Source organism: Drosophila willistoni (genome assembly GCF_018902025.1).
Source record: "Drosophila willistoni isolate 14030-0811.24 chromosome 2L unlocalized genomic scaffold, UCI_dwil_1.1 Seg168, whole genome shotgun sequence".
Classification (NCBI taxonomy): Eukaryota; Metazoa; Arthropoda; class Insecta; order Diptera; family Drosophilidae; genus Drosophila; species Drosophila willistoni.
The window spans coordinates 4,593,633-4,736,392 of record NW_025814047.1 but is presented as its reverse complement, the minus strand read 5'-3'; the positions used below and the strand labels follow the sequence as shown (position 1 = coordinate 4,736,392).

Here is a 142,760-nt window from a genome sequence, read left to right as displayed (position 1 = left end):
GCTGTGAATAAATCTGCGTGGCCAATGCAACTTAATTAAATTTCTAAATACTTTCGCTCAAGAATTATGATGCGAAATGTTTTGTTATTTTTTTCCGTTCTGTTAATTACAAAATTGTAAAATTGTAAAACTGAAAAGTTCAAATTGCAATTTGTATTCATTTGTAAGCCGCCATTGCCATTAAATTTGTAAAACCGCCGCCGCCGACGTATGCCGCTGGCAAAATTATAAATTAATGCGGGCAGGCGGGTGGCCGGTGCCAGTTTGAGGAGGGGCTGGTGGGGTGGGATTGGGTTGGGTTTGTCCTGTGCTGTCTGTCACGGCGGACACCTTCAACCTCAGCACTCAGTCACCCACATAATTTAAATGCAATTCCTTCTGCGCATTAATTTCCTAAGCTTTACTCTTCTCTTCACTCGTATTTTTTGCATACGAAAATCCCGCACAAAACTGCGTTGAATGTAATCCCATGAGCTTTAAAGTCACGTGTGTGCGTTGCCGGAGGCGTGTTTCCTTTTTTTTTTTTTTTTGGTTTTGGTTTTGGTTTTTGTATTGTATGTGAGGATATGTGGGGAAAGGCCAAAGGTAGAGAGCTAAAGAGAGAGAAGGAAGTTGGGTTGGAAAGAGACCGAACAAAAGCGACACTGACGTAGCTCTTGGTTTTTGTATTTGTTGTATTTGCATGTAATAAATGTATTTGTTTATCCCTTTCTAATTTTCACTGCATGTTGAAAATGTTTCACAAACAGCAGCAGCATTCGGATGGGGGGAAAAGTTGGCGGCAGTGTGCGGTTTGGGGAGGGCTTTAGGAGGCCAATGCTCTTGGTTTCTCTATTTATTGTTCTAAATACTCTATAATCAAAAGATAAACTGGGCTATTGAGCCTTTCTTATCAAGATATTTTATGACTGGATTTTGCTAAATTGTACTATATATAAAACTTTGCCCCGATTGCCCAATAAAATATTCAATATTCAAAATTTTATGTCATCCAACTAATACTTTTGTCGTAGTTTTTTCTTGTAGGGACACTTGAAAACTATTTCATCTATATGTCGAGGTATTAGAATGAACCAACAAACAAAAAACCTTAGAAAAAACTAAAACAAAATTTTAAGCGAATTCGTTTAAACAGAATATTAGAATAACATAATATAATCAAATAGCAAATAAAATACAATTATGACATCGAAAAATATATAACATTTTTTCAACCCAAACTAAAGTTAAATAAAAGATATGTACATATGTTAAAAAAATATATTAATTAGAATATTTAATTTTGACAGCATTTTGTTTATTAAATTTAAAACTAACTTAACAATATTGAACCGTTTTTAGATTTGTTTATTACCTTGAAGTTCTAAAATTTCAAAAATTTTAATTGTATTTTTGGATTTAATTATAGATTAGGATTGGTAAAGGGAATTGAAAAGTCGCTACTTTACCTTAACTTTGGGTAATATTTTTATTTTTTCATGTTCGACCGCTTTGTGTGAAGTTTTTGTAATATAAATTGTCCTGCGGCTGGTTAAAGCAACCAACAGGGATGGTCTTCTATTTTTAGTGGGCTATGTGAAATGTATCATAAATTCACACACATATTTACCTAAATACATGCATTTATACTTATCTCTATATAAACATACACAAAAACCCCTAAATATAAATATTACAGTATGAAAAACGTTTCAAACAAATGACTTTTATTTGGGATATGAAATGAATCTATTGGGTTTTTTTAGTCGCCTTGCTTTTAAATACAAGTTTTAAGAATTTGGCATTTAGATTCGCTAACCATTTAGTAAAAGTTTGAATGGCGAGGCAAATTAGTCATATCATAAGAACTAGTTAATCATGGTAATTTTTAAGAAATCATTCGCTAATGTGATTGATTTTTGACATTCGATTAAAAAAGGAACTGCAAGAATGTTAAGAAACTTGCAAACCTCAAATTGAGTACCATTTCCGAAAATGAGACGTTAAAATTGAATGCTTTAATTATGTATTTAGAAAGAACGCAGAACGACTTAATGGAGTATTGAAGACCTAGGGAGATGAAATGTTTAAGGAATCAAACTATGTAATTATGCCTAACTAAAAATAAAAATCTGCATTATAATCGTTGAAGATATTTGGTTTAAGATTTTTTATGTTTAACTCAATTACTATAACTTTAATAATCTAACAAGTCTGTTTCGACACTTTTCGAAAGAATGAATAAGCTTTAATTCAAAGTGCTTATGAGTGAAACTCATGCTGAGACAAATTATTAAATTCATTAGAATAGAAATAGATAAACACGAGAATTCCAATTATATTTTCTAAGTATATTCACACATTAAAGTACTTAGAATATATTAATGCAGACATTAACCTTGAATCATGTATAATAAATATTTCAACATATCTATGACATCATTAAAATTACGACGGGGTCAAAGTAACCAACAGATATCTAATGCGTGAAAGATCACACGGTCCTGTGGCGCAATGGATAACGCGTCTGACTACGGATCAGAAGATTCCAGGTTCGACTCCTGGCAGGATCGGAGTAAACAATTTTTTTTGTTTTTTATTGATATAAATAAATATTATATAAATATGAAACATCTTAAAATTTACAAATTAATTACAAATTTATTTTAGTCGGCACATTTGAAAATTGAAATTACAAAAAAAAAAATAGTAAAATTAAGAAAAAAATTTTCCTCGCCCAACGTGGGGCTCGAACCCACGACCCTGAGATTAAGAGTCTCATGCTCTACCGACTGAGCTAGCCGGGCATGTGAAGCGCCGTTGTCAAAGCGCAACAAATGCTTCCAATGGGCAAGCAGGCGAACTATATAAACAAAATTTATGCTATGAATAGATAAATCTATGTAAAGGCAAATTTAGTGAATGGTTTTATTCTTGTTCTATCAATCAACTGTTATTATGAAATACATGAAATACCGGAAATATTTCTATGCTTCGCTTGATAACAAATGCTTTTGTGTGGGGCATTGTGATTGTCACTTCTATTTTGGTTACATAAATATTTGTTACACATATGAAATGAGCCAACTTTAACTGGGCATAAACAAATTTAATTCAACTTCCAATGCTTTTGTATAATGAGCCTTTAGGAAATACAAATCTTGAGACTTAAAAAATAAAGTCGAAATTACCAATATAAAATAAGAAATTCTGGAGAAATTTAATGAAATTTGCTTAAACAATATTAATTTATTATTTCTCAATTAAGTTGTTAACATTTAAGATATGGATCTGCGACCCATTTCTGAAACAAATCTCACCTAGATTCATTATTGAACAAGATACTAAAGACATATATGTATATGTAAATCAAGGTCCACCATGTGGCATTAAGAATTGTTAAAACAATTGATCAAGAGAGTCAATCTAATAAAAGATTACGCCATAACAACTGTGAATTGATATACCAACTTTTTTCTTGAAGTTAAAGGATACAATTTTTACAATATTCAGGAGGTTTTATAATTTTAGTTTGTGTTTAAAATGTTACGTTTTATATACAAATTTATATGTATATTTCTAACACACAACGGATAATAAACAATGTGAGGCGGTGGTCAGAAACTCGAAAATTTTCATTATAATTTAATATAATTGTTTTGTTTGCATTTGAAACTGAAAATAAAAATTTTTTTTAAATATTCATAACTTTAAAAATGCCACTAAGTAGACCTTTCTTAAAAATTGGACCTACATATGTATATGTAAAAGGTATTTGAGTTTAAAGTCGTCATTCTGTTTCGTGACGCATCTTAAAAATTCTGTAAAATCATAAAGACTGAGGATATTTTTGCTCAAATTTGAATATATTCTCAAATACTTTCGTTTCTTGAACATTCACGATCACGTTCTCCTCTTTATCAAAAAACCTTGTGATAGTACAATGAAGTTCATCTTTCGAAAAATGTGTAAACAAAAATTTAGATTACCTACTCCAAAAATGTTCTTTTATAGGTAAAAATCCTTATTTGCTAAGGTTTATGTAAGCAATTACTTATAAAATAAGCAATTTTAAAGAAACTTTACAAAACGTAATAATTTGTTTGTCAATGAAAATCAAGTTACTCAAACGTTGGCAGCTACTTTGCTCATATGTTAACTGGTCTTAACATTTAGTTAACAGATAACATAACTACTTAACTACTTAAAACCTATTACTAATGGCAAATCTTAGAACTAGGCAACCAAAAAGAAAAATTGAATTCATTCACAAAATGAGAAAAATAGTATAAATAGTAGGTAAATGTTTGGAGAGATCAAGGTCCAATGGAAAGGGCGATGATGCCCATGTTAAAAATTTTATTACATTCATTTTTGTGTTTTTGTGTGTTCTCATGCTCTAAAAGAATACATTTCCCAAATATGTATCTGTATCTGTATTTGTATACATCATCCAAGCATAGAAAAATGGTTATTCATAATCATTTGTTACGCTTAATTGTTGTCTTTGCGGTTTACCTCATGGCTGCTTTTGTGAGTTGACCGCAAATTGTTTTTAAATTCATTTCTCAGTTGTCTCAGTTGAGCCCGGTGGTTTGCCTCCCATTCCATCTCTCTCTCTCTCTCTCTCTCTCTTTTTACATGTGTCCATTGGTTTTGCTCCCCATCTCTTTCACTCTGGCGGCAAATTACAAAAGCCAAATGGGTAGTCTGAGAATTTTTGATTATTGTCATTATCGAACCAAGAAGTTGAAGTTGAGTTCAGTTGAGAAATCATTTAGAAAGATATTTTGTGTGTCGAAATAGATTTCCCACCATCATCATCCTCATCATCATCATGAACAACAAGAGCAACATCATCGTCAATGCCGTGAAATATGTGAGCCCGACCATTTGGTTGTTTATTTTTGTTGAAATTTAAATCCGCACGCGTTTGCCTTTTGCTTTTGCCACTTTTATTATCCTTTGCTGCCACTTTTTTATGAGTTAAGCCAGACGCGGCTTATCTATGTGACAATGCGGCTGGTAGGCGCACCAGAAACCAGCAACCAGGCACCAGGATTGCCAAACGCAAATCTGAAGAGAACAGGAGGACGATGAAGAGGGGAGTGTGAGTAGCAAAAAAAAGGAAGGCGACACGACGAATGTGTGTTTGGCTGGCTGGCTGGGTGCCTTTATTGTCAAGCCTACAACCCAAACTCAATTCCAACCCAACGCAGGGTAGCGCACAATCGACAACCCAACACAGTCTGCCGCTTCATTCATAAATAAATTAAATAAAAATATTTTTTCAAGCCTCAAGCCATGCAACAATAACAAATAAAGCGAGTGGTTGGGAGTTGAGAATGAAAACAAGAAAGAAATATAGGGAACAAATTAAATCAGGAGGCCACCGACCTATTCTACACACTCTATTCAACATTTTCCAGTTCAATTTAGTTGCTTTCCGTGAAAAAGTTTCTACAGGATATGACTTATTATCTCGAAACCTTGTTAAGAATTTGTGTTAACAGATCCTAACATGTGAAAGTAATCAATGCTTAACATGGTTAAGTGATTAATTCTTTAACTTTAGCTGAAGGTCAATAGATCAAGGACTCTCAGGTACAAGTTACTATATATAGATCCAGCCAAAAATCCCTAGAACAATGTTCGAATGTTCGGTAAAATTTATATTGATTTTTAGATAGTTTTCATTTCTAACATTTAATTTAAAAAATTTGATTTCAAATACTTTGAGAAAGTGTTAAAAACCTAAAGCAAATCATTTTTGTGAAATGGACAAATTAATGTTTTAAACTTCATAATCTTAATATGTAATGTGTTTATTTCTTTTACAATACTTACAAATAAGTACATTACATTTATATTTATGTCGAATTTACTAGGAATATATACAAGAAAATAAATATAATCAAATGAAGTATTTTGGTTATTGCAATATAATTTTAACTTAATTTTATGACAAGCACTCAAAAACTTGGTATTAATATTAAATGGCTTCATTTTTTTGAAAAGGATATAAATAAGCATTTTGTCATTTAACTAGTGTGGAAATTGTGTTCTTATTTACATATGGAGTATAAGTCTTTAAATATTCCACATTATATACATATATATAATTGAAAAAGAATCAGATGGGATCAGAATCAGATGGGAGCGAATCACTACGAAGAAGTCAATCAACTTTAATTTTTAAAAGACATACATATAAAGAAATCAAATATAAAATGCAATTCTAAACGAAGTGAAGATCGTAACGAGAAAGTAATGAATTTATTTAGCAGTTTGATTTGACTGGGAAAATTTTGAAGGAGTACCTTCAACTATACCGTTATAAAAGTTAGACTGGGCGACCAATAAAGTTAGCTCGCCTGCAGGTTGTCTGCGAAAGTTAACCCTCTACTTTCACAGACAACGCCGATAACTTAAAATCTGTTCAAAATATTTACTCTTTACTTGAATCATGAATCAAACTTAAGTGAAAAATAAAACCCAACGAGTGCGATATATCTAGATACCAAAACTTAAGAAACTCATATGGTAGATACACCCTCAATGTTAATACTATTCTTCGAAAGGCATTGCAAAAGTCTTTGTAAAACCAATATACACTATATACACTTGAAAGTGTATACAAAAAAAAATGTAACCAACGGCAAGAAATCTGCATAATGAAGCGTAATACGCAAATGGTGTGGAGTTGTGATTGGACTCGCAGAGAAAAAGGGGCACAAAGATGAGGAGAGGAAGTTGGCATACATATGTATATGTATATGTATGGTATATGGGATATGAGTGCAGGGTTTAATAGCGTTGAAGTGCGGTTTACGCTTGACAGGTTCACAAGCAAATGATTTAAGGTAAACAGCTTAATTATGCAAGCTAAATTAGAATTTACTAAAGGAATTAGTGCAAGTGTTTGGAGATCAACAAATTAGTGCCTGGAATTCCCTCTCAACTTTAGGCTAAAATAAACTTCAAGTTATCCAACTGCACTTCATTTGGCATCGATATTCCTAGACCCTCGCACCAGATGGACTTTCAGCATCGTACTCCTCCATAAAGTTATTGAACGATTTGTGGCATTCAGTTCAAAGCTCAAAAGTAACAACCCTAAATATCCAATATATATATATATAAATTCTCAATTTCTTTGCTAGTCTCGCCTGGCCATTTGGCACGCCTCTTTGGCAACACATTTGCTTGGTTTAGGGGGATTGGTGGTTGGGGGTTTGGCATCGGTGTTAAAAGTTAAAATAAATCAAACAGCCATAAATTTGGTTGCTTTTTGGCAATATGGGAAATTCGATACGTTCATCAAATGTAAAAGGGTTCAAGCGATGCGTTTGCTATCTATCAATAAATGTCTCTATATATTTCTATATACGCACACACAGACAGACAGAGAGAAAGAGAACGAGAGATTCCGCCTTCCCCTCTTTCATATATTTTATCAAGAGCAGACGATGAGGCACATCATCCGTCGGTCTGGTTTCCTCTTTTCCTGCCTCTGTACAAATTTAGCACACTTGTCAAGCCCAGCACATGAAAAAAAAACAAAGAAGGAAAAACAAAATCCACAAAAAAAGGAGTAAGCTTCGGCTATTTATGCCGACATTCGTATACTCTTTGGCCTTCAAATTGAATATAAAGTTTCGCCTTAAAAAATCTGAAACAATATTTACTCGATTACCTAATCGATAAGCAGATTTTATCTGTTGACTCCACTCTTTCAAAAATACAAATTATACCAAATAAACAACTAGGAAATAATTCTTTTACATAAGAATATAAGAAACAAATATGTACTTTTGTAAACTAATACAACAGTAATTTATAAACTATTGTTTTCAATAATAAGTCATAATCTTAAAAAAAAAAACAAACTAAGATTTAAACACTTACCAAGACTCACTTAAATAAATATGGTATTCGTCTGCGAAGCTGTAAGAGCGAATAAAAGTAAATGATTAGTAAGATTGAACAAGGATTTTGATAGTAAAAATTCTTGTTAGTTTAATATAAAAATAAAAAAAATAAATTGAGTTTTGTAAAATAAACGCATAGAGGTAATCGGTCGGTTATATTATTTCTTCAAACTTTTTAAAAAATTGTATTTTTTTAACAAACTTCTTTACATAGTTTAACCTCTATGCCTTTGGCACCTATTGTTCATATATTTGAATAGATTATTTCATAAAGTGTAATAATCACAGCAAAAATACTTTTGTTTTCTTTGTTTGCGTTCGCCAAATCGATGTATCCTTTTTTTTTTAAAGAGTATGCATAAAGCCAAACCCAAAATCGAAATCATCCAAAGTGGAGCAAGTTTATGAAAAATATGGCGCAAAGGGGTTAAATGACGTATGCATTGCAGCTATTTCTCTTATTTTGCGGACTTGACTCTTCATTTGCCTGCCGATGTCTTAGTTACCGAAAACCGGAAGCTTCGAATTTATCATAGCCAGTTGTCCTCCAGACAGACATTCAACTCTGTCGGTATTTTATGAGTGGCCAAAAATGTTGGCAAAAAATGTGATCAATAACGCTTAAGTGGACAGAGTACAGGCCTGGGGCACCTTTGGGGCTTAATAAATGTTTAGTCATTTTCAGTTTCCAGTCTGTGGAAAATTGTTTCACAGAAAATTACAAAAAATAAATAAAAAGGCAACAGTTAGGCTTTTTAAAGGGAAAAGGACATAGGCAAATAAGTGTTGACTTTTGACTATGATCTATTCAAACATTGGAAAGCTTCTCCAGACAGGTGTGCATTATAATAATAATATAAATAAAACTTTGCTCTTATCTGTTTAATGAGTTTATAAGACTATCACTGATGGCATGTCAATAAGTCAACAATAGTCAATAAGAAAATTAGTGAAAAAGTGAGAGATGGACTCAAACCAAAAGAACTTAACATTTTTAATCAAAGTATTATGAAATGTTCCGTATAAATATAGCAAAGGAAAACAAAACTTGTTTAATATAATAGACCGTTTTCTTCTTCTTTAATATTTAATTTATTATATCGGAGAATAAAAATTTATAGAAAATACTTTCTAATTCGGCTTTAAGCAAGTCAAGTTTATTGTTAATGATTCTTTTCCAGCGGCAAAGATATTCTATATCCTGTTTTAGATTATTTTTATACATATACATATATAGTTTAAGTTCATTCTATCCAACAAGTTCTCTTTTGAGAACTAAAAAATAGATAAATCTCAAATTAAGGGCTTTTATTTCAAAATATTGGCAAGCTTGCGTTTAATCGATATGTGCTTCAATCGATTAATCATAAAGTATCGATTTGTGATGAGCAACCATGACAGACACATGCATATATATTGGACATATGTATGTACATACATATGTATGTTGTGAATCGTGACTAGTAAAAAAATGTTCATAAAGTAATTGTGATCAATTAAAGTTTTCGCCTTGCTGTTTATTAGTTTTTCAATCATTTTTGGACTTCTTAACAACCTGTGTCTTGTCAACAGATTGGCAAAGTAACTATACATATGTATATTTAATCCGGAGAAACTGTGCACATTTTGAGACATAATATTTCCATTTCAGCAGAATGGCAAAAAGGTGCCACGAAGCCGTCATTGAAATTTCCAGTGAGGAATCGGAACTAGACTCGGTCACTTCAACAGTTATTATACGCAGTAGACGTACTACACGTACAAGGCCAAAGAGGTTCAGTGATTATGACTTGGAAACTTCTGGAGTTGACCTACAGTTGTACAAGAGAAGAGAGGATCCCGATTATACTTCTAGTATTAATCAGAGCAACGAATCTGATGTTGTTTACAGGACAGAACATGTCCTTGTATATTTGGATCTAAGTCAACCCATAGCCAAAGTAACAAAGGAGCCCCTAATGGACCCATTGATGAACGCGAACCAGCAATTGAAAACGAAACTAAAGAAACTCTTGGGTCTCATAGCCCCACGACGCCGACTGTATAATCCAAGAGATGAAGATGAGTTGATAATTCCTGCTCCGAAAATGTTTAACATTCCTATTGCCTCATCAGTGACAGTAAAAACATGGTCAAGGCTTAATCTTCACAATGCTGATCCCGTTTCGCCTGCCAAAATGAAATGGAAACTTTTAGATGACTACATTCAGCGAATTAATGCCTCCAGTTTTGTAAAGTCGCAAATGCCTTCGCATATTTGGCAAGAGTCGAATAATCTAAGCGAGTTGCCACCTCTAAGGAAACGGGATCAGGAATGCCGGCAACACAAAAGATGTTTGCCCTTACTGGAGCAACATCCTTTATTCTACAGCTTCATTGAATCCCTTAGTACAAAAATCTCTGTGAATATGTGTCATCCGTTGGCCATAAACTACCGCATTATGGATTTCAAGCAATCTAAAGGTGATTTGGCTAAAAAACTCTTTAATATGTTCAATCATCAAATCTTTCTATGCGGTCTTCAGCCACAATTAATTTGGCATGGTTCTCAAAATAGCAAAAGTTACCTTATAATTTCAGGTAAAAAACTTGATCGTTCTTATAAGATTATTCTTAGTGAGACTATCGAGGAGCCAGCAGTTCTAGTTAAAATTCTTTTGCATGAAATGTGCCATGTTGCGGCATTTGTTTATAATACAGAAATTGGACATGGAGACCAATGTCACAAGTGGGCATGTGTGGCTAAATATCGGATGCCGGAATTGCCTTTTGTGGCCGAATGTGAAGGCTCAACCTGTAAATATATCTGCTATCTATGTGGTGCCTCTTCTTTGGGTCATCTCATGCAATTCCAAGATATTACAGCGCATTTGCATTGTGCCTATTGTCAATTTGAATTGCTAGTAGAACCCTGGCAGGCCAATAATCCTTGTTTTTTGTCGCATCAAGAAACAGTGATGACTCCATATAAAGAGTTTATTAAAAATAATTACTTAGAGTTTTTAGTTTTGGAGTCTGATTTGGATCTTCAATATCATAATGATAAAATGTTACAATTAAATTTAAAATATATAAAACAAATAGCAAATAATATATTCTAGATTTTTGAACATTTATAAAAAAAAATATGAAAAACTAATCATAATAAAAAAAATAATCAATTTTTTATTTAACAGGTTTTTTAACAAATAGTACTAGTCGCCATTTAAATGTCGTTTCGCAACATTAATGAACTTTTAATCTACTTAACAAAACTACATTTTCAGTTGCCCCTTAACAACACTACATTTCTTTATTATATGTACTTGCTAATGTTTCCCAGGTATAAAACCATAAGACTCATCAATATGGCTTCTAAAAAATTAACTGCAGGAGAAAATTTAACTTTACTTATAGGAAAAGGTTAACAAAATGATGAAGATTTATTTAACTATGGCAAATGAAACTTCGTTATATTTTGGCCAAAGTCAATGACAGCTGATATACTTTATATATATTTCACCATTAGGCCTAAACCCATTGTTAGCCGATTACCTTGGGGTACTTAACAAACACAACGATACACCGAAACCGAGCGATAGAGTAGTGAATAATTTCTGCATTTTCAACATTAGATAGATTACAAGAAACCTTTATAGCATGAACATCAGCTCCACCTCACCTATGAATGGTCTATGTAATTTGTCTGATTAATGCCCATAATTAAATATTTCATTAACTTTGATGGAAGTATAAACTCTAAGTAAATAGGAAATAGTAAGTATGTACACGTACGTTCGGAATTGCCCTTTTGAGGGACAACCACCCCAAAAACTGAGAAAAAAGAAAACAAAAAAACGAATGGGAAGAAAACCACTCCAGTCCAATGAAATATATTGTACGATTGTCTGATTATCAGGGCAACCGCAAAACAATTTAATACTAAAACCCAAACCACATGCTCTGGCACGCGTCCCAGAGTTAACCATCTCATCTCATCCCAAGTCAAATCCCAAAGAGAGAGAGAGAGAAATGGAGAACAACCCACCCAAGCCAAGCACATGCATGATAAATGCACAAAATCTGCAACAAACTGTTGGAAACACGCGCTAACCCAACAAAAGTCATAAAAGAAGACGGGGTAGGGATTCCATTTCAGGGGTATAGAGTTACCATCTGAATCAAAATCCAAAGCCGAGGCCTTCTGACAAATCGCCTATCGAGTTACCTGAATGAAAGATTCACAGATTGCCCTCTTTTGATTGTATGCGAGTTTGAGTTTGGCCCTACAAATTTCTGTGACTTTTCCTGCCAGGTGAAAGTGAGCGCAACATTTTCCCAACCAGAGACAGACACAAACCACAATTACAATAATGAATAATATAATATATGAATATAAATTTCCATCGACAATAACAATGTGTGGAGACAGAGAAAAAAAAAAGGATAATTTCGAAAAACCATTAATGTGGGCCCAATGCACATTAACATTTTGTTGTGACAGGCAGTCAAATGAGTGCCGGACACACATGGTTCTATATGGTTCTGACGGCTGTGGGTATTGGGTACAGGAAGTGCAGGCTGCATTGAAAGGTCCTGCCGAGTCCTGTCAATGGCACTTTGACGTCTGTCGTTGGCCCGTCATTTACATGGAATGCCACAGATCGATGTTTTCCTAGAAACGCTATGACATTTTAGCTATCTATATGAATACAGGGTGAGTTTGGAGCTATGAGAGGTCTGGGAGGTTTCGTTTCATTGAGGTCAACTAAAGAGTTTTTTGATTGTGCTTTAAAAAAAATGAATGCATTTTTCCTAGAAATTGTGTTCTATATATGAAAAATGTTCATTTTATTCAAATTTTTATTTTATTCCAAACTCATATTGCTTATGCTATTCACTTTTGTTTCAAAACGCCCACAAACTTAGGGTTAAAATGGATTTCAATCAATTTTAAAGTATACAACCCTTAATACTATTGATTTGAAACTTAAATATGTAATCCTTCCTGTAATTCTTGTCCTAATATTGAGCAAACAATCCGTTTTTTTTCACCCTTAAAGACCCAGCTTAGTTTTAAATTACTTTAAATTTATAGTTCTCTGTTAATTTCTCAATGAAAACTTTATTACCGAAAGGGTCCCTATTCAAAAAGTATATAATATATTTTATTTAAACTTTTACCAGAGAGGAGAGGGGTTTTGCTATTAATCCTTAAAAAGTTTCTTGATTTTCTATATGACTTTCTTTATTTGTGTCTGGATTTGCGGCATAATTTTATTATATATTGTCCAAATTGGAATTAAGGGTAAGGATATAATACATACATATTTGAGCTAGTCTTACAATTAGATCTCTTACCACTTAAATCCTACCTAATAAGGTGGAAGAAAAGGAATAACTGATACCCATGTAATGAAAAATTGTATTCGATAGACTATTAATAAAAAAATATATAAAAAAATCTATATAAATTGAAATATAGATAACGCAAACTTAAGGTAGAGTAGGTATTTTAATCTGTGTAAAAATATTTATCGAATTTCACAATTAGCATGATAAAAAATTTCTACAAATATCTTGTTCAAAAATTAGCAATTCTCGAATTACGGAAATGAAAAACCTAACTAAGACGTAACCCTAGGCATTTTGCCTACGTATATTGAAATAATTGCATGACAAGAGCTTAGCAACCAAAAAACAATGAGTTTCGAGTCTAATCAAATCAAAGCTGAAGACCACCAGCATTCTGAAACACAACGAATGAACAAAAAAAAAAACGAATTTAATCGTTTGATAGGCTTATGGATTGCCCTAAAGGGCCCAAGCTGAATAGGAGAGAAATACTCCCGAAGTGCGCAATGTGAAATGAGAATTGTTGACATCAAAGCCATTTGCCAGTTAATAAGGCACAATGAGAGCAATCGGAATTGTTATTTATGATGGCATTTGCGGCCCAATAAGACCTAGGTTAATTTAGTAGACGCGTGCCCATCTCTCCCAAAAACATAGATAGATTTACTTTACAAGGAAATATGGATTGGGTTTTGTAAAATGCGTTGCGTTGTGTTCTGTTTCACTTCTTTTTTTTTTAATCCAATTTGCATAAAAAATGACACAAAGCCCACTAAATGCAACCCTTAATAGGTCGCCAAGGGACCTATGATGGGGCGGTTGAGACGAGGATAGCGGCGGTGGCGGTGGCGGGCACTTGAAAATATTGTGTAAATCCCATCGCAACGGAACAGTGTAACCACCACCACCACCACCACCAACATCATCAAGGCACCGCACTACACCACCATTTATGTAAGTAAAGGAAAGTAAAGGCTGCTGCTGCTCTTCCACCACTTGCAATTGTCAAGGTTTTTTCTTTTTTCAACTATAAATATGTCAAAGTTTCTGGTTACCATGGGCCATTGGTTCAACTTTCCAAAAAAAAAACCCTCCCAAACGCAGTGCTTTACGAAATTTTTTAAGTATTGTCAATATTAGTAAATATTAAAACTCCGTGTGTTTGTGCGTATGTGTGAGGAGGGTGAAACAGGAAATTGCTGGGGGTTGTTCATCATCATCCTTTTTCTTCTTCTGTGTTCCTGCCTAATGAAATGCTAAATTCTTTTTTGTCGTTGCTGTAAGCCGCAAATATTACAGGGTATCCGAGACAGCATGACACTAACAATATTACCCTTCTCTCAATCTGCCTGCCAATTTTTCACTTTGCTATCCAATGGGTGTAATTTTTTATTAAAGACATTAGTCAAATAAGTGCATGTATATATATACATATATATGTACGGATCTGGTTCTCATATGACGATGCTGCCGTCGGCCATTAATCTAAAATGGCAAACGCCCTTCGACCGACCAACCACCCACCCAACTCTACCCAGCCAGGACTCTTTCCCATTCTAGTCCTGCCAATGCCATTCCATTCACCGTGTGTGCGTCATTTGTTACATTTATTATTACACATTTTCTTCTTTATACCTCACTCATTCAACTTAACTTTTTTTTCTTTTTGGCAACAATGTTATTTTTTTGTCGATCTGAACGGATTTGGTTACCCAGGCCACTTTGAGCGCAATAGCTGGAGAGAAAATTAAACTTTTCGTTTCGCTTTTGTCCAAAACACAAAAATACATTTTATGCACTTATGACACTCGACCAACGCCCATCCACACCCACATTCGATTCCCCTTCTATGCAAGTTAGCCACCCTTCAAGTCCTTTTTCCCCTTTTTATCATTTTGTGACTTTTTCGGACTGAGCCCAGTTTTTATCGGCTGCTGCTCTATATTGGCTTCATTTTTAGTTACTCAGCTGTTTCATTTTGGGGGAGGTTGTTGCAACAGGAGTTAGGGTTCGGGGTTCGTTATTATTGTCACGATTTTCATATATTTCATAAATTCGGGCAGATTGCTAATTTGTGCTCTAAATTTGTGCGAATGCGGAAATATTTGGTTAGGGTTTTTTGGTTTTTATTTCCTTTAACTCGTTTTTTGTTTTGTTGCTTTCATTATTAAATTTATTGGTTTCTATTTATCAAATTGGATTTCACCAAATGGGATTTTGGCAAGGATTGCATTGCATATTGTCCGTATGCGGTTTATGTTTGTTTTCAACAAAGGATTTTCTATGAGATTGAAAGTTGTATAAATAAAAATAAAAAAAAATAACAACACACATTGAATATCATTAGGCCAGATGGTTTGATAATTTTACCCCCAATACAATTTATGCATATTAGCAGATTGATTTGCCAACTAATTTGTGCGTGACATTTTGTGGAAAAGGCGTTAATGATGTTAGAAAAGAAAGTGTCCTTATTATTCTTATTATGACAACAAGAGGAAGTACATTAACTGAACGTTTTTTCTTAGTTAAAATTTCGCAACCACAAAACACAAATCTAATTAGTGTTGAAATGTGAAATAAGTTTCTATATAAAACAAATATTTACTAATAAATAAATATATTTTCAACATCATCATTGTTGTCTATTTCAAAAAAAAAGGAGCCTTTCAGAAAGGATACGAAAAGTCGATGTAAAATAAAAGCTTATTTAAACATAAAAATATCTAAATTTAAAGAAATAAATGATAACCTAAATAATTTTGATTTTCAATCTTCTATTACGTATTTTACTAAACCATTTTGGCCGGGCCCCAAAAATGTTTAATTTTAAGATGCAAAGTGACTTTTTTTATGGTTTGTACTATAAACTTTCTAGCATACTAGGAATCCAAATCTATAGTACCTATAGATCGACTCATTTTTCTGGGGCAGAATTGACTGTTCTGTTCTGACTGAACAAATAAGCATATTTTATTGTAAAAGTCGAAATATCAAACTAATAAATATAACTATACTTTTCTTTTATTTAAATATATTAAACAAAAAATACAGAACTTAAAAAACAAAACTTACTGTTTGATAGTTCAGTAAACGCTAATTTGAACCATTTTTTTAATCAATTTTAATAAATTCATTCATTAATTTTGTTTAAGTTTATTTAATTTACTAAAAGATGTGATAATATTATTTTTATCATTAGAGATTCGTTATTTATTATATCTTTTTACCTATAAAGCTAGCATAAAAGATCTCATAGCACTAATGGTAAGATCTTTAGTTATTTGTCGTCCAAAATTGCTCACTCAATTTCTTTGGGCACTTTACTGAAGCGCACATTTTTTGTTTTCTATGTTTCTATAATTCTGATAAAGAATTTATAGATTTATGATGACCTCCGAAATTCGCGACAATGAATGAAAGTACTTAAACAAAATAGTGGTCTACATATTTATTACATGATTTAAATAACTTATCCAATTAGTTTTAAGGGTCATCGTAGAGATTTCATAGGACATCAAAGGAAAACCGCTTACAAGGTCTTTATAATAAACTAATTAAATATATTTATATGTTTGCATAAATCTTTAACGAAATCAATTAAATTGACGGCCAATGATATTTGTTTGACAATGGGCCTTCAAGTCATTAAGTTGATTTCTTGGGCAAGGACTAAATGAGGCAGAGCAGAGGAAAGGCGTTTACATTTCCCAATGGCCTACAAATATCTATGACTTTCTTATTATTTTCAGTATACACTATGTGATTATTGTAGACAGTGAGAAGAGTGTGTGTGTGTGTCTTTGTGTGATTAACTTAATTTAACAGTTGCACGTATCACATTTATTGGTTTTACACGCACTCCGGAGGCCGCATAATGAAAGCAATTTGTGTTTGTATGCCGATACCTAAAAAATAATGCCATAACTATATCAACAAATGTGCCTTACCCCCTCCCACTGCCTCCTCATGTGCACCCTGGCTCTCTTTTTGACTGTCTTTATGTATATAAATATATATATATATATATATATATATATGTATATTCATTGTAGTATGTGTTTACCTATAGTTGACGCTGCTTCACGTTGGACTATTAAACTAATTTCCAGTTGTCATAGACAAGCACGCACAGGACAATTTCAACATCGCCTTTGGGTGGAGTAAGAGTAAAAGTTTCATGACGCACAGTGGTTCAACTCAAACAATTATCGAACCCACATTTTTGCGATGTATTGATTTTAACAGATACAGCCAATTTAAGTTTAATAAAAAGTCCTGAAATACAACTTAAATTAGGCGATTTTAAAAATAATATCCCACCTTACCCAACGTCACAATTTAACTATATCGAAAATTTCTCATCACTGGAATATAAAATAAAAATCGATAAGTGATAAAATTTTATTTTTTGTATCGATTGTTATTACTTATCGACAAACGAAAAATACCAAATCTATTTACCTCTGCAATTTAACTATCAGAAACGGTACAAATAGAGGCTCATAGAGAACCAGAGCTCATTCTATTTCTTAAAATCAATGGGATAGGATCAATTATTTTTCCCTTTTTTTAAAAATTACAATTTTACAATTTTAAATCTAGTTGTAAAGTCGCATTAAAAACAAAGATCGACCTAAGTATATTCTTTATTTATTATATTTTGACACTTTAAATAAAATAAAAAAAAATCCATCAAATCCACAATGACCAATTATATTGAAAACTCAACTGGTTTTGCAACTTTTTGGAGTATTTCTGCATAAATGGTTAATTCCTTATTTTTTCCTTCTTTAATTTACCTTTATGGAAAACAAACTCGAAAACGGATATCGCATTTCCGATTTTTGAATTCAATTATTTTGAATTACAATTTTAAATCAAGTTCTAAAGTCTTATTTGAATTGCTGATCGATTTAGGTATTTTCCCTATGCATTATATTTCCATACTTACAAAAAAAAAACAACTCAAAAATCCATTAATTGCACCTATTATATTGAAAATCCTTTCGGATTACAGAAAGTTCTTCCAATTTTTATCACAATATAATCTTGAAAGTCCAATTGGTTTAACGACTTCTTTTACTATTGATTTATTTTTTTATAGATAAGTTTTATAATTACTTTGCATATCAATATCGCTTTTCTTTTAATGTCTCAAAACCAATTCAGAGTTACTATTTAAATAAAGGTTATCCATAATAACTTAGACTCGTCTTCTTGACTCTTGCAGCAGCCAACTTTAGTTTACAACTATTTTAAGTAGAAGATCTTAGTCTATATACATACCACAAGATTTTTAAGCCTTTTGAGCTACTGTGCATAGTCAAACCTGGCACGCACATCAACCACTCGCATTGCAAATGGCCTACAAAACAGATAGTATAGAGCAGAGTGTAGATATTTCAACTATGGGGATACAACTTCAATTTACCCCACAGCCTCAACTAGGCATAGTATGTAGTTTTGTCCCAGTAACTGTAACATCCGGTTACAATTCCCATCTCTCTGGCTGCCTTCTCATGCAAATGGAGTAGTTGACTTTAGAGTTGCCAGGATGCCCAGTATACCAGCTAGTAGTCGACTGTCAGATACGTTGTCTTTACCTGTTCCTGCCACTTGCCTCGTGGGCATTTTCTGCATAAATTCCATATTTACTGCCAATGTTAATTGCTACGAATTGCACTAAAGTGTTGACTTTTCTGACGCACAGGAAATATGCAGATGCATTGCATGCCAAAAGTCAAAAGAAGGCAAACAAATTAATGACAAGAGAAACCCTTTTTGACTTTAACCTAACATATGTTTCTCTTACCAGGCGGTAAGGCATTGTTTGTTCTGATCATTTGACATAATTAGAAACAACATCTCAGAAAGAAATCTCACGCTGTGTAAAAAGTACCAATACTCACTTTTTAGTAGGTGCACTCTACACTTTTCAGGGAATCATCATTTGCGCTACTTAAGACAACGAAACACATGTCGGCTCAGGAACATCCTTAGCCTGATTTAAGGACATGTGGCGCACATTTCATTTTCATTGTCATACGGTGTCGCCCTAGTCTCATCTTACGCACTGTGTTAATTATACTAATTGCACTAAATCACTTGAAAAATTCTCAAAAAAGGCTCAGCTCAGTCCGTAAAAGTGAATCAAAAAATACAAGAACAGACAAAAAAAAAATGACTGGAATTAGGGAGTATAACATTTCACAGAAAGAAAAATCCCTTATGTCAACGCAATCTGTGAGAAAGTTCAGTAAAGAAACTCCTCTTAATCCTGTCAATGGAAAGGGAGTTTTCCATATATATTTATGTAGTTACATTTATTTTTAAAGGGCTTTGCATGTGGCACATTAAAATAAATTATCGAAACTCTACATATGTATGTCTAGGATGATGATGATAAAAAAATTAAGACAAAAGTCATTTTTTTAAGTCAATATTATGCATTTTTCATGGTTTAAGTCTCCCACACATAAAACGCCCCCCAGATTAGAAAGAAAAAAGAGTACAGAAAAAATTTGAAAGAAGGCGTCTTCCTTGAAATGGTTAATTATTTATGGCACAATATTATTACCGACAGTTGCCGGTGTAAAAGAATTTTAGTTAGAGTTTTAGGAAACAATGTGAAAGGGTTTGTTTTTAAAAAGAAAGGGCTAATTTTGTCATAAGTCTAATTATACATTAGGTCAGATGTAGAGCATGAAACTGGCCTAGATATAAAGTCCTAATTTGTTTGTCATAAAAAAGAGAAATTAAAAACATTTTCAATAATTAAAACGCTTTTGGTTCTTCGATTTTGTGCTAGGCACTTTAGGTCTTTCAGGTCTTCTTCGAAAAGTCATTTTTTTTATTTGATTTATTCAATATTAAAAACTCAAAAACCAAAAGATAGTAAAAATAACCGAATGACATGAATTGCGTTAATTGAAAACAAATATATTAAAGATTATAATAAAAACAATATTTTTTTGAAGAAAAATGTTAAAGATTTTCCTTCCGAAACTGATGCCTCATTTGACTGATTTTGAATTAAATTTCAAATTGAAATGTAGTTTTAATAATCAAGTTATCTTTTCGAGCGAGACAAAAAATGACAATGAACAGCACAATATTCCAATTAACACAGATTTCGATATTCTATTTTAAAGTTAGAATAATGTCTTTCAATCTGCATTAAAATCTCGGAATTAATACATATGTATGTTGATGTCTATGACATCATTCTTTCAAAAATTGGATCAAAATTATTATTTAAATATCCAAGGCGACTTGTAGCCTATTCATCAGATTAAAAGAAATCTTCCTGACTCTACACAACAAAAAAATAAGAGATAAACCGAGTAAAATTGAATATCGCCATTTAAAACTTGACTTTTTCAGTCATTAGGAATCCAGATATGGGAATCTTATTCTAACCTTTTAGATCTGCATCTTTATATTTCGATTCGCCAAGAGAAAACCACTTCAGGTTTTTAGAGTCAAGTTCATGGCGTCCTGTCAAATATCTAATCTGTTCTTATTAAAGACTTGTAACGAAGTAAAGATAAATACAATCATTATATAAATTATTGTTATTTACTTTCTTCTTAATCCTCACTTGGCAATGATTTGTAAGACTTCAGAGAAGATTATGTAGAGAGTAAAACAAATGATTCTAATACAATTGATGAAGTCTGCATTATTTTTATTACAACTGAAAGAGCCCTGCCATGTGTTCGAAAGTCATCCATCCCCATGGTGACTACTTGGCACACCTTTGTGCGTAGGATTGGGCTTGGGTCTTCCCATTTGTGCATAACTCAGGGTATAGCTTTGGCATACCATTGGCATATTAATCAACCCCAATGGGCACAGCAGGACGAACCATTACCCATATATGCACATGTATGGGTCGACTATGCAACCTGTTTTCCCCCTTTTGGTCGTCGGTGGTTCTGCATTGCATTTTCGCAGAATTTATACCAATTTGTGCGCAACGTTAATAACAGTAAAAGGCCTATAACAATAACCCACATCAATACGATGGCACGTAGATGCCACAGCACGTGGTAAAGGACATGGACAGCAGCAGTCAGCAGTCTATAGCCTGCTGTGCAACAAACAAGGTGAGTAGGTAAGCTCTACAACCAGAAGACATAAGAGTTGGAGAAGGAGTTAAGAGCAGGAGAAGTAGAAGTAGAGAATGCAATCAACAAAGATGTGCAAGCCTCCGCCCACACATGGCACTAGCACGCATCCCTTATGTTGGATGGACGCGTGTCCAAAACACACGCGCCACGGCATCTTTGAGAGTTTTGGGCGAAAACTGGGCCGGAGTGGCATACCCCATTCCCCGCTCTCATTATATTTGTGCATTGACTTTGCTCACAGGCTAAAAACTGACGTCGTCGTCGTTGTTGTCGTCTTTGCCTGCTATTTGCACAAGTGTTCCCTTCCGCTGAATCCGTTGTTCCGTGCGCTTTGAACAACAATAAAAGAGATTAATAGATGTGGCATGTGAGAAGAGGAAAAAGGGGTACACGGCCAAGCCACATACAATAATTGGTGCCTAAAAGGCTTGCATATTTGTCTGCTCGTCGTCGTGGTATTGGCCGTGGTGGTGTGGCAGTGGTGATGATAGGAATGAGGGGGCGGCTCACAAAGACCTCGACTTTGGCCCGAGCACAATGATCGATCTGCAAAATATTTCAATTTAATGAATTGCGTGCAGGCAGAGAGAGAAAAAAGGGTTCAGAGGAGACTCTAGGGGTGCTGCACATTGGCATGAAAGTGAAATGAAAATTGACGATAAACATCAAAACAGAACATCCACATATTGATAAAAAATCAGACATACTCTCCCTTATATTTTAGGTTATTTAGGTCCCCTGCATGTCCTTTGCAAAGAAACGCAAACTGAAATATATTTTATGAAACTACCCCTAGATGAAGGTGGGAACAAGTTATTTTATAAGAGCACTTTTATAATCACTCCAGAATTGTAAAGCTGCAACTTAAATAGTATTTAATAAGTACCAAAACAAGTTGCGAATTCAAAGTAAATGAAACCAAAACATTTTATCTTTTCCAAGTACTCTTTATGTTTTCCTACTCGAAGCACGCCAATGAGGGGCCAAAAACTTTCGAACTTAGTACAATTTTTAAAATTTTTCAGTAATTTTTAAACAAAACATATGTGGGGAACTTTTGCACCACTGTAACTTGTAATGAGATACTTACACCCGTTGATTTTCAGAAAACGAGAGTATATTACGTTGATTAAAGTGTGACACAGCTTCAAAAGTTTTTGATTTAGAATAAATAAAATTGTGTTTTGTTGAGTGACCTTGTAAAAATTTGTGAAATAAATTGAAAACATGTTCGAGGTCAATTTTAAAATTCAACCCATTAGATGGCTTTTATGAAAAATTTTCAATATGTTTAGTTTTTTTCCGATATACTTCAGTTGCACTCCGACAACCGTCTTCAGGGCAACTATATTACGAAAAATTAGTTATAATAAAATTCATCCTATAAGAAATGAAACAAATAAAACTAAAATTAAGATGCTAATTAAATCAATCGTTGTATATAAGTACATCGATATGACCTACTTATAATTAAAATATAAGGGTAAGAAATATATTGGTTGAATTTTTGAAAAAATTTTATAAATATTGTGAGCTATCACTATACTTTCTTATTAGAGCTAATTTAAAAAAAAAATTGTTATCGATAGAAATTGTGAAATGTTTGAGGAATCGAAAAACAGAATATTACCTCATTTCTTCTAAAAATGAATACATAGGTAAACAATACCGATTACCAAACAAAAAAAAACTACGATCTTTGATTGAATATCGCAAATAATTCAAAATTTCTTTAGAAAACTCATTACTAGTTGTCTTTTAGCGGTTTTTTTCAGAATTTGAAATTTAAACGTAAACAATTGTCGAAACTAAAAATGTCGATTGAACATCGCACTCAATCAAACATATCTATCGGAATAGGATAGGTCTAATAACGAGTATAACGTAGTCGTTTGACTTTCAGTTTGATTTTGCTTTTGTTTCCTTGGGGATGTAAAAAGGTAGCATATCTTTGTTTTACGCATTAACTGTAACTTTAACGCGCTTATCGCTATTAATGAGTAAATATGCAACACAAATACAGCCGCTTATAAGGATGATGGGATGATGATGATGATGATGAGATGTGGATGATGGTGGTTGCGGTCCTGTCAATCAGAATGCTTCAAAAAAAGGGTTGCCGAACAGAAACCGCCTCAAGTGCCACTCGACGCTTAGCTGATAAGAAGACGCACCAGACACTCATACGTTCAATCTTAAGTCGCCAATCTTCTGCCCCAAAAGTCTTTACAAAGCCAGAAAACTTCCTTGGCATATCCAACCACCACCACCCCATTCGTCTCCCTCTAACCCCATCCCTTTTTTCAATTGTCAGATATGACAGTTAAATGTTGACGCTCGAATGATTGCACACAAATTTTTCTACCTGGCCACTTTGCACATAATTTAGTCATTTCATTTGAAACGCCGCGCTAACCTCACTCCTCTCTGTCTCTCTCTCGATATCTTTTGGAAGGTCCCTGGTCCACACTATGCGCGATCTGTCAAATGTCAAATGCATGTCAAAGGCAACATGTCAGAGCCATTTCCAACGCTTCTCATCTCTCTACTCTTCTTTCTTTCCATCTCTCGCTCTCCTCTTTTATTTTTTGGGTTTTTTTTGTATTTGTATTTTTTTTGTATAGTTGAGTCAGGCGTTAAATGTATTGGACAGCGTCTGACTGGCACCCAAAGTCTGAACTGGCTCTGGATAGAAACGAATACCACCAGGGTGGTTAGGTGGTTGGGTGGTTTTTTCGCTGTTGCTTGATTGTCATTTTTGCGTTGCGGCAATTTGCGGCTTTTGATTAAAAAATATACACACACCAACCAACACACACACACACCGAGAAATTCTAGTAGCGCGTCGAGGGAATAATGCGACTGTTGTTCTCGCAAATGGTTTTTGCATTTCTTTCTTTTTGGGTTTCAAATGTTTTTGTATTTTTTCTTTGTTGCTCTATTCAGCATGGACCCACTATGGTTAGTTTAATTTGCAAAACAACTGGATCTAGAAACAGCAAAAGGGGCAGGGATGTCTGTCTCGGGTAAACCATGTGAAGCTTTTGGATTAAAAGTGCATTCATACATATGCAAATGTTGAGAATGAAAATGTTATTAAGTCAGTCTTAGCTGGCTTATAAACGTTCCATATTCTACCAAATTTTTACTTCACATGGATTTTCTAATATGCAGATAAGTAGTATTTTTACATTCCTTGTACATTAGTTTTCAAAACAGCTTCGAAAACGATTGAGTACGTTTGCAACTGAGAAACTAGAAGTTTGCAATATACTTAGAAGTTTTTAAGGTTATAATTCTAAATGTATGTATATTTAGTTATCGTAATTATCTATTATATGGGACATTATTTTCATAAATAGATTGGACGTATTCGTTTGTTAATATCCAAACTATCACGGCTTGCATTTGTGCTCCGTTTTTGAATATTCATTTTGTGTTTTTATAAATTTTGTATTTTTACCAGTATTTGTATTTTTTTTTTTTTGTTGAAGTTTTTATAATCAAAGTTTACAGTTTTGAGCGAAATCCTATATATAATGCAACATGTCATGTAAATATGATTTAGGATTTTGAAGGTACAAATGTCGAACTAGTTTTGTGATTCGTTAAAAAAAAGGATATCGCAAATATATCTAGATACTTTACTGTTAAATGGCCTTGAACCAATCTTAAATAATTTGGAATATTATGACCGACAGTTTTATTTCACTAATACATTACTTACATAATGACTGTATAATAAGACACAATACTAATTTTAATACAATTCAGATTGGAGATATGTTTAAGTGAGATGCAAATACATATTTACCTAAATCTAGTTCTTATTTTAACTGAATTTTGTGAATTATTTTAAACTATTAAGAATTACGTATATAATTGATTTTCTTAGTAATATTCTTTCGATTTTTGATTGATGTTTAATGACTGATGGTGATTCTTAGAGATAAGTAACTACTAGAGATAGAAATGACAAGTAAAATGGATTTTCGATTTCGCTAATTCGATGCACTCTCTCCTTGTCTTGTCTCATTTTATGGTTACCCCTCAAAAAAAAAAAAAAACAAAGTTTATGTTTGAAATCATATGATCATATTTTACATACCCTTCATTTGGTTGTCGGCCCATCTGTTACAATTTGAAGAAATATTTTTAAGGCTTGTCAATAATATAATTGTTCCTACCACAAGCCATACGAAACATTAATCAGAAGAACTCAAATCAACTCAAATGTGGCAGAAATAAATTGGAAATCACAGTAATTTTTGCTAAGCGATTGCAAAGTCTATGACCAGATGGATATGGGCCTCAGGTCCTGCCGCAATCGAACCCCTCTGCCCTCTTATTCGATTGGCTAGTATTTGAATTATTGCCGAGATGCATTCGAGTGTGACGCGAAAACTTTTTTTTTTTGCGTCCCTGCCTTTTAGTGACGGCTTTGGTGGAGAAGCGACCAAAGAAGTCGATATAGTCGCGTGCACGGCCGGAACTGACACAGGAAGCGCCGTACATCAGGCGAACGCGTTGACAATGCAGGCGTGGGCAGAAAAAAACCCATTCCGCTTCCCCTTTTCAGGATACACGCAGTACAATATGTAAGTACATGTCGTTGTCGTCGTTGTAGTTGTAGTCGTTGTCAGAGTTGGCTAGAGACTCTTCTTTTAGGCATTATTAGCTGTCAGTAAACGGAATTGTCGCGACGCGACATGATGCGATGCGGCTCTTCTTTTTTTGGTCTTTCTTTCTGCAACATTTTAACATAATTGGCCTTTATGACATCAACGAAGGACCTCCGGGTCTGGGGGTCCAATGGCAATCACTTTTTACTACCCGCTAACCAATTTGGTATCTGCAACTTTTCGCTTGAATGCATGCAACAACTTTACTTTTTCTAGACCCTCAAACTGTAGTAACCTTCTCTCCCATACTTATGTCAATCCCATTTCAGTGTCAGGCTACTTTGCGTGGCTGCAATTTACCCAAAGCTTCATTAAACAGAATACATAAAGAAGAGGGAGCTTACAATTAAAATATGTGGTAGACCAATAAATTACCCTGCAGTGCATGGGGGAAAAAATTATTTAAAACTCATGTTCTATTTTTGTGCAAACAAATTTAAATGGAACCCTAAAGAAATTTCAGCTATTTCATAATATTTTAGAAAATCAAGGACTTTCAACAATCAGAGGAATTGAATGTTTAATTTTAATAAAAAGGTATCTGGGTCTGCTTTCTAACAAATTAATCACAAAGTTTTTCAGTTTTTTTAATTTTCACTAAAAAGGCTTTTATGACGATCTAATGGAAATTCTCTCCTCTCTTTCTCTCTATCTCTCTCTCTCTACGTCCCTCTCCATAATTTTTCCATCTTCTTCACATTTTGATGAAGATTTCTACAGAATTCTTGCTGACAGCTCAAAGACTTTGAAAAAAAATTACTATTGAGTAATGAGAATTAAGAAAATTGTAATTTATCCCTCATATTTCATGCCAAATTTTCTAACAAATCATTAATAATTTTATTACAATTCATGCTAACTACAAGAAGATACCTCACTATTTTTATTAATTTTGTCGAAAAATCGTAAAGTAATTGGCTAAAACCAAATTTACGTAGAGAATTAACATTCATATATCAACTAAAGACACCAAAAATCATGTCGACCTTGTCTTATTAAAAGATAAAAAAAGAAACCTTTTACGATCCTGATCCTTAGTTGCTTTCAATGTAAATGGGCCTTAAGGTAAGCTTCATGAGTCACCACAATTTAAATAATTGTGAAAAATTTCCAGGCTTCAGACTCTATGTTATGAAGGCAAAATGAATATTGGAATTCTTAAGTTCAATATGACATAGAAATCACAATATTAAAATGTGCCGTTAAACCCTGGAAATATAATTCATATCCTGTTGACATTATTTGATATTTATTTAGCAATGTTAGGTCTTTGAATTTTCCATCAGCTTTATAGGGTATACTTATGCTAACTATGATGGAATTACATACATACGTATGAACATATGTATATGAAAAATGAAAAACGAAGTTATATTTATTTTAGTCCCTCACCATTTGCTTTGGCGCACAAAATGGCTTGGAAAATATTTTTCAATCACTTTAATTGTAGTCAAACCAGCCGAGGGGTTTCACTTAGTGGAATGGGTGAGTGGGTAAGAAAAAGGCGGTGGGGGGAGTGAGATTTTGGGGAGGCCTAGACGTCAGATTGCAGTTGGAGTTGGAGTATTGAAGGAATTGCGCATATGTTGCGACTCCCTTCGTCTTTGGTTGCCTCCCGCCTCTCTCATGGCTTCTGGCTTGTACTCTTCTCTTTTTCCATAAACAAACTCTGGCAAGAGCAATGCAAATTTAATGTTGTCAAGCTGTCGTATCATGCTGAAATATGCGCACGGTCGCCTTTCCCCCTCATCCCCATCTATACGCGCACACACACACACACACTTGCTGGGGCGAAGGAGCAGACGGCCCCCTCGAGGCAAAACATGTAGTCATATGTCCACCCAGGCCAAGAAGTAATATGAAACGCTTCTCGTCCCCTTTTTTTGGGTTCCGCCCCGATATACTTCTATAGCTTACTTATATTAAGATAATGCCGGCAAGTAACAAAGAAAAAGGGTACAAATTTCCTGTGCTTCCGTTTTGCCTGTCACGTGAAGAGTGTCACTAGGGGGAGTGGCGGAGTTCGATGGCGTGAGGTGGCAATGGTTGCTGGAATGGGGCTAAAGTTAGGACCAGGTCTGTCCCGTGGATGCATGTTGGAAACGTGGTTATTATCGCCTGCAATGCCGCCCTCTCTTTCGCAAGCTTATATAACTGCCGGGCATTTGTAATAAAACTCAAGCGCATAATTGTTTGCCATATTTCTGAAACGCCAAAATGGCAAGAGGAAGCTTCCATCGCTTTCTATAGCCCCCCATTCCTCCAATCCCCCCCTCCATTCACTTTTAACATTACTCCGTCACTTGTGCAGGTATCAGAAAAATAAAACCTACTGCATACTTTTGGGGTGTGGCCACGCCAATTTATGAGCAAGTGGAATGTCAGAGTACCTATATACAGTGTTTGTGTTTATGTGTATGTGTGTGTCTGGGTGTGTGTGTTATTGCCCCACTGTGCTGTGTTGAGGTTATTTTTGAGTTGATTGCTTTCGAATTTTTGATGATGCTGCGTTTAAGCACCAAAAAACAAACAAATTGCAAGAACTATGCAAAATGGTAGCTCCATTTTACTCTATTATCCTGCCAACAAGGAAATTTTCAACATATGAAGAGCTGGCAAAAACTGCAAGAGTATTCCCCATAATAATAGCAACGACTTGTCCTTGATTAACTTTACTCATTTTCTTGCGGCTCTTTTATTAGTGATTAGTGATCAGTAAATAAGGAAATGCTTGAGATCATTCTGAATTGCACTCCATAGACTTTCTTTTTGCCAATTTCGTATAAATTATGATCAGATTTTATGGCTATTTTAATAACAAAGAGAATTTCAAAAAATATTTATATATGTTAAGAAATGTTATGAAATCCTGAGTGACAGCTTAGTATGATTTTCATACTTTCAGTTTTTTTCCAATTCTGCTGGGTAATTTGGAAAAGACAAGTGCAAATTTCATATAAATCTTGTTAGCTTACCTAGTAATTACTATCTTAATTTTTTAAAAGTTTGTGAGAACAGGAAAATTGTTAAGGTATTTAGTTCAAAATTCCGTGCCAGTACTGTTGTCCTTCATGCATAAGACAACTTAACTGAGCTGCATATTAAATGCCACCTATATCTAGCTCACCTTATTTTAACCTGGCTCAAATCTTTTAACTAGTACTTGAAGCAGATGTATGGATAATCAACTTAAAGCCAAACTTTGGTGTCCTCTCTGAATGCTTTTTCCCTTTAAACTGTGGATTTTCTCGAAATATTTGTGGGCTAGGTTAGCGATGCTTTGAAAACAGTGTCTAAAACTGAATTGCTTATAGATTACTATCACAATTTTTTATTTTAAATATGAAATCCACTTTAAGTGACAATGGCGATGGAAAAGCTACGACAGATTATAAGGATCCATTGTCTGGAGGCGATAGAATTGGAATGCCAAAGAAAAGTTCTCATCACAGTAGTACGTCATCATTGCCATCGATGAGCTTTCACAATATGGATCCCAAGGAAAGATCCTGGATATTTGAGAGTGTCGGCGGCTATTTTGCACCCGCCGAGGATCTCAGTAAACTTTCACCAACGCGGCAAGAGAAATTGCTAATGCGGGATTTAATTTACGCTTTCTCTGGTGTTCCTTCAACTCACATTAGCGCCGACATTAAGGTCGAAGAGATTGCCGACCTATCGCCCGAAGAGATGACCAAGATACGCTTCAAAATTGACGATGGTTTCACTAGTGTGTTTCGCACTCTTGCCAATGAATTACTACCCATGATCGGTCACTATATCAGTGTGCAGGGTTTCATTGACTTGAGTAAGATGACTCCGCGTTATGAACGAACTTGTTTGGCCTTGGCCAATTCAATGGATAATATCATGCAACAGTATCATGATTTGCAATCAAATTTGGAGACGGAATTAAGTGAGAACAAGCTCGATTTGCAGAAATTAGTTCAGCAAATTCGTCCCTGGTTGCCTACTATGGAGATTTTTGCGACTATTGCTGTCGATGTGCGTCACCTGAAACTGAGTAGCTCCCAATTGCTATCCATGCTAGAAGATCGCTATCAAGAACAGAAATCTAAATCAAAATCGGATGTAAAAGAGCGTTTAGGTCAAATGCTGGAATACACTTCGCGTAACTATATGAAAATGGTTCAACAGTGGACACAAAAAGGCATGGTAAATGATGCGACACAAGAGTTCTTCATTGAGGATTTGAATCCGGCAACGGGCAGTTGTTGGTATTCATATTGGAAAACACGTTATTGTCTACACACGAATCGTTTGCCCAATTTCCTGTTACAACAGGCTGAAATTATTTTATTGGCTGGCAAATATTTCAATATACTTCGCCAATGCAATGTGACTATAACACCAATGAATACTTTACTCACCTATTCACCCAAGGATATGACTCATCTTGAAATAATACGCAACAGCTATGAACTGCCGGCCAAAAAGTTAAAGGATTATCTCTTCAAGGATCACCAATTGGTAATGCATTTGCGTAACCTTCGTGACTTTTGTCTATTGCAAGAAAATAAATTTGCCAACGATTTATTGGAAAGCAGTCGGCAGTATATGAAGAATAAAGTCTATCAATTGAAATCAGATAAAATGGATGGATTTTTGGAAAAAATTCTTGAATTTTTAGACGACGATTTCGGCGTATTTTTGGAAATGCAGCTAAAGAATATCGATGTAATGACACAGTTAAACGGAATGGAGCCCTCAAACGGTGGCAATGAAAATTTCGCCATTGATCCTTTAGATTTTCACAATTCAAATGGCTATGAAGCATTGGCTTTGCACTATGAAGTCAATTGGCCAGTTAGCCTGGTCATAAATTCACAGCGTTTGGAGCAGGTACAATTGTTGCATAGAGTAATATTCTTTTTGCTTTATGTAAAAGGCGAATTGGAAGCGATGAAGCCAATTGCAAATAGTCGCTCATATCGTTTGCGTGAACGTATGCTGAAGAGCATTCTCAGTGTGGAACAATACATGACCATGGATATTATTCAGCCTCAATGGGTGGAACTTATTGCGACTGTGAATCGAGCATCAAATATTGACGAAGTGCTCTCAGCATTTAAGCGTACCTTGGATCAGTGTGTGCAATTGTGTCTGTTTGCCGGAGTCGTCTATGTGCGTTCCATTTTCACTTTAGGTACCATTTGTCTCAACTACTGTGACTCGTTGTCAAGTGAGCCGGGCTGCCATGAGTTCAATCGCTGTGTGGCCGAGTACGATGAGAATTTTGAAAGTATGTTGGTTGGAATTTTGGATTTAGTACGTGAATTTGCCAAGACGGTCGTCAAGTGTGGTAAAGATAATGATAGAGTTTCAGAGTCTAGCAGACAGCTGTTGCTTCGCCTTGAGAGCATTGACAAGGATTTGGAAGCAAAGAGTTTTTGTTGACTTGTTATGTAATGTATTCCCTTAAATCTTGAGTTGAGCTAAATAAAATTATTTTAAATGATTCTGGGAAACTTTTTGCTCATAGGTTTATTTAGCTAATTATTATCTTTCAATAGAAAAGTGTTAAATATTCTAAATATGTATAAGGAGAAAAATATTTCTATGGGCCAAGTGTTGGTCAACAAAGAGAAAAATTATTAGTTTGGTGTCAAACGAAAGAGAACTCTCAAATTTCAACATAGTGCTGGACATGACGTAAATATGCGTTGCCAGATGCTGGTAATAAAAAAGCACGCGGATTTTTGAAATACTATACTATACTACACTCGACCTAAGCAAATACAGTTAGTTTTTTAATATTTGGATACGGAAAACGACTGTTTAAAAAAGCACGCGTCTGGCAATGCTTTCTTTGCGCGAACAAAAGCGGAAATATAGCTAAAAGCAGCTGTTTTTGGGCTTAGAAAATAAAAGAGAGATTTGGGTACAAAGGATTAAAGATATATGTAGTCTACAGTTTGTTTATATATAATTTACAATATTTCTAGGTTTCGTATGCAATGCTAGAGCAGCCGAAAATTTTCTCGATTTCATATAACAAAGTTTTGCAAAACCTTAAACTGGCTTACATATGTCCATCCAGACTTAAGTTAACGGGATTCCACCTTACCAGCAAAAGAAAAAAAATCCAGTTTGGCAACGCCGTAAACCATTAAGAAAAATGCGTTTACCAACACTAAGCCCCACTCTAGCTGAGTTTCCGACCTAAGTAAACATTTACTTGACATGTCATCAATTTCTTTCAAAAACCCTATAAATAGGAACACACGAAAGTCTAGAGCTCATTCTATTTTGAACACTCGTTTCGATAGGATCAACGTTTTATATTTCTTCCTTATTTCTTAAATTGTTCTTGCTTTATTATTGATGCAAATAAGATTGCAATTGTCTCTCTTAAAAATTAATAAGCTTGCCTCTAATAATGCCCAATTCCCATTTTGAGCTCAATCACCATAGAGTTCAATTTATTGCCTGGAATAAATTTTTCTTAGCATTCTTCAGCATGGTAAATATGTCAAATTTTCCTTAGTTAATCCTAAAAAGCTTTATACATATTTACTTTTATCTTTTATTCGATCATTGGTTTACATAACGTAAAGGTAGACATTTTTTGCTCTGTTACATCAATGTCCATTTGCTTTCTGTTAACCTATGGAGCCATTTTAAAATTTGGTACTCTATCCCGAAGTTTTGTAGATTTTTGCAATTTATATAAATTAAACACATTTGTCATCGAATTTTTTTATTTAGGGCGCGTCTTTTCCTTCCACAATCTATTCTTACCGGGATATGTCATATGCTGTCAATTTCGATTGATCATACAAAGATATACTCGGTGTTAATTAATGAAATAATGAAAAAGTTCCTTGCAAGATCTCAATCTATTTTGCAAAGAAATCAACCTTTTTTTTTCATTTTCTTAACTGTCCAGTTGTATTTCCTAAAAAGCATTGTAATTGTCTGTCTGTTTATTTTCCGATATATGTATGGTCGTATGTAGCTATCATAAAATGGAGTTTATTACCTGAAAATGTTCCTTTTGGCTTGGTTTCAGTAATTTTTTTTAAATGATACTCTATTTTAAAAATAAAATAAAATTTCATTTATTTCCCCACAATATTCACCCAATTTCTTATGGCATGGTGAGTGAATCTTCCCGAGTCGGGTGCATCTTCGAAATTCCATATTTTCAGTTTTTATGGTATATGGATTTTTATATTGATATATTGTGAATTTTTCACTCATTCTTTGAAAAAACTTTGCCTAAAGTTAATTCCCTCTTCATCATCTTAACAATTATAGCCATATTTGATGCATGCCCACCATTGCATATTGTTGTTTCGTCTACTTCGTCTACTCGGTGTGTTCCTTTAGCACTTTGCCTGTCAATCTCCCGATTTGGTACCATCAATGGCGTTACGCATTCATCGCATAAGTCGCAAAATCGACAACGTTACGCCGTAACAGCAACAAGTATAAAAATATTCCACCTCGCTATTCATTACATCTCCTCCATCTCAAACCATACGATTTTTATTTCAAAATTGCCGCCATATCGTCTCGGCGCGTCGCGTCACATCATCTGGGGGAACATCTGCAGAAAAAGACGCCGTTGTGTCTCGCCACCTGATCTACCCCAAAGGAAAAAAAAAACACCACCCACCAGCCTTTTTGACTCTCTCTTTTTACGGAGCTGATGCCACGCCTCGCCTTTATCAAGAGTTTAACAGGCATCCACAAGCTTCGCTCCTTTTTGGCTGAAAGCTGCTTTATATGCACACGGCGTATTCATCAAAGTGGTTTTTATATTACGTGATATTTTTTTGGTGCCTTCTTGCTTCACTTTTCCGTTCGTTTCGGTTTTTTTTTTGTTGTTTTTTGTGCCAAACAACAAAATTTTGTTGACAATATTTTTACAAACTTTCTTTTGAGTGGGTGTGGCTGAGAAATGTGTTTTTGCCTTTTTTGTCCTTCTTGTGTACTCCTTAACAAATTCATAAATATTCAAAACACATTTAAAATTTTCTTTCTTTTTTTTGCTGCATAATTAGGTTTTAATCATTAAAAAACAAGCAAGAAATGAGATGGGAAAAAGGTTTTCGAACATTTTTCACAAGTCTGTCAATCAGGAAAATCAAGTTAAGAAATACATTGAGACTTGGGTGATCAATTTTGACAAATGAGAGGCTAAATTAATGAATCCATATGCCAGGCAAAAAAATTTACTTGATCTAGCTTTAGTTCAGAATTTTTCATTCTTTATTTTCCTTTGTGTTGTCTCAGCTTTAATTAGCTGTCGCTTTGTTCTTCCACAAAATCAGGATATATATATGTTCCCTCCGTGAATCGATCAAAATTTCCACTGGATTGTACCAAAAATTTGTATACGTGTTGATTCTTATATACTAGACATCTGCATGAATGTCAAAAAAGTGACATTCGGATATACTACTCTCAAATTGAGTTGAGTGAATATGAGTGCGAAACGGAATAAGTATGAGTGAGTGGATAGGCTTGCTTTATACTCGGCCGCACAATGTTAAAACAGAGAGTATAAGTAAGTATAAGTGAGTATGTTTCGAATGTATCCGAATGACAGGTGCCGACACAGCATTATATGCAATATTTGACTACAGCAATAACAAAACAAACGAAAACAAAAACAACAAAATACGCTTTAAATTACATACTTTCTCACTTTGGATAGTTTTTCCTCCTTCCATTTTTGCGACTGCTGTGTTTCAACGATGCAAAGAAAATAAATACACAAAATATGTACCCTGATACTTGAATAACTCAAATGTTTTTAGATGTGTCAAATTTGTCACTCCGTTTTACTGAGTACTCAGTCAGTACTCAGTGTCATTCAATTTGCTTTGTATGAGTACCAAAATATACTAATACTCATAAACACTCACTCATTGTGCGTCTGGCACTCACTCTATTCAATTCTATCCGAGTATACTATATTTTAATTATTAAGTGAATGAAGTCATGCAGCTGTCTATTATATACTAATGAGCTACATGATTGACAGAAATATCAAATTGAATGAACCATGTTAAAAATGAATTCATTTTTTGTTTCCCTTTAAACATTTATTTACAATCTGTTTAAAAAAAACAATAAGTTAAAGGAAGTTTTTTTTTTTTTGGTTATTAGAAATTACAAAAATTAGAAAGCTTATTTATGCCGAATCGTCTTCAGGGCGTTGTAATGAATAAACTGACCCAAGACCCACCACACTTGCATAGTCCATATAATTAAAATGTAACTCAAGCGAGATTTCTAGATTGTGTTTGTTTTCTGTAGCTTAACGAGCTACATTTTACGGAAATACAATATATATATGTACATTAGGTACTACACAATATTATTGTATGTAGCCCTTTCTTCCTTCATAGGATTATATGTAGGATCTAACGATTGCATACGCCTCTTTTCCTCTATTAATTTCTGATGAATTTAGACGTTTTTTAAGACGACTCAAATAATGCTTTTAAACACTAAACGAATATCATTTTGTTCCACAAAAGTATTTTCATTCCTTCTTGGGTGTTTTCCTTTAAGTATAACATTTCCGTTCTTTCAAATATAAAGATTAGGCTTGATTGGGCATTGTTTTTTTTTTTTTCATTGCGGGAAAGACCTTCCTTCCACAATCTGTTCCTAAGAGATTCAAATATATATAATGTAAAGAGGAAAGGGTGGCAACAAGTCAAATCAGATCGTTGTCAAGTAGGGCTAGAGCTTATTGCGTTTCTGCCTCTGCCTCTGCAGGCATTCGAGAGGTCTTACTTATGTTAGAAGATCTCACTGGCCTAGGGAACTCCAAGTGATTCGTGGCACTCAGCATCGATTCATTAAACTTCTTTGCCATCTCGTTTAGAATAAATAAAATAATATTTTTCGACCATACCAATAAAAAGTTCTGCGTGAAATTCATATCTCAATTTTCCTTTGCTAAAAAAAAATATAGAAATCTGGAAAGCACAACCAAATAAGCAAATTCACCGACGCATCCCGACCGACCCGTCAAACGCAAGGGCTGGCAGGTTGGCTTATCACCTGCTCCACGTGTCAGCAGACATGGCCAAAAGGTTTTGCTATGTATCAACCTTTAAATTGACTTTCATTTCAACTGCAGCTTTGAGGTCGTAGTCGTCGACGTCGTTGCAACACAGAGCCAACAAACTGAGGTGCAGACGCGACATGCCATTCGCTTCCCGGCGTTTGTTTTTTTTTTTTTTTTGTCTTCCTGGATTGAAATTGGAGATTGCGATTGCTATTGCACTAGAGCTTGTCGGCTTGGCGGAAATTTGACTACGCCACGATATGCGACCAGACAATTTAATACCCCCAAAAAATGCCCCCCAACCTGCCGCCCAAATGTGGTTGACAGCCTGCGTTGCGAAGGCAAAGGAAGCGACATCATCATCGTCATCCTCATGTGTAAAGCGATTAAAGAAAAATAAGAAAAAAATGTTATCCCGATGATTTTCGGTGAGTAAAGTAACCTGGATATTTGAAACTTGTAGGTTTTAAAAACTGGTTTGAAAATAAAACTTGATCTATGAAATTCATAGATAAATCAACATTTTCCTATTGGACAGTTTTATTCTCATTTTGTAAATACTTATAATTAAATATTTGCTTAAATCTTTTATCCAAAATTAAAATTCATTTTGTCTATGAATAAAATGAACTTTAAGTTTTTTTGTGTAAATGGTCACACTATTGGCAAGTGGGCACGATCATCGTGTGTCTTTTTCATTGGTGGTTATTTCGAGCTTAACTTAATACGGGCACATTAAAATTAATTTAAATTAAAACCGCAATAAAACAATCTCAATCATTCTACATTGTGACAATTTAAATTTAAATTATTATTTTGTATTAAAAACTACAAAATAAATAATATTAATATATAATAATATTATAAATATTTATAATACTTAATTAAATAATTATGAGCTGCTCCTATGTTGAATGTTTCCCAACGCAAAAAGAATCTCTTCAAATTTCAAAACAATTTTAAATCGTTAAATTTAAATATACCGTACTAATTATTTTGAGATATTTTTATATGACGTTAGAATTGATTTATAGTTTATCCATTATGAATAAGTAAAAACATACATAATAATGTTTCTAATTATTATTTAGTTTTCTAATGAATTATTTTGTGTAAGTTTATTTGATATTATTCTCAGGTTTATGTTCCCTTTGATTTAAGGAAAACAACATTAACATACATTTATACATACATACATACATCGTCTAAATTGGGAAAGTGATTTCTCTATGAGAAGATTCATATTAATTCATCTATGACAGAGGCCACACATTCTCGTATGCATATTCTTCTTCTTCTTTTTCTGCTTCATTCAGTCATTCATCCATTCATATTTCATAGTGAAACAAACCGTGCATTTTGTAAATTAATAACGCACGCAACTAAATTAATTTAAAATCATATTTATAGCATTTTAGTTAATTAAATGCGCAAAAATGTGCGAGTTGTCTTCATCCCCCATCCCCATGAGTTTGTCTCGCGACTCATGAGGAGAGCCTCCTAGGTGAAAGTGTCAACTGCATGAGTGTTGTTGCTTTTCCTCTTTGCTGTGTGTTGTTTGGTGTTGTTGTTGCTGTGTGTCTGTCGCACACCTCTTTTTGCCATTCGCCTGCTTGCCGCGACATTTATGAACTTTATGAAGTCTGCTCCATAAATCATCTCACACACTCGCACATTATTTGGGCAGGGATAACGTTCTGCTTAGGCGAATTTAATGAAAAAAGGAAAATAGAAACTAAACAAAAATGCAAAAACCACGATATGGGGACACTCTTTTTTCATAATTCGACATGAAGAGGAAGAAATAATATAGAAAAAGAGATTAGATTGTTAGACAAATTCTTGGCCGTTCATAATTTTGCATACTAAAATTTTTTGGAGCCTTGAAAACTCTGAGGAGAAACGATTATGGTTTGAAATGAGCTGAAATTAGTATGAACGCTTCACCTTTTACTGGGAAAAGAGAACCACACGTTTAAAAATCTACAATGCTGGAAGAAATAATAGAAACGGCATGCAATTATTCTTTCTTTTTGAATCTTATTTCTCCCGAAAACTGCAAAAGTGAAATTTTTTTGCCATTTTATAGGAGTCTTTTTGGGTTCTTATTCTATTCATGTAGTCGATGGTGCACATTTTCCCTTTAATCCAAAGAAACGAACGCACTTTAAGATTGGATTTGGGACCAAAGACCTTGTCATCAGTTCCAATAAAAGCGAATGTCAGTAGCGTTATCTCTCATAGTTAAACACTAAAAACTGATTACCTTTTTTATTAATTTTTCCAACACTGGAATATGAAATTGCAATCGATAGCCTCAAATAGCATTATTTTGTATTATTCTTCACTTCACACGAATAACCTTACTACAGTTTCGACCATGAGGTTTTGAAAACAGTTATTGAACAGTTCTTTTGTGAAATTTTGAATGGATTTTATTATCATTTTATCCTCTATTATTTCTTGTGTTCAAATTATAAGGTCAATCTATAGGTTTTCAATTACTTTTAATTAAAACGCAACAATTAATATTATACAAAGATTTTAAATGGTTTTTCCTTTGATTTTAACTTACAATTAGATTTAAAACTTAAGTGGGATGTAAAATTTACTTGTCCAGTGTTGATAGGTACGGAAATTAAAGTGCTGTGAAATATCTATGACCCACCCGAATTTTAGTGATTAAACGAGTCTACCAAGAAACAAATATTTTCCCCTATTTAGATAAACTATGCCAGTTTCGTGCAATGACTAAATCATCATAAACGAACTGAGCCAAATCATGTAAACTCCTACAAATTTTAGTAATAACATTTAGTTATTGGATTAATCAATACAAAGATCTCTCTGCAGCGCTGTTACCCTTTATGGGATTAGAGTATACATACAATGTATTCCACCTTGCCCAAGATCTCGTGAATTTTTGGCATAAGTTGTCTGCACGAAAGCGAAAGATGAAATCATGTGGTCTACAGAGGGACGAAAAGTCGAAGGAGTAAAGGTGGCATCATACATACATATATAGTACTAAGGTGAATGAATGTGAGTGAGTGGTTGGTTGCAACATGTGTGCCACTTCTGCCACATGGCGCATTGCTACACAACCAACGACTGTTCTTTGTTTGTTTAAATATTTTCTTCTCTGCCATATTTCGTTTTTATATTATTTGTTTTATTTTTTATCCAAGAATAAGACAGAGAGAGCGAGAGAGTGAGAGAAAGTTTTGTTTATTATTTTGCGCTTATTTCTAATTTTTTGCGCATTAACTTTGCTTTTCGGTTGTTTTTTATATTTATTTATTTATTTATTTTTTTTTTGTGTGTTTTCCGAGATTTATACAATAATATTTTCAGAGGCAGCAAGTTAATGTGGCGCATTATAGAGTTTCGCATGGATTATGCAAAGTTATGCGGACCTACGTTCCCTGTTTTGGCCCTCTGGCACGGCCAGGACGAAGGGAAGCCAATAAAGTGCAGAGCCAAGCAACAGTAGCAAAAGCAGCACATATAAAACAATTTGCCTACAAAGGGCCGCAATTTAAAATTGTTTATAAAACACATGAGCATAAAACTTGCATGATGGCCAAAGATGTGGATGTGGATGTGGATGAGTATGCGGATGAGAATGCGGATGCGGATGCCAATGAGGTTGTGAGGATGCTAAAAACAGTGGCCAGGCCACAATAGCTCCCAAAGGTCGGCATTAAATTCTGTTGCTGCTGCTGCTGCTACTATTCGGGTGGCCTACATAAGCTAGCAGGCTCAGAGAGATGGCGATGGGGCGAGTCAATGTGGGGGATGGGTGTGGGGGTCGGTGGGATTGTCCTAACTACACCATGGGGACAGCAATTGATGATAGTCTAAGGCTAAAGCCAAAGCGAATGGCTTCAGGATATAAAAGGACTTAGTCGCATGTTAACGCAACGCCTACGCAGATCCATAACAACCTAACAGAAGATGAAGCTGGAGCAACTACCCTCAAATGCAATGCAGCCCGAAGGGGGGAGGGCGATGCGACTTATGCCTCCCCAAAGTCATCCCGTCCTGTTCTCCCGGCTTTCATTATGAAGTCATAAACGCACATGCAGCAGCAGCAGCAGCAGCAGGACCAAAAAATTGGGTAGACCTCCCCAGTCCCCCTCAATTCCAGTTTTACTCCCTGCCCATCCCCACCCCTAAGGCTCGATTTTTGTTGTTTTTTTAGCACATGTAAAAATGCTTGGGAGCTGAAAGAAAAATTAAACAACGAGATGTGGACAATTTTCGGGCATAGCCTCGAGCTTAAATTGTTATTACCAAAAGCGAGGCGGGGTTGGCTTCTTCTTCCCCCCATTCCTTGCTCTGTCTGCTCTGTTTATGAGTTGTAAAGCCGTAGTCAGACAATAGCCTAGTCCTGCAGCAACAACACATGAGAATGCTAAGCCCGAGGACATATCACCAGAAAGAGAGTCTGGTCTAGTTTGCCATTTTAAACAGCAAACTCCAGCCTAGGAAAGCCAAACCGTCAATGGTCTGTGGGTAGCTTCTTATGCCTGGCTGCATTTCGTATTTATGTTCGCTTTTTTTCCTTATACTTTTTTTTTGCTGCTCCTCCTAATATGTGCGAGGATTTTCTATAGACCTGAGAGGGGAAAAAGAAAAATATAGCATGGGGAGGTCCTAGCCGGCATTTGCCTAGGTGAATTGTAAATTGTAAATTGTGCAAATTTGTTTAGCTTAACAACACAATGGTTAAGTTTTGGGGCGGTCCGAGAAGCGGACAAAGGTAGCAATATTCAATTCTATGCCTAAAGACTTAGCTTTAAAGTGAAATTTGTTCGACTTTGTTAAGCAGAATTTTGGTTAATAACAAAATCAGAATAAATCATTAAAAATCTAAAACTAACTAGGGCGAGGATTAAGCCAAAGTTTCGCTGATTTCAGGCAAGACCACTTCTAACTAATCGAAGGTAAAATTTCTGAACGACTCATGTACATACATACATAAAACTTTAACCCTTTTCTAATTTTACGTAATTGATCACAATATAGACAGGAAGTAGCCAAGTACTAGATTTTATTACGATTATTTAGGTTAAGGAACTCTTAGTTTTGGTCCATCTTCTACTTTGAAAATTTATTTAGAATACATAATTAGTGATTGATTCCGCTGATCCATACGTTAGTTAGAGAAGATTGTCAGACAACGATCACTATAAACCCAATCCAATAGCGCATTCGCAGGCGTCCTTGACTATTATATTTTATATTCCTTTTCTAGTTCCCATTATTAAATAACTTCGGGGTAAATAAAGCTTTCAGTCTCAATTGTTTTTTAAGAGGATCTTTATATTAAATTTATTCTTTTCCCAGACACTATTGTATTAAAATATATTAAAAATATTAATTGCAGTCGTTAATCCATTCATCCACTCTTTAGTCATTTTTCTGAACAGATCAAGAAAAAGTATTAAACTGAACAGATTTCCTTTCGCCACTGTGGCATATTTTCAATGGTGACAGTTTTGAGAGCCTTCGAATTTCGAATTTTAAAACAAAATTTTGAAAATTGAAAATAAAAATTCCACACTGTTCTGTTGTTCCTTCACTGAAACATTTATAACTGCACTTTTTTCCCCAACACTTTTAAATATAAATTCAATTTGATTTAGTATTTTATTTTGTAGCCATAAAAATTGACTAAATTGAGACACAAGCTAAAGATATCTGCAACAAAGCATTGAACGATCGAATTGCTTTAAAATTTATTTTATTTAACTCCTCAATTAAATATTTATTAACCAAATCGATCACACATAATAGTTATTTGCACAGATTTTTACAAAGCGGACAAACAAACCTTTGATTAACGATTGGTTAAAATGTTGGTTACTATTTTATTACTTATTTGGAAAAATAATTAATTAATCATGTCAAAGTAAAAATATTTAATATCTATAATTTATTTAATTTTTACCTTTCTCAATCGCTCAGGTTTCCTTTGCCAGCATAATTAAAAGTCCCGTTTGAAAATCACTTCACTCAGGAGTCACGATATTCTTTGAAATCAATTCACATACGCAAAAAAACACTTTTCAACATTCATTGCAATTACAGCTGCGATCTGCCCAGTTTGTCACACACACACACATACACTAACGTTGTTGTACTCTCTGCTTGCGCGCTCTTTCGTTCTCTCTCTATTCCTCTCGCAACGACCGCGGCCAAACCCGACTGCGGAGTCTCATCCATTTGTCTGCTTTGCAAGAAATATAAAACAACATACATACATGTATGTATGTATGTATACGTAAATTCTGTTTCAATTCTAATTATTGTGCATTGAAGAAAATTCAAATCTAGATATTACACATTAAAACACAAAAGTATGTATGCGAACTTAATCAATTATCAACGCCACAATAAAAGCTGAGAAAACTATCGAATATGTTATCGATATGTCGCCTTGCTCCTTAATGAGCTGCGATCGATAGTTTTAAGTTTAAACTGCTATTTTTTTTTAAATGACGGTTAGAGATTTAAACTTGAAAGTATTGGTGAATTAGGAAATTTGAAAATCTGGCAAACATGAAACATAATAAAAACAAAAGATTTTTGATTTTTTTTCTCGAAGAATATATAAGATGTTTGTTCACATTATTTTAAACATACAATAACCAACGGTATATACAAAAATAATCATAATTTGTAATCCCTGATTTTAATTGGCAATCAGTGTATACCCAAACTGCTCCTTAACTGTATTTAACTACATTTTCTCAACTTTCTAAAGGGGAACAACTGAAGAATAAAAAGTTATTATAAGAGTTCAAAAAAGACATTATTTTAATTACAACTATCATATGCCATATCAAATTTTGCCCATTATAGCATAGTATTATGACTGGCAATCTAAGCTCAAATGACTGCTACTGTATACAATAAATATCTTTATATTTTCAAGTGCGTCCTCGACCATTTTTGAAATACGATGAAACGCAATAGCTGTAGCCTCTCCTTTTACCATCTTTTTTTGTTTTTTTTTTTGATGTTGTTGTTTAATGTCTTGGGGGTATTAAACTAATTGAATGGCTTGTTCATTGTACACATCTCCATGTCCATGTCCATGTCTATGGGGGCAAAAGCTAGAGCCACTCACAGTGGATGGTTGCCCACCCCCATGATGGGTGAATTTACCATCATTCGATCTCAAATTTCACTTGCCTTCCAATATTACAAAAAACAGAAAAAAGGCCACGCGTCAATTAAATTGAAGTGCATGTAAAATGTATTTTAAAAGCTTGGCCAATATTGTATTACTGTGAGCACATCAGAGAAAGAAAGCGAAAAAGAGACAGTAAATGAAAGTGGAAGAGTGGTAAAAATCGCGCTAACGATAAGACTAAAGCTCGTTTAGTGAACTCGTGCGCTTACCTCAGCACGTGCCTGTTAAATTTCTAGCAAAACTTTAAGTTTCAAATATTCCTTTGCCCTCATTTTCGTCCAACAGAGTCCAGCATCACATTAGAAAAATAAGTAAGATACCAAAGAATTAAACTAAATACAATCATGTCGACAACTTTGTACCCTTTCCTTTTTCAATAAACTAGTTAAATTAATTATTAAATTAAAAGTTAATTTTGACTTTATTTACCACAATTTTGAATTGGGTGTATTTAAATTTGATTATAAAATCGTCTTGCAATAGGAATAAAAATATTTCAATTAAAAATCGAAAATAAAACCTTTTTATAATTTTATAAGAATTGATTTTAATCTGTTCTGAAATAAAACGTCTTTGATTTCTGCTTTATTTTACAAATTTTTTCTTTAATATGTGAATAACAAATTAAATTAATTATTTCAAAATGTAAAGAAATTTAGTTTCCTTTTCGTACGTTAAAACTTTAAAACTCTGCGGTTTTCTTTTATGAAAGGCCATTGTAATTTCCAAAATTAATGTACTCTTTTGTGTGAAAGAGTATAAAAAGAAAAATGTTCGACAGTTTACAACACATTTTTGGCATACTTCACACAATCTACTGATGAAGTCAACTGGAAAACTCGCATTGCCTTTGATGTTACGTTAGCAATTGCAATACACACATACACACACGCACACACTATGGCACAAAGGATGCCATTTGTTAAATGTCCTTTGGCGCATTTCAAAGCCCACAAAACTTCAAAGCCGGAAAATGACCTTTGTGTGTGGCTGCGGCTGGAAATAGAGAACAGAGACGAACAGAGAAAAGCAGAAGCGGCTGCTCCATACAGAAAGAGGCCACTAAATAGTAATTTACTAAATTAGTTTGTTTTTCTAATTACACCACACCATCAACAGAAACTCAACCACTAACACATCATCATCATCATTGGCTGGGTGGTCAGGAAAGTGGGTTTTTGTTTTTTTTTTTTTGAAGGTTTTTTGCCACTTGCGGCCGACCATTAAAATTTTCGTAATTACTCTAAAAGGATTTCAATTAGCGTTTGGAAACGCGTTAAGCTAAATGAAAATGTCCGCACGCAGCACACATAATAATACATAATAATAATAATAATAATAATCAAAGTCATAAAAAATATTAGCTTAACTAACTAAATGCGATATGGAAAACGAAAAGAAAAAAAAAACGAAGCCAATTAACATAATGCCATAAAAATGCAATTAAAAATTATAGAAAAAAAGAGAGAGAGAAAAAAAACTGAAAGGTAAAAGAAATGTATGAAAATTATGTAATAATGCAAAAATAATAGAGCAAAAACGTGCGGCGACAAACAACATGCAGAATAAATAATTGCCCCATATAAACAATTTCAATAAAACGTTTTTTAATTAAAATGTATATATATGTAGTTAATGTGTGTGTGACATTGCCTTAGGTCGACCAATTTAAAGATACCCTGTAATCAGGTATCGATATGAAAATGTTGTAAAATTTAAGAAATTCAAAAAATAATATGAATTTTACAGAATTTAAAATTGACTCATTTTGATTCATTTACTCTGAGAGAAGGCAATATATTAGTCTTTATTACTTAGGTAAATTTTTTAATAAATTAACATATTTACAAACAAATACCTTAAATGATAAAGCGATAAAGAAAATAACTCAGGAATTAAATCCAATAATAATAATAATATATTGCTTAAAGTAAGTAAGTTCTATTGATAGTTGCTAAGAAAACTTGGGGCAAATGTCCTGACAGCTAGTAATTTATTAAGTTTCAAATTTAGTTTCGTAGTACACTTTTTAAAAATTATAAGAATAAGACAAAATTTTTCGCACAAGAATACTATAAAATTCATACTAGAAATATATTAATAGAAATTTAGTTTTTGTTTTTTAGTTTTTAGAATATTTTGGAAATTTTTGATATATTTATATATATTTCCAATCTTATATACATATAAGGGAAATTTTCTCCTCTTAAGCAATGTTTTGAATTGTTCAAATTTCGATATTTGCAGCCGACTACTACGCCCCTAAAATGGGTATTTTCAACCCTTTTTGAATAGAAATTAAAGGTTATTAGATAGTAAACTATTTAAGCAAATTCTTGTTTAAATTATTTAGAGTTCTTTAAACTCGATCTTTATAGAGGTTATATTTATACGTTTTCGTTTGAGTAACAAATACCAGGAACTCGTTTTATTCGTTGAAAACATGCTACATAGAGTTCATAGTGTTATTTGCCTATGAATATATTCATTCAATCCTCTTGTAGCTTCTATGTAAAACAGAGTTCCTGACACATCAAGTAGTCTGAATGAATCTAAGTAATATTTTGTTGTGAAACATATTGCATTTTAATAAAGAATATTGGGCAAATCAATCTATATGATGGAAATTTTTATTAATTAGGTATATTTGATATATTGGGAAAGTAGTTAAACTCGTATACGCAGTTCTAAATTTACAAGATTTGTCGATTAAAACTATTTGACAGGCGATATAAGTATACTCGAAAAGCCATTTCCATAGGTATATCAAGTTTAGTACTTAGAAAAATTTCAAATAAACGATGACTTTATATTTTTTTGTAATATTTTTGCAATATTTTATATTAAATGAAAACTAAAACAGCTTCTTTCAACTATTTTAAAAACTACTGAGTCTAATATTAACCAACTAAAGGTAGTTAATAAATGCTTATTTTATATCGAATGAAAGATAATTGCTCTATATAAACAATATCCAGTATACAACAGACCTCATCTACCCATTATTCCCATTTACTCTATTAGAGGGTATGAAAAATATTTAGATATTTTTATAACTCACTGCAGCAAAAAGCAAACTAAGCTGAAAAATATTTTGTTGCATTGCTGTTGACAGCCTCCGGCATATTCAAATACATACATAAATAAATAAATAAACTTTGATAATATTTACCTGAAAATGAACTAAATATTATGCATTATTAGACAGATAACTCAATAATTAATTATTATGTAACCAAATTGCAAATTGGATAAAACTGGAATGGAAAGAAATGTGTAGACACTTCGAATACAAATGAAAACCTAAAACAAACCGTTTAAACTGATAGATGATGGGGGCAACAATTTTGCTATTTTTTAGTTGGTGTTTAGGATATTTGCTTAACCTTATCACCGTAACTTTCCAATGGAGGCATGACTCTATGAAAGTGTGTCCCAGTTGATTATTTAACTCTAACTAAAGAGAACTTTGAACTCATTTGATGCCTCGTGTTAGATTATTATTATTGTTAATGCAACAAATAAATAAAATTAATTAATTGAAAACCTTGCCAATGAAATTAGCCCCCTCATTAAGCGCAATCAGCGTGACAAATGCATTTTCTAATCAAGATGCAAAAAACAAAATACTTTGCCCATGGAAGCATATAAAACCCGCGGCTGAGTGCAGTAAAGCATCAGAACTAAAGCAAAATGAAAGCTACTTTGGCATTAACATTGCTCCTGAGTTACTTGACAGCATTTCTAGTGGTAAGTATGGAAGTAGCACTAGTCATACAATCCATTCAAAATGTCTACTTTTATCCCTTTTAAGACTGGCGATGCACCTGATATCGGCAAGGTAACAACTGCCTGCTTGAACGAGAATGGAGTGTCGGCTCAAGATTTTGCCGATTTGAAGTCTGGGGCAACCAAGCCGGAGGATGTCAAGGACAATGTTAAATGTGCCACACAGTGCATGCTTGTGAAACTCGGATTTATGGATGCGCAGGGTAATGTTTTGACTGACAGCATTAAATCGAAATTCGCAAGTTCTCCAATGGCAAGCGCTGTTAATACGGCTTTGGCTACATGTGGCGGTGTCAAAGGCGCCAATCCCTGTGACACGGCCTTTCAGATCATGGCCTGCCTTCAAAAGAATTCCCAGGCAATAGCCAGCATGATGCACTCCTAAAAATGGCCACCAGAATGACTTGACTATCATCACAAATGTAGAAATAGAAAATATATCCTTAGATGTTTAAAAGCAGAGCTAAGATTGGTTTTACTGATAGTTTGGTTTTATTTCTAGTTCGAGAAGTTGAAAATTTTTCTAGGCCAGGATACTGTCCCTTCCAAGCATTTCATCTCGAAATCTCATCCTAATACGTTTTCTATGTAGCCAACTCCACATTTTATTATCCTGCAACATTTTCGTAATTGTTACCTGAATGTAAGGTAAAATTTCTTATTAATTTGGCCATTAAATAAAAGGTAAAGTTAAATAAATAAAAAAAAAATAGAAACAAAGCTTTAAAAAAGAGTTAGATGATTAGTTTTAAGCAGTCCAAAGGCAACTAAAAAACAAGGATCCGGGTTCGAATCTTGAACTAGTGTTTGAATATATTTATCGTCTAGTTATATTTTATAGGTTTATATCTTATACTAAATTAAAAACCTAAAGGCAAATATAAATAAATGATTAGTTTTTAGATGAAAACTATGATTGCTTTGCCCACTATTGAAACAAAACATTAAAAATCCATCATTCTTAATTTACATTTTGTAAAAACAGCTCCAATTTTAGTTATTTCTTTCTCTATTTTGTTTTCAATAAATATATAAAGGAATGAAAATGCAAGAAAATAAATTGAAAACTTAATTATGTTGTGATTATGTGATTTTAGCTAAGTATCTAAATTTAACATTAAGGCCATTTGACATATATCGAAATTAAATTATACTAAAAATTATGGTTAATTATCATTTTATGCTTATTTGCAGTCTAACTAATAAATGTAACTTATTTTCACAAAATAAGCATTCAATCCGATAGATTAAACCAATGAATTAAGTTATTTTAACATTCATTCATCTTATGACTCACATTTGAATATTAATTTGAACAAATGACAATAGAACTCTATAATAACTATAGTTAATTATTGCCTTGGCTGTGATGGCAATTGGTCTATTGTATTAAACCAGTCAGCGTGACAAAAATAAAGTATCAAGATGTGAATAACAAAATGCGCTTTGTCAATGAAACCATATAAAAACCCCTATTTATCAGAACTAATCCCGGAACACTACGAAATGAGAGCCATTTTAGCATTGACATTGCTCCTGAGCTACCTGACAAATGTGCTAGTGGTAAGTTTCAAAGCAACAACAATTGTGAAAACATCTAAAAATGCTTCTTCTAAAGGCCAGCGAAACACCAGATATTGGCAAGCTAACAAATACTTGTATGACCGAGCATGGTGTGACTATTAAAGATTTTGCTGATCTAAAGTCTGGGGCCACCAAGCCAGAGGATGCAAGTGACAATATTAAGTGTGCCACACAGTGCTTGGTAGTGAAACTTGGTTTCATGGATGAGGAAAGCAATATATTAACAGAGAATGTTAAGGCGAAATTCGACAGTACTCCCATGGAAAACACTGTTATGGAGGCTTTAAGTAAATGTGGCGGAATCAAAGGTGTCAATCCTTGTGACACGGCCTTCCAGATCATGAACTGCCTTCAACCAATCGCTAGTTAAGTGTGAATAATGTAGACAGCAAGTATTGAAAATATATTATCTAGATGTTTAATAGCAGAAATATGCAAAAATGTTCAGCTTTTCACTTTCAAATCTGTGTGTGTCTAAGTTTAACTAATGAATGTTAGAGGGACTCAGAAACAACAACTGACATATAAAAAAAAACAACACTTTGCCTCGTCATTGTGTTATAGGATCTGCGAAAAGTGCTCTTAACTTCATCTCATTTTAGATGTCTACAAGACACCTTTAAGTAAGTTCAATTGGTTCAGCCTTAAAAGCGGATTCTACAAAAAATTCTATAAATCATTTAACAAGGTGTCTTAAATGAATACCTTTTGAGGATTCAGGATATTGTTTCGTCTATTTTTCCAACATATTTCATTAGAATTTGTATCTTTGTAAAGAAGGCACCAAAAAAAGCGATCAAAACCGATTTTCACAGAAACCATTTATACAAGATAAAGCTACAAAATTGTATGTGATTGGATTTCCGTAAAGTATATACAACCTTAATCGTTCAAGTAAGAACTTTGAATGAACAATAAACTTAAATGGAGCTCAAATACTTTAATGCATCCAGAGAAAATAAATGAGAAAACATTTTGCAATATTATAAAACACTTTTAACCGTGCTAGTTCATAAACTCTGAAAAATTTCGTGTGCCCGCATAAACCTTCAAAACGCTAAAATCATTAGCTAAGCAAAAAAGCAGCATCAATGGAATCATATAAAAAACGCAAAACCACCTCAAGGGTGTGTTCAGTGCAGTGGAGACCAGAGCCAGAGTAAAATGAGATCTGAATTGGCATTGGTAATGCTTTTCAGTTGCCTGATACAGCTTCTAGTGGTAAGTCTGAGTGGACCAACTGTAAAAGTTACTTGGAACAAATCGTCCTTTTTTTTTTTTAATAGGCCCAAGATGCTTTGGAAAATGAACAGACACCGATTCCATGCCTATCTGATAGCGAAGAAGAAATTGCCTATGTGGAGCCAGGACAGTCAGCAAAATTAAGGGACATAAATGATGCCATGAAGTGTGGCATTCATATGATCCTTCAAATAAAGAAAATTATAGATGAGGATGGTAATCTCTTGGTCGAGAATATCAAAGATAAATTCATTGGTTCTGGCAAAGAAGAGAGTATTCAGAAGGGTTTGTCAGCATGTGTGGGAATCGAAGGTGCCAATCCCTGTGACAAGGCCTTCAATATCATACATTGCCTTGCATCCTATTCCAAAGCATTTGTACCACTGACAACACCATTCTTTCGTTAAGATTCTGAAACCAAATTACAATAAATAAAAAAAAAACTTTATAATGCTGTAGCAAAATTTCATTTTCATACATCTGCATTTGAATAGAATTTGCCCTTTTCCAATAGCAATACGTCCACCGTTAAGTACAGTGGGTAAATAATGTTGTCTTTACTGGTAACTGCTAATTTGAGCAATATTTTTCAGAAACATTTGTGAAATGTGAACAATTTAATTATGTTGAACCGCTTTGGCAAAAGGCAAACAGAGAAACTCTCATAATATTATAGCCGCGGGCAACAATTTCAATCGAATAGGCCAGGGTTCGGGACACATTTTACTGCTCAATTGTTGTTCTTATCGAAAGGCAGAACTAAGTTTACATATAAATAGACGACGACGTCGACGACGAGAAAGTCGAGGCTTGTGGCCTGGTCCTTGGTTCTACGCAATGTTATATTATTATTTCCAGGAATTTTTAATTTCTTTATTGTAAAAATATTTATTGAAACCCGAAAAACGCCAAAGGCGAATGGCAACAGTCGGAAAAGTTGACGTCAAGTTCTTTAGCAGCCAATAGAAGGCAGCAAGCGAAAAAAAAAAAAACAAAATGGCCAAAAAGAAAATAAAAAACAACATTTTCTGATAACCCAAAAGCGAGTCATAGAGACAGACGTCGATATTATATTGAATACCGAAAAAAAAGGATGAGGATTTCGACTTTAAGACAAGATGCAACTTACAGAAGGCCAAGTCGTTGCCAATGCAACAGCAGCCAGTGTCAGGACTGTGAACTCCCATTGAATCCTTTAGCCTGGTAGCCGGTAATAGCCACTGAAACCTGGGCAAACAAATTGAATGAAATCAACTCGTTAAAAAGTAAATAACTCTGATGAATGGCTGAAGTACACACAAAAAGCAAACTCAACTTACAGGTGGGCAGGTATGTATGTATGTATGTATGTGGATGGGGTATCTACCTATCTAGGTAGATGGGTAGGTTCTGCGTCCTGCAATCTCAATTGAAAATGAAATACAAATAAAAATGCAAACAACGGTATGCCCAACCCACCAAACGCATTTGGCCACATACAAATGTTGGCTAAGCAGCAGACAGGCAGCAGTTTTTAAAGTAGGGATGGCAGGTGAAACGGAAGGCAGGATATGACGCTGACGGCGTCTGGACTTTTGCAGGCCTCAGAGAAGGAAATTAGTAGAGAAGGAGAACGACCAAGCAGCCATTCGAGTTCGGTGTTTTTTTTTTTTTTTTTTTTATCCCTGCATTGCTCTCGGTACAAAAGAAAACTGAAATGTTGAAATGGCAAAAAGGAAATGGCCTGTAAGCAGCCGCAAGCCAGGACACGCTCCGAACTCGAATATAACCAGCAGAAAGTCCTGCGAATCTCCTTTTTTGCCTTTCGCATTCATCGATGAACTTTCAATAACAGAATCAAACAACAACAACAACAAAATTACAAAAAATGTAAAAGAAAAACTTTAGCTTGTCGATTCTGTTTTCTTTCAATGGCCAAGAGGCTCGTTTTTTGCTGTAGTGTGTGTGTGTTTTTTTTTTTTTACTCTTTTTCAAGGATATGACATTGGATTGCATTGGTTACTAGCTGAAGTGCAGTGAAGTGGGTGCAAAAAAGTTTGCCAAATGGGACTGAGTTGTTATTGCAAAAGTTGCATTTTTTGTTATAAGAACTTAAAAGCCCTTGAAGATCATTTTGTGTCGTAGGTTTAAGATTTTACCAAACTACCTGCACAAAGCCCATACGAATAACCCTTAAAGCGATTAACCATTACAACTTGAGAGCACTAAAGCATTCAGTGGTCTAACTTTTCATACACTAAATTCATTTAATTTTAATCTAAGATCCTACACTTTACTAAGAACCTAAAAATTTTAAACATATTTAATACAATTAACCGTAACAATTTGTTTTACTAGTGTCTTTACAATAGCCAATAGACAAACATTATTTCAACCGATGACTGATAAACGAAAACAACTTGAAAATTTTAAAACTTCCTGATCTAAGCCCCTTAAATTGCGATATTATTGCATATTTTTAGGCTATTTTGAAAATGCTGGTAATTCATCATTAACACCCATGCACACCGGTCCAAATGTTAAAAACTTTGACAGAAACTACTTTTTTTTAAATTGTTCGAAATATTAATATGGTATTCAGTAATCATAGCGGTATAATTTGCTTTGAACACCTGAAAATTACTAGGCTGATTTTTTCAACTTTGACCTTTTACCCTTTTTTCTGCGCAGGTTTTGAATTGTTATTTCTTAAGACTTTCTTCAAATAATCCTAAAGGGTATCTAGTATTAATTGTTGAAACGCAATTATTGTTTTATGTGGTAGCAATAGTGATCTCAATGATGTTTCGATGATTTCGTGGAGAAAATGTATGGTGGATTGTTGTGGATCGTTGCGCAATGTTATTTGTCAATGAATGTATGTATATATTATGCGATTGGTATTCATATTTTTTGCACAATTTCGCACCATTTTGTAAAAAATTCACTTCATTCGGAGAACATAGATTTGAGTCATGCTAAAATAAAAGAGTTTTCGCTTGTATTTTTTTAATTTCCAGAATAATTTTTTACCTTCAGACTATACTATAGAGATCAATTCGAAGTTATCGATAAAATAATGAAAAAATAAAAGTTCTAATCGAACAATTAAAAAAAAATCCTAAAAGTATTCAATCGGATCAAATTTTACACTTCTCTTGGAAAAGTTTTCTACGAATTGGGGAAAATAATTGTTCCAATCGCAAAAAGAAAGAAATCAAAATTGCCTTTTAGTCTTATCAACCTGCCAACAAAATTTTAATAATCTAGCAATCAAGTTATAGGTTATGCGAAAATTTTTAATATATGGACCACTGTGCAATGGTAACCGAAATCCGAAAACCATAATTGTGTCAAACAGAATGCAAATTCTACACATTTATTTCCATTCCCAAATTCCAAATCGTAATCGTCATAGCCTTTCAATATCTCTAATTCAAGATATTGAGCTTCATTCGTGTTAGGTGCACGCAAATTCTCGAGAGAGTGGCATCATTAGTTTTTTGTCATTCCAATTGAAAGAAAACAAGTTTTAGTTTTGTTCTTACTTTTAGTTTACAATATTTGTTTCGGATTTTGTTAAAGATTATTAAAATATACCCTGTCAATAATAATTTTTATCATAGTTTCCTTCATTTTTTAGATTTTTCGATGAAACTGTGTCTAGGTTATAACTTTGGTGATGGAAATCGGTCATGGGTGGAGCTAAACCATTTTATATTTAAAGAAAGTCGTTCTTGGATATCAAAATTCGACCAATTTAATTGGGAAAATTTCAGTTTTGATTGAATATTCATTTCCGTAGTTTTTTTTTAGCAATTTTAAGTGAAGATTTAAGATTTGTACAAAGAATTTTAGAAGGTTTTTTTAATTTCTTTTTAAATCAATAACTTCTACAACGATTTCTGGGCGATATAGTGACCGAAACATATTGCCTTTAGGTTTTTTGATAAGTGATCATGTTGTCAATTGTTTGATCTCGTTTTGCTCAATTGGATAATTGTTCGATCATTCACTTTCTCATTCGATTTCATCAATTGCCCATTGTTTCATTCTCATTAATAAGTAGGCAATTGATTATGAGAAGCAAAACCAGTCCAATTTTATCAAAATTAAAAAATTTTAATCATGGCTCTGTTTTAACAAGAACTTTTCATCCCACCCTCTTAGCTGTGAGTTTACATTGTTTGTGCATGCTTGCACAACACTGACATTTGCAAAAGCAGATTCTGATTTAGCTGCAGTTACGAAGAGCCAAAACCACAGTTTATTAAGAGAGAGAGAGAGCTAAACACAGTGAAGTTTTGCTGCTGCCAATGGCAAAAGCAGGAAATATGCATAAAGCAAACCAAAAAAAAAGAAAACAAACCAAACAAATACAAAAAAAAAACCGAACCACATCCCACCCATTGGCAAACTGTACACAACTGTGGCAAAAGAAGTCAAAATCCCAGAGTCTGGGCCAACTGCCACCTCAGCCAAGTCAAAATCCATTCAACAACAGTTTCGCATAATTGTAAATTCAAGTGGAAATGAATGAATTTACGCTGAACTCGACAGAAAATACCAGTAAACGAATACGAATGTAGCTCTTCCTTCTGATGATGTTGCTCCAGCTCCTGCTCCTGCCATTGCTCCCAGAGTACAGGTAACACTAACGGTAACAGACCCACCTGATGGCAAATGGCAATGGCAATGATGATAATGTTGATGCTGCTGTTGCTGCTAACGGTAACGTTTCCCCATGGCGTACAAACAATATGGCGTCAGAACTGTAGAGCTCCATCCAGGAGTCGGAGACGGAATCGAGGTTGGAGTTGGTATTGGTGTTGGAGTCGTATCGCCATGGAATCACGTTGCCTGCATACATATTTCCATTCATTCATTTCAGCGTCAACGTCTGTCGGCGACTGCAAAGTTATGGAATTTATAACGGGTTGTTCCCTTCTAGTGTATATATCCGACATTATTTGAATATACATACATACATACATACATATATACAAGTACATACATATGTGTGCTGTTGTTGTTGCTGTTGCCTTTTGCCCTTCAAGTATTTACGCCTTTATTTATTTAACATTTCAATTGCATATTTTCGCACAAAAGCGCGTGCCAAAGAGCAAGAGAATGCCACGGCAACGTCAATGGCAATGGCAATGGCAATGGCAATGTCAATGGCCAGCAAGTCATCTCAAAAAAGGGTTCTCAGTTAATAGATTGGTGGAAAAATGGTTAGAGACTAGCCTAAGAGCGACTTGACAAACGACAAAAAATTCTTGAAGTTTTTCACGATTTTTATAGTTATGCAAAAAAAAAAAATTATCATACACACGCAATCAGTTCTAAATGCAAAATGCATTCGTAAGGCCATAAAATAGAATTGTTATATAATTTAATTTTAGTGCCCGTTGGTTATGAATATTGAATATATTATTTTTATCTTACTAGGAATATATAATATAACATTCCTAGTCTAAAAGAACAATTATTAAATTTTATTTATAAGATTTGCCGTTGAAATTGTTAAAAGATTTGCTAAGCAAATTTTAACTTTCCTAGGTACATGGTCGTAATACAATATAAGATCAATTGGATCAATCTAACATAATTTCAAAAACTTTCACAAATTAAGCAATATTAAGAGAAACTTTTTAAATTAAATCCATTTATAATGTCCTATTTATTTAAAATATCTTAGGAAGCCTTAGTAACTTGGATAGTATTGAAAATATTATACAGATTTTTTTTTTTTTTTTTAATTTCCTACATAACGTAAATTAATTTTGGCAATATTTTTAAGCAAGTCCAATAGAGCTGAAGAAAATTTATTACAAATATTAGCTGCCCAGACCCAAAGAGCACTTGATGATGAATTCTTAAAATCAGCAAAAACTTTGGCTTAAGTATTTAATAATGTTACACAATATTTTAGTGTGTATTAACAACATCTTTTGTTGATGTTTCGTCAATGTCGATGAATAAAAACACAATGCTTTTCTTTTAGATTACATAGAGTCTTAAAAACTTTAATAGTCGTTCGTTTTGACATTTACAGATTGGCAAAACTAGATGACAATATAAATATAAATAAAATATGTCAAAATAAAAAACTGTTTGAAGTTCATTAAATGGTAAAAATTTGGTTAATATTGATATAAAATATATCGATAATCTAAATTGAAGCTTCATGTCTTTAGCTGACAAGTATTTTCAAAATTGTCGTTAGTTTTACATGCTGATTTTTCCCATTAAGTGATAGATTCTAAAACGAAGAAAAAATTTAAATAAAAAAAACTTTTTCAAGTGCAAGTTAACGGTATATAGACAGTCTAAATGTAATTTCAGTATTTATGCTTATGATTCATTATTATCATCATCATCAGCATCAGCGTCATTGAGTCCGCCCACCCATAAAAAGATATTTTCGTGGCAGTTTCCGCAGGCGCCTGAAAGTATGCTATTGCCATGAAGTTAGATTCTTTTTCATTTTCCTCCCGCTCAGCAGTGTTGTTAGTTGTTTGTTAGTTTCTTTTTGGTGCTGCTTTTACTGCTGCTGCTGCTGGTGACATCAATTGTTATTGTTAGGCAAACATTGGCAAATACATTTGCCTATGCCAAAAGAAAATATCGACAAGTATGTCTGCACGTCATTGAAGATAAAGTCGAATGGGAAGTGGAATGATGTCAGAGCAGGCGGCAAGATTGATGGTTTGCCTCCTAAATGATACCTGATTGAGTGGAGTATGTTTGCAGGAAGCATATTCAATATTGTCAACGAAAAAAAAAAAAAGGAGAAGGAAAAAACTGAAACTCTGAGACCTGGCTTTTAAGTGTCATTTTGTGTTCTCGACACGCATATTATGGCAGGCTTCCAAAAGTTTTTTGATGTCCCAGACACGCACACAAATAAGTATAAGTATCATGTGCCTCACGCTGTCTCTCTCTCTCTCTCTCTCTATCTCTCTTCCCCCCATCGTTTCTCCCGCCATCTTCCATGTGCTGATGCTGTTGACACTGAGTGAGATAAATGGTGACAAGTTTGTAGGCCAATTTGCTAACTGAAGCAAACTAACTAACATGCCCGGACGCCACACGCGCCGTCATCGCCTCTCCTACGTCAGAATCTTCACTGGGATCGGATCGACTCCGCCTACTCACCCACGAGGCTCAATCATCCAATGAGCAACACGATCATCAATTGTGCGCACAATTAGCTCCTTAGGGCACAAAATAAAATGCATTGCATTACACTTTGTGCCCCAACTGCACGATGGGTGAAAACCAAAATTATTGTTGGTAAAAACTTCAAATGGTTTCCAGTTATGAAATTAAAACTTTACTAACACTTAAAAGCATTAAATAAATTTGGAATAAACGAAGAAAGTAAGTCCTTACGCCGACTTCGGTATACCATGCATCACCCATCTGCTTTAAGTAATCAGTATAAATTAGAAGTTGATAGAAACAATGATATTCCCAACTTTATTGTTTTTTTCGTTTGCAACATTTATTGTGTCGCAATCCACACCCGACATTTTCGGGGCTCAACCAATGAAATTCCAGTTTTACAGCTAAATGTATTTGGTTTCTTATATCAAAATAGACTTTTGTAGTGCGGACTTGGAGTGCAAGAGGCACGGCCTTTTACTAGCCACAATTCCAGATCACAAGCATCAAACGCATCTAGCGAAGTTTATAAAAAACCAAATGTTCGTATTATTCATTATCCTTGCTCCAGATCCAACATCACCGGATTTTTGGATATGTGGTTCATGTATGGCCATGAAATCCCATACACCATTTTTCTATTACTAGGTCAACACTGGCGAAAATATAACATATTCGAATTGGCGACCTAACCAACCTCCATCGTGGACGGACAGCGTTCGTTTCGCAAACTATATTGCAGATATTTGTTTTTAAATAGCATCGAGTTGAATCCATTTTGTACACAATTTGATGAAGTTTTGAGTTAATTCATCGTGACAAATTCGCCACAACTTCCTTGTTTGCGTAATACCTAATACACGTCTATAATTGCACTTAAGGGAATCAGTTTCGCTCGCCATTTGTGAAATGCCACGTATTTTGAATCATATTCGTCACGTATCTTTACCCATATAAATAGAAAGCATCAGCTATAATCAATTAAATATGATATTAAGAATATGAATGTCAATTAACCTAGTTAAAAAGATTGTTTTTAAATGTAAAAAATAATAAAGGAATTTTAATTTTACTTGTTCCGGATATATGTATTGTTTTCAAAACGTATCGAATTGAATCGATTTTTAATGAAGGTTCAAGTTAATTCATCGTGACAAATTCGTTGGCACAACTTCCTTGTTTATGTAAAAACAAGCATATGTAATGAAATTTTTACATCATTTTATTACATATTTAAACTTACAAAAAACATTTTTTTAAATTTAAAATATCGAAATACAGCCCACTTTCATCTACTTTTGTGCACCACAGCGCAATTGAAGTGTCCAATTGGCGGGCAAAATGTAGGTCGCAAATTTTGACTGAGACAAAAAAATCAAATGGATAATTAATTTTCATTAGTCCTTCTTCTATGTGAACCTAACTAAACCCGAAAAAAACGCGAAAATCAAAGTTTTTTAGATTTGAAAAAAAAGTTGCATTTTTCACCAAAAAACCTAACTTCAATTTACTAAAAAAATAGTTTAGAATTTTTTTTAAAGGTTAACAGAGGAGGTAATAAGATACTGAATCTAATAAGTTTTGGTTTTTTAAGATTGGTTGAATAATTTTTTTGTAATTTTGCCCGCCAATCCCAAAAATGAAAACTCGAGAGAACGCGCTTTAAAGTTTACGAACGCTCGTATACCTACTCGGCGCCCGACTGCTTTTTGTGCTGTATCTTCGAAAATAATTCGAATTGTCTTTCCAAAATTGAAAGACATTTTCTTAGATATATTAGGAACAGATTTAAGCAATAAAAAAAATTCGATTTTTTGAGCCTCCTAAAGCCTCCCCCTTAAATGAATCATTTATTTAAATCAGTTTCGCTCGCCATTTGTGAATGCGAAATGCCACGTATTTTGAATCATATTCGTCAAATATCCTAGTTTTTTCAAGGTCGAGGTAGTTTTTACAGGTTGCCATTATCTTTTTGAACATTTCGATTTTTATAATGATTAAAAAGCCACATTTCTTTCTTTAAAAAACTTACTAAAATTGTGCTTAAACATTTAAAGTTTACAAATAAAAAACATTCGTCTCTCCATCAAAAAATTATTCACAATTTTATTTAGTCATAAATTAATACCATGCACCCAAAGAGTGAAATAGTATATTAAAGTCGCCAAATGTATGTATGTAATAGGCAAAGGGGTGCTTTTCCTAAAGAATGTAAAGTCTGGATCAGCATCAACAGCCGAGAAAGTAATGGCTGCCCTAGAATGCTCATTTGCTGGCTAAATAGAATATGGTTGTTGCATGGTATTTGAAAGTCGACGATATAATATTTTTGAAAAATAAATTATTTATTTATTTTAATTTAATTAATTGTATGTCAAAATAATAAAACTCATAATATAGACTAAAATCAAGAATTTAAAATTCTAATATTCTTTTAAGTTTTAAGAATTCGTAAAATTAATCTAGAATGTCTCCTGATTGCCCCATAGTGCAGTCTGTTGATGATGCAGCTGATGCAGCTCATTTCACAGTTGAGTTGAGTTTGCGTTTTACTAACGGTTTTTCCTCCCGCTTGGCTTCTTGACTTTGGCTTACAGCGATTGTCGTAATTTTCGCGCCATCAATTTGGAATTACTCGTAGCGCTTACGCTTTGCGAATTATATGCTTCATTTCATCGTTCTCCAATGCTGATGAAGATTGCTTTTCCTTTTGGTGCAAAGAGCCACCACTGCCTAATGCTGAGAGCTGAACATTTTGCTGCAACATTGGAATGCAGATCAGTTGATACCTGTAAACTGCTCTGGCCTAACCATTTTTGCATAAGTAGCGCAAATGTTATGCATTTTAGCTGAAGCACTGCTCTCTCTCAATGACGAGGATGGAAATGGGAATGGGAATGGGGATGATGATGATAATGTGATGTAATTATCGATAAATAGATAGCTATTCGCCATGGGAGTTCAAGTTGCACCAGTGTTTTATATTGGGATTCCAGTAATTGTAGTTGGTTCTGTTATTCGTTTTTAACAATTCTTGTCAAAATTAGTCAAACTGTAAATATTATAATATTTAAAACGAATTGACAGCGATTTTGATATTATTGAAAAGCTATTTTATCTATATAATAAAAAAAACGGCTATTCAATCCAATTGACTGTAAACCTAAGAGAATTGATCCTACCGAACACATCCCATTCTCTCCAAAGAAATACCAATTAGAAGCTGCGCCAGTTGCTGCATCGACATTCTTGCAAATGCTGCATATTCTATTTCAGTTAATTATAGACGTAATTAAATCGAAATACAAAAAATATGGCTTTGTACTTATTTAAAAAACATAGTATTTCTGTGAAAGTATTTCTACAATGATCTCTTCTAGCCAAATCTGTTCACTGTCCCAATTCGTGAATTCATGTGTTCTATTTATTAAAGCCAACCCAGTTGATGACTTGACATTCCGTGAAAGAAATGTCGGACCAGAAGTCAGTATTATTAATGTGGTTAAAGAGAAACGCATAAAGAAAAGCTTTATACTTACCTCCAAACAAAGCTAAGCCAGTTTATTTAGCAACGTTGCAACAAATTGCATATAAATGTTGTGGTTTTTCGCCTAAGATGTCGAAATCTATAGAAAATAGAGATTAGAAACTATACCTATCATTTCTGAATCTGAAGCTCTTTTTTGAAGTGCTAAGTTGTATCAATTTTTGGCTCAAAGAAATGAAAATTTAAATGCAAAAGGTTTTTTTTAGCTTTTCAAATGCATTATCAAAGCTGAGCCAGTTGTTTTATAAATACAAAATATCCTGCACTTGATACATCTATTAGAGCTAAAATAACAATATTATTAAGAGTATTTGATATGAAAATGAATAAAGCGAAAAATCTTCATGCAACTCAGAAGTTTCAACTTACTTTGTTTCTTATCGATCTCTTGTTGTTTTATAAAGATAAATTACCAGTCATCCTGCTTAAGCAAACGTATCCTTAAGTTAAACCAGCCGCCAGGCAATACGCCCTTGTCTAATTCTCAGCTCAAGCCACAATTTATGCTTTAGCATCGCCTAGAAAGGGAGAAGGCCAGCGACCCACGCACGTTAGTCCCATCCTGACCCCTTTTGACGCAGTGAAACATGAAATAAAAAAGTTCCATACACGTTGAATGCACATCTATACGAAGTGGAAGTACCTGTTAACTTTGCGTTTTCCATAATTAGTGACTCGAATTTATTCTTAGTTGATACTTAGTGAATAATGCCCCTGGTGTGGGGCAAACTTGGAATTCGCCAAAGTTTTTCTGAGCGTTTGAAAGTGTTTTTCATGGAACAGCATTATTCTAATTCAGGAATACATATTCTCATTCAAATTTTTATTTTATAATGGGTATAAAAAAGGGGGAAGATAAAGGGAAAAACTGCATTCATCTGCCCACACAGTACACAATACTCGGTACAAACATTGGATGCCTCTCGGGATCGGGATACTTGGCGCATACTTTGTGCTGCGACTACTTTTTACTTTTCTTTAACATTATTTTGCACTTTTCAATTAAAAAAGTGTGCACCCCACACACACAGAGAGAGACTCAGGCAAAGGGCAAAAGTAACCCCAAAAGCGGTTAAAACGGCCCGCAGAAGATGAAGAAGAATAACAACAACTACAACAGAAGCATCCTGACCGTGGATGGGGTTAAAGGGAGAGCAGAGAAAAGCAGAAGAAGAAGAAGAAAAACACCAGCTGCCATAATTATAATTTCTTAATGCAAATAAAAACTCACAGTGCTGATTTTTCGCTTGGCAGAGAACCACAATTTAAACATTATGGCATTTTTCTTGGACTCTTTGGCCGTCCTTTCATTTATGGAAATAAATACACTTAAAAGCGAAAGGTACATCAAAAATTTGAGTTATTATTCTTGTATTTAAGGAGAAATAAAATAGAAATGATTACCTAGTTGAAAGAACATCGATGATTACCTTAGTTCGAAGTGAAGGTGTGCCACGATCCTTCAGAAGGGTCCTTGTTGGGCCAAAACTAAGCTTTTTTTCGGCAATTTTTTTGAGCAAAGTATCAAAGATAAGAGGCTGAAAAAATTGACTGTTGTTTGTCAAAGTTGATTGGTTCTTACACGAAAAGGGGGGAAGGGGGGCGCTGGCAAATGGCGGGTGGTCGGCGGCAACTTGAGACTTTGAGAATTTTTCAGAGAATCGGAAACCAAAAATGAAAATATTTTCTTAATCTAGACACTATAGTGCATAAAGTAGACTAGAATCAAAAAGATTATACTCATTAATTTTTTTAACGAACAATTTTTAACATTTTGATTTAGTTTAGTTTTTCATTTATAATACTTAACTAATATGTATCAACTTAAAAATTATCAAATATTTCAAGACTGAATTGGTTTTATAGACACTGTTAAATGTGTCATAAGTCAAATTAAAAACCACAGTTACTTTCTTTGCTATTATCGATCAGAAATCAATTAAATGATATTTGTTCATTATCGAGCGCCTAATATTCTCTTTGCGTTAGGCTCGGAAATGTTTTACCATTAGAAATAAAGATAGGAGGATGTAAGTTTTATCAAAATTGTAGATATCGGTATAAATATTCGAAATGTAAAGAAACTAAACCTAGTTAAAATTAGAATGGCTTATAAATTGAGCTGTGTAGTGCTTAAAGTGTAAATTAAATTCATTATTTGATATGTGGGGATGGTATGGTAGCGCTGTAAGGCCAGACCTATCCCGAAGCAGCTGTTCGACGAGGTGGCGAGGAAAGCACACAAGACGGTGTGGCAAGGCAGAGCTGAATGCTTATTCCATTTAAATAAATACATACGTTTGTTAAAACCCATTGTGCATATATTTCATTGAAAGTATCACATCGATATAATGCGTTGATCGTGTTTTTTGAAAACTCTATTTTTGATAAAAAGAATTCCTTCTGCAGTTGTAATTTGGATAGTTTAAGTGTGTTTAATATTCGTTTTGTTCGTAACTAAAATGTTTCTTGTTAATTTTCTTTCTCTTGTGCAGTGTAAAATAGTTGAAATAAGAATTTTGCTGCCATTCCTGATGTTGTTGATGGTACTGAAACTCTTCCTTTTCCACCGTCGCAAAAGGACCAGCATTGGCACCAGCTCCTGCACCGTCTGCTGCTGACCATTGTGGCCACTGCAGGGTAAAAAAGTAAAGTTAAAAAACCATGCATAGTTCATGAGTGAAATGAAAAGCGCCCTCTCAAACACAGACATATCCATGTATGTATGTATGTATAAACTCTCACAGATATGAGAGATATGGCATATACATAGTACGGACATATTTAAGCGCTTGTGCCTTGGCTTTTCAGCACTATGCGCATTAAGCTTACATGGCGTATAATTAATATTAAATGCTCTACTTATTGTTAGAAATTATATAAAAATGTGAAGCTAGTTAAACAAACTTTGTTTGGGCATTTCTCTTTCTCTGTCTTTTACTTCTTTTGTGGACGATTGATGACTATGGCCGTCAAGTTTATTGCCAGCGACACACTCTCTGATTCTCCCTTTCTCAGTCTCTCATTTATTCTCTCTCTAAGAACACACATTCACAAATACATGTATGTATGTACGAGTAGTACATATTTGACTGGTCTGGTCGGGAATCATGTATTCCCCTCTTGGCCAAGTAATAAATGTGTGTTTGCCAACTTTGACTTGAGCTGAAGCTAGAACTCAAACTGCTACTTGGGCTCCACTTCCGCTGTGCGGAAAAATGCTTTTGATTTGATTTTCACCAAATGTCAACTTGACGTCACATCGTCGACGAAGTCGTCGTTGCCGTTGTCGTTCTTTAGAAACGGTAGTGCCGTCGGACGTCGACATTGTCGCCGCCTTTGTTGTGCCGTTTCAACTGCATGATTTATTGTTTTGATGAAATTGCGTGTAAACAATTTAGTGGCTGGTTGGCGCCCGTCACCCAATCCACCCCAATCCGAAATCCCAAACCTAACTCCCTTCCGACCGCTACACCCACCGTGCGCTTTAAGTTTATGAACTTTGCAAAAAACACTTGATTTAAGGTTAAATGTAACAATATTTTATTAGACCCAATGATATATGTATAGAGACAAAGTAGACTTTAAACTTGACACTAAGTTAGCGGATGATGGAAGAGTCTTATCCTGAAATATAACTATGAACATAGCCATAGAGTTTACAAACCGATTATTGTTGTTTTTTTTTCGACTCTGCCTGGCGTGCTGACTCTTTGGATAACTTTAGTTATAGAACTCCACGTCGGACAAACCAAACCAAAACAAGAACTCTACTGAGAGAGATTATTTTCTACGACAGCTATCATATACATATGTATGGGTAATGATCAAATTGTTCGGTATCTTTAGCTTTTGTTAATTTAATTGCTGTCTACATTTAAACGACCCCCAAAGTGGGGTTTAAACTTAAAAATCTATAATTGTGAAATAATGTGAAATTCAATTTCAACAATAAAAAATACAAAACTAATGAATGTGCAAATAGTTTGATATTTGTTGAAAGTTATGTGATAGCTTAATCTAAGGATATGGTTATTAGACCACAAAGATATATGCATGCATTGGCTAAATGCAATTGTGATCATAACAATAAGTAAGAGCAACTAATATTGGATTACGATGGCTAAAACCCAAAATGGAAATGTAGCGTGAAAAGCGCCAAGCCAATTCAGACAGACACACTTGAGAGGAACTATCAAGGGATGGATGTTTTGGTGTGTACGTGTGTGTGTGTGTTTGCATGTGCTTGGCATCGTTTTACCAAACATGAAACAAATGCATAAGTAAATACCAGAAACGAGTGACTTTCAATATCCTTACAGGCTTATTGCTTACAGCAAATTTCACGCCAGCAGATAGAGAGAGAAAGCGACTGACTAATAGGAAGTGAATGCTATCAGAGACAGCACAAACTGTGGATAGGGTGAAAGGGGATCCAAGAGGAGCAAGCGAATGCATTTACACATTTGCAAACACAAACATAACAGACAGTTGCAAACATGCAACATACAAATATGCGTACAGCAAAACATACCCCAAAGCAGTTTGAGTTGCACAACTCCAAAGCATTTCAATGCTGTTGCTGCTGCTGCTGCTGCCATCCAGATATCCACTCGAGTATGGATTCACGTTCTTTGGCAAATGGGTATGGGTATCTGGGATATCTTCCTTTGCCATGTCTGAGTGCGTTTCCTCCAACGCATTTACGTTTATTGCATTTGTAAATTATTCACACAAGGATATTAAATGCAAATTGTGAAATAGACGACACACAGACACACAACCAGTACGAGACTTGAGCAACAAGAATCGAGAAAGAATTTCACAGATTTCACAATATCCGTTGAATGCCCCCTTTGGCGAACTACTCAACTCCTCTATATGATTGTCACACATGGCAGAATCGAAAATCCAGTTGCTTTCCCGATATTTGTATCAAGAATTTCATTTCACTGAATGCCATTAACCAAATAACCGACCTTTTGAACCACTGGAAACTTCATTCATCCATTTTAAGACTTTCGTTGTTATCGTTTCTTTTGGTCTTTTGTAATGTTTACTAACAAAGTTCTGGACACTTGCATACATCAATTTTTGTAGCTAATATGTGGATCAAAATACAAAATTAATTATAAGAAAATCTTATATAAAAAATTTACAACTGGTTGCCCATAAGCGATAAATATGGACGAAAATCAATTAATATAACATATCGTATTATTAATAGTTGAGTTATCTTACAGTAGCACTGGTTCATCTAACCTATAATACTTCATATGTAATTTATATTCACCTATCATCGTTCTATAAGGTAATAACCTTATTGAAGTAAACCTGATCCTAAACTAAGGTCAACTGTTTACCAACAAATAAAAGTTTAACTACTCCTATATGCAGCAGAAAGTTACAAAAAAGTTTAATTTTCTAACGAATTTCCACTCACACTCGCACTAAGAAAAAGTCATTTGACATTGCACTTTTGTTTAGATACCAAAACTTTTTTGTGTATGTGACTCTGTATGAGCATAAACTTTGGTCAAAAGGTGCAACAAGCGTAACATGCAAATCTAATTTGAAGTTAAAAAATAACATTTTTCCTTTAGAGGAGAAACTAGACAAATGTGATTTTTTTTTACAGTGACCAAATTAGGACTGTGGTAGGAGATTTTTTACAACGTAAATTTTATAAAATATGCTACGAAAAATACTATTTTTACTTAATTTTATTTTTTCTTTTACTTACGACTTATGAGAGGTTATTTCAAATTACTCTAAGAGACCATTTAGGGCAAGGTAAACAATTCTGCAAAAACATACTGAACAATTTTTTACACATTGGCAGTTTGAGTATTAGGGCAACCTTGAGAAGACCTTAGGGCGACCTTTTTGGATATACAATAGAGCAAAAATAATACTAGAATATGCAAGATCATTCAGAAGACCTGTAGTATGAAAAGAAATTGGTATTTATGGCAACATCAATGAAAAGTGATTTGGTTTCCCAAGATCAATATTTTACTTCTCGACTAGCACAATATTTCCGATTCTTTGTAATAGAATAATTAAGTGAAAAAAATCAGACACATAACTGGGACTAAATGTGTATTTTGCGTACTACAATTATTTACAACATTTGCCTTAATTATATAACAACAAATTCTATGGTTTCAAATTGCATTTCAATAAATTATTTATTAAAATTAGTTTTCATCGTCATTCATATACAATGGATGCATGCACACGAAATAGTGACCAAGGGTGCAAGACAAATCAGCCCATGGAAAAAGTCCATTTTCATTTTGGAATAAACACATATTTCCCTTTAAGCTATAGTTTGGCCTGTGTGGTTTAAAATTGGAGTAATTTAATTTTTCTCCATCGTGAAACCAATAAAACTCTTTTGTTTGATCGACCCGAAACGCATTAAGATATACCGGATGCCCTCCAAGATCTGTAATTTGGAGAAAGTTCCATAAGAGATTATTCAATCTGGCAGTTTTCGGCGTTGCTAGGATTAAGCCATGTTTTTTGCAAATAAAATCCGCGTAGGTAAAATCACCCCAGACTTTGGATAGAATGTAATATCTGCTATAGTGTCTGAAGTATCTAGAATCTGCTCCAAATTCATCCACCCCATGCACGTTGCATGTTATTATTAAGTTGATCCATAATATGTAGCGCATGTAATGCATTGTAAGTAAAGCTTTTAACTAACGTTTCCGTATGAAATATAGAAGAAGGAAAACTTTATGGCATGTAAATCTGATTTTTACGGTTGCAGCTTTAATATAATTTTGGCAAAATTGGACTTGGTATACTCATTATACCAAAATCAGCATTACAAATGCTAACAACCCTAACAGCCTTGACATCTTTGGCAATAATAGTTTTAAGTGCTCCAAACTCATTTTATAATCTTCAAAATATCACTCTGTCCCTTTTTGTTTCGCTATATCGGCAATTTATTCTTATTATTTCTTCTTCGACGCTGCTATTCAAGTTGCAGCGACATTTAACATGCATGTAATAGCTTTCATGACAAGAAAGACAACCTAGTGACGTTGTCCCCCCAATGTCCCTAAGACAAATGTCCAAATGGCTAGCCAACCGGCGCGTTGCGGGACAAACCAGTGTTGTGTCGGCGATACTGTCGCTCTTCTCCCTCTGCCAGATATTTGTATACCCTTGCAGAGGGTAGTATAAAATTGGTCAGATGTTTGTAACGCACAGAAGGAGACGTTTCCGACCCCATAAAGTATATATATTCTTGATCAGCATGAGAAGCTGTGTCGATATAGCCATGTCCGTCTGTCCGTCTGTCCGTCCGTCTGTGCGTATGCACAGAAAAATAAAGTATGAAATTCATAAGGATCGGACCACTATATCATATAGCTCTAGAAGAACTAGAAGAAACATTTTCATAAAAATCGGAGTATGCTATTAAATTTACATATGTGATAATATTGGATATAAAACCCCAGATCCCAAAATTTGAATGTGATCGGATAAATATAACACACACGAGGATCCGGGTTCGAATCCCAGGCTAGTGTATGGATGTAGTTTTCGTCTAAGCCGAAGGCCTTAGTTGCCAGTGCTTGTAAAATATAGTTAGGTTGATAGTTTACAACTATATCCTATACTTTAATACAATACAATACAATAACAATAACTGTATGTGTAAGCGTGCGTTGCTTTGCTTTGGGAATATGGGAAGAAGAAGAACAAATTGTAAAATAGAGAGTAAAATTGTTTTGTTTGTATATTGATGAATTGAGTTGCAGAAAACAAATTTTGAACATGTAAAATTATTATTACCAAGGACTGCAAGGGTATACAAACTTCGGCATAGCCGATGTTAGCTTCTTTGATATTTGGTTTAAAAATTAAAAATTTTTTTTTGTTTTTCATTATACATATTTCTGTATTCTTTTTTTTATTTCAAGTTGATTGATAACTATTTTTTCAATTGTTTAATATTCGTATGCCTTGCTGTATGGTTCGGCGTTTGCTTACCAGAGGGTCGATCTGGTAAGTACCAATCATGGCCAATCGCCACCGCCAGTACTACTGGGTAAACCCCCATTCCTTCCCGGATTTTTCGAATGTTGAGCAAGGATATGGGCCCACTAAACAAAATTGTAAGCGGCTGCATATACTTATAGATATTATATTTACTAATGAAATACATGCCCAATTCGTATAGGTTATTTCTTCGCCAGAGTCAACCCAGTAATAGAAGAATGGGGTATGGAATTGCATGGCCATACTTGAACCACCTATCCAAAGTTGCCAATGTGGTGCATCTGAAACAGCAACATACTTTTAATCACATGAGGCAAAGATAATAAATCATACTTACAAGTGTTTTTTAAAAATTTTGCAAGATACGTTTGATGCTGATTATCTGGAATGGTTGCTAACAAAAGGCCGTGCTTCTTACACTGCCTATCGGCAGCATAGAAGGTCGAGGGAACGACAGAAGATAAATAAATTTTGCTGCAATAGTCAAAAACCCTTGGTTCAGCCCCAAAAGCGTCAGGTGTGGATGGCGACACAATAAGAGTCGCAAACGAAAAAAACAATAAAGTTGCGAATATCGTTGTTTTTATCAACTTCTAATTTATACTGATTACTTAAAGATAATCGGTGCATCTTATATACATTTCTCTAGATACTAGTTTAAGGAACGAATTGTATGAATAATTCGATTTTCTGGTACATGTATTTGTAAATTTTGTCTGTAAATAATTAATTATTGAACCGTTGATAATTTATGGTTGGAAAAATCTTATTGTTAGAAATAATCCTATTTTCTGGTTAAATTTTGTCTGTAAATATATATTGAACCGTTGAAATTTCTATCCTTGGGAACATTAGGCTCGTTTGTAAAGTTTAAACTTGTATTCAGCTTTATGACTTAGAGTAATAGCTTTCTTTTTATACCATGCACCCATGCATGTATGTAACAGGCAGAAGAAAGCTTTTCGACTTCATAGTGTACATAGTATAGTACAGTCTTGATCAGCATTAACATCCAACTTGGATGATCTAGAAATGTCCGTCTGCCCGTACGTCCATATGTCCGTCTGTTCGTCTGTTTTTAAGAGATAGAGCCATCTAATTTGGTATGCAGACTCGTGTATGTACATACATTTAGGAATTTTAGCAAATATTACTATTAAACAATTTGTTAGATGCATAAGGCTCATGACCTCAAAAATGTCGGCCTATGTTATTAAAAGTTTTTGACATTGAATAGTAAAATTAAGTAATGTATAAAAACACATTGATTAAAAGTTGCGATATGATTATGAAATATAAAATTACCGTTATTCCTACGAATCTGATATATCGTATATGTTGTTGTTGTGCCCCAAAAAGAATTTGAGTAGTACATTGTAAAGTTGACTGTATTCATATCAAGCATACAGAACTTTTACACCTGTCCAACATATTAAATAAACAAACGTTTAATGACAATTAAAAGGTCAATTTTAGCAATTTAACTACAGACCATTTAACTGGTCAAGTAATTGGCCAATCCCTGGCATTTGTCACCATATAAAAACCTCCTTAAAAAAGAGCCAAACTACCAGTTGAGATGTATAAAGTCAACGAGTTGTTACTATCCCCGGATACTTTTGATAATCCAATCTTTTGTATACATTTACGTTGTTTTCGCTGGTATGGGTATGTGGCATCAAGAGGGGAAATTAAACCATGGAAATCTCTGGCACGTTGCACCATATTAACAGCTTCTATTTGGTTGAGTTGCATGCTGATGTTGGCTCGAGTATTCCGCGGGTATGAAAAACTGAATGATGGAGCCACAAGTTGTGCCACAGCTGTGCAATATTTCGCCGTTTCGATAGCCACTCTAAATGCTTATTCGCAAAGGGAAAGGGTAGTGACCATGCTGCGATTGGCCCATAAAGATATCCAGAGATTAATGATCGATTGCGATCAAAAGGAATTGCAACTACTGGAGCACACTCGGATATATGTGAGAAGGATTACATTTATATTGTGGGTTCCCTCGGTGGTAGCTGGTTTAATGGCATGGTCCGATTGCCTCTATCGAACTGTTTACATTCCACAAACTGTATTTAATATGCCCGCTGTACGACGCGGAGAGGCTCAGCCTATTTTACTCTTCAAACTGTTTCCATTCGGTGAATTGTGTGATAACTTTGTGATCGGATATCTGGGTCCTTGGTATGCCTTGGGATTGGGCATCACAACCATTCCATTGTGGCACACTTTCATCACTTGCCTAATGAAATATGTACATCTGAAGCTACAGATATTAAATAAACAGGCACAGGAAATGGATGTGAGTAACTATTTAAACTTTGAATTCTTTACTAATAGATAATTCTTCCTTACATGTTAGATCAAGCGCTTAAACCGAAATTTAATAATCGATCGTCTGACAATTTCCGAGCTCGATTATTGGCGTCTGCAGTTATGCAAAAGTTTCATTCAGGAACAATTGAGAATACGTAATTTTGTTGAGCAAATTCAGTATCTCATATGTATTCCAGTTATGGCTGATTTTATCATATTCTCGGTTCTTATGTGTTTCCTTTTCTTTGCCCTTATGGTTGGCGTAAGTTGTTCAAAAAGAATTTGTTCTCTAATGCAGTTAAAATTATAAGCAATCGAATTTAATTTACAGGCCCCCAGCAAAATGGATTACTTTTTCATTTTCATCTATCTATTTGTTATGGCTTCAATATTATGGTTATATCATTGGCATGCCACCTTAATTGTTGAATGTGTAAGTACCTATTTAGTTATTTGATAAATTAAATATTTAATACTTAAAAAAAAAACTTCAAATCGTTTTTTTAAACTATTTTTAACTAAATTTATACATTAACACAAACAATCAGTGTCGAGTTGGACTTAAAAATATAAAAAGCTAAAAACTTTCTTAAATATGTATAAGAATATTTTCAATGAACATATTTGGTGTATCTTTCCCATTTAAAAAACCATTTTCCATTTTTATATGTATGTAGCTCCAAAATTTGTTGTAATTTTAATGAACTGTTAATGATAACTGTTTAAGCTTCTTAATAAATTAAGCTAGAGTAAATATCATTTGCTCTATGGAATTAAAACCATTTACAATGATCTCCACAAAAAAAGCAATATGATTATGTATGAAATTATTAGTGACTTTGTATAGTCATAGGAAATCTTTAATAAATAAGAAGAAATTAGCTTTCTTTCCCAACAGGCGTTAAGGGTAATCTTTGTCCTTTAAGTCCTTTGGAAAAAAACACGCACTTTCATTTCATCTACTTCCATCAATTAACTATCGGTATGCCATTCCTCTTGATAAAATAGAATATACATACATATATACATACATACCTAGCAATTCGTTTAACATTCTGTATTTTTTCTTTCTCCTGTTTCTACAGCACGATGAATTGTCCTTTGGTTTTTATTCATGCGAATGGTTCGATTTCAGTTTGACCGTACAGAGGACGCTGCTCTTTGTAATGATGCATGCCCAGAGGCCACTGAAAATGCGAGCTCTGCTGGTCGATTTGAATCTGAGAACGTTCATTGACGTAAAGAGTCAACCAATTGGCCCATATCTCTCTCTCTCTCTCTCTCTCTCCCTCAAATCGGTTGTTTTCTTCTTTCTTTCAGATTATGCGTGGCGCTTACAGCTATTTCAATCTCTTGCGTAGCTCCCATTTGTATTAGAGATATCCCTGGCATAAAACTTGTAGATGTTAATGATGATGGCAAGCCTTCTTCTCGGGGCTAATCAAATGCGCCGATGCGCTTGTCAACTCGTTCGACTAACATGACAGTAAACATGCCATGCAATTCATTTTCGAGCACACTAAAACAAAAAAAAAAAAAGTGGAAACAATACCAAACAGAAACAGGACAGACAACCGACTGGTATATGGACAAGGACAAGGATGTGAATGAGGATAAGAGGACAAGTCAAGAAAATGCTAAACCATTTTACAGCGCAAATAAACGTGCCTGTGCCGTACTCTTTTTCTGTCTCTCTCTCTCCATTTCCATCTCCGTTTCCGTGGCCGTCTCCGTCTCCGTCTTTCGACGTATTCAAAAAGCCAATGCAAGTAACAAGCAAACATCATTTATCACTTCGCCCTGTCACTGGCAATGCACGAAAACGACAACACCAACCAGGAGAATGAGTGAACGAATGTGTGTGTCCTGTAGTTTCTTTCAATGGATATAAAACGATTTTTGCACTTTTTACCCAAACCCAACACCCTCGTGTCCTTTACTTTTTTATCTAATTGTCTGGCATCAAGACGGGGGGAGTGGAGTGCTTTAAGCAAAGACAACTGAAAAGCCATCATTCGAGATGGGGGTAGAATAGAAATTAATGCGTCTGCCACCACCACAAAGACAAAACTAGCCAAAACAAACCGAATTGTTGTTGTTGTTGTTGTTAGTCTGTATACCCCAGGGTGTATTTTTTTTAATAATATTAAGAGTATAGAGAACCCTAACTCAAGCGCAACTTCTGAAAAAAAAAAAAAAAAAAGGTACAACAATAATAAACACGCATATTGTTGCGGTTCCGTTTTGCGTCCTGGGGATTATACACAAAGTGGCTAAATGGCGGATAAAATGGACAACCGAAATGTCCTTGTAGCCCATGCATGTGTATATCCCACAAAGAGACGACGACAACAGACAAAAAACAAAAAAGACAAAAACCAAATGCGTATACTAATGAGTATTAATGGGTGGGTTAGCATTCGTTCGAATCATCGCGAGATTGAGAGGACATGCCGGTGAGGGGGGAGCAGGGTTCTGAAACAGCGTGAAAAGGGTTGTCCCTCAGCCGATAAGTATCACCCATTCACTTAGCAAGTGAGTTGTTCTTGTTCAGGTACTAAAACATATTATTTAACCCTTTCTGCGATACAGAAAAGAAATGTTTTGACCCTTTTGTCTCGACTTATAACTTATCATACTTTTTTTTCGACCATATGGTTTTATAGCTTTCAGATGAGAGAAGGCACGATATCACCGATTAAAGATCAATGACGAATATAGTTCCTTTAGAAGAAAACTGTACTCGTTTTTCAATTATATAAAAAATTTACATAAAGTACTTATTCAATTTATTTTTTATTTTTGAAATCGAATAATTTAAAAAAAGATAAAGGCCTCAATTTAATTTTCGATAATTTACTCTTGGTGGCTTTAATTTAAGACCTGTCCCTAATTATTCGGGTATGGTAAATCTGAATATGATTTTCGGATTTTTTGTATACATTTTTAACCGATATTTTTAAGATTTTCTTTTCTTGTTTAAGAAAAATAATCGTTGTCTGCAAACATTACAAATAAACCAATTATTATTTCAATAATTCTTTAAGTTTTACAAACAGAAAATTCCTTGATTTCCCAAAGCATACTTTTGGGCTCAACATTTTTCTTAGTTTAGAACCATATTCAAAGTCTAAGATACTTATTATGCATTGTAGCAAACATATTTTGATATTTTGTAAATTGCTTTTAAATTATACCTAATTAATTAAAAGGATAGAATAGAAATGTTTCTGTACGATATTATGTTTAAATTATACAATGAAATATTGCAAATGCAGTCAATTTAAATAGTTAAAAAAATATTTTATTCGTAAACGTGATAGACAAGAACTAAGTACATGTTCGTGATTGTCAATATTTGAATTGTAATATAGAGAATTGTTTTTTTAGTAACATTCCTTTTGATAGTTTCTTTACAAAAATTCCGATTACATTTTTTTTAATAGATGAACTGCTGAAAAAAATATTTTATTATTAAAAGATCCCATTTACTATATGTAAACTGTTAAATATGAGATAGTTTTTCAGAAACTATAATACAAATAACAACAAAAATATAATACAGCAGATATAAGTCCATGAATTAAAAGTTTCTAAGAGTTTCACTTACAATATTAAATTAATTAATTAATTTTTACTAGACACTAAACAACTTTGAAAATTTAAAAATAAAAATTGATTTTTTTTTCACTTTGTTTTACCCCACACGATGAACCCTTCTGCTGCTTTGTTTTTGGATTGTACTTTTGTCAAAGCCATGTATTATATGTATTTAATAATAAATATACTTACCAGCAATAACAACTTGAACTCAATTCGAAAACAAATGAAACAATTGTAGAAATTATACAATTATACAATTATAAAAGAAAGAAAAAATTAATATTCTAAAAAGAATACTAACAAAAATACTTTCGATACTCGATATATACAGCATTTCTAATCAAAAATTTCCATAAGTATAATAAAAAAAAGAGCCACTGTTCTCTCAACAAGTTATATTTAAAAGTGCCATGGTTCATCAGGGTAATACAAAAATAGAAATAGAAATAGAAAAAAAAAATAGAACCGCATGCCGAATTGGTCGACATCTGTTGCCGGTATTTTTAGCAATATTGGCAAATTTTTTATGGTTTTCACTCGGAGCGTGGTTTTTTTTTTTTTTTTTGTGGTTGCTGCTGCGTTTGTGCGATTATTTATGACATTACATAATGCACGAGTAATGGGCTATGATATGTGAGAGTGTTCATTAAACACAATGAATGGTTATGCTCTCGACCTCCCTCCAACACCTCAAACACTCCACTTGGGGGAGGGGTGCGTATTGTGGCCCTTCAGTTGCATGCGTTTCGATCGGGTCGGGTGGATGGTTGGTTGGGGGTTGGGTAGAGTCACCCCTCTTTGTCTTCTGCAGTTTTTTCAAAAATTAAAATTTCCTGCACACATGTAATAAATATTTTACAATACAATTTCGTCACGACAACAATACTTCGCAATATTCCTTTTTTTTTCGCCATCTTGATTACAACAAATGGGAGGCAAAATGAAGTTCAAACGAAAAGAAAATGATTAATAAAAAGCATATCCATATTATTTCGTAGGCAACGAAAGCCATTGAAGCAATTGTTTATCACTTTCATGGCAGGACCTCGGATAAGGAGCTTACTATATATGATATTCGAAGTTTCGAGGATCTTCAGCGGCCACTTTTATTATACATTTCAGTTCATTCTACCATTTTTCGTATATTTGTATTTAGGGATTTCAAACAGCTTACATTTGTCATTGTTAAATATAAAATATAAAGGAATCTTAAGATATATCTATAATATAATAGTTTAGCAAATTTCTTTCTTTGAATTAAATAAAATAGAATTTGAACATTGGGCTTCAACCTGATGATCAAACTATTCTTATGGATATCGAATGTAGAAGAAGCATTTCAAAATACAGAGTTGGACGAAAAATATTATGGTTTAATTTGCTATAAATGCGATAGTTTTCTTCGTTTTCTTTGAAAGATATCAAACAACTTTTTATTCATTCTTAAATATTAAATATTCATTCTAAAATCGGATCGTTAAGCACTAAGTATACCAATTTTAGAAACGATATCTTTATTTATTTTACTAAAAACTTTCTACAAAAGCAACTGACATTGAGTGAACCTTTGAATTGAAGACTTATCTAGGAACTTATCCGTTTCCGTTTTCGAAATGCTAGTTAAATATTCTGCTGATTTAAATATTCCCACACATTAAGTCGAAAAAACATTGTTTGAATTCTAGATTTCTCCCACATTGAGATATTTGCTCTAATTTTATAACTTTCACATTTGTTTAAGAAGACAAATGTTAACTCTTTCATCAGGTAGTCACCTGACCATTGAATACCTTTCGATTCATGTAACATACAGACAGACATTTGGGAATATTTAAAAGATGTGCCTAAAAACTATCTTTTCGAAAATATTTCGAAAACGAAGCTTACGGTCGGTTACTCGACTTCAGATTATTGTAGATACGTCTTCAAAACGAAGGTTCATTAAAGACGGAGACGACATTTAATTATATTTAGTGCTTACTCTTCTTCTTCACTTGGGAGTTGAGTAGACATCTAAAGTGTAATTTAACAAAAAACGATTAGCTTTTCTTTTGCAATATCATAGATATAAAAATAAAAAGTGCTCGTCCTTAACAAGATTTAAATAGATGTCATAAGATATCGCTTGGATTCCAACAATCTTTCTATAGATATTCTATCTCTAATTGTTTCCAGGTCTTTATAAGCAAAACCCACTTAGAAAAAGGCATACATATGTTTTTATAATTAAATATACTATATTATTACAGATTTAGGAGTCTAGGGAATAACGTTCTTTCCAACTTTGCCGATTGTTAGTATTAATAGCAACTGTAACAGCTTGCTAAATGGACATTTAGAAACAATTTAAAATACGTAAATAGTCAATAGCTTGGATTTTGCCTGCAGCTCTAGCTTTTTTTTACACAGTTGGCCAAGTTAAGCGTTTTGGCCATTAAATATTTATGCCCATAGTTAAAACGACAAACGCGTGACTTGGCCCAGCTGTTATGTGGATGGTTATTAAAAATAATTAACGCACGGCGATTTGTTCTTCAGCGCCATAAAGCGTCGCAATATAAAAATGAAGTTGTAGTTAAATTTTGAATACCATATTGTTACAAATTAATCATAAAGCACATGGATATAGGGACGAAGAAGGACATACACACACACACACACATCATATGATGGTCAGAAAAATGCACTCAACCTTAGCCTTAGAGAGTAGCCAACTAGAAACGATAGCCATCTCTCTCTCTCTCTCTATATTTGTCTCTCTGGAGGAGTTGGAGATTCATGTGAGTCGAGTGACTGAGCCCCGCCCAGGCTATAATACATATTTAAATGCAACTGATTAATCATGAATAAAGTTGTTGTGTGTTCACAGTTGGCTACGATGGTAGGTGGTGGTGGTGCCTCCTAGAGCTGCTCGTGGTAGGGTCACGTGACTGGAAACAATTTGACTTCAAACACATTAACAGTTACGGTCGGTCAAAGGGAGTAAAATGAAGTTGAATAGGAGTGGGTCCCGAATGCGGACCATACACGCAGGGCTCTTTCTCTCTCACTCTCTCTCTCTCTCTCTCTCTCTGTAGATGTCAACTTTACCGAGTTGGGTTAGCTTTGAAAAAGTTTTCCATGCATTTGTCGTTGACAGTGCAATAAACATGCCAAAACAAATGCAACAAACAGCAGCAGCAACTTATGAAAACAACAGCGTCAACTGACTGACCCCCTCACTCCCATCCCACCGCACTCCAATGCCACTCCAATCCCATTCCATCCATCTATCCATATCCACGCCCTCGCATGCCATCTTCAGGGATGGTGGCGGTTGTAGAACAAAAACTCTTTGAAAGTAGACACGTAGCCAGTTAAATATTTAGCCGAATGTGGAATGGGAGCAGAAGGGTCTCAATATTAGAGTTCCATTTGGTTTTTTTGCCATCTAAGAATTTATATATATGTACATACAAAAAAAAATAAAGAAAAGAGTTCTATGTTAGGAATTGGAATGCCTGATTTATGCACTTTTCATTGACATTGGTATGTCTAATGCAGAAATAGTTGCATTGCCTTTTCTCTTTAACAATAAATAATCTTGATGCATGTACTTTGAAAATATTTCAATTGTAGGCAAGTATTCGACATTTTACTGAAACTACTTTAACTATGAAAGACTTTTCCATCAATATTCCAAAAATAGTCGACTACATTGAGTTAAACTATAATATATAAACTCTATGTTTTACAGATGAGTAATTAAATCTACTTAAGTGTTTGTATATTTATATTTAATCGTTTTATTTTTCAATTATATGTGTCATTTATGAAACGCTCTACAATTGATACCTATTTACTTCAATTAGAGCTGTAATCATTCTGACTTTTCTTTGATAATAAAGCAAAATATCTGAAAAATTTAAGTAGGCGGAGTTAGGTGCTAAAAAATATATTCTTTTCATGGTGGACTAAAGAATTTAAGAAAGCAAAAAAAAAAAATGCAAATCTCCATTTTCACATTGTTCTTCAGAATGTTGAGCTATACATAAGAATTTGTATAATTTTCTCTATCGCCTTAACAAAGAATATATTTCCCTTAAGGAGAACAAAACTAATTTATCGAATATGTGTATGTATGTACATATGTATGTATATATGAATAAAGGGCTGATTCAAGGTGTAAAGTCAAAGTTTTGAAAAAATAATTGATGGAACTCTTTTTCCAAACTTGAAAAACTGCATGTTGACCTCGGAATACTAATTATAAGGAACTTAACATTGTACTAAATAAACTATATATGCTTCTATAAATATATGCTTAATTTAACTCAAAAGCTGTATACGCATTTCTAGTCACTAGAGCTATGTGATATACATATGTGGGTCCAATTTTACTGAAAAAATATTTCACCATCTAGATGTCAATAGATGACTGAATTTGGTTGAGAGTGGTATCTTTTAACAGAAAATGGACAGAAAAAGAAGAACTAATTGGATTTGTTTGCTCAAAAGCATAGGGTATCTTGAAATGGGAGGCTCGAGTGGGTTAAAGTATCAACATTTTTTTTGTAAAACATTGCATTTTTTGCAATTTTTTGCATTTGGTTCCCCATTTTGTATTTTTTTTTTTTTTTTTTGGCAACAGCGTTTTAATTTAATTTTTTTGGTTTTTTTTCGTAGGCTGCACTTCAAACTGAACGGCTTGCAACGAGGCGGCCCAAAGTTCACAAACACATACAAACACACATCATAACTAAAAGTATACATCATCCAAAAAACCACACAACCAATCCCCCTCCCCCGCCATTGCCATTGCCATTTGCCCATGCCCAACCACTCGATATGCACACACTCACACATGGGAGACCACGGCTTACAAAAGCACAGTCGAAGAGTCGAAAAGGACTCAAACCACGGGGTTGGCGCCCGCTTTCATGCGCTTCGTTTAGCAAAGTGGATGTTAAGTGTAATGCGATTTTTATGTAAATTTTTGCCAAAAAAAAAAAAAAAGAAAAAATAAGAGAGGCAAACGAAAACCGAAACTTTACTCTCAACACAGACAGACAGTTTGATGATTTCGTTGCCACGGTCACGGACAGGACATCCATTCAACCATCCCACCACTCCAAGGGAACAACAACAAAAAAAGCCGCCTGGCACACATCAAGCACTCCTCCACCTTTCTATACAAATGATGACCAAGCCGTGTATTGCATATACAGAGACTGAACAGAGCGCCTCCTTCCTCCTCCTCTTCTTCTTCTGATGCTGCTGCATTCGTTTTTATCAATCAAAAGATAAGATAGATAAGGGGGGAAATTTTTCGCTCAAGTGGCAATATTCATCACATTGTGTGTATGAAGGGCGAAGGCAAAAGTACAAGCTAAAACTCGGAAATCAAAGTTTTTTGTTTTAAGTCTTTTCTTAACATTATTTCACATTGATTAGTTTAAAAAGTTTCCGACATTAGTTGGGAAAGACCATCAGTTAAACCGACAATTCTAGGCAGGAGCAACCCCGTCAGAATCGTGGTAATAAAATTATAATCACACAAGAGTCATAATTTTTTAACATCAATTGGCCTTTTTAGTATTTGGGTAGAACGTCAGTCTACCACTACTAATGACAATCGTTTCAGAGCAAGCGATCCCGTCTACAGCAGCCCGTGGCCAGAACCGTTTGGGAATTACAATGACAAAAATAGTGAAAAAAAACAAATTATATGTGATAATGGCAGTGGGATAAACATACTATATACCTACCACATTCCAAACGCCGCCCACTTTTGTAACAGTTTATATTAAATACATATTTTATTTAAGCGCTTAGGCTAATGATCTTTACGTATTTCCGATTTATGTCTGTAATAGTCAAATATATTTTATATAAGAAAATGAAAAAAAGAAACCAACACAAAGACTTTCCTATTACTTAATAGCAGAGCAAGGTTTCGATCCTCGGACCTCTGGGTTATGGGCCCAGCACGCTTCCACTGCGCCACTCTGCTTGTTGAGTGCACGATGTCAGAAACTCTACATGTCAAAAGCATATCCGAGTGGCGAGTTTTGCGAACGTAAACTTTATTAACAAAATATAATTCACTTTGTATGGAACTTAATCATAATTTTTTTCATCTGTAAAAAAAAAAACATATGATTGCTACAACAACAAAAAACAATAAGCCCTATTCCAGAATATATAATAATAACAAAAAAAATTAATAATAAATAGCAAAAAAGTTACTTCCCATACCGGGAATCGAACCCGGGCCTTCTGGGTGAAAGCCAGATATCCTAGCCACTAGACCATATGGGATATGTTCTTGCCGTTGCCAAAAATTATTTTTGTTATCAGGACACCATATTGAGTCTATTTTAAAAACTTTGTTGAATAAGAAAATGCTAACAATTTTTACTTCATTCACATTTCAAATTATAATTCCATATGGAGTCTCGCACAATTAATCAGTAGTCCAAAGTCGTTTATGACTAAAAACATCACTGTTAATAGAATCGAAATTGTTAACGATTGAGCAACTCATTAGGAGTAGTTGTAGCTCCCGAAAAAGGAGTAATTTATGATTAGTGAGCGGATCTCATTTGTGACCGTTAATCAAAAAGAAGATTCGGAAACGATTCGTATGCGCTCAGAACTGTTTAAATTCTGAATGGAAATACCATAATGTTTAATTTATAATTGAATAAATTAAAATATATTGTAAGATAATGAAATTAATTTAAATCTCCAGGACCCGCTCTATTGCCGCCATATGCTGCTTATAATGCTATGTCAATTTTATTATATTATTTATTTTCTGGAAAATATTTAACGGATTTGTGGAATGAATAAAGAAATGATTGTGATTGTAAGCATTAAGCTTTAAGTTTATTATCAAATGAAATCAACATGAAATAAAATGTGAATTGCAAAAAAAGTTTCCCATACCGGGAATCGAACCCGGGCCTTCCGGGTGAGAGCCGGATATCCTAACCACTAGACAATATGGGACTTGGCTGTTGCGTGGTCAAAATGCGCTTTCGTGATTCAACATTCCAAATTAAGCCAATCATCATTGAAAAGAAGTATAAAGTTATTCTTTTGTATTAAATGTTATAAAAATAGATTTTCAACAATTTAAAATTTAATTTTTGAATCAAGAACGATAATTAGAATTAAAGCGATCTTCGGAATTTAAATTTGGCCACTGTCAAAGCATCTCCCATATTGTCTAGTGGTTAGGATATCCGGCTCTCACCCGGAAGGCCCGGGTTCAATTCCCGGTATGGGAAACATGACAAGTGAATTGCTTTTTTTTTTTTTTTGGATTGAAATTTTTTTTAACCAGTCCACCATTCATTTATATACAACTGAATGTTTTTAATATAGTTTTGAATATACTCAATCAATAATCAAACGTTGTGGTAAAGCAAAAAATTTAGTGTATGACAATCCAATTATTTTCCGCGGTACACATTTCAAAATTTGCATTTGTCTGGCTTCCAAAATCATATAATATAGTAAGACTTTTTCTTTGAATAAAGGAAAGCAGGGAATTAGAAACAATGGTTAATAAGATTTTATTTTTTTAAGACCAATTAAAACATGTGACAAATATGAAAACATTTCCTTAAATTAATAAATATTTATAAAAGAAATCATAAACAAAAAAATTGAGAGATCGCAAAGTTTTTCGTCTATGGAAGTTTTTACTGTACTACGATCAATTTTAATTTCAACCCGCATCTGTCTTGCTATCAAACTGGCAAATTGTGCCCAGAACAAATATATCCCATATGGTCTAGTGGCTAGGATATCTGGCTTTCACCCAGAAGGCCCGGGTTCGATTCCCGGTATGGGAAGTATCTTTTTTTTTAGATTATTTTATATATAAAAATATAATGGATATAGTCATCCACTATTAATGCAAATAATTGTGAATGCGCTTAAACGTTTCAAATAAATAGTAATAGTTTAATAAATTTTATTGAAAATAAACTTTTTCAAAAAAAGAGACAAAAAATGAATTTGTAATGCCGAAACCCGGGATTGAACCGGGGACCTTTAGATCTTCAGTCTAACGCTCTCCCAACTGAGCTATTTCGGCACATGCTTGATTCAAGACAAATAAATGTTTTGTATTTCCGCTTGAATGTACAAGAAAATGTTTGGAACAAATCGATAAAACTGATTTTATTTCAGCTGCCACTTCAATTATCAAATGGAATGTTGCATGAAATAAATAAAAAAATTTTGAACTGTTCTCAATATTAAACTTAACTTTAAACTTTAAAACTTTCCAAATAAATGTACTACTATTCAGAAGCCATAAGTTCTTCATAAATCTGTAGCAAAATAAAAGTCTGAAATGAAATACTTTCAAAATGAATATGTGGCCACAAATAATATAAATTTTCAAAAATATTGCTTCATTTCGAAAGGTACACCATAAGAAAGTACAAATACATATACATAAGTGCATTCAGATGTGAATATATTAAACCATAATATGCCCGCCGATTTGAAATAAAAGGGTTTTCAGAAAAAAGTATATGAAATTCCAATACATACATGCATATGTATGTATACGGACAAAGTCGTCAAGGAATACTTTCAGAAATTTTAAAATATTATTTGTATAACGAATCCTGAAAGGATCAAAGTAAAACTATATCATTTTGCCTCATTTATGTTCGTGTAGATACATATTAATTTGCTTTCAGAATCGGAATTATATATTGTCATTATCTGATAATCTCCCATATTGTCTAGTGGTTAGGATATCCGGCTCTCACCCGGAAGGCCCGGGTTCAATTCCCGGTATGGGAAATTTGAATTTCTCCTAAAGAAATAACTTTTTGCAACAAGTCATTCATTATTCATTATATTCAATAAAAAATCGATTATATTTTAGAAAAAAAATATATGTATTGTGTTCAAATATTTGATGACTAAAAATTGTGAGTTGCAAATGTATTAAATTTTCAAAATAACATATTACAAAAGATGCACTACTAAACTCAATTATATTATTATTGTTATACTTATTTCTATTAAGAAGAAAAAAAGCATTAGCTGCCAGGGACTTTGAGTCGCATATAAATTAATTTTATTACAAAAGTTTTAGTATCAATAATGCATAATTATTATGTGGTTATTGCTTTTAATATACAGTGACCCATTGTACTGTGGGATGTGAAGCTGTGTGAACAAAACTAAAAAAAAATAATAACTAAGGATAAAACCAATATACAACAACCCTAAAATTTTAGGGAAAGGTAAAAATATGAAAATACTTTCAAATTTTATACAGTAAATAATGAGTACACTTAACTACGGTGCAGTACTACGGAGTTCAAATTAAATAAATTCATGCTGTCCAGTAGTAAGCAAACGTTTGGGGACTTATATTTTGACTTATTGTTAATTTTTCTTTGTGATTAATTCACATAAGAAATTAGTTATGAAGAAATAACGAATGACTTGGATTGACTGCACGCAGTCAACTTTTTGGGTGTAGGCAGAGTTATGCGAGCAACTGTAGGTATAGATTCATTCTTATCAGAATATATTGTTGGCAAACGTGTACTTAAGAAAAATATAAATAAGTTATATGACGAGCAAATAGCATGTGCCGAAATAGCTCAGTTGGGAGAGCGTTAGACTGAAGATCTAAAGGTCCCCGGTTCAATCCCGGGTTTCGGCAATGCAATTTCTTTTTTTTATGTAAGTGAAATTTTAAGAAGTAGAATTTTTTTGTCTGGAAACAATGAGAGCTCTGATATTAGTAATGTAAATTTCGATAAAAGCATCGACATCTATGTTTATCGATGGTTTTAATATTAATAATCGATGTTGTGTTGAAGCATATGACTAAAATCTCAAAATTAATATTTAAAATTAAACGAGTAAAGTATTAATATAACATTGAAATACGCTGGTCTCCTTTCTAAATGTTTTGATTTGGGCTTCCTCAATTTATTGTATCTGTTAAAATTATTTTTTTTGTTTTCAATCTAAGAGAAATGCTCTTAAAGTTCCAACTTGAATTAGGTTTAAAGAGCCTTTTTGTAGAAAGCTTTATTTAATTATATTACCAAGCTTACATCGCTAAACATCGACATCAACAAAAACATCGGTAAACATCACCAATAGAACATATTTTTACATCACTATCGGATATCTTACCACTGCTGCAGTTTATTTCCCCTATCAATTATTTTCTGTCAATAAGCCAAATTTTTAATTTAAACTTGTGAAAAACAAGTCTTTCAGCGCAAAGAAAAAATTAACAAAGGCCAACAAGGTAAGCGAAAAAAAGAAAAACACTGCAAAAAAGTTACTTCCCATACCGGGAATCGAACCCGGGCCTTCTGGGTGAAAGCCAGATATCCTAGCCACTAGACCATATGGGATATGTGTGCTGCGGTACACAAAGTATATTTTGATAGCTGCACAAATAACTGAAATGATTAAAATGAATGTATAATTTAGTAATTCATTGTGATTCTTTTAAAAGCAGAAGCATAAAATAAAGACATGTCTTTTTCAAACACTCAAAAAATTTAATGAAATTGAGACTCTTGATTCCAATTTAGAATATTAAATTTTCTCTTCAGAAATATTGAAAACTTTCTTTTAAGTTTCAGCCGCCAACTTCCTTTCTTCTACCATCGCATGATTATGTCAATTGGGTATTTATAGAAAAAGATGAACTGCATAGATCTCTCTGCGTGTGGGAGAGTTGTCAAAGAAATTCGAGATCTCTGGAGTGCGACTCCACAATCCAACAGTGCTTCAAATGGCCATAAACTAACAGTATAAAGGATGAACATTGAGAATAAGCAGTGAGTTCAAATTTGTTATTAGACCCAACGCTCTGCAAGTCCCATATTGTCTAGTGGTTAGGATATCCGGCTCTCACCCGGAAGGCCCGGGTTCGATTCCCGGTATGGGAAACTTTTTTATTGCTTTTTTTATTGTACTTATTAGAAATTATTTTTTTTAAATATATTTAAATATTATCAAAGGTAATCATGAAATGTGTGTGGAATCACCAGTCCATCTCTGGTCAGGTGGTAGGTAAGAATAACTTGTTCGTAGACAAAGAGAAAAAATTAATCAAATTCGAAAACTTCATACCATTTTTTTAAAGTTGTGGAGGAGAAGAGAGCGAATATCTCAAAAATTTTGTTGTCTTAAATTAAATTTTTTTTTTCGGATTTTATAAAATGTTGGGTAAGATTTAATATGTTAATTTATAGCTATGAGTTGGCACTTGTTTGACCAGTGTTTCGACATATGGTTAAAAGAGTTGTTTGATGGTCTAAAAAGTTATAGCGCTAAAAAGATCTGCCCTGGCATCGAATCTTTAAAACTCCTTTTTCTCTAAAATCCTCTTTTTTCAATTGGTCAACATGGTATACCGAAAACAACTTAACCAACAACTTGTATAGACTTAAAACTTTCAGGATATGAATGGCTTTGAGCTAAACTAGGATATTTCAGTAAGGTCGCGATCTAACTTCATCTAACATTTAACATTTTTTTCTACTGTAAAGTATAAGCACTAAATTGATATTGTCAATTTTTTTGCATGCATTTTTTGTTTTAAATTGGAGAAACTTTATTGGCTTGCAAGAACAAGATATTTTTTACCAAGTTAGTTTAAGCTAACTATTTCCTTCATTTTCTTTCGCCTTAAACTTCTTTCTAACATTACAAATTTATGTCTAATATAAATTATATGTTTGCTTCCAGTGTGTTTATTTAACTCAAATAGGTTGGAGGCAGACAGGATGACTATTTGTCGTCAAATAAGCATGTGCCGAAATAGCTCAGTTGGGAGAGCGTTAGACTGAAGATCTAAAGGTCCCCGGTTCAATCCCGGGTTTCGGCATTACAAATTCATTTTTTGTCTCCTTTTTTGAAAAAGTTTATTTTCAATAAAATTGATTAAACTATTACTATTTATTTGAAACGTTTAAGCGCATACAGAATTATTTGCATTAATAGTGGATGACTATATCCATTATATTTTTATAATATAAAATAATCTAAAAAAAAAGATACTTCCCATACCGGGAATCGAACCCGGGCCTTCTGGGTGAAAGCCAGATATCCTAGCCACTAGACCATATGGGATATATTTGTTCTGGGTACAAATTGCCAGTTTGATAGCAACGCAGATGCGGGTTCAAATTAAAATTGATCGTAATACTGTAAAAACTTCCATAGACGAAAAACTTTGCGATCTCTCAATTTTTTTGTTTATGATTTCTTTTATAAATATTTATTAATTTAAGGAAATGTTTTCATATTTGTCACATATTAATTGGTCTTAAAAAAATAAAATCTTATTAACCATTGTTACTAATTCCCTGCTTTCCTTTATTCGAAGAAAAAGTCTTACTATATTAGATGATTTTGGAAGCCAGACAAATGCAAATTTTGAAATGTGTACCGCTGAAAATAATTGGATTGTCATACACTAAATTTTTTGCTTTACCACAACGTTTGATTATTGATTGAGTATATTCAAAACTATATTAAAAACATTCAGTTGTATATAAATGAATGGTGGACTGGTTAAAAAAAATTTCAATCCAAAAAAAAAAAAAAGCAATTCACTTATCATGCTTCCCATACCGGGAATTGAACCCGGGCCTTCCGGGTGAGAGCCGGATATCCTAACCACTAGACAATATGGGAGATGCTTTGACAGTGGCCAAATTTAAATTCCGAAGATCGCTTTAATTCTAATTATCGTTCTTGATTCAAGAATTAAATTTGGAATTGTTGAAAATCTATTTTTATACCATTCAATAAAAAAGAACAACTTTATACTTCTTTTCAATGATGAGTGGCTTAATTTGGAATGTTGAATCACAAAAGCGCATTTTGACCACCCCATCGGCAAGTCCCATATTGTCTAGTGGTTAGGATATCCGGCTCTCACCCGGAAGGCCCGGGTTCGATTCCCGGTATGGGAAACTTTTTTTGCTCATTGTTTTCTATTTCTCTTTCAGCTCACACTGGAAGTTGCTTTTTAAGAACTTTTACCCTAGATGAATCATGACTTTCAACCAAATAATTTATTAGGTAATAAACATATTATAAAACAAATCGCTTAGAAAATGTTTTTTCCAGATAATTTCCATGAGGGAAACTAAATACAAATTATAACCAAATGCGTATAATCTCTCGAGTTCGAACCCCCACGTAGGTGGAGTTTCCCCCTGATGAATAATGGAAACGATTGTGGATAACGAATAATCACAATACGTTTTCAATTAACTCTATTGCTTAACTGTTGAGTATAAATATAAAAATGTTTTGGGAATCATGTTTGTAATGCATATACATATTATATATTTATTTTATTGTTAGTTGCGTTTTATTGTTTGTTGGCATTTGCTGCTATCCTGATAACAAAATTGATTTTTGATAATTGTTCAAACGTATCCCATATGGTCTAGTGGCTAGGATATCTGGCTTTCACCCAGAAGGCCCGGGTTCGATTCCCGGTATGGGAAGTAATTTTTTTTTTCCACTTCTAGAAATAGAATTGCCCTTATTTTTAGATATTTTAAGCATGTTTGTAAATTATTATTTTTATTTTAAAGTTTTAATTTACTGTTTATTTAATTTACGCACTGGGAGAACATTTTGTGTATTGTCAATTCGGCAATAATATTTGCAAAAGGAACTTGAATGGTTAAATAAAAGTGACTGTGAACGGTGCTTTTGACATGGGAAGTTTCTGACACGGTTGACACAACAAGCAGAGTGGCGCAGTGGAAGCGTGCTGGGCCCATAACCCAGAGGTCCGAGGATCGAAACCTTGCTCTGCTATGGAGTATGGAAACTTCTGTGTTTCTTTTTTTTTTTTTCTACGATTCTTTATTTAAGTCAAATTTTTCAGAATTTAAACTAAATATTTCATCAGCATTTGTTTTAGGTAAATAATGATAAAGTATAGGAGCAGGACCAAGTACCTGTGCCATGCCGCAAAAACCCGCTGACCCAGACTGCTCTCCCGCATCACAATCGGAAACTGTGTTGGCCGCACTTTTGGCCAACTCACGTGGATTATGTATTTACTCTTTGCTCTGGCTGCCAACAACTCTTATCGCTGTGTTGCATGCCGCCGCCGACGCCGCCATCGTCGTCGTTGACGCTGTTCACGGACTTTTCAGTTCAGCACTTTCTCGCATATTTCTACGTTTGCTTTCGCGTAGTCCGGACACTGGGGTTTCTTTTTTTTTTGGTTCGCCCATTTGCCCAATGGCACAAATATGGCTTTAATAACCCACGCCAAGTGCTTTTTCATGTTGGTTTCTGGCCGTTCGTTTTTTCTGTTTGCAATGCACCGAATTGCATGCAAGGGGAGCTCTCTGGCCTAGGTCTTAAAGTTGGCCCCACAATTGACTTTAATCCACATTTGAGGGAACTGGGCAAACAAATGCTTTTTACCATAAATTTAATGAAAACATTTATCATCCATATTCTTTTATTTGTTTTGTGTACAGCATTCATAACCGTAATGAAATTATTTCTGTCAATACGTGTAAGCATGAGCGTAGCAATGGGAATAACCGTGTAAAAGTCATCTATAATAACACATTTAAAGGGCGTTTTTTAATTAAAGACAACTGTAAATAAGATCGTTTCAGAATACCCAGAGATCCATCTAATTACACATTGCCATTTAAGCCACTTTCCTCATCACTTTTTGTCGAATTTTGAATCAGACCAATGTGGTTTTTGCCACTTAATTGTAAATTAGGCATAAGAAAAAAAACTTTAAATCATTCATTAAATGATATTAAATGAAAAATAGAGGTTTTGGTGTTTGATTTCGTTTTCACTCACTTTGAAATATATTTTAAATATTGATGAGTACTGAAGAAAGAAATATTTGCCTTTGATTGATCGTGTAAAGGTTGTTTTAAGGGATTAAACTACAAAGGGCGACATTTTTAAGGACATTAACAAGCGTTTTAAATTTGAAATCGTTAAAAATCGAAGAAGTACTTTTTTTTTGTTGATATCATGGCATTAACTATAAGCTGAAAGCTAAATTATCATGACGTATCGGCAAGGCCGAAATCAGGAAGGTCTGGAAACCAACTGAAATATCGCTATTTGTAATAATTTTTTATATTTTCTGCTTGTCCTTACGCCGAACTAATGACTCTTCAAAGTAGTCGGACAATGTTGATAAATTCTTAAAACTTAAAACTAAATCAAGTCCTCAAAAATCACTGAACCGTAGTTTTCTGATTATACAAACTCCTAAAATATTTTATAGATCCGTTCATGATTAGACTAAAATGTAAAAAACTTTAATTTTTGACTCGTTTGCATACTTTTAGGCTGCCTTATCATAATTAAGAAAACAAGTTATCCACAAATTAGTTGAACGAACTGACTCGCAATCAATAAAAAAGTAATATTACTTGTACACAATTATTTTTAAAATATTCTTTAGTTTAATTGTCTTTTATTTCTTTATTCAAATGAATTGAAAGCTCGAAGAGTTATCAAGCTCAATATATGGTGCACTATTAAACCACATCTTGAGCAGAATCTTTTTAAACGTTGCTCAAATTGCGATGGCCTAAAATCACAAAAGTATTTAATACCCTGCTTTATATATTAGCAGAATTATTTAATCGGCCATATTTCCTAGGAGTTTTTTCAATTTTTTCTTCTTAAAAACTGTTTTTTGAATTTCTTTACTTTTCTGGTTAATTTTACATCATGTTTTTTAGTTATATATTTTTATCGCAACTTTCTACTTTTACTTTGTGGGAACTCATTAGATCTCAATAGATATACTGGAGAAAGCACAAGTTTATTAGAAATACAACTCAAAATATTTAACGAGAAAAACTTAATACCAATTTATTTGACACACCGACACGAAATGAACATGTTGTTAAGTGAAATATAATGTTGTGCGTTTTGCAAAGTTGAATAAGCAAAAATTCAAATAACGAAAACAAATTAAGTCCATTTATGCCAGTAAATTTACGTTTTTTTTCCTATAGTCAGGACTTGGTTTGTTATTTCTTGTAACAAGGAACATTTTTTTTAAACAAGATATTTTTCAAACTGTTGAAGTTGTACACATAAAAAATTATTTGACGCTCTATTGTATACTTTTGGGTGCATTTGCTACAATTCCGTATCCAACGAGTTTAAACTCAGAATCAGCATAAGCGAATTAGTTGGGATCATCACTCAATTCATCGAAAATCAATTCAGCCTCTGTTACGTTTGATAAGAATTAAGAATTATGATATTTTAGATATTTTTTTGAATGTTTTACTTTTTATTCACTTTTCTCTCCGTAAGTTTAGTTAAAAGTCCTTAGATAAGTTGACTTTACACAGTACAAAAAGGTGTTAAAAAGATTTAAATTCAACAAATAACAGTTTGGTATTGATCAATTTAGAGTCCAATTATTAATAATATTTTTTAGAACAACGAACTGAAGCGGATTGTTATCATTGTTATTGTTATCAACATACAATAAGTTTATGTAAACATAAATCTTACTGGCACACCGTACGAATACGTTATTTTCCTGTTCAAAAATAGATACTTAAATTAGTTTTCAGTGCCATTTTAAACAATATGAACTTAATGGAAAATTCTATCCATTCTCTATTCATGGAGCAACCTGCAGCGTAGTTGTAAATTTTCAACATTTATTCAGATAGAAATTGTTTCAACTGTAGCGTAAATTTATGTTGCAACAAACCTGAAATAGAAGAGCGAAACCAAAATGAAATGAAATTTGACATATTTGTCAATAAATTTCAAAATTTTAATTAATTTTCGCGCCACTTAAAATTGCACTACAAAATTGGACACAAAAACCAAGAGCCAAACCCCATATAAAAAGGGGGTCGAATCGTGAGGGATGGGTAAGGGCTATCGAGCGGTGTGTGAAGAGTGAGTGAAAACGTGAACAAACCACAAACACTAAATTGCAAATAAATTTGTTTAAATATGCAAAGGCAGAGAGACAGTGAGGAAGAAAGAGCGAGAGAGGGGGAGACACGGAGTGCATCAAGTGTGGAGGCTAGCGATTGAATGACTCGATTCGATGGATATGGATGGAAAACTGCGCCAGGTTGCGGTAAACGAAAAGGGTCAAGAGTGGGGAATGGGATTTCGGGGAGTATTGGTGGGGGGTCACCAGCGACCTGGTGTGCCATGGCAACAACTCTACTCTCTACATGGCATTCGCATCAAATTTTAATGGCAAACCCCAAAAAGAAAAAAAAATAAAAAAAAAAGTTTCAAGCCACAAAGTCCTTTTTCCATGGTGGTTCGTTCTAAAGCAAGGACCAAATTCTTCTCTATGTCCTTCTTGTTGTCCTTGTTGCCGTTGTGACATGCTTGATGTACGCTTTTGGGCTATGCCCCCGAAGATGTTGCAATGACATTGAATATTGATGAAAATAAATCGAATTTCCGTTCAGCCGACATGCCACAGATGAAAAAAAAAGAAAGAAAGAAAAACCGAGGAGACCAACAAAAGCTGGACATATCTCTCTATCTCTCCTATCCAGGAATCTGCCCTTCATATGTGTGTTTCTCTCTCTCTATGTGTGTGTGTGTGTGTTTATATTGATTGCCACATGGTTGAGACACCAAAGGGTTCCGCCTGACTTCAGTTTGACGCAGTCAGCTGGCGAGTGTTAAAATCCCACTGTGTGTCGGTGTTTTCAGGATATTTGCGGCTGAATTTTTTTTATTTTTATTTTGGTCTCCTACAAGCAAAGCAAATCGAATAGAAGACATCACTAAATATTGACTAGGAGTTAGGGAATCATGCCATTAGTTAATAACTTTTTCAAGAGTTTTTCACATATTTTAAGCAAAATTGAAATAAGACGTGCTCTAAGACCTTGAGCACAAATCGAAAATGAAAACATATATAGATGGATCTCTCTCTCTTTCACTGGTGCTACCTGCTTGAGAGGTACTTTTCCATCCTTAACGAGTTTTTAATTTAGTTTCTACTCTATTAGATATAAGCATATGCTTCTAGGCCTTTAGAGTGAGCTAAATGTGTACATAAGTAATTATGAATTTTTACAAAATATATTTTCCATATTTAAGTCAGTGGCGGATCCTGAGGAAAGTTTTTCCTTTAAAATTATCAAACTTCGATCCAGGAATATGCCGTTCATATGTTTCAAAAAATTCTTGATATTTCCCACCAAAATTATGAGCTAGATTTCCCAAGTTCAAGTCACGCTCTGTTTACAAGAGTTTTTACTCTAAACTCTTTCGAAATTGAAGCCTTCAACTGGGATAAAACCTTTAATGACGGTAGGGAGTCTGTGAAAGTCGTAAAGACTGGACAAATGAAAAGAATTCTTGCTCAAAAGTCGTTGTTTGATTGTTGGAACTTTAATAGGGAAGATATGACAAAAATATACTTTGTGAAATGAGTCGAGTGATGTGAAAACTCGGATTTGGAAATTCAATCCAAAAAAGAAAGAAATGAAGATATAACAATAACATTTTTTTTTGGGTTTTGTAATTATAAGTATCCACTGGCTAGGAAAAACTTTACGTAATTCAATTTAGCTAACTTAGATAACAAAATCTGCAGTTAGCTTGATTCATGGGTTTTACCTTTCCGATGCACTTACTAACATAGCTATGGGCTACAAATTTGTTGTGTTTGGTAAGAAACAAATGAATTTGTTATGTTTGTCGAAATGTTTTTTCCCCTTTTCTGCCCTGCAGTTAACACTTGATTTGTATTTAAAAATTATTGACCAATCTCTGGCTACTGATTAAGTTTGTGTTTGTCCTTGTTAAACGATTGCAGTCGCCGGGGAGTGAGGAGGATGGTGTCCACCACCAAAGGATGATTTTTATAGCCACAAGGCATGGCAAAAGGCGGGTGGCAGACGGGTCGTAACGGAAATTGCATAAGCGCCATACCCAACAACACGATGCCTATATGAAAATCCAATTTTCCGGTGATTGATCAGACGCATTGAGAGAACCAAACAAGGATGAGAAGTAAATGGATGGGGAGGGAGGGTGAGGAGTGGCCGGAGTGCTTGCCATACACATCAAGTTTGTTTGTTGGCTGTACGCAAAAATAATGTAATTAAAGCTATGTTTGCATTATAAAAATTAATATTTGTTGCAGTTTTTGTGGCAGCTCTAAAGGTGGATGAGATGGAAATGAAGAGAGTGCGGAAGTGTGGAAGCGCCATGCATTTTAGCCAGCCCTTTCTCTCAGTGTTTACCTAGGCAGCAACATCATACTCTTCATCATCGTTGTCCTTGCCATCCTTTTGGTCGCCGCTTTATGCGGGCTGTCAAAATCAGACAGTTGGCACACACACACACATGGGAGACGGTCCAGAGATTTGGTGTGTGTGTGTGTGGACTCTCAGTGTGATTGCTCAGTACTCCACTATGGACATTGCACTCCTATTCCCATTCTTGGTCCAACTTCAGCTCTACAACTCAGTCTTGTCTGTCCATTTGTTTGTTCAAGTTACGTTTCACCAAATTATGCTCGAACGTATGGAAGGATTTATGTACGATTTGGGTCCAAAAACTGGACTGGACTGGACTGGATTCACTCACTCTCTCAGCTTGCAGTACTACAGTATTTTATGCAAATATTGAAATAAGTCTTAATTGAATACAAATACTCAATTACATTGCGGCAAATCTATTTTGTGGGCCCAGCGCAAATAAACTCTCAGTTTGAAGTTACATACAGTTGCAATTGTTCAAATGGCCATGGTGGACACATTGTCGTCCACACTTTTACTTTATAATTTCAATTTTGTTTATGGCAAGCAATTTCCCATTGGGCGAGAAAGCAAAAGGATTAGTCCCTCATATGCCAAACCGAATAAAATTTAACTATAGTCACAATAGGAAAGGGTTGTAAAGGGGAATTTCCCCTCGAAAAGCTAGATTGGTTTCTTTTTCCTACCAAAAAGGCATAGACTTGATGATTCTGTGTAATTAAATATAACTAAATATGTATATAGAGATATTATCTGATGATTTTGGTAATTTGAATAAAATTGCAGTGAGTTTAATTATTTATTTATGGCATTAAAGTAAAATATTATTGTAGGAAACTGACTTCTGATATGATTATCAGAATGAAAGCGTTTCTTAACAAAAATATGAAAAGTGAAGCTATTGTTCAGGATAAGCCAATTTATAAATATATTTATTCGAAAACCAAAAAAATGTATAATAATTATAAAGCCAAAAAAAAAAAAACAACATAAAAAATATAATTTAATATAAGTATATATGAAATAATTTTGAAGTTACGGCAAGATAAAAAAAGAGACAGAATGAAGACGAATAATTGATTTTTAAAATCATTTGTCGGTGTTTGAAGGCATGACATCTATATAGAGTCATTATATATCATGGACTTAAAATTTGTGGCCCATTCAAATGGTAATCACGGGGCAAAAAGGAAATTTGTGGCCAAGAAGACAAAAGTTATATCCATCTTTGCCTGTTTTGACTTTATTTCACTGCGTTTAAAAAAAAAATGCATAATGAGGACAACAAAAGGCATATCGAATAATATATGTACGTGCTACTAAGAAACTACGAGACTTTCAAATGCATCTTTTTCTGAATGTTATTAGAATTTACAGAATACGGTTAGCTCGTTAGAGGCGACGGAAATGTCATAAATCAGTATCAAAATAAAAGGACTTTCCATAAAACTTGGTGCAACGCATTTTGCATTATATGCTTCCATAACAATTTCAAATTCAAATAATCCCATAGATTAAAATGTTTCTTTGTTTTCTGATATCAAATTTATTAGTTCGCCAGAATCGCGAAAATTCGAAAAAATTTCATTTTTAAAATATTTATTATTTTGATAAAAAATACAAAAAGTTCTAACTTTCAATCGTAAAAAAAAACAGCTTTAAAAGGGGTATTACAGGGGTAAACGTCCTGAAAGATATGTAATTTAACGCAATCAAAAAAAGTTCCATTTAATCGTAGTGAAAAATTAATTTTGTCATAAGTAAAGTAAAAATTATTACAAATAATCTTAAAAATAAAGTGGTAATAGTAGATTTGCGTTAACAAGTAATCCTAATGTGTAAAACAGTGAGTTTTTTATATCTGTCAGTGTTCAGCCAATTGTTACCCTTTCCTTTCGCGAAACATTTGTGGGAAGGGTATGAAAATAGTTATCATTAGGGGTAGTTTTCGTTGACTTATCGTTTGTTTACCTTTTGACAAGGGGTCGACAACAAGCAGAGTGGCGCAGTGGAAGCGTGCTGGGCCCATAACCCAGAGGTCCGAGGATCGAAACCTTGCTCTGCTATGAAGAAATGTGAACACAGAACAACAGAATTGAGTTGTGTGTGTTTTTTTTTTTATTATTTTTGTTTTATTTAATAATTATGTAAAGATGAAATGAGCAAGATAATATTAAACTGCTTATTTATATTTTTAAATGACTAAATTTTGGCAGTGGTATTTGTAAAACATTTGAATGTAAAAAAAATTGTCATTCAATTGTCCAACAAAGAAACTGCAAAGTTATATAATAATTTGGATTAATATCCAAAATAAATAATTTACATTTAAGTGGTAATTTACATTTTTAAAATTTTATTACTCACCTTTGAGTAAGTGAATCTGGCAATAAGTGCAAGAATCCGGCAATCATTTTAAAATAATTTTAGTTTTAATGCTATGCAAATATTGGAACTGCAAAATTCCGTAGTAAAATATATTAATATAATATAAAAATAATAATCTAAAATATAAGAGAGATAAACTCTAATAAAATTTTTTTTCTTTTGTATACAGGATATTTTGAAATGACCTGAAAATTTCTTATAATGTAAAAAGTTCTTCATATTTTCACTTTTGGATCTTACCATTTTGTTCTCACAGTTTAATAAATTATACATTTCTTAACTTTTAGTTATTCTTAGCACTAAGGTTGAGCATTTAATTAACAAACAATTTAAAGTAAATTAAAAATATATGTATATGAGAAACCAATAATCATTCCAAGAGGAGATGCGTAAGAAATCCATTACATATTTAGAGAGCATTTGTACATAAACCTATTGTAGCAATTCCTTTAGCCCTTCTGGGAATGCATTCATATGTTTCATGTCTTCCCCTTTTGCTGTCTTGTGTCTTCTGTCTGCCGTGTCTGTTTTCTGGCTCTGGTACATTAAATCCTTGACTCAATCCCTTAGCCAACCACCAAGTCACACATTTGACACTTCATTAAAAAGCAACATTACCAAAAATCAATTAGAGTTTTCCCCAAACGTTGCTCGAGACTAGACAACACACACACAAAAGTCTCTCGCACAGGGTATATAATCAGAGAAATGAGGGGAGTCAGAGTAGTAGCAGAGAGAGGGTAGTTTGGTAACTTTGTTGTTTTCGGCAAACAAATAAACAAATGCAAACAATTGAGATACATCATATTGTATTTGTTGTTGCTATACTCCACAACGCTGATTCACAAATTGTTTGAGCTCGAGACGAGACTTTGTTTGCATTTTGAATTGCCGCAACTGGGCAGAGAGACAAATGAAGGAGGAGCCAGTGAATCCAGTGATTCAGAGAGTCAGGGAAATCGGGAGGTTGCTGCTACATATTTGCACAAAGGTAATGGCAAACGCACTGCAAATCGCCAGACGACAACTTGTTAAATGGAAAATTAATTAAAAACGTGTTGCCATTTGATGATGGATGAACAAAATGTTTTCTTTTTTTTTAATTTTTAATCAAACTTTAATCCCATGAACCATTTGCACTCCTCTCTCTTTGTCACTACTTTTCTGATGAATCTGAAGCGGATGTCATAACTTTCTTAAGCCAATCCCGTATGTATTCAGTGGTCTGTAGACCAACCATACGATTAATAACCTTTCCATTGTGCATCACCAGAAGAGAGGGCACCGATCCGACATTATAGTTCAATGCCAATTCGCAATGTTCATCCACATCGACGCGTGCCAAACGTACTTGACCTTGCTGCTCGGACACAATGTTCTCCAATCGAGGAGCCAAAGCCTTGCAGGGAGTGCACCAACTGTAAAAAGAGTTTAAAATTTTCTTTTAGAAAAGTCAAAGAGTGCCGGGCTTCAGCCACTATTACCAACCTAGCATGAAAATCAACTACCACTGGCTTATCACTTTGCACGACCTTCTTCTCAAAGTCCTTTGTGGTCTCCACATCGAAAATTGCACGCGATGGACGTAGCGTGGCAAAACTGCGTCTCATCAAAACTTTGGCCAAACATCTTGAGATATTACCAACTTTACCAATAGTTGCCATTTTGTATTTACAGAATAAGGAGAAAAATTAATTTTAAAGTATACCTTGTCCGAAATCTAAAAAGAAACTGAGAATTTGAAATTTTACTGTATTGACATCCCATGTGAAGGCATTTCAGAGGCTTCTATGTTGGCAAATAATTTGTGTGAGTTTGGTTTTATTAATTACTGAAATGGAACTAATCATGAAATAAGTTCATTTACCAGATATGTACAAATCGAGGACATATTTGTTTACATACATACATATGTAATCGACAATGGGTAAATTTATGAAATATATACACGAACCTCGAGCCTGCAAACAAAAGTTCAATCAAAAGATATAAATAATAAATAGGTAAATAGTAAATAAGTACATAAATAAGTAATAAAAAATTTCGAGTAGATGGAAAAAGGAACTAAATGTTTTCCCAAGATTTTTAACCTGTTCAATTGTTAGAAACTATCCGAAAGAAAGTGTATAAAAAAATAAAAGTCTAACTAATGTTTCAGAAAAAAACTTCAACCATTTTGAATAAAATCATCATAATCAGCAAAAAATTCATGTTGCAGTTTAATTTGTAAAACCCGAAATATCAATCATATATGATTTTTGTATAATTAAACATTTATAGAGATTTAAACAGGACTAAACAGACGTCACAGACAGATGTCTAAAAAATTCCACTAAAGACGATCACCAAAGGAGATTTAAATATGTAGGGGAGAGGCCCAGTTGTGACATTCTCAAATTCTGTAAATCATGTTTGTTAGACGTTCTGCAGTTTTTGGACAGACCCCAACGTTAATAATCGTGCGAAAAAGTTTTTTTCCATTTTTTTCAAAGTACCAAAATTTTGTGAAATCAACAGTGAAAAGGTGAGTGCAATGCATCAAAGTATTGTATTTGCCGTATATTTTGTGATTCTATAAAAATTTATGTGATTATGATTATGTCTATAAAAAATATAGATATAAACTTTAAACTATAAGTATACCGGTTATATATCACCCTATAATAAACCGGTTATGACTCAGCTAGGGTGCCCAGTTATGTCCCATTTTTTTTGCACTCGGATTATGTAATATTGTCAAATGCCAACATTTTTGTTGTTGTTTAACAACAAGGAAAGGAAATTTACATATTGAGACCAGTTTGTCCAAGAATATTCTGGAAGATCTCGATCGGGAATGTTCATTCGAAGTGCGCTAATATGCAAGCAAGCTATTTCACTTGCAAAAACTGCGAAAGTCACATGGACGACGAGGAATAAAAATCGTTGTCATTGATGGCCATTGGAAGCCATTTTCTTTTGTTTTTTTTTCATTGTTTTTGCCATTGAAGGCCTGCATAATAAATAAACCATAAAATTACAACAATTGGTGTGACATTCCTTTCATATTTTCTTAATTTCCGTTAATTTCTTAAGGTGAGTCATAACTGGCCTAAAATATAAATAAACATACATTCTTTGGAAAAAAGTTGCGTTTGGTTAATATTTAAATGTTAAACTTCTTAATTTTTAATTTTCCGGAACTGAAGAAAAAATTTCGAGGTTTTTCAAAACCCGGGTCCCCTATTTATTTATAATGAAAAACCGAGAAATTTCCGAAGTTTCATGCTTTCCCAAGCAAAACATTATCTAATTTCTATCTAAAACAACACCTAGAAAACTTAATTGAAATGATTTTTGAGCTAAATGAATCTCAATCCTTAGCCTTAAGCGTTACCAGCTAAGGCTGGACCGGGAAACTAACTAACGTTTCTTTCTTAAACTTAGAACGACCAAATCTATATTATACTTATTTGTGTACGTTATCTTAGGGTAACAATTAAGTGTTGATACTAAAAATACTTAGAGGGTATCAGCATTAATTTCTTTGGGTTAATCAGGGTTCTTACAATTAGTGTTTGGTATTTGTCACCTCTCACTCTGATACTGACTAAAGGCCAGTCTAGAGTCTAGACTCTAGACTAAAAAATTAGGTTTGTTGTTTGGACTTTGGATTGCCAGTCAGTCAAATTTATACAAATTAGATTCATACACATATAATTCTGCAAATTAATTTTGCAAATAAGATAGTGGGTAATAAATTATTTAAGGTAAGCACCAAAATGAACTAGCTTAATAGTCTAAAAACGTGACGTCGAAATTTGTTTGAATTGCTTTGTTTGGCTGAATTGTGAAAACCAGTTTCAATTTTTATTAGATAAATGCTAACACCTTAATATATTTAAATATTCTAATGATAGATGGTAATGATTCCTTTCTAATGATCATAATGACTTTACAAATGTTATTCGATGATTTGCTATAATTTGTTTTTTTGATTAAGCACAATTCCCATTAAATTTCCACTGCGAGTGCTTAGTGGTGAAAATTATTTGCTTAGTTACTTATCAGTTAGTTAATATCAGGCCACAGTTCCTCCGCCCCCTTGTCACTCGCCTGTCAATTCATCCATCATTGAAATGGAGGGCAAACTCTTTGCCTACTATTCTAAAAGAGATGGAGAAACGGAAAAACTAATTGCTAAAATGCTTTGCCTGGCCAGAGCCTTATGTAAGCATGAAAGATTATGTAAAACCAAAAACTGAATCCTATCTGTCTCTCTCAGCCTCTATATAACCCTGACTCGTAAAAATTGTTTAGACAGGCAAAGGAGAAAAAAAAAATAGAAAAGAGAAAAGAGAAAACTAAAACACAAGGCTCATCATTCATCCCAAGTAAACAAACGAGTGAAAGGCAACCAAAATGTTATCACTTATCAAAGATCTAATGTGACCCAAATGTGTTGGGGTAGCCAAAGGGTAGTTGAATGCTAAGATAGTCCTTCAATTTTAAAGCCAAACTGATGCGCCATTAACCAACAGAACTAACTATATAGACTTTATAGTTACACATTAACTACTATCTAGTATAGAAAAGACTTAAAACTTGAGTGAGCAAAGAAACTGACAAGTCATCATTACTCAAGCAGTTTTGTTTTCTACCAATATGTAAAATATCTGTACGAAGTTCAATTTTAGAATTCATATAAAAGTTGACAAGTCATCATTACTCAAGCAGTTTTGTTTTCTACCAATATGTAAAATATCTGTACGAAGTTCAATTTTAGAATTCATATAAAAGTTCAACGCTGGCCAGAAATATCAAGCAGTTTTAGTTCCAAACAAGACTTGACAGCATCTCCAAACTAAAAATGAAGTATCTCATTGTTGTCGTTGCCTTTGTCGCTCTGGCTTCTGCCAATGTAAGTATAACTTGAGATATATAAATGTGAATACCTTATACATATGACATTGATTTAGGTTCTCAAAGTGACCGATGAGCAGAAGCTTGCAGCCATCCAACGGGCCAAGGAGTGTGGCCAACAGGAGGGCATTAGCCGTGAACAGGCTTTGGCTCTGCGTGCTGGTAATTTCGAGGATACCGATCCCAAGGTTAAGTGCTTTGCCAACTGTTTCCTAGAGAAGAGCGGTTTCGTTGTCGATGGCAACATTAAGCCCGATGTGGTATTGGCCAAATTGGGCCCCATTGCTGGCGAGGATAAGATCAAGGAAATTCAAGGCAAATGCGATTCCCTTAAGGGTGCCGACAAATGTGATACTAGCTATCAGCTATACAAGTGCTATTCCAACAATCGTGCACAGATCTAAAAAGGGCAAGGTCTAACAAATTGAAAAAGCTTTTTAATTGTATTGTACATAAAAATCATACACATACATACAGGTGGAAACAGTAAATTTGAAATAAATAAGAGGTTATAACATCAAGAAATATTTTCATATTTACATATATATATTTTTTATCCAATTTTTTTTTAATAATTTCTCATTCGATGGGCCATTTATCCCTTTCATAGTTCAACAAGAAGAACACTTTTGAATAAATTATTACCGCAAAACTCTTACAAGTTAAAAGACCCGTGAAAACCCATTTAAAATTACAATTTTTTTTTTTTTGCCCGCCCTAAAATTGTCCTTTTATCCACGTTGGTGATAGATTTGAGCTAGTTTATATTGGAGATCTGTACAAAATAAATACATGAAAATAATATAAAAAAATTGTTGGGAATGTTATTCCAATTGGTTCGATAGGGTTACGAATGAGATAATAATAGTAATAGGAAGTTTTTTTTACTTATACAAAATATAAAATAGAAAAAAATAATTGCTAGAAAGGGCTGTAATTAAAAGGAAATGAAGTATTTTAAAGTAATTGCGTTAAACCTCTCAAAAAAGTAGTTTGGCTTCTAAAATTATATTTGGGAATCTCCTGAAAGTTTCAAGTCTCCTTCATATATCCCGACTTGGCATTGATTCAGTTTCCCCTGAGCACTCAAATGAAACATTAACTCATTGATCAATATTCAGTGCATTCTAATGTGATTTATCGTTGATATGTTGATATATATATATAGCAGGTTTTTCGAACATACCCCAACTTGGCCGGAATAAACATTTATGTTTTTTTTAAATGCTATATAATTATAATTGTTGATTGTTGTTCAGATTGGTTATGACCTTCATTATGACTGTTAATTTCATCGATTGCATGGTAGGTTTATAATATTACTATATACTTACAGAATACTTCTTCATTCAACTGATTCTGACATATGCTTTTATAAATAAAAAATTTATTTATTTTAAAGTAGTTATTATTTTGATAAACAATATAACCGCATTTTGCCTTAACCAAACTTTCAGCATTTTTAACTAAATATTTATAATAATATGAATTAATTAATCGATCAAAATCAATAATTTGAAAAGTTTTTAAACCTCTTTTTGTGAGGCAAAAATTGATTCTCAAAATAAAAAAATATTTTGAACACTACGAATTGAATACGTATAAGTTTATTGATGAAATATAGCCATCTTAGGACGGATACTTATCTCAACTGCACCTTTCCCTATACAGTTTTATTTTATAGTTTTTTTATCTTGGTTTCAATCCGTAGCAATTATAGACATTTGCCACACTGTGGTATCTATTCCATAAATCTGGTTAAAATTTAAAAATTCATGTAAACTTTACTTTTAGAAAAGCCTAAAAGTATGCATGTGGGTAAACTTTACTAACAAAAAGTCCAAACTTTTCAGTCTAACTGACGTGTTTGCTCAATATTAATATATTAGCTTTTTCATTAAAATTTATGGCAAACATTTTTAACTTTTAAACCACTGTGAATAGCGTTAATTTTTTTTTTTAACGGATGTGTCAAATTTGATTTTATTACATAAATGCTCTAATCTGTGAAGAATAAACACTTCAGAGGACTTAACTACAGATTATATTATATTTTGAAAGGTTTTTGAATGCTAAGAATTGATACGAAAATATACTATTACCAATAATAAGTCAATATTTACAATTCGAAGGAAGGACAAATTAAACATAATTGCAGGAAACTAGAAAGAGACAAATTTTTTTTTTCTTGTTCATTTAAAATTTTCGATAAACACACATAAACGTTTTAAGTCTCCTAACTTGAATAAAATATATCAAAAATTTGTTGTCTGAATCTCATGTAGGGGGAGAGGTGTCAAAAAATATCTCACAATAAGGGTGATAGATTTGTGCTATTTGTTTATTTGAAAATATATAGGGATTTATTAATCCATCCCAACATTTTTGGCAATTTGATGCCAATGTAATTAAGGATAACTTTTAAAAAGAAATTAATGAAAATTTAATTCACAATTTATCAATCTTAAATGTGTTTTACTGTAAAATGTATATATAAACAATTTAATACAATGTGATCACCTGTGAAAATAAAAGGCGTAAGTTTCAATGATAAATGCTTTAATTTAAATTATAAAAAAATAATTTTATTTTGATATTTTTTTATGAAAATGAATGTATTTAGTATTTATTTTATTATTGAAATAATAATGTAACTCCTTGAATTTATAGCATACTAGATATATTTAAAAAATTTCGTTCCATAATTTAATTATAAGCTCCCTTCTCCTTAAATTATAAGCTTCCCTTCTCCTTAAAGATTTGTTTCATTTCTAAATGGAAAAGAAATCATCACAGAAATGGCTTTATTTTTCAATCTTTTCTCATTTTGAATCTTTTGCTGTTGTAGGTAATCTTCTTAGGGGACTCGAGAATTCTATTGTTAATTGCTAATTCAAATTCACTGCAAACTAGACTTGACTCGATGTAAATTTCTCATTACTTTCACCATTTACCATAAATGTTTCTTTCCATTTATTTATTTTAGCGACCATAATATTCTATTTGTCAGTTTCTCTTTGGGTCCATCAAGTTGAAATTCAGTTTTCTCTGTTATTATATCTAATTTGTTTCAAATTAAATGAGTTCTGAAACTGTTCAGTGCCATAGACAATCATAAAGCGTAAAATATTTTGAATATCAGACTCATGTGGGTGAGTCAGTCAGTCAGTCAGTCTGTCTGTTGATGGGATGTGATGTGGTGTGAATGAATGAGGAACCCTGAATCCTGAATCCAAAAGGACGCTGTGTTGAGTCGAGGGGGCCGAGGCGTTGGCCTCCTGCAAATGTAATTAAAAAACTTTTTAAACCACATCAACATACATAAATGTATGGCGCATAAAATTCTGTGCATTTGACAATTTTTGGTTGGCAAAAAGTTGACATTTTGTTTCAGGTTTTTGTTTTTTTTTCTGTTTTGTTGTTGTTTGTGGTGCGGAAAACCGCTAAAATCATGTGGATGGATGTACAATATGGCATTGTGTTTTCTTGTTGGTCCTAAAGTTAAATTATATACACTAAAAACGATTATAGTTGCTAAATAAACCGTCCAGTGTTGGTCATTAATTAATAAAAAAGACTGCAGACGAGAGTTGAAAGAGGTAAACATATTTACGTTAGAGATTTAGTACTCTCTATATGTAAACATATATATTAGAGACCTGCACAAGTATATTCCAAGTGCAAAACGAAGTACAGTGAGCCTAAAATGTATTAGAATTTCAACTTGCATCCAATGCTAGTTTTGTTTTATTTCTCGGCCCACAAAAATAATAGTGCAATTCTGAAGAATATGGTTTAAATTAAGTAATTCACAAAAAAAATTCATATTCATAACATTTTTCCGCGGATATGTTCAAAAAACTAACAAATAGGCACATAGGACTTCCCCTTGTAGCGGTTGCAGGATGACAATTGGAATGTAGCGTTGCCAGAGTTTGCAAAATGATTAGCATTTTTGCCTAAGCAACACGTTTCTAAATAATTTTTTCTAAAGAAAGCAAAGTTTCATCAGGTAAGGTCCTATAAAAGGAGGGGCTTTGATCTCAAGGAGCTCAAAAAATAAATCCAAGTTTAACATGGCACACAGTACCTCGTATATATCGAAATTAAAGTGAAGTAAACTTGAATAAAGTGAAAGGGATGAAGGACCTCAATCTAAACGATATCCCTTAAGGGACATTATAATAAAATACTAAAATCGAAGTTGAGATCCGAATGCATTCAAAACATAGCAACTCTTTGTCTCACATTCAAACTCATTGAATTCATTTTTGTTCCGTTCGAATGTTGAGTGAATAAGTCTTACATTAACTCATTCATTCGCTCGAACTCGATTTTTATTGAATGTATTCATTTCGTTTTGAACAATGTCAACTCAAACTTTTATTTGTGTCTTTATGCAGCTCTTTAAGTTTCCCCTAGGATACATAAAGGGAAACCAGGCCAATTCGAGGAATGACGGCACTACTTTCTTAGAGATCTGGAATTTCTGTAGTTCAAAAAGATTTCCCCAAAACATATGTTGATGTTGGCAGTAGTAGTTAATTATTCCTGTATAAAAGAAGTGATGGCCAAATCAAAACAATTAAAACAATTCATTTGAATTTAAGCGAAAACACCCAAACAAATTCATAACTTAGTCCAATAAACTCAAATAAATGAACTGGATTTATAAAGATCAAATTGTTTAAAATAAACAAAATAAGAAAAATATAAAAAAACAGGAGCAGCAAAGAGAACAGGAACTTTTGCAGTGACTTTATTAAAATTAGAAAGTATGGAAATATAAATAAAAAGGAAACGGAAAAATAAAGACGAAATGATAAGAATCTCTTTGCTCTCATGAAAACCAAGTTGAATAAAGGAGATATAAAATTTAAATGTGAATAAATGAGGAATAAGGAAACATAGACGAGATATCACTGAGAATTGGTCAACCAAAAGTTGCTGATGGCTCAACTAGAAATCCCTACCTAGGAAAATAAGAACAAATTTAAACTTTAATGCGGTTGAATAAGGAAAAAGAAGTAATCAATTGCATAATTAAAAAGCAAAGAAATATTTTGATTCTATCACAACGAATCTTAGCAATAGAATGAGCCTTGGCCCTTAATGGGCCTTTATTTATACCGTTTTTCCATGATATATTTTGACAGTTAGAGGTCAAAGCCAACTAGATGTGTGTAAGTAAATGACATTTAAGTTGTGAGTATTGCAAAGTGAAAATCAAACATGAAAATATGCGTTTTCCCACTCTAAAAAGCGAATTCCACTGAGAACTCCAAAGAAAAAAAAGATATAAGCCATAATTTAAATTTATACATTAAACAGCGATTCTATGCTCAATAATAAGAAAAATAAAAGACTTCATTTTGTTTGATAGTTTTAAAATGAATTGGAATTTTGTAAAAATTTGGGAAAATTAACAAATCCCTTTGTACTTATAAAGCAGTTCATTTCGGGTTTTAGAGTGGGAAAACGCCTTTTTTCATGTTTGATTTTCACTTTCTTTGCAACACTGTCATTTACTCACATCTAGTTGGCTTTGACCTCCAACTGTCAAAATATATCATGGAAAACGGTATAAATAAAGGCTCATTAAGGGCCAAGGCTCATTCTGTTGCTAAGATTCGTTGTGATAGAATCAAAATATTTCTTTGCTTTTTAATTATGCAATTGATTACTTCTTTTTCCTTATTCAACCGCATTAAAGTTTAAATTTGTTCTTATTTTCCTAGGTAGGGATTTCTAGTTGAGCCATCAGCAACTTTTGGTTGACCAATTCTCAGTGATATCTCGTCTATGTTTCCTTATTCCTCATTATTCACATTTAAATTTTATATCTCCTTTATTCAACTTGGTTTTCATGAGAGCAAAGAGATTCTTATCATTTCGTCTTTATTTTTCCGTTTCCTTTTTATTTATATTTCCATACTTTCTAATTTTAATAAAATCACTGCAGTCGTCAAATTTCGTCTCATACTGTATAATTCATGCTGCTGTTCTCTTTGCTGCTCCTGTTTTTTTATATTTTTCTTATTTTGTTTATTTTTAACAATTTGATCTTTATAAATCGAGTTCATTTATTTGAGTTTATTGGACTAAGTTATGAATTTGTTTGGGTGTTTTCGCTTAAATTCAAATGAATTGTTTTAATTGGTTGGATTCCTTGATCACTTCTTTTATACTACTGCCAATAACAATGTTTAATAATTTGTTTATATTATACTATAAAATATTGAAAATGAGATTATTTTGAATAATTGCAACGCATTTTATCGAAATTATGACGTGACGGACAAAAACTAAGAACAAGGACGGCCCCCAAATTACTATAAGAGACCTAATTGAACTTAAAACTTTTTTATCACCAATTAACCATAAAAGATGGTCAACATATATATTTTTCAATGAAAAGTAGAGAGAAATAGGTAAAGTAGTCAAAATGCATTATATTCGATTTGCTTTTATGCATTTTGTGTAAGGGTCTAGCCAAACCAAGGTGGGCATCGGAGGGTTAAACAGAATTTTATATACACATTTAGCCTTACAATTAAATTTATATCATTTTATATTTTAAAATGGGGCATGGTGTACCGATGTCTTACTTACTTTTTTGGTGTTTGTCTTCGGTTCTTTTGTCTAAAAAGTTAAAGGGTAAACTCGATCCGTTTACATTGTATTACAGGGTATTATCAGCTTTACGACTGTGACAATTTCTTTTTTTCTTGTTTTTGGGACGCAATTTCATTTATTTTCATTGACCTTAGGGTCAGCCCTTTGCCCCCTTTTTTGGGGGTGGCCATAAAGCAGGTAGACATTTTAATTGAATTGAATTTAAATCGTAAGTGAAATACGATTTCAGTCACACCTTAATAGCCCATTAAGTTGTTTCGGCCAAACCAAATAAAAAAAAAAAGAAAAGTTTTTTAGTTGCTCAATATCTACAGGTAATAAACATTAAGAATTTCGAAATTCCATTTCAAATGATAACATAAATTGTTGCCTGGCCATTAAAATTTGTTCGCCCACCTTTCGAAATGTATGAAAATGTATTTTACTATCTCTATGTGCAATTTAATCAAATTGTCAATTTGAAATACGACTATTTGCTTGGCCATTAGAAATTCTTTAAATGTCGATAAACAAATTGATGCATTGCTTTCAGCCTATAATAAAGAAATGAATTATATATCTGGTCCGTATCATAGAAAATTTATGTATATATTTCTAGATTACGTCACTTTTGCCTCAATCTCCCAGCAGCTCCCTCCCAAAGACTTTGCTAACGTCCATAATTTTTCATTAGCTTTATTGTATACTCATTTGCGCAAATGTCTTATATCATTGTTATTAGTAAATCTTATGCCTAGGTTTATTGTTTTCCGCCCCAACATACTCATATGTGGCGCCCCATCAGCTACCGTTCGACTATTCCTTTGGGTCTCTTCTGCTCGGCTCATGAGGTTGTTGAACTCAACTGAAGACCTCCCCTCTTGTTTTTGCCATGGCAAGAAAAAACTATTAAAGGTTTAGGGGCTGGTTGGTTTCAATCAGAAAGCTTTTCCCAAGCAGAAGATATTTTCTTACAAAATCTACGCATAATCAGTATGTTTAGATTAACTTTTCCCTACATGAGGGTAAACTTTTGTTTTTCTCATTTTTAGAAAGTTTCTCATTGATATGTATGTAACTTTTGATTTATTTAGATCAAACGATTCTATAATTAACATATAGAAGCAAATAATAAGACATTTATCTTTAAGGAACTAAAAGAAAGCTTAAGGAGTTACAATAAAATACTAAAATATCAAAGGGATAACATCGATTTTTAAACCTCTTCGTTAAACATCCATTAAAAACACACTCTATTCTAGTTTCAATTTGATTTTGAGAAAACTTTAATATTTTTAGTGTTTATTCTAAAAGTTTCTGCAATATATTTATGCCTCCATCGTAGAGAGATTTGGATTTGGACATTTAAAACAAAAGATCTAAATAGTTTACAATGAAATCATAATTTTTATTACTTTAAAATACAAAAGTTGTTAGTGTAAGAACAAGAAAAAAAAAGGGCTTGACTGCCACTGCAAACGGTTAAGTATAAATCTTTTCAAAAAATTCAATTTAAATAGATGGTTCAATTATGCCAAATGGGTTAAGTATCCATTTCGTATTAAACTCCGTGAACACCTTGACGATATCCTTAGCAGTAGCTATTAAGTTACAATATTGGACATTAATATTTGTTTCACGCCCATAAATTTTTATGGGAAACTTGCGCTCCTTGTTTTTAGAGCACTTTCGCATCCTCCTGATAATTTCGTGGACTAATTGTTCTGTTATTATTGGGCAATAGTCAAGACGCAGTTCCCGTAACTTCGGACAGCCAAAGACCAGATTTAGCATTTTATCGTTACTAATTTGCATGCAGTTTTTTAGATTGATGCACTCCAGGTTGCTTAGCTTCGTAAATTCGCGCATGACAACATCATCAATGCTCACTGCGTCAGGTAATGTCAGTTTTTTCAATCCACTCAATTTAGCGATTTTCACAAGCATCTGCTTAGTTAATAGACGGGCAGAAGCAACTTCTATTTCTTCCAATTGTTCCGATTTATAGACGACCAGCTGATCAAACAATTTGTTAAACATATCAATTTTTGCTACGCAACCAATGGAAATACTCTTTAGTTTGGGCAGTTTGGCTATTTCTTCACATTGGGACTCGTTAGAAATGTCCGTACGCAATGTCTCTAGTAAAGGACAGCGGGTTTTTCGTGGAAAATCGGTAGGTATTTTGCAAATGCATAGCTCTTTCAAGTTTGGCAAAGCCTCGCACATTGAAATTAGATTCTCTAATTTGATTTCTTCACAAAAAGCAAGATTCAGCTTTTCAATGGTGTTGGGGAGTCTCATTAAATTGGTCCCGACTATACGATTTTCGGCAAGGCTTAGTTCTTTGAGATACTTTAAATTCTTGAAAGCCAACAGATCTCCATCAGTCAGGTAACACATATCCAATTCTAGAACTTCCAACTTATTGATATTGGAAAATATTTCAAACAGAGTTTTTGTACTTAATAAGACGTCTTTAAGCTTCATTGACTTCAAGTTGATGCAATTCATTCCCAAGTAGCTAAAAATGCGTTCGTTCCGTACTGACATAAATATCTCTTTGGCACAAATACGTTCAACATAATGCCCGGAATAACAAAAAAAGTCACGTATATCCCAAAGGGTTAATTTCTCAAATATTGTAAAATCGATCGACTTGTGCATTGATCGTACACTTAAGTCGTAAACACTTTGAAAGCGTTCGCAAGCTCGTCGAAAATGCATTTGATCGACAAATGGCAGCATTTTTAGAATCATTGATAGGCAATCGTCCGGGATTTTGAAAATGTGTGCCTCCTCCGAACTAACGACGCTAGATTGTGGATCAGGTTGATTCCAACTATCGCTGGCAAGGACTTCGATTTCGTATCCCTGCACTTGATGATGCGACGTGGCCAAGGCTTTGGCTGCATCGATCGAACTTTTAAACAAAACGCAGCCGGTTTTCTGGAATGTTTTGTGCAAAAAGGTTTCTATCGATTCGGCCCGACCTACGACAAAATGATCCATTTCGGGTAACGAAATATTCTCAAATTTCTCAAAAATCTGAACACTTATGACACGTCCAAACAAACTGAAATGTTTATGCAACTCTTCCATCGTTAGATTATCCGGGATGTTGTACAAGAATAACTTATGCACCGCAATATGGTCTTCGGTGAAGCACAAACCATTTTCGACATAGTGGTTTTTGTCTGCAAAAGGATTTCGGTGATTTCTGTTCTAAGTACAATTTCTCTTAATCAACTTACCATAAATGTTCGACATTTTATTATATTTTCTTTGAATTGTTATAAATCCGTGTAATTTTCCCAATCGACAAGCCTCAATGATTCAGCGAAAATGTGACAGCTTTTGATATTTTAGAGATGGGTTGTCTACCGATTAGTATCGATAAAACAGGTAAGGTGCGATAGACAGCTGTAAATTTTCCGATGTCGAAAAAGGGCCCGATTGCCACACGATTGGGAATAACTGTGGCTGTAAAATACCGATTCCCACTGGCTCATCTCTTAACAGACTTTTAAGACTTTTAATATATGTAACCAGATAATGTATGTATTTATATATATTGTATGTATATACAAAATATATTTAAGAACCCTTTTGCAGTATTGTATAAAACAAAAAGTTTAGTAAGAGCAAGGTTAAAGGTTAAAGGTTTTCACCCATTTTTCATTGCCATACGTATTGTCATCCCAGCAAACCATGCACTTGTATATGTATATAAAATGTTCCAGCTGGAAAACAGTTGCTATAACTCTGAAAAATTGTTATTACAAATAGCTTTAAGATATGTAAACAAATAAGATAATTTTTAGTATTCGATTTGTTTCCGTGTTTCATTTGCAGTGTTTCATTCGGAAAATATGTATAACAAGGTCAATCGAACCGGTTGGATTGGAACGTTTGTCTTGAATCGTAAAAATTATAACATTTCGGCACGGCAAAACCTTATGCACCATCCTCCAAAGAAATTATGGATGGTCGCGATTTTTGGTATATTTCTTAGTATTTTTTATCAATACTTTTAATGGCTGAAACAGGTGTATGTACATATGTTATGTTATGTACTGGTCCGATCTGGCAACTTTGTATATTCTAACTCAATTGAACAAAAAAAATAAAGTTTTATTCCAAATGCTTTTGTGAAGTTGATTCACATACCATATCGGCTTTTCGTATTGTTACTTTATGGAAAATATCGGAAAAATATAAACACTATGAACAATTGGAGAAGTTGAAATTATTTTAATATCTTAAAAGCGTAAATGATTTTTCTTTTGTTTAGACTTTAATAAGTTTATGTTCAAAATGTCTGACCATTTAAAATAAAAAAAAATTGAAAACTTAGCTGTTAGTTCAAAAGATATGACAGACCCTTATTCAAAATAATTAAAATACTTTCTGTAATTGTATAAAATAAGTTGCAAATAATTTAAAAGTCTCAGGAATCCGGTTCAATAGTCACACTTTCCTTTTTTTAAGTCCTTGATTGAATGATAAGTATTTTTGTTCCTTTTTTTTTAGATCTAATGCAGATGATTCTAAAATATTGCATTTCTTTCTTTTTTTATTTAAAAAGATGCTCTTAATAGCATAGAAAACAAATGTACATTTAAAGAACGCTTACCAAAGTTTTCGTTCATAATGAATACCAATCTGAATTAAACGTGATATCTTTCACTTCACAAATGCCTTGAGACACTTAACTAAATATTGTGATAATAAATACATGTTAGAAGAGGATCCCCTTTTTGGGTCTCTAACTTTCTTGGCATCTTAAATTGTTATGCCAAATGTTCTAAGAATTGTTTCCCTATCATTTACACGACACGCACGAACGAATCGACATTAGACAAAGGGAATATTTAGGCACTTCGCATTGCGACTTGCAAATTGATGAAAATAAATTGCATAAAATATTCTATTTACGTTCCCACACCGAAAGGAAGTGCCCTGAATTTGCCTTGTTCTTATTCTTGTTGTTGCTGCTGTGAGTAACTAATGCAATCAAAAAAGTGTTGCAATGCCACAGGGTCTGAAATGCCTTCAGATGAACGAAATACTAACACACACACAATGCGCATTTTGGCATTAATTTGCCTTTCTCACTTGTCTAGAGAGGGGCTAGATTGGGAGGGGCGAAAACATTTTTGCTTTTGCGTTATGTCTGGAATTTTTGATAAGCTTTGCCAAATGCTAAGAAAACGCAATAAAATCTGACAGATAGTTGAAGAAAAATATCTTTGAAATTTTTGTAATTTGTATGAATCTTTCTATTTTTGTCTGTTGTGGAAAATAAATAGATTAAATAATGACGCAATTGCAATATTCATTTCAAAATGTTTTTACGTTTTACCAGAAAGTTTTGTTGTGCTCAAAGATTTTAATTTCAATGAAAGCTGCTTCTGCTACTAAAAAAAAAAGCAAACGAAAAATACATATTTGAACATTTGTCATTAAATTAATTAAAATTGTGCTCTACCTACTTGACAAAACGACGTTGCTAAAAATAAAAAAAAATACTTTTATATGCGAGGTGTAAAGGGAAGTAAAAGTACCTTTTATATGTCTACTTTGTATATCTGTGTTTTCTCTCTATATAAGTAGTCTGTAAATACGAACGTACGTGAGATAATAATGCGGTTGCTATAATAAGAGCTTAACAATTAAATTGAAAATTAATTTTGCATCAATTTGTCAGCGAAAAAGGAAGCGAGAGAGATCACCAAGGTAGTTCGACCTTATGTAATATACATACATACATACTATACAATTTAACAATATAATTGTAAATTGTTTTGATAACTACAAAATGATTAATCACTGAAACGAAAAAAAACCTTTAACTTTTGCCCTTTGATATGCATTAACTTAATTTGAGGTACAGTGCATCAAAACAGTTAAATGCACTGTATTACTAAATTAGCTACTAAATTAAATCTATTAGGTGCCTTGGGTAAACCCTATAAAAATTTGTCAATTTATACAAATTTGTGGATCCAGCGTTTCCTTCAATCGTTTTTTCAAAATTTTAACTTAATCGATTTATTTGTTACAAACCAATTGATTCAAGTATTGATACGTTTTTGAATTAATAAGTAAATTGATAAAGTAAATTTAAAACTCATTAGTGAGGGATTAAGAAAAATCTGCTCCCAAAAGTTTTCAAAAGGTTGGAAAAGTATTCATTATTTGCAACATCTTTGTAACTTTTCGTATAACTTGAAACTTAAAAATTGTCTATTTTAACTTCAAAATTATCTAGGTCTGCCTATTGCATACTTTTGGGAGCAAATTTCCCTATCTTCCATATCTTTTTTCTGATATTTTAAAAAGTCACTAAATATTTGTGATTATTCCTTTTTAATTTTCAGTATAATGCGTACGTTTATTTTGATTGACTGATAAAGAGCTTAAGTTTGAATAACAAAATATAATTTGATTTGAAAAAATGTAGCACCTGCAAAATAGTGCCCAAGGGGAAAATATTCAAATGAAATCGAAATACATATGTATATGTATTTGGTTAGAAGTAATAAAAAATGGTTTCAAATGATTATGATTAAAGATATTGGTATTCTTTGAATAAGTCATGCATTTTTAATTGACTGAAAAAAACTAAATAATGGAGAAATAAGAACGTTTTCAAACACTTGCAAAAAGGTTATATAAATTTTGATTACAAATGTGTAACGCATAGAATGATCAACACAAAGAGATGAGTTCATATAGCCATGTTCGACAAACTTCTACTAGACAACTTAATTTAAAGAGCTTCTATATACTATAGATATTGTATTTTTTCGATCTTATTGTTAGCTGAATTGGACATTACATTAAGCTCCCATTTAGTCATTTGCTTAGTTAATCAACTTACGCATATACATTATGAACTCTAATCATGAACAAAATCGGATTTAAAGATATAATAATGTCATGTTATTAGCATCGCACTGCTCCAGATAGAGTTTGTAGACCGTTCTTTCGCGAAAATGGAAAATTTTAAGTCGAGTATATTGAAAAACTGTCAGGGGTATACAAGTTCTACAAAGGTCCACATTTCCTACTGATACGATGTGAACATAAGCTTAAGCTTAAAGAAGCAACTTCATTCTTGTTCACCTGATACTATTTGCTTACTTGTAAAGTAATGAACAGAAATAGCTTTCCATGGCTTTGGAAGAAACTTTATATTTTTATTCACATTAATGCAAAAGAAAAGCGATTATCCCGTGTGGATGTGTTGCTCAACAAGATTGTCCTCTGGCCACAGTTGTTAGTCCTTTGTTGTCTCCTGGCTAGTAAAGGAATATAAAACGCATTTACTGCCCACCTCATTACACACTAAAAAAAGCAATCGAGCATCAAATTACAAAGAAAATAAAATGCAAATAGGTTTGCCTTTTTCACAATTTTACTTTTATATATTTATTTTACTTTTTTTTTTTTTTCGTTCTTTTTGCCCTCTTGTCAGTTCCAATTTCATGCAGTTGACCACGGATGCGGATGTGGATGCGGATGCGGATACGGAGATGCTGTGTGCCTTGTAATTGCTGTGCAGGATTCAGAGTGGATTAAACAATTTCCACATTTAACATGGCGCATCTTTAACCTTTGCTACAATAAATTCTTTGGGGTTTGACTTGGTTCCTTTATTTTTGGTTTTTTTTTTGCGTTTTCTTTTCTGTTTTTGTTTTGTGGAGGGGCTTAATTTTGGTGCCCGAGCGATAAGAATTTTTAGCGACGTTGTCATTTGGGGGCTTTGGCTTTTACGAGCCGGCACAAAGGACGACTCTCACTCTTACTCTCACCCTGTTTGTGTGTGTGTGTGTGTCTAATTAGATGCTTTGCCTAATTAGTTGGTTTTATGTGAGGCTCGGCTCGTCTCGACTTGACTTGACTCGATTCGCCTTGTCCTGGCTTTTCTCTTTATGCCATTGGCTTACCTTTTTACTTACACTTAACTCCTCAATCTGTCTCTCACTCTCTTATCCTCAACATTTGCCATTTAAGATCTTTTGGCCATGTCGATATGTGTTGTTTAAGCCAAGTAAAACTGCACACACTTTCCAAACAGAGATGGATAGATAGAGAGAGAATGTTATAAACTTAAACGTTTATTAAAAAATTCCATGGAATTTCCACACACACACAAAATGTGAGGACAATAATGTGAACTAAAGCAGCGAATTTGCTGCTGATTTTCCCAACCATCTCTTCACACTCTTCCTCTTTAGATTTTCAATTTTCTTACAAAATGTTATGGAGGGCCGGGGGGATGTACTGCATTCCTTCACCTGACTGTCTTTTGATGCGTTGTTATATAAAAGGAAGATGAGAAAAAAAATAAAAACAGAAAGAAAAAACCAGAATGAAATTGAAAGAAACAAAAACAAGGAAGAAACCAAAGAGAGAAAAAAATATATATAAAGAACCTTCCAAGGAAACACATTTCGCAGCACTTCGCAGTAAGTTCATATGGACTCCCTCCAGAGGTTAAAAGGGGGAACGAACCTCAGAAACTGAACTTGTCACAAAAGAATTCATTTTGCCAGTGTTCGGAATTTTTGCCAGCAGTTGGGAAAATATGCGTTGAAAAGCTTTGTGACCTCCTCCATTCGCCTCTGCCCATTTTGGCTCCATTCAGTTGATGGTTTTGCTTCTTCTGTTTGTTAACTGGAATTCAATAAATATTACTAAAACACTCTACGACTTTGAAGCATTTTCACATCATCTTTTGCCCTTTGTCTGCTATTTTTATATGCCTTCATTTCGTTGGTTTTTTTTGAGTGTCCCAATGGCTTTGTGCACACTTTTTGGCCTATTTTATGGCGCATTTTGTTACCAAAGCGAAAATTTTTGGTAATAAGAGTCACATTTAATTGCCTAATTGTTTTGTTTTGTTTTTCGTTTGTTTGTATGTTTCCTTCTTCTTTTTTTGTAACTCATTTTATTGCAGTCCGTACTGGTTTTTATGGGGGCACGCCACTTTTTTTATGACTTAATTACTTAAATGCGTTTTATTTTGCATGCGGTTATAATCATAAACAAATTATTGAAGTGGAAATTATGATATCTAAACGTAGCCAAGTTCGCCCCTTTCCCCTGGGTAGAATTTTTAGCGTTTTTTATGTTTGTCGTCCTGGAAAAAAATTGAAAGATAAGAGTTCAAGGTAAAAATATGAGATCATTTAAAATGAAAATGTATAGTGAATTGTTCGATAAAGAACTATTAGATAACTTTGGGATGGGTTATGTTCCAAAGTAATCGGTGTATAATGTTAGTAAAAAGGATACAAAGTTCTAAGGGCAGAGCTGTTTATATATCCTTTTAGAAGTGAAATTTTAAGCATTTAGTAATATGGCTTCTGATCAAGGATCTAAACTTGTTATAGGTACGCATACATTCTTAGGGACTTATTCTTGGTAAGGCATGAGGATCTTTTACCACTGGTACATTACAAGAAAGGGATCCCGCGAAACCAGAACTATTTCAGGAACCGACCAATCGTTGATAAAAAGCTGCAAAGAAAAAATGTATGAAAAAATGTAGTAAAATGTAATATCAGTAAAATCTAACCTTGTAACAGAAGCCTATGGGGGATTTGTCCATCCTTAGTTGACCGCCTTTTAGCTCTATTTTATATGAAACTTAAGCCAATTAAATCAGAATCCGAAAAATCATATTTTTCAAATTATTTTGTTAAAAATTCGCATCAATTTATGTATATTTGAAAATATTTACGTAACCTGTCACAGAATTCGTCGTAATATAAAATATATACATATATTAAACACTTTATTTTCATTTCACTTTTATCAGCGAACAAAACATTTCAATTGGATGTAAAATCTTTCTTTAAAGTAATATAAGAAGCATTGATTGAATTTGTTGAAAATACCACATGTTTCTGTTTGCAGCCCTGTATTATTTGTTACCCCTGGTTATCTCGATTGTACTAAGCTTGTAAGTTATCGATATAAAATACTCTGTAACTCTGAAGATGCTTCTTCATTTTTCGCCTTTAAAAGTGTATGGACTCTAAATAAAGATAAACTTTTAATTCAACGCAATCCAATCGATCCTTCCAAGAATGCATTTATCGCTATTGGACAAATATTGAGGGTTAATTGTCAATAACGACAATTTTAAAGAATCCTGATCACAATTGGACTGAGTTAAAGTACATATACTTTAACCGAATATTTTCTTTTGACATTATCAAAAAAAATCAGACAAAACTTTTTCCTAATAATTTCTTTGGATAGCATAGCTGGATTCTTTATTAGCTTTTTTTTTAAAGATTAACTCTTCGGATATTAATCATTACAACACGCAAGGGATTCTGTCCATTGTATCCAAATTTATGTAGGTTCTGTTCTGTGTAATGTAACTATTAATAAACTTTTAATTTTCTAGTGTACATATTCCTTAGATGTTCCCTTATTAACTACTACTAGACCTATAAACATGAGAAATGCTGTGATTCGAAGTGAATGAAAACCAACTCATCAATATTTATGTATTTCTCGGCATTCTCAATGGAACTCAGTGTCTATCGTAATGTGAAACTATTAAAAATCAATCATTTTGCACAACTATGTTAAACTAATTTATGCAACTAATTTGAAATTGAGCACTTGATATTAAATTGTAGATAGTATTAAACTTATTTTACATACACACATATATGAATATGTATATTTGTATGTAAAATTTGAGCAGACAGATGCCTAGCAATTGCCTGAATCTGTGGTCCACCCACGCCAAAATCATGGCAAAAAAAAACCTACAGAAATTCAATTAGGCTTATCCCATGCAATAACAACAAAAACAGCAGCCGAAACAGCTGCAACACCTGCGCAATTAATTAGTGTTTGCCGCATTAATTTCACAAAGAACAAAAAATGGGGGGAAAAAAGGAAGTTGCCAGGTATAGGGTAAGGGAAAGGCAAGCCAAAAGCATGAAATGGGACACGATTGTGGGGGTCGGGGCAGGAGGGGCTGAGAGTTAGGGTCAAATGCCTGACTCGGCCCATGGGCTAATAAATTCAAAATGGCCTCGACTTTGTCAGTGGCATCATCTCCATACCAAAGCGAAAGGGCTTATCTCTCTTGTGCCGACCTCCACAATTAGAGCAAATATAGGTAACCAAAAATTCTCGCAATGGGGCAGAAAAACCACTAAAACAACACTAAAGCTGGTAAATAAAATAAAGCAAATTCAGTTAATTTAAATTATAATGAGGCCAGTGGATGATGAAAACGTGTGGATAACTCTTTTTGTTTAAATAAAGAAAAGGTTGCAAAAATAGGATTATCGTTTGCTTTGAAGTAATCCAACTAAGCAATCAAAAACTTTAAGCAAATAGCATTTTTAGAACCAATTTAAAATGTGTATATGCAAAAGTAGTAAATATATACAAAATGAATCACTAAGGAATCATCAATGAATCGTTAATGATTCACTAAGGAATCAGTAAGTCATTAGGGAATCTTAATGAATCAGTATGGAATCATTGTCGAATCCCTAATGATTCCTTAATAAATCTATTAGGAATCGTAAATGATCCCTTAATAAATCAGATAGGAATCATTATGGATTCGTTAAAAAATCATTGATGAATCATAAAGGAATAATTGAGGATTCATTGATGAACCATTGAGAAATTATCAATATGTCGCTAAGGGATCATTAATGATTCATTAGCTTTTTCCTAATGATTTAAAAATCATTCTTTAATGATTCAAATATGATTTTGAATGATTCATTATTTAATTAAGGAAACATTAAGGTATTTTTAAAAAATAATTAATGAATCATTAACGAATCATTAAGGAATAATAAATGAATCTTCAAGTAATCATAAAGGGATCGTTTATGAATATTCATAAATCATTTTAGCATTTATGATTTAATAATGAATTATTCACCAATCATTCCTTACAGTTTAATAAACTGTAAAACCTAGAAAAATATAAAGTGAGGTTTTAAAATAATTAACAATACTTTGAACATTCTAAAAATCTTTTATTATTAGTTCCAAACAAAGCCATTATCAAAAAGTCAAGTGACAGAAGCCAACAGTTCAATTTATTAGTAGGAGTCACAATTCTGCAGGGAAGCTCTTTAAAGGCGTTGAAGACACTTTAAAAAAAATTAAATTTTTAAATACGCCAAAAAAAAAATAGTTTTAAACAATCTTTAACTAATTCATCAGTCTAGGATTCTCTATTCAAAATACACCAATACCTCGCTTTGCGTCGTTTCGTTTTGCGTTTTTTCAAAGTTGCGTCGCTGCTTTATTAGTACTAATTTTCACTGTGCGTCGCTTTGAGTTCGAGTCCTTGACTTTGTTTTCTAAATCAGCCATTGTGGCAACGCCAATATCAACTTTTACCAACATTGGCCTTGAATTCTTGGCATTTTTACGTTTTGCAACATTGACATCTACAGTACCAACTTCTGTTTATAATTGCGTCCTGCTCTCAAATCTCGGGGACGGTTTAGTAGAAATGTTCGAAGAACAGTGTTTAACCTCTAAACAAATTTCAAAAGCGATGGGCTTGATTGACGAATCAATGGAGATTTTTATAAAAAACGATCCTGACAATGACAGAAGTTTTAGGGTATCCCAGGCGGTAGCTGCAAGCATTAACTGCTACCATGAAATTTATTTAAATTTAAAAATTCGGACAAATTTTTGGCGAACGAAGCCACTGAAAACTCATAAAGATAAACTAATTGAATAGGTTATTTTGATTTAATGGAAACAGTTTTTTTTTCAATGAATGAATGTAATGAAATTTTTGTTTTGTTAAATGTTTACTTTGTTCAATTTTCTTTTTAGAAATTAGTATTTTCATAGCCCCGGAACCTATAGTTGATCTGTCCATGACTGGCTATAGAAAATCTTAGTGCACGTAAATGGCGTATCGCGTTTATTCGAAAATCGATATTTCTCTCAAAAATTTCTGATTACACTTACAAAAGTTTATTCTTTCTTAGGTTAATCTGAATATTAGTTTTATTAAAAGCAATTAGTTATCTTTTAATATTAAATAAATGTAAGTAGTTTTACATAAAGTAAAGTACTAAAAAGTTAGTTTTATGTATTTTATTATAGGGAATAAAAAACCATTGACAATTAAGAAATTCACGCTCTATTCTTTATAACAGTCTCTGTGCTTTCCTTTTCAATTTTCTTTTTGGTTAAACTGTGCATTGACTTTTACGACTCGTCATGAAAGAGTCATAAAATTTGCATATGATTGTGAATGTTATTCATAATACTCACACTCACACCCACTTTTGAGCAGTGCTTGGAAGAGCTCTTTGTTTAGTTGTGGAATGTTCCTTTTCTTTTTTTTTTTTGTTGTATTTTTTCTTTTGGCCTTATAATAATGTCAACGTAATGTTTGTCGTCAAATAGTTTTTCGCGTGACATTTGCATTTCACTTTAGTTTAGTGAAAACGGAGCGCTTGCCGCTCTATGTGCCACCCACCTGAATCCCTCCGGTCCAGTTTCATTAGGGGTACCCTAGCCTTCTCTCCCTATTCAGAAACGTGTGCCATTGTTTTTCATTGTCGTTTTATGTGCTGTTTATATTTTTATGTCATGCCATATAGTATTTAATATTGTATACATATATAGTCAAGTTTTTATATAAATATATATTTGAGTTACATGACGCTATTAACGCTCTCGCCTTTGGCTTCGCCTACTTTGAAGGGACCCCGCCCATTTGGTCTATTGTCATGTCTGCCATAAAACTATTTTATTATTTTCTTATATGAAGTTATAGCATTTTGCAGAGGCTTTTGTTTTTTTGTTTTTTTTTCTCCTGTCTTTGTCTCAATTTTTGCCAACAAATCAAACTACTTAACTTCCAGTCCCACAAAAAACATATTTGCAGTTCCAACTCCAACTTTAGGTCTAGTTTCTCTTTCTGTTTCTGTTATGGATTCATTTTAAGTTTCATTATGTCCCTAAATTGGGTATTTTGGTTCTTATTTGCTGTTTGTAATCACCTTAAGCTGGTGATTATATTTTGTCTCAGCATTTTTAGTTTACTCAATCAAAAATACTTAATTTGTCATTTTCTTATATCAAATACAGTTATTGAAATAAAACATTATGAATATTTGTAAAGTTTGGAGAAGGTTTTTTGAAATAAATATTTTTAATAAGTCTTTAAACCTTTAATTTCACACATTTTTCCTTATTTTTATATACAACTTCGAACTTAAGCCCATCTTGAAAAGAGATTCCCGACTTACTGGACTTACCAGCAATATCGAATCCATACAAAGGACGTAGTAATAGATCCTGCACTTGCTAATTATCGATATTAATGGAATTTTTTTTAAAAGAAATGACACCCCAACCGTCTAGATATATCCCCAGGATTTGGATTGAGAACTAGACTAAGAAGTAGGCTATAAACCAAGAGGAGATTTAATAAATGCGTTAAAAAATATTAGCAGACACACAGCCTTATATCCATGTAAATGTTTTTTTTTTGGTCTAACATTAAGTAGCTAGTACTAAAAGTAAAGGTCATGTGTATCCTCCTCAAATATGGATTAGAAGGTTCGTAGTAAACAGGCAACCCGATAATATGACTAATTAACTTGCGAGTGTTCAATAATTTATATTTAAATTTTTAAAAAAATTTTGCAACAAAAATAGTTTTGGCATTAAGGTAATCCTACATGCTGGAAACATTTAGGCAAAACAAATTTCTAAAAGGTTGATGTTAATTAAATATATTAAGCTATACATGATCAAACCCTTTGGAAATTAAATGGCTTTTTTGTTTTTTTTAGTATTCTAGTTCTAAGATGGCAAAAAAAAACTAAGCTAATACAAATAAATAAGAAATTCTTCGTAAGTTATTAAAACAATATGGCTAAAATTTATAAAATTTAAATGGATAGATTTTTATTAGTTATTATCAATTTCTATTTTTAAATTGATATTTAATAATTTTAATGAATGGTATTTGAAATTAAATTTAAAAAATATCTAAAAAAAAAAACAGTGTTAAGTGCACCAAGATGATAGTGAGATTATTATTTATTTAGTTTTGTTTTTATGGAATTGTAAGAGTATTGTTAGTTTCGTTTTGCAAAAGTTTAGTTTGTGTGGTAGATTTTTGTTGCTAAAGTCAGTTCGTGTTTGCTGTTATTATTATTGTCCCTACATACATAAATCTAAGGGAAAGGGCCAGGGAAAGTCTACTACAACAACAACAACAACAAACATGCTGACATTATGAATTTATTACAATTTAAATATTTTATTTTTGTTATGGCCCTGGCAGGCGACGATTGGAGAGCTCTCTGACATTTCATTTTGGTTAGCGTGCGTAACTATTTATGAGTTTGTCTGGATAAGTTTTTGTTTCAAAAACAGTCACCAGAAGCAGGTGAGTTCACGTTGGGGTTTTTGGGTGGGGGTTAAAGGAAACCCTAAAGATACAGGTGGAGGCCAAAAAGGTTGAGGTAGTTAGGAGACAGTAGCATGAGCAGTAGTTTGAGTAGGTCATGAATTATCGATGCTGTCAGCAGTAAATATTTGTAATATATACGATTTAACTTTTAGTTGTTGCACGTAAGTCAACCAACTGATAAATAGATACACAGAGACTGAAACAGAGACAATAAGTGAACGAGAGAGAAACAGAGAAAGGGCAACAAAAACTTTCCACAATTTACCTTTATTTAAATCGTTTAACCGACAAATTATTCATTCTATATATGAACAAGCAAAAGCATTATCAATCAGAAGACTTCCATTTTTATTATATTTCGTGGAACTGCAAACCAGTTTGTTTTTTTTTTCTTTTTTAATATTTTGTGGTGTCTGCTTGAAGCTTGCTTTTTGGACTTTGACATCAAAACGTTGGTCCACATTTAAGTTTAATTTAAAAACAAACTCAAAAAAACGATAAAAAAAAGCGCCAGAGAACAAACCGGTATATTTGATTGCCAGAGGGGGAATCTTCCGCTAGTTATTGTATACTAATTAAATTGTTGAATCACTGTGGCAACGTGCCAAGTGCAAGGGCTGAGAAAACAAATCTCAAAGCAATTTGCAATTTAATTTCAGCAAATTAGTTAGCTAGAGATGCAGTGAGAAGAAACTAAAGAAACAATGGTGATCAATGAACTCAGAATAGTTACACAATTTATCTCTTAGTTTGAACATTTGAAAAAAATGAATATTAATTTGTGTAGATTCATGAGTAGAATTCATTTGAGTAATTGAAACAAAATAATATTTATTTCAATTAGGTATTAACTAATCTTTTTTAGCACTTAAGTTGGCAGACTCTTGTCTATAAATCTTTCAAAGAGTTGTACCTAAAACTGGTATTAGATATCAATCGATAGCCTTCAAATCTATTTAATGTAGGCCAACATAGAAAGCTATTTCGGTATAAAAAGAACAGTTCTAATATAGAAAGCAATTCACTATCTGATTTCTAGAGGGTTGACGATCTTTTATTTCTGACAATTTAACCCTCTAAGTCTTGAGAGTTCTTCATACTACATATAGATTTTTAAATAAATCATTAAAACCAACCATTTTGTGTTCCTAAACGAAAGTTTTTAAAAAATTCTCAACTATTAATTTGCATTGTTTGTTAAATTAAATGATAAATGCTTCAAAACTTACAAGGCTTAGAGGGTTAAGCGGGATAAGAGGGTTAAGACCACAAAATAGAATAAAAAGATGAATAAAATAATAAAAAACAAAAAATGCAGAAATTGAATTTAACTTGGCCAAATTACAAGTACAACAAAACAAAAACAAGAAAAACGTTAATTTCAATGACTTATTTATGTCTTAAATCTATACTCAAAACAATCATTTTTATTATCAATTCCATCTTTGCGTTTCATTAGATGCAAATGTTTTGCCATCGAGACATATTTTGCATAATTGAAAAAAGATAATAATCAAGTGAACTGGTAACCTCATTTGAGCTATTATTTGAAATCAGCTATAATCAATGATTTCGAGTTAATAATGACAATGTGAAATTAGAGGCACGGATTTAGTGGCGGAACTAACAGTTGTAATGTGTTGGAGTTTTGCCGTTTTTCCCCCTATTAAAAAAAAGGTAATATTTTAACTCCTGTTTAACTTTTAGCAAGACCAATTTAGACCAATTTGACGCTCATTTAAAATAGGGTATTTACCCCCAGACACGCCTCTGTCTAAATTGCGGTTTGTTTTTACTTTTAAATTTAACTCCCATAAACTATAGAAATTGGTTTTGTTAGTTGTAGTCTTAGTTGTCTTCTTAGGTATAGACTATCCTCTATTTACATTCGTATGTCAAAAAATGAAAATAAATTACCTTGTATTACCTTAGCCATCTCAATTACCTTAGTCACAAATAATATTTTCAATGTTTGCGCTATATATGAAATTAGTTGTATTTAGTACTTATTTCTTTTGTTTTAAATTTTTTAAAGACTTTTAATTATTTTAGTTTTCTTATGTAGTAAACAAAGCCATTTTCTTTCTGCGAAAAGATTACAAAAAAAAAAAAAAAAATCGGTGCTGGTTCATCAATATTGTTTTGCATTGGATTGAAATTAAACCTTTTGCTTGCCGGATCTTGAAGTAGTTTCAAATAAATATTAATATTAATTAGAAATACTACAAGTTTAACTTATTAAATTTTTGTTAAACAAATTGTACCAAAATTCAGACGTCAAGTTTATATTAAATTTTTATACATAGTATATATAAACAGTGTAATCAGTGATAGCAGCCAATTGCTTTGAGTTCAGATGATATTCCCAGTCCTTACTCTTCCTAAATCTTCCTATTTTAAAGTAGTTCCATACTATGATAAAAATACAAATAAATGAAGATATGAAGAAAGCTTACACGACCTTTTTCGGTCTTTTACCTTCAAAAGAAACCGACCCGTGGTGCTATTAAGGAAGAATAGACTTCACTTTCTCATTCTAATCTTAAGATCTTCTGTGGGTCAGGCTAGTTTAGTATGTTTTTGTTTGACTGTAGTTGTATTTGATTTTAGCTTATTTTATAGATTATAGTTGTGATTGCAATGATTAAATAGTTGTTTCCAATAGTTAACTAAGCAAAGATGATTCGACTTTACTCATTGAAGTTCTTAGATAAACTGAATCTGAATGGATGTTTCAAAGAGTTTTGCGTTCATCTAATAATTAATGTTAAATTTTGTTTAAACAATGATCGTCTTTACTCGAATCTTAAGCTGCAATAAGAAGCTCTTAAATCCCCATCTCTCTCTCTCTCTCTCTCTCTCTCTCTCTCTCTCTATATATATATATATATATATATATATATCTCTGATTTAAACACTTGCCAAATCATGCTTATACTGCACAATGACCCATTGAAAGCAAGATCTCAAGTGTAAAGTTTCTTTCTATTTAAGCAACAAAATGTATAATTACGAGTTTTTTTTTTTTATTTTTAGTTTTTTTTTGTTTAGACAAGTGGGAAACAATCAGAGTGTTATTCTGTGAAAAGACATCAAATCTACTCAAATGAAATTAGTTGGGAAGACAGGGTGTTGGGGTAATGATCATAATAACCAATTAACAACAAATTGTGACTTATTAAAAAAAAAAGTATAAGCAAAAAGCTGGAATAATTTTCTACGACTAATTGTAGTTCAAGTTGCAGCTTGTATATCGAGTGGACTTTAAACCAGACTAAAAACCAAAAAAGTGACTAAGCAATGCTTATCGTCCATGATAAATCTTAATTGAGACAACGTTAAGGAAACAGGGCCAAAAAAAAAAAACATTGCAAACTGGCGAGAATCATTAAAATTGTGATTTAAATAAGCTAAATATATAATATGAACATATATTTATGTAAACAACTGTCTATATATTTTTCTCTATATACTTTTGTATTCATGTTTTATACGAAGTCAGTGAAGTAAAGCGAACAACAAAAACAAAAAATTAAACAAAAACAAGCAAAACCACAAACAAAAACACAAAGCTCAAATCATATAAAAGCTCATCGTATGCCGCATTGAACAAACAGTTTCTATTCGAAAAGGTTCTTGACAACATCTTCTTGTGATATCAAAACAATAAAAATAAAATTAAAAAATAAAATGAAATTCCTAATTGTCTTCTTGGCCCTTGTTGCCTTTGCTGCCGCTGCTGTAAGTGAATCTAAAAAAATTTATATTAATATCAATCTCAATCTGTCTTCTCTATACACATATGTGTCTCTCAGGAACTTCCATTGACAGATGAACAGAAGGCTCAGGCTCATGCCAATGGCGCTTTGTGTGTCCAACAGGAGGGCATAACCAAAGAGCAGGCCATGGCTTTGCGTGCTGGCAATTTTGAAGATAAGGATCCCAAGGTCAAATGCTTTGCCAACTGTTTCCTTGAGAAAACCGGCTTCATTGCCGATGGTCAGGTTAAGCCCGATGTGGTTTTGGCCAAATTGGGTCCCCTTGCCGGTGCTGACAAGGTGAAGGCCGTTCAAGCCAAATGTGATTCTCTCAAGGGTGCCGATAAATGCGATACAGCTTATCAATTGTACGAATGCTACTACAAGAACAGTGCCCACATCTAAATCAACAAGTACCAACTTCAAATTTATTTAAAAGTATTAACTATTATAAATTGTGTGCAACGGTCGTCTGTGAATTGTTAATTAATTGATTACATGAATATTAAAATCTAAAAAGAAATCTACTAGAATGACTGAAGTTACTACTCGAAAAGGAAATAGAAACCCTAACTTGGATTAGCAAGTTAATTTTTCTTCTTTGAAAAAGTCTTGAAAATTAACCAGTTTAGAGGAAAGTTTTCAATTAGTTTTTAATTACCGACAAAATCTGATTTAATATGGGTAGAGCTTTGAAAGAATACTTAAACTTGGATCACATACTTGATTTCGATTAAAACTTTACCTTAGATATAGGTGTGCACGAAAGAGTTGTAAAAGTGGCAAAACGTATGCCTATTTTTAGTTAACATTTTAAAAATCATCAAAATGCTTTTTTTACCTTTTTACGGAACTTCCATTTTGAAGCTTTGAACGAAATATAAATAGGAAAAAGTCTTTGGTGTGGCTGCGGCGTTTTGTTAGGACCCTCTAAAATATAGGTGGCTTTGGCGAAAGATTGATCTGAATATAACGTTCCATAAGTAGTTTCCATCCAACTCGTTTAAAGTATAAGGAAAAAAGTAATCCAATTCCTAGTACAATCTACTATAATAAAAATATTTGGGCGTGACGGTTAGTTGTTTAAGGCGAAGCTCTTTACAATAATTCTGATGGCGTTCTTTTTATACCCTTGCAAAAAGGGTATATTAATTTTGGTCAGAAGTGTGCAACGCATAGAAGGAAGCATCTCCGACCATATAAAGTATATATATTCTTGATCAGCATGACGAGACGAGTTCATATAGCCATGTCCGTCCGTCCGTCTGTCCGTCTGTCCGTCTGTCTGGATCAACGCAAACTCCTCCTAGACCGTAAGAGCTACAGAGTTAAAATTTTGTATGTGTATTGTATATACTGCAGGGGTTGTATATCTCGGATTCAGCCGGATCGGACCACTATATCATATAGCTCCCATACAAATGGAATAGTCACGAACAGTGACTTTTCTCAATAACTTTGTTATTTTCTGAGCTATTATCATGAAATTGAATATTGTTAAGTTAATTACACATATAAACGACTATGCAAAATTTGATCAAGATCGGGTGATTATATCATATAGCTCCCATAGGATCGATCTTTCGAAAACAGTGACTTTTGTCAATAACTTCGTTACTTTTGACGCGATTGCTTTCAAATTAAACATTTGTTAGTTTCATATATCTGTTAATGACTGTGCCAAATTTGATAAGGATCGGGTAGCTATATCATATAGCTCCCATAGGAACGATCGGTGGAAAACAGTGACTTTGATCAATATCTTCGTTATTTCCTATGCTGAGATTGTTGGCCGTTCTTTCGTAAACATTAGCCTTTTTAGATAAAACGTTTTTCCACTTTGAAAAGGAAAGAGTTACCAAAAAAGTTGCAAGGGTGTACAAACTTTGACGCGGTCGAAGTTAGCACCGGCCCTCTGGTTTTGCTTCATGTAGTTTGAATTCCCAACTACTTTTTCTACTGTATTCTTTACCGAAGTCTGCTGATCATAGAACTTGGTGGTTCTTGAAATAGCTATACAAACAAGATCACCTTTTGTGTTGTCTATGAGTAAAATTATATGAATTGGTAAGATCTATTGACCTCAGCTCGGCTAAAACCCAGTTTTCATAGCCAACTACCGTTGAAAATGTTAATGAATGAATTGCGTTTTTGTTTTCTACAATGACATTTCTTACAATGACAATGAATAAATTGTTTTAATTTTCTAGCTTTTTTAAAGTTGAGTTTTCATTGAAGTTTTTAATAGTACCTATTTCTCCGAATATTGTCGACGTTTTGAGACTTACAGTGTACCAAGAAATGAAAGTTTGATTAGAGTTAAAACTAACAAAGCCACTCTGATATTTTCACCTGAAAACTGTCATTCTCAGCTACATTTTTATTTTTTTGTTTTTGTAAGATACATATTCTTATTTTTGAGGTTTCCTAAACTTTATTGTTAGGTACTTTAACTTAAAGCAAAGATCAGGTAGGTTGACTGTATAGTCTTTGCAAAAGAACGGCGTGATTCTCTTTTACAAAATAAAATGGCTATGAAGTTTATTATTATATCTCTTAGAAACTTTAAGAAGACCTGAATGGAAAGTAAGAAGTAAGAATTGGCGAGACTTTACAACAAAGAAGTAAGTGTAAGACTTGAAAAACATGACACCGAGAAGAGAAGTAAAACGTGACCACCCAACAAAAGAAAAATTATGCTGAGGCTTTAATTTCGACATTGTCGAAGAGTATCAAGAATCCGACATGAATATCATTGCCAAGCAGTTCAAAGTTATCTGAAAAGAATATCTATCAAAAAAGCACTTCAGTTAGGAGACGAGGCTTTTATCTTATACCAATAACAGAATATTTGGTGAAAATTGTTCATAAACTTTTTGTGAGCCAAATGGATCCCCTTCAAAAGTCAAACTCATCGATTTTCATTGGTAAAACGCTTTTTCTTAGTACTTTTCAAGTGGTCTTGACAATTTAAACGCATTTAAGGCATATTTTATTTATCATTCAAGTATAACCTTTTCGACTATTATTAAAATTTGCATAACAGTTGGCCATCATTAGACGCCGGCGTTCCCCTTCTCCTGCTCCTTATTGTCGAACCGCTGTCATGGGCTTAAAGTCCTTGGCGCATATCCCCAAAGGTATTTGCACATTTATGTATTGCATAAATATTGATGAGCATCGTTTGACAAAAAACCGAAAGTAAAACCGAATGTTTTTTCATCGAAAAATAAACTTTCACACACAAAAAAAGGATGTGGGATGGGTCGGAACAATGAAATGAATTGGACACACACCCAAAGCGAAGGCGGCTCAAGTTGGGTTGTCTTTCGGTGTGTATTTTTTTTTAAGCTTAACCCCCCCAAATCCAATTAACAAATCATTAAACATTCATTGAGCACGTGTCGCAATTGCAATTGCCAGCGTTCGGGTTTTCCCGCTTGGAGAATAAATAGGTGAAATTTTCGGTTTTCCTTTTTTTTTTTTTTTTGGTTTGGGGGTTGTTTGAAATTTACCTAACAGGGGATACACGTAAGGGACAATTGCTTTGGGGAATTTTGGAGCAGAAGTAAGAACCACCATTAGCTTTAATTCTGTCTATAATTCATTTTGTCACTTTCTGGCTAGCTGGCTGGATGGCTGGTTGGCTGGATGGCTGAGTGACGGACTGACTGGCGGTCTGTCATGTCACTTCCATTTAGCATCCGTTTCAGTTGCAGTTGTCTGCACAAAAGCCTTCACATAATCACTGATGCGTTTACTAATGTCTATTAAAAAGGCATGCCCAACCCCAGTTTAGTTCAGTCCCTCCCCCCCTCACCACACTGCTCAAGCAACCCAATCAACCTTCCATCTAAGCATTCTAACTCCCCCCTAGCTAATGCATTTAAGTAGACATCTCGTGGTTTTCTGCCCTGGCGGCCCTGTCAAAGAAAACCAACACGCGTGATATGGTCGATGTTCTGTGGTCCGTGATCCGTGGACGCTGCCAAAGGGACAAACACATTGATGCTTGACTTGGCCTTTGTCTTGTGTTCGTAGCCTGTTTTTCCTTCCTCTTCTCCTTTATATTCCTTGTCTTGGCTTGTCTCGCTCTTGTTCTTGTTCTGAGTCTTGTTCCTGTTAGTTGGCTTCGAAGGAAATGATTCCCGTTTGCCATGGGTTGGGTGGTTTGGGTTGGCTTATTTCGCCCTGCGGTTCTCACATTAATGTAATTTAATTTTTATAAAAACTACGCGAAGGGTGGAACGGTGGCTGGTATTTTCTCTATTGACATTGTCCGTACCGGGTTTTCGCTTTGATCTTAAAGACATACGTGTACTGCTCTTGATTTCTGATAATCAACGCAACTCTGTCATTGAGTTTATTAATTAAAGATTGTCGCTGACTCTTGTTAGCCTGGGGTGGTACGAAAAATGCTTAAATAGTTGCTGTAATTTGTTGGGAGTTTAAATATTGTGGCAAATATATTTTACAAATCGTCAACTAATGGCCATCAATTATTTTATCTGTTGTGATATAATCATAATTAGCTAATGAGTTTGTTTCTAAGACAGGTAACTAAATGGATAATCGTAGAATAAGAAAAGGCTTATAAATTGTTTAAAAAGAAGTCCTCTAATTGGAATAATTTAGAACTATATTTAAACATTGGAATTTCAAGTTTTTCTTTTTTTTTTTTACATTATTTTATATTTTGGGTTTATGGTTTTTATTTTCATTTATTCATTCAAGGGTTTAAGAAATAGTTATGTACATTTGTTATTATTAATAAAACAGATATAGATAAGGGTTTTGGTCACATAATGTTTATCTAATATATTCATAAATTATCTTATTCTAGGTGTAATTATCTGTACTTTCCTTTATAATTATGGCTTAAAGTCGCAAGATTTTAAAATGTAATTAAAAATGTAGAGTTGTTTTTATAAGGAAAATATATCATAAAAAAAAACAGATTTAAAAGTTGTCAAGTTATATTTGATTATATAATATATAATATAATATATAATATATATAATATATAATTATCAAACTTATTATATCCTTGCTCTGTTCAATTTGAAAATTTACAGTTGTTTTTAAAGGTAAAAAAGGGCTTAAAAGATTTCATCTTAATTGTTCGCTCATAAAAAATAATCCTCAAAATGTTAAGTTTTCATCAGAATTTTCCAACATTTATTTTTTTCTGTCTTTAAAGATATCAACTATATTGTTCGTTTATTGATTTAAAACAATTAAAGTTTACTTTGTGTTTTTTGGCATAAAAGACAAAAACAAATTATAAAATATATGCATGAATTAATATATTGGGGACGAATCATTTCGTCACATCAATAATTTAAAAAACATTTAATTTCCACTTGAGATCATCGGTTAGTTTGGCTTTTGTTTTAGCAACATCATTGCATCAAATTCTTAACTACAAAATGCAAAACAAAGATCAATGTATGTTAAAAATTTTGATATGAAATAATTTTAGATCATAGGATCTACATGTTGTATACGATGTCTTATTTTTGAAAAAAAATCCACCCAATGTGATTGTGAATTGTGGATAAAAGCAGCTTCTGCCAAAAAGTAATTCTAGTGAGTGGATTTAAAAGTTTTTTATTAGCACCTTTCGAAAAATTTCGCCCATTCTCTTTATGTTTGGTAAGCCAAAGTCCGCTCTAATTAATGTTTAGATCAGTAAAATTCAAAATCACATAACAATTTTTGACGGGATTGTTTGAAAATGCTTTGAATTGATATATAAACTGACTTTAAGGCGAAAAGAAAATAAAATATGTTTGTTTTTAAATATTTATGTATATTTTTTCATATTTATGTTATGAGAAATTATAAATATATTTTAAAACAAATAATTAAGAATTTAAGTATGCAAAATGGCAAATTTATAATTTTTAGCAAATCGGGATAAAACCATAATCTGATTACAAAAATATATAAATCAAAATTATATTTTGGTCCTATTATTGTGCCTGCCAAATCAGACCTCTGTGCTTTGAGTTGTAATATATCTACTGAAAAAAACTATTAAACTGCTCCAACTAAGCAAACATTTTAAATGACCATTTAGTTCTTTGGTATAAGTATAAAAAAAAAATAAAAAATTGAGGTGAAAGTTTTTATCAATTAAATTAAAGTGAGTAAGTCGTCCCGCCAAATTTAATATATAAGACCGAATTGATTTTTATATGAAATGTATATAAATCCGATTCTATCTACATATGTATATACAAGAACTTGGATTTTATTTTTATCTTCTCTGATGAACTATAATTAGTTTTTCGTTTCGTGGCCATTTATAAATTAACTACTACTTACAATATTTATGTAATATTTGTTTTGTTGCTAATATTTTGTAAGTCTTTAGGCTATGATTCATTTGTTTTGTTTATTTTCTCCTTTTTAACCATAATTATTCATAATTAATGTGATTCTACAATTAAAGTCAACTACATATATTTAAAATTGTTTGCTCTGAATTTTTATATGTATGTACGTTTGTTATTTAAATTGTTAGCAATATGTAGAGTAAACTGTTTACTCAAACTGCATAAATTATAATTTTGTTTTTTTTTTTTTTGGGGGGGTGTGGGGAGTTCAGAGCATTTAGCGAAATTTTGTTTTTTGGGGTATAATTTTATGGAAGGGTACTTAAATGTTTTTGTTGATTTATCGGGTAAATTGCGCTTGAAATTTTGCTCGCCAACATTTTGGTCTTCCGTCCATTATAGATCGGAACGATTTTGTATACATATATTTAAACGAAATCCTAACTTGAATTGCTAATAATCACATGCAAATGACTTTGTCGATGCAGTGAGGCGTGGCATTTTGCCAAGGGTTGTTGGCATCCACGTAATGGTCGATCGAATCGGGACGATGATAGGGGATGAGGTCAGCATTGGAGTTGTATGATCAATTAGAGATTTTCACTGACTATTCAGGCATTAAAATGGCCAGTTGGCAATTTTTTTTTTCGGCTTCAATTAAATTGCAATTAAAAATGAATGATTATATGGAATACGGCGACTGTATAAAAGAAACCTATGTGTGGGCCAGGCTCTAGTCTATTTTGGTAAAGCAAAGTTCTTTAACTATAAAATATTTGATCGAGCGGTTTAAGTTTAATGTCTAATCAAGTTCTTTTAGTGTCCTTACTGTGCCTGAGTGTCAGTAATTTTTTGCCATTGGCATGGGTAATATAATTATGGAATATTTTCCAAAGGACTAAATCGATGTAGACCTCTATTCGCAGAGTCGTTCGCTATCCGTGTCCCTGAATATGTCCCTGACACGCACGGAGCTCGGAGAGCAGCGGAATGGTACAGCCTCGAAGCTTAGTCAGGAGATATTGCATCAGTGTATGCGAGAGACCGAGATATCCATGTCACAGTTGAAACTTTTCCGCCTGAGTCTACTCTCGAATGATTATACCATTGAGAATGAGGTGGCCACTGGCACCGGTGGCGGTTCCAACGATGGCAATAGCATAAGCGATATTGACTATTCGAGCAATCAGATGCCCTATCTCGATTTGAAGCATAACGAGCCACTGCAGTGCTTTGTCCGCTGTCTCTATGAACGTTTGGGTCTGGTTAAGTACGATGTGCTGCTGGAGGAAGCTTTCAGGAAACAAGTGCAGAGCATTATTCAGCGTGAGAAACCCGAAATCAAAGAGTGCATGGATCTGCAGAGTAAGAATCGCTGTGAAGCGGCCTACAAATTGCATTTGTGTTACAATCATCTGAAAACTCTTGAGGCCGAGCAGCGTATCAGAGAGGTTCTCGAGCGTAGTGAAAATGACAACGATATGGGCAATGATGAGGGTGACAATGACAAGGAGGAGGGCATTATCGATGGCATTCAGCATTCCACTGAGTCCAAACAGTAGGAATGTGCATCAAGTAGGATCTTGAATCTATTTAAGTCCATATATGTAAACAAATATCTGTGTATATAACTATGGTGCATTATAATAATCGGTGTTTTGGTCACATTTAAATAAATATTTTACAGTTCGGGTACAGAAGAGACAAGACCCATGACAACAAAAATTCGATTCTGTTCTGTAAACTTGACTTAATAAGCATGTATTGGTGTATATACTACAGTATGCTTTTAGGCAGCGAATAGTCCCATGGCAATCGAAATATATAAAAGTATAGCACAGTTTTTGGATCAACTAACAATAAGACGGGCTAAGTTATAAAAATATGTCAACATGAAAGGAAAAAGGACCAATCAATTTGGTTTTTACAAAAAAGGCTTTCTGTTTAGTTTTAGTGGAATTTAAATTTTAGTATCAATCTAAAGAGCACTCCCTGATGTCCTTAGTGATTGGTTTAATTTGGTTGTTAATTCTTCACTTCTTGTTGAATTCAAATCAATATGTATAAGGACTTTTATAAAGGAATTAACATTTATTAGTCATATAAAGAAGACATAAATAAGAAAGAATTGTAAATTTGTTAGTTTTATAACTAATATAATTTACGAAGATACAGCTGTCAACTGGATTTTGCCACAATAAAGGTATTTGGTTTGATATTGTTATTTACTTTAACATTTCTTTAAACTTTATCAATATAATAATAACTTTCTTGGCTTTTATCAAAATCGGTGACTCGTATACCTCAACTTCCCCTTGTATGATAAACTGAATGTGGTAATTTTATTTATTCATTCAATTATTTATTCACTTTAGTTATTATATACATTTAATTTGTAAGAGTAATATTCCAGTGGTTAAGCATTATGCTATTTCTAAATATATACTTAAATATATATTAATTTGCTTATTGATGCTTAACGATAATATATTACAAAATTGGTTGTGGTGAAAATTTTATTAAAAAACCCCTTGAATATAAATTTAGATAAAATATTTATATTTATATTTATGAGCATTTCTAAATGAATGAAGGTACATATATTATTTTGTCGATAGAACTACCTTACAAAATTATTCTAAATAAGCTATAGAAACAGTTTATCAGCATTTTGTAATAAAACAATCATTAGATTGCCAAAAGAGGCAAAGCTTTTCAAGTAGTGAAAAAATGTCAGTCTTCCACTGTGCACTGTGAAATCCAAATATGTTAAGACCAAAAGAACTCTTAGAATATTTTCGAATGGTTCTACACTGCAAGAAATCAAAAGGAATTTAATTTACTTATATGTATTTGAATCATTCTTTGCCAAACGGAAAAGCCCTGTACCTAAAATAACCATGATAAATGATATTTGATTTCTCAATAGTAAATGCTCAAACCAAGAAAAGTAAAATAGCAAATTCGATCAAAATTGAATCATATTAAGATATAAAATGCCATTTCGTATGGCCTATACGGTCAATTTTTGTTTTCACTTCATTATATCTTCAATTCAAATTAAGATCCTGATATCTTGAAATTCTTCTGACTTTGAGGCTCGATGGTATGTGTCGATATGGATATCACGCTTTCTTACTGAAAGAATTCTCTTAAAACAATTTTTAAGACCAAGATGGGGATATATCTAATTGTAAGTTTGAATTTGGATATAGCTAACAATTAGAGTAATCGAGTGTTTTGTTCTAGATAGTTTTTTCCGGCTAGTTTAGGTACTGACATTTTAATTATTGATTTTAAATTGAGAGCGTATAAACTCCTTAAAGATATAGTTTTGATTTATATTTGTTCATACGTCCAGATATTGCTTGTTGTGCTTAAGATCAAATAACTTTATTCTTTATACATTTTGCTCAGGGAAATTTGTATGGAATATGAAATATGAATATCAAAAAAATCATGTCGAAACTCAAATGAATAGAAAACAAATAAGCATGTGAAGTAAAACAATTATAAAAATGCCTTTGCTAAAAAAATTTTTGAACATTTCGAGTGGGGGATACAGATATATTTATTAGCAAAATTGATTCAACCGCAAGCCCATCTGAACAAGGGGAATATATTGTTCTAGATATTAATTAATTAAAATACAGTCAAAACAACAAATTTGGTTAACAATAAACAGCCAAATTGTAGTTAATTTTCTGTCTTTTTTTGGGATCCCCATAGTTAAATAGTTAAGACCGATTAATTTCAATTAATTTAATTTCCAAAATTGAATAATTGAAATGTAATAACTTCATAAGTGGAATATTTTATGATTTTTTGGGTTATATAAACTGCATGAATTTCATGAAAATATATCAAATAGTGCAAAGAACTCGAGCAAGATGAAAGCTAAAGTATTTGTTTTTCTATTCCTTGTAATGGGACTGAACGAGCAAGTTATGGTGAGTCTAAATGATAATTAAATTAGTTAAGTAACTAAGATGATTTCTATAACAATTTAGTCGCAAAGTGCAGCGGATATGGCAGCCTTTAAGCAAATGCAAGATGGTTGCATTAAGGAGCTAAATATTGGAACCGCCGAGGCGGCATTAATTGCCACAGACAAACCGGTGGCTAATCCTACGGAATCCTATAAATGTTATCATAATTGTCTCTATAAGAAGATGGGCATGATTAATGCCGATGGCAAGGCCAATAACGATGCCATTCTCAAGATAATTACAACTCGTTATGCCAAGGCTCCGGTCGATAAGGTCAAGGCCCTGTTGACCAGTTGTGGTGCTGCCCCTTCGACCAATGCTTGTGATTATGCATACAAATTTGAAATGTGCATGATTAACGGACTCAAGGCTTAAGAAAAAGTAGGCACAATATCCCTACAAATGGTTTTCCCTTTTTTGTTTTTTCTTGTGAAGTAAATCCATTGAATAATAAAGTTATTTTACAATATTAACGCATTTTATGCATAATCGTCTGTGGGAAAGAGAAAGGCGGTCATTGTGCATTTAATTATGCAAATTGAAAACGGCAAATGGCCACACACACACACACACAAACACACACACATTTTCTGCATATGAATATGCAGTATAAGCTGTTTAAGCAGGGGCTAGAGACCCTACGAATCAGAGGGAATGGAAGGGCCTGAAAGCTCCAATTAAGCTGTGACAAACTGTGACGCTGACATCATTATCGTTATATCGGGCCCAATACAAGTGCAACAGAGACAAAAGGCACAAGTTGCAAACCTTTCAACCCATTCCCGATTTTTGCCCTATTATGAATTACCGTTATTATTATTGTTTTTCAATGCAAACACAAATTAATTACAATTTGTGAGAGAGAACCGCATTAAGCTTTTACCCAGCGACCATTCAACTGAATGCTCCCCCCACCTCTTTCTCATTGTTATTCATCCACATAAACAAAGAAACAAAAATGCAGGGGAAAAATATATAGAAAAATATTCGAGAGTAATGCATCATAGCTATATAACTTTATCCAGGACCCAACTATATAGCCCTTTAAAGAAGGTTCTACAAAAAGGGCTCTAAAACTTTATTTATACCAATTCATTCCAATTTTCTTTTTATTAAAGTTTATCAAACTACGTATTTGCTGTACTCAAAATGCATTCAAAAAATGCGATCAACAACATTTCCGACAATTTCAAAGCCACCGCAACCTTTTCCGTTCTTTAGCATTTGAAAACGAAATAGGTAAAGACCACGCTTCATTAGTGATACCCAATTATCAGTCTTGGCTAATACATTAATAATCCAATATTCACCTTTACGTTGTGGGCAATAGCCTTTAGCAGTTTTAGGAAAATTTGTGTTGAAATTTTCAAAATCAGCTTATTTTATCATCAAGTTTTTAGCAAACTCACAATAGCTCATTTCCATAGAAATTTCCCATAAAGAGATGGAATCCACATACCATACTCTAATAAGAAATGCTCACAAGAGACTAGTATATCATGGGTCAGATCAATAGAAGCAAATATTGATCCGTTCAAGGCTCGTTCACGTCCGATTAATTTAACCCCTCGAAAGTCTACCAAAGTTTCGATTTCGCCTTCGATTGCCGAAAACGATTCGAATTTGACGTCATAGCTAGCTTTACCTAGGCACTGCAAAGACATTTTCTCATTTTAAGGATAACAAACAAAGAACTGACTTTTACCTGCACTGCCATCGATAAGAGAAATATAATTAATAATTTTATGCACATTTATGACTACGATTTAAATAGTATTGCTTGATGACTTGATATTTATAGACTCTGAATTCCCATGCTATTCAACTGATTATGCTAGCCATGTAATTAAATCTAATAGTAATTATAGGTTGTCACTACTCTGACTACCTAAGGGCGTAACAAGTGACTCATCCGACAGGTTAATCTAGATTTTGTGGAAGCTATTCCCCAATTTTGCGACCCAATTTTAGGCGAACTTTCATAATTTTTTTATTAGACTAAAACTAAAGCAAGCTTTTTAGCTGAAAATTAAATATATTGCAAAGCGTGTCAAATTCGTTTTTAATTTTGTAATTGTCTTTCGAAAATTTGTTTATTATGAGCAAAAATAACCTATCGTATCTTTACTGAACTTTTTCACACTTTTCACACAACTTTTTTTTTGTTTTTTTTTCACACAACTTTTTTTTGGTTTTTTTTTTTTGTAATTGTGCTGCCAAAAATACTGTTTTCTAAACTATTTTAAAGACCTCTCTCAGAAATCCAAACATTATAAATTGTCTTACCATATATGAAAATGAAAAAGCTTTGCCATTGTTTGAACAAATGAGGCACACTGTTCAGATGTCAAAAATTTTGGTAAAACTCTATTTTTTTTTAACCAAAAACAATATTTCATTTTAATAGAGTATTGTCTGGTGCAATTTTTGAATCCCTGAAAAATTACCAGGCATTTAAAGTCAACTGTTGGTTTGCATTAAATTTTCAATCTGTTTTCTTTGCAAAAACAGGCAGATTTCTAATTGTTACTTCTTGTGACTTTCTTCAAATTTTTAAGTGAAAAATAATTTTGTGTAATTTGTTGTGTTTCGTGCAGTAAAAATTTAGTTCATTGTTATATCTTAAATTTTCAAATTTCGGCTTGCAAAGTATCGCCAGAAAAATGTATTAGGTAAAATTGGACTCCAAAACGTCCAAGTAATATCAAAAAAGAAAGTTGTTAGTGCGGGATGAAAGAGGACACTTAAAAATACAAACTGATGTAATTACTTTTTGTCATCAGCTGTCGTCAGGTCGTTAGTTTTATTCTACAAAACCTACTGGACATAATTTAGCTTTCCGTAAAAAACTCATTTATTAGACGTGACACAACGCTTAGATCGTAAAACTAAAAATAACATACCTTGGGTTTTTATTTTCCGTATTTTGCTTTCAACTTTTAGTTTTTGCACGAATAGAAAAGTGTTGACAACTTGTGCATCTTTATCTATACAAAGCTAGCGCTATATTGTTAATTAATAAAAATAATTAATAAAATTTTTAAAATATGTGTCATAGAAATTTCATTTCCTAACAAATTCTTATATATAGCGGTCAGATGGTTACAAGGACGCTTCTCTGGCTATATAATCTTGATCAGCACGGATGGACGTCTTTACGTGGTATACATAATTTTTATCCATTTATTTTTTTCCGTTCTGCTTCCCTTATTCTAACGCCCACCTTAAACTGAATTTAATCAGACAAGTCTAATTCTAGGGAAAATTTATTAATCGTTTTATTAACTGTTAGGTTGAAAATTAATCATAGATTATATATACCATATTATTAAAAATTTTATACGTCTAGTTTTGTCTATATATGATGAGGCTTATATATGTATATAGATAGAATGATTTACGTAGATGAATATATAGAAGACCTTTCAGACCTTAGCCAGCTATATAAATATCTGCCTTTGTAAACAAGTCTAGATGTCGTGTAACCCATCAATCTTTTGTAACTATTAATTTGATAGATTAATTAAAACTTCAAATGGGTGAAAACAAAGCAAAACAAAAACTACTAATACTTATTAACCTGGTATATTCAAAAAAAAAAAAAAAACTCATTAAGGGCTTAGGTGAGTAATGCGGTATCATTAGATTGATAATATAAGTGCTTTTGATAATGAATAGAACTGACAGCGTAACGTATGGTCACTATAAGGCAAATCAACTTTAAAGTGCTTCGTAACTGCGTATAAGAGAATGACTTTAAATTAAATAAGCCTCATCGACCATCAATTATGTAATTTGCGTGCTTTAGGAAAAAATAAAACATGAAATCATTTTGTTTTCCAAAATTTGAGAGTCAGGAAAAGTAATTTATAATTCGATTAGAGGCAGATCTTCTGCTGGGTTCAATAATTATAATCTTATTTTATTTATGGCACTTCTTCGAGAAATTGTTTGTATTATTGTTTATCCTAGGTATAAAGCTCATTGCTGTTTATTGCATTTAAGAAAAAGTTGTAATGACCTAGTCAAAAGACGTTTTAATAAGTCCTCAACGTCACAGTGTCTCCTTTATGACGAATTACAAATTTTTTCAGTTTTTTTAATATTATTTTCCATCCGAAACAGTTGGTCAAAATATAATTATTCCTTAATATCATTTCTATGTGAACATTTTGTCTTAAGAAAGCAACAAGTTTTGGGTACTATTTCAGAACCATTTTGGGCTTTTCTTTGGGCTGACAGTTCTCTGATTTAACCAATCTCTTTAACTTTACCTTGACAGACAGCTTCCTCTTGAAATTAAGTATTAAACATTTCCTAATGATATCAACTAAGAAAAAGTGAACATATTAATACTTAGCTAATCAAATTGACACAAATTAAGTTGCTTAGTTTAGTTTGGTAGACAGAAACGTCTGATTCTAGATAACAAGGCCTAAAAAAGAACTCAAAACAGTTAAAACTCAACTGAGAAGTGTGCTGCTACTCCCTTGTCTAAAGGACTCCGCTCCTGTTGTTTACACACACACACTCAATGCCACCAAATACAAAACTCAAACATAATGTTTGTTGACAAAATCATAATCCATATATTTAAATGCATCACTTTAGTTGATTTGTATTCGAAATGAGAAAAAAACACTTTTTTTTTTTGTTTCGTTTTGTTCTGCAAATTCAATTACAATTTGTCACGTTTCGCTATTGAATGATTCGATTTAAGCCTTAATCTCGTGCTTTGGCTTGAACTCCTCGAAGCACTCGTGCAACTTGACAGCAGTATCACAATTGTTCTCGCCCTTGATGGAACCGCATTTGGCCAGAGCAGCCTTGGTCTTCTCCTCACCAATGAAGGCGCCCAATTTCTCCAAGACAACGGCTTCTTGAATCTCACCGTTCTTCAATGTGCCGATCTTTTCGAAGAAACAGTTGGCAAAACATTTAATATTCTCGGTGGGATTCTTGAAATCCTTGGCCTTCACTTTGGCAATCTCCTCTTCAGTCAGATTCAGTTCCTTGGAGCATTGTTCACCATGTTGCTTGGCCAGAGCCTTTTGCTCTTCATTCAACTCAACAGGCTGGAAAAGTGGCAAAGAGAAAAGTTTTGTGTTTTGTTAGAAATGTAATGGAATATTCCATATTATCATTAAACATTACTTACCGAGGCCAGAGCCAAAGCCAAAATCACAGCACTCAAAGTGATCACAAAAATGGAATTCATATTGTTAATGACTTGCTAGAACGTTTGGGGAAGTTCTGATACTGTCTGGAGCTGTGCACGCGCCTTTTATACCCTAACAGGTCGTCAAATGAAAGCCGGTTTTGTTTTTTTTTTTTTTGCTTTGCCTAATGCCCTTAGGCTGTGATCCAGCTAAGCCGCTCTGTGCTTCCAAGATCTATTTGCTGTCTTTTGTTGTTCTATTTTTTTT

General features: G+C 33.3%; 13 protein-coding genes, 2 long non-coding RNA genes and 19 other non-coding genes across 34 annotated transcripts; 21 read left to right on the top strand and 13 right to left on the bottom strand.

Moving 5' to 3' along the window:
- Positions 1–2,479: 2,479 nt before the first annotated feature.
- Positions 2,480–2,552, top strand: Trnar-acg. Its single transcript has one exon. It is a non-coding gene; the product is annotated as a tRNA-Arg (tRNA).
- A 161-nt stretch (positions 2,553–2,713) lies between these two features.
- Trnak-cuu lies at positions 2,714–2,786 on the bottom strand. The gene has a single exon. It is a non-coding gene; the product is annotated as a tRNA-Lys (tRNA).
- A 6,585-nt stretch (positions 2,787–9,371) lies between these two features.
- LOC6640878 lies at positions 9,372–11,011 on the top strand. The gene is made up of 2 exons (XM_002063815.3): positions 9,372–9,491; positions 9,562–11,011. Exon 2 carries the CDS (start codon positions 9,566–9,568, stop codon positions 11,009–11,011), a length of 1,446 nt encoding a protein of 481 aa, XP_002063851.3. The 5' UTR covers positions 9,372–9,491; positions 9,562–9,565.
- An 18,341-nt stretch (positions 11,012–29,352) lies between these two features.
- On the top strand, positions 29,353–31,550 carry LOC6641029 (gamma-tubulin complex component 2 homolog). Its single transcript, XM_002063814.4, has one exon. It carries the CDS (start codon positions 29,404–29,406, stop codon positions 31,477–31,479), a length of 2,076 nt encoding a protein of 691 aa, XP_002063850.3. The 5' UTR covers positions 29,353–29,403; the 3' UTR covers positions 31,480–31,550.
- A 15,440-nt stretch (positions 31,551–46,990) lies between these two features.
- Positions 46,991–47,570, top strand: LOC6641028 (general odorant-binding protein 56h). The gene is made up of 2 exons (XM_002063813.3): positions 46,991–47,069; positions 47,134–47,570. Exons 1-2 carry the CDS (start codon positions 47,013–47,015, stop codon positions 47,491–47,493), a joined length of 417 nt encoding a protein of 138 aa, XP_002063849.1. The 5' UTR covers positions 46,991–47,012; the 3' UTR covers positions 47,494–47,570.
- A 1,022-nt stretch (positions 47,571–48,592) lies between these two features.
- LOC6641027 (general odorant-binding protein 56h) lies at positions 48,593–49,123 on the top strand. The gene is made up of 2 exons (XM_002063812.4): positions 48,593–48,671; positions 48,727–49,123. The coding sequence occupies exons 1-2, from the start codon at positions 48,615–48,617 to the stop codon at positions 49,060–49,062; spliced, it is 393 nt and encodes a 130-aa protein (XP_002063848.1). The 5' UTR covers positions 48,593–48,614; the 3' UTR covers positions 49,063–49,123.
- A 688-nt stretch (positions 49,124–49,811) lies between these two features.
- Positions 49,812–50,385, top strand: LOC6641026. Its single transcript, XM_002063811.4, has 2 exons — positions 49,812–49,913; positions 49,979–50,385. Exons 1-2 carry the CDS (start codon positions 49,857–49,859, stop codon positions 50,339–50,341), a joined length of 420 nt encoding a protein of 139 aa, XP_002063847.1. The 5' UTR covers positions 49,812–49,856; the 3' UTR covers positions 50,342–50,385.
- Positions 50,386–66,715: 16,330 nt separating this feature from the next.
- On the bottom strand, positions 66,716–67,340 carry LOC124459862. The gene is made up of 2 exons (XR_006953846.1): positions 67,190–67,340; positions 66,716–67,081 (listed from the first exon to the last, which is right to left on the bottom strand). It is a non-coding gene; the product is annotated as an uncharacterized LOC124459862 (long non-coding RNA).
- A 1,248-nt stretch (positions 67,341–68,588) lies between these two features.
- Positions 68,589–69,271, bottom strand: LOC124459854. Its single transcript, XR_006953837.1, has 2 exons — positions 68,993–69,271; positions 68,589–68,936 (listed from the first exon to the last, which is right to left on the bottom strand). It is a non-coding gene; the product is annotated as an uncharacterized LOC124459854 (long non-coding RNA).
- A 93-nt stretch (positions 69,272–69,364) lies between these two features.
- Positions 69,365–72,891, top strand: LOC6641025 (odorant receptor 56a). The gene is made up of 5 exons (XM_002063810.3): positions 69,365–70,966; positions 71,027–71,242; positions 71,312–71,413; positions 72,066–72,218; positions 72,301–72,891. Exons 1-5 carry the CDS (start codon positions 70,235–70,237, stop codon positions 72,355–72,357), a joined length of 1,260 nt encoding a protein of 419 aa, XP_002063846.1. The 5' UTR covers positions 69,365–70,234; the 3' UTR covers positions 72,358–72,891.
- Positions 72,892–80,503: 7,612 nt separating this feature from the next.
- Trnam-cau lies at positions 80,504–80,575 on the bottom strand. Its single transcript has one exon. It is a non-coding gene; the product is annotated as a tRNA-Met (tRNA).
- A 236-nt stretch (positions 80,576–80,811) lies between these two features.
- On the bottom strand, positions 80,812–80,883 carry Trnae-uuc. Its single transcript has one exon. It is a non-coding gene; the product is annotated as a tRNA-Glu (tRNA).
- A 621-nt stretch (positions 80,884–81,504) lies between these two features.
- Positions 81,505–81,576, bottom strand: Trnae-cuc. Its single transcript has one exon. It is a non-coding gene; the product is annotated as a tRNA-Glu (tRNA).
- A 209-nt stretch (positions 81,577–81,785) lies between these two features.
- Trnae-cuc lies at positions 81,786–81,857 on the top strand. Its single transcript has one exon. It is a non-coding gene; the product is annotated as a tRNA-Glu (tRNA).
- A 498-nt stretch (positions 81,858–82,355) lies between these two features.
- Trnae-uuc lies at positions 82,356–82,427 on the top strand. The gene has a single exon. It is a non-coding gene; the product is annotated as a tRNA-Glu (tRNA).
- A 172-nt stretch (positions 82,428–82,599) lies between these two features.
- On the bottom strand, positions 82,600–82,672 carry Trnaf-gaa. Its single transcript has one exon. It is a non-coding gene; the product is annotated as a tRNA-Phe (tRNA).
- A 650-nt stretch (positions 82,673–83,322) lies between these two features.
- On the top strand, positions 83,323–83,394 carry Trnae-cuc. Its single transcript has one exon. It is a non-coding gene; the product is annotated as a tRNA-Glu (tRNA).
- An 804-nt stretch (positions 83,395–84,198) lies between these two features.
- On the top strand, positions 84,199–84,271 carry Trnaf-gaa. Its single transcript has one exon. It is a non-coding gene; the product is annotated as a tRNA-Phe (tRNA).
- Positions 84,272–84,908: 637 nt separating this feature from the next.
- Positions 84,909–84,980, bottom strand: Trnae-uuc. The gene has a single exon. It is a non-coding gene; the product is annotated as a tRNA-Glu (tRNA).
- A 471-nt stretch (positions 84,981–85,451) lies between these two features.
- On the top strand, positions 85,452–85,523 carry Trnae-cuc. Its single transcript has one exon. It is a non-coding gene; the product is annotated as a tRNA-Glu (tRNA).
- Positions 85,524–86,391: 868 nt separating this feature from the next.
- On the top strand, positions 86,392–86,464 carry Trnaf-gaa. The gene has a single exon. It is a non-coding gene; the product is annotated as a tRNA-Phe (tRNA).
- Positions 86,465–86,637: 173 nt separating this feature from the next.
- Positions 86,638–86,709, bottom strand: Trnae-uuc. Its single transcript has one exon. It is a non-coding gene; the product is annotated as a tRNA-Glu (tRNA).
- A 495-nt stretch (positions 86,710–87,204) lies between these two features.
- Positions 87,205–87,276, bottom strand: Trnae-cuc. The gene has a single exon. It is a non-coding gene; the product is annotated as a tRNA-Glu (tRNA).
- Positions 87,277–87,485: 209 nt separating this feature from the next.
- Trnae-cuc lies at positions 87,486–87,557 on the top strand. Its single transcript has one exon. It is a non-coding gene; the product is annotated as a tRNA-Glu (tRNA).
- A 471-nt stretch (positions 87,558–88,028) lies between these two features.
- Trnae-uuc lies at positions 88,029–88,100 on the top strand. The gene has a single exon. It is a non-coding gene; the product is annotated as a tRNA-Glu (tRNA).
- A 247-nt stretch (positions 88,101–88,347) lies between these two features.
- Positions 88,348–88,419, top strand: Trnam-cau. The gene has a single exon. It is a non-coding gene; the product is annotated as a tRNA-Met (tRNA).
- A 7,450-nt stretch (positions 88,420–95,869) lies between these two features.
- On the top strand, positions 95,870–95,941 carry Trnam-cau. The gene has a single exon. It is a non-coding gene; the product is annotated as a tRNA-Met (tRNA).
- A 1,386-nt stretch (positions 95,942–97,327) lies between these two features.
- Positions 97,328–98,009, bottom strand: LOC6640765 (thioredoxin C-1). Its single transcript, XM_002063809.4, has 2 exons — positions 97,752–98,009; positions 97,328–97,681 (listed from the first exon to the last, which is right to left on the bottom strand). The coding sequence occupies exons 1-2, from the start codon at positions 97,925–97,927 to the stop codon at positions 97,420–97,422; spliced, it is 438 nt and encodes a 145-aa protein (XP_002063845.3). The 5' UTR covers positions 97,928–98,009; the 3' UTR covers positions 97,328–97,419.
- A 3,070-nt stretch (positions 98,010–101,079) lies between these two features.
- On the top strand, positions 101,080–101,708 carry LOC6640764 (general odorant-binding protein 56d). Its single transcript, XM_002063808.4, has 2 exons — positions 101,080–101,163; positions 101,222–101,708. The coding sequence occupies exons 1-2, from the start codon at positions 101,113–101,115 to the stop codon at positions 101,567–101,569; spliced, it is 399 nt and encodes a 132-aa protein (XP_002063844.1). The 5' UTR covers positions 101,080–101,112; the 3' UTR covers positions 101,570–101,708.
- A 7,456-nt stretch (positions 101,709–109,164) lies between these two features.
- Positions 109,165–111,160, bottom strand: LOC124459851. The gene is made up of 2 exons (XM_047009608.1): positions 111,035–111,160; positions 109,165–110,977 (listed from the first exon to the last, which is right to left on the bottom strand). The coding sequence occupies exons 1-2, from the start codon at positions 111,048–111,050 to the stop codon at positions 109,293–109,295; spliced, it is 1,701 nt and encodes a 566-aa protein (XP_046865564.1). The 5' UTR covers positions 111,051–111,160; the 3' UTR covers positions 109,165–109,292.
- A 15,703-nt stretch (positions 111,161–126,863) lies between these two features.
- Positions 126,864–127,531, top strand: LOC6640762 (general odorant-binding protein 56d). The gene is made up of 2 exons (XM_002063806.3): positions 126,864–126,987; positions 127,062–127,531. The coding sequence occupies exons 1-2, from the start codon at positions 126,937–126,939 to the stop codon at positions 127,407–127,409; spliced, it is 399 nt and encodes a 132-aa protein (XP_002063842.1). The 5' UTR covers positions 126,864–126,936; the 3' UTR covers positions 127,410–127,531.
- A 6,612-nt stretch (positions 127,532–134,143) lies between these two features.
- Positions 134,144–134,907, top strand: LOC6640761. The gene is made up of 2 exons (XM_002063805.3): positions 134,144–134,212; positions 134,272–134,907. Exons 1-2 carry the CDS (start codon positions 134,144–134,146, stop codon positions 134,905–134,907), a joined length of 705 nt encoding a protein of 234 aa, XP_002063841.1.
- A 2,364-nt stretch (positions 134,908–137,271) lies between these two features.
- On the top strand, positions 137,272–137,709 carry LOC6640760 (general odorant-binding protein 56a). The gene is made up of 2 exons (XM_002063804.2): positions 137,272–137,295; positions 137,356–137,709. Exons 1-2 carry the CDS (start codon positions 137,272–137,274, stop codon positions 137,707–137,709), a joined length of 378 nt encoding a protein of 125 aa, XP_002063840.2.
- Positions 137,710–141,899: 4,190 nt separating this feature from the next.
- LOC6640876 (general odorant-binding protein 56a) lies at positions 141,900–142,576 on the bottom strand. The gene is made up of 2 exons (XM_002063803.4): positions 142,493–142,576; positions 141,900–142,409 (listed from the first exon to the last, which is right to left on the bottom strand). Exons 1-2 carry the CDS (start codon positions 142,550–142,552, stop codon positions 142,050–142,052), a joined length of 420 nt encoding a protein of 139 aa, XP_002063839.1. The 5' UTR covers positions 142,553–142,576; the 3' UTR covers positions 141,900–142,049.
- Between the last annotated feature and the right edge of the window lie 184 nt (positions 142,577–142,760).

What these genes read in the sequence shown, in the direction of transcription:
- LOC6640878 (XM_002063815.3), top strand. Translation starts at nt 9,566, where the DNA reads ATGGCAAAAAGGTGCCACGAAGCCGTCATTGAAATTTCCAGTGAGGAA.
- LOC6641029 (XM_002063814.4), top strand. Translation starts at nt 29,404, where the DNA reads ATGAAATCCACTTTAAGTGACAATGGCGATGGAAAAGCTACGACAGAT.
- LOC6641028 (XM_002063813.3), top strand. Translation starts at nt 47,013, where the DNA reads ATGAAAGCTACTTTGGCATTAACATTGCTCCTGAGTTACTTGACAGCA. An exon ending in ACTTGACAGCATTTCTAGTG is followed by an intron (nt 47,070 to 47,133) that starts GTAAGTATGGAA and finishes ATCCCTTTTAAG; the next exon opens with ACTGGCGATGCACCTGATAT.
- LOC6641027 (XM_002063812.4), top strand. Translation starts at nt 48,615, where the DNA reads ATGAGAGCCATTTTAGCATTGACATTGCTCCTGAGCTACCTGACAAAT. An exon ending in ACCTGACAAATGTGCTAGTG is followed by an intron (nt 48,672 to 48,726) that starts GTAAGTTTCAAA and finishes CTTCTTCTAAAG; the next exon opens with GCCAGCGAAACACCAGATAT.
- LOC6641026 (XM_002063811.4), top strand. Translation starts at nt 49,857, where the DNA reads ATGAGATCTGAATTGGCATTGGTAATGCTTTTCAGTTGCCTGATACAG. An exon ending in GCCTGATACAGCTTCTAGTG is followed by an intron (nt 49,914 to 49,978) that starts GTAAGTCTGAGT and finishes TTTTTTTAATAG; the next exon opens with GCCCAAGATGCTTTGGAAAA.
- LOC6641025 (XM_002063810.3), top strand. Translation starts at nt 70,235, where the DNA reads ATGTATAAAGTCAACGAGTTGTTACTATCCCCGGATACTTTTGATAAT. An exon ending in TCTTTGCCCTTATGGTTGGC is followed by an intron (nt 71,243 to 71,311) that starts GTAAGTTGTTCA and finishes TTTAATTTACAG; the next exon opens with GCCCCCAGCAAAATGGATTA. An exon ending in CCACCTTAATTGTTGAATGT is followed by an intron (nt 71,414 to 72,065) that starts GTAAGTACCTAT and finishes CTGTTTCTACAG; the next exon opens with CACGATGAATTGTCCTTTGG.
- LOC6640765 (XM_002063809.4), bottom strand. Translation starts at nt 97,927, where the DNA reads ATGGCAACTATTGGTAAAGTTGGTAATATCTCAAGATGTTTGGCCAAA. An exon ending in GTAGTTGATTTTCATGCTAG is followed by an intron (nt 97,682 to 97,751) that starts GTTGGTAATAGT and finishes CTCTTTTTACAG; the next exon opens with TTGGTGCACTCCCTGCAAGG.
- LOC6640764 (XM_002063808.4), top strand. Translation starts at nt 101,113, where the DNA reads ATGAAGTATCTCATTGTTGTCGTTGCCTTTGTCGCTCTGGCTTCTGCC. An exon ending in TCGCTCTGGCTTCTGCCAAT is followed by an intron (nt 101,164 to 101,221) that starts GTAAGTATAACT and finishes ACATTGATTTAG; the next exon opens with GTTCTCAAAGTGACCGATGA.
- LOC6640762 (XM_002063806.3), top strand. Translation starts at nt 126,937, where the DNA reads ATGAAATTCCTAATTGTCTTCTTGGCCCTTGTTGCCTTTGCTGCCGCT. An exon ending in TTGCCTTTGCTGCCGCTGCT is followed by an intron (nt 126,988 to 127,061) that starts GTAAGTGAATCT and finishes TGTGTCTCTCAG; the next exon opens with GAACTTCCATTGACAGATGA.
- LOC6640761 (XM_002063805.3), top strand. Translation starts at nt 134,144, where the DNA reads ATGTCTAATCAAGTTCTTTTAGTGTCCTTACTGTGCCTGAGTGTCAGT. An exon ending in ATTTTTTGCCATTGGCATGG is followed by an intron (nt 134,213 to 134,271) that starts GTAATATAATTA and finishes CTCTATTCGCAG; the next exon opens with AGTCGTTCGCTATCCGTGTC.
- LOC6640760 (XM_002063804.2), top strand. Translation starts at nt 137,272, where the DNA reads ATGGGACTGAACGAGCAAGTTATG. An exon ending in GACTGAACGAGCAAGTTATG is followed by an intron (nt 137,296 to 137,355) that starts GTGAGTCTAAAT and finishes ATAACAATTTAG; the next exon opens with TCGCAAAGTGCAGCGGATAT.
- LOC6640876 (XM_002063803.4), bottom strand. Translation starts at nt 142,552, where the DNA reads ATGAATTCCATTTTTGTGATCACTTTGAGTGCTGTGATTTTGGCTTTG. An exon ending in TGGCTTTGGCTCTGGCCTCG is followed by an intron (nt 142,410 to 142,492) that starts GTAAGTAATGTT and finishes CCACTTTTCCAG; the next exon opens with CCTGTTGAGTTGAATGAAGA.